The 120296-nt window shown below is 47.1% G+C and overlaps 3 protein-coding genes and 1 long non-coding RNA gene across 9 annotated transcripts; all 4 read right to left on the bottom strand.

Annotated features, from left to right (window-relative positions):
* Window positions 1–1655: 1655 nt before the first annotated feature.
* On the bottom strand, window positions 1656–37718 carry CD151 (CD151 molecule (Raph blood group)). 5 transcript variants are annotated; one of them, XR_007204495.1, is made up of 10 exons: window positions 37613–37718; window positions 24554–24674; window positions 19193–19296; window positions 18010–18201; window positions 13399–13473; window positions 10846–10950; window positions 9839–9994; window positions 8860–8946; window positions 5655–8092; window positions 1656–5622 (listed from the first exon to the last, which is right to left on the bottom strand). XR_007204495.1 is itself a non-coding variant. In XM_048308146.1 (10 exons), the coding sequence occupies exons 4-10, from the start codon at window positions 19274–19276 to the stop codon at window positions 8033–8035; spliced, it is 759 nt and encodes a 252-aa protein (XP_048164103.1). In that variant the 5' UTR covers window positions 19277–19296; window positions 21845–21945; window positions 24554–24674; window positions 37613–37718; the 3' UTR covers window positions 1656–8032. The 5 variants fall into 5 exon arrangements, 4 of the variants coding, with proteins under 4 accessions (XP_048164103.1, XP_048164102.1, XP_048164105.1 ...); XM_048308146.1 differs by adding an exon at window positions 21845–21945 and having other exon boundaries at window positions 1656–8092; XM_048308145.1 differs by having other exon boundaries at window positions 1656–8092.
* Window positions 37719–40618: 2900 nt separating this feature from the next.
* CRACR2B (calcium release activated channel regulator 2B) lies at window positions 40619–70049 on the bottom strand. Of its 2 annotated transcripts, XM_048308143.1 has the most exons (18): window positions 69926–70046; window positions 67329–67584; window positions 65780–65891; window positions 63110–63281; window positions 60816–60962; window positions 60427–60517; window positions 60203–60295; window positions 57082–57269; window positions 56372–56443; window positions 55887–55941; window positions 51902–51981; window positions 49255–49549; window positions 48935–49076; window positions 48625–48706; window positions 46166–46280; window positions 44581–44688; window positions 43797–43873; window positions 40619–42771 (listed from the first exon to the last, which is right to left on the bottom strand). In XM_048308143.1, exons 1-18 carry the CDS (start codon window positions 69943–69945, stop codon window positions 42687–42689), a joined length of 2190 nt encoding a protein of 729 aa, XP_048164100.1. In that variant the 5' UTR covers window positions 69946–70046; the 3' UTR covers window positions 40619–42686. The 2 variants fall into 2 exon arrangements, 1 of the variants encoding a protein (XP_048164100.1); XR_007204494.1 differs by lacking the exons at window positions 40619–42771; window positions 43797–43873 and adding an exon at window positions 45172–45276 and having other exon boundaries at window positions 44602–44688; window positions 69926–70049.
* Window positions 70050–81397: 11348 nt separating this feature from the next.
* Window positions 81398–86789, bottom strand: LOC125328001. Its single transcript, XR_007204496.1, has 4 exons — window positions 86739–86789; window positions 82702–82810; window positions 82151–82265; window positions 81398–81591 (listed from the first exon to the last, which is right to left on the bottom strand). It is a non-coding gene; the product is annotated as an uncharacterized LOC125328001 (long non-coding RNA).
* A 1010-nt stretch (window positions 86790–87799) lies between these two features.
* Window positions 87800–118278, bottom strand: PNPLA2 (patatin like phospholipase domain containing 2). The gene is made up of 9 exons (XM_048306919.1): window positions 117888–118278; window positions 101322–101554; window positions 101070–101135; window positions 96960–97169; window positions 95999–96059; window positions 95096–95263; window positions 94543–94675; window positions 94030–94152; window positions 87800–93177 (listed from the first exon to the last, which is right to left on the bottom strand). The coding sequence occupies exons 1-9, from the start codon at window positions 118072–118074 to the stop codon at window positions 92913–92915; spliced, it is 1446 nt and encodes a 481-aa protein (XP_048162876.1). The 5' UTR covers window positions 118075–118278; the 3' UTR covers window positions 87800–92912.
* Window positions 118279–120296: the final 2018 nt, after the last annotated feature.

The raw sequence follows: 120296 nt of genomic DNA, 5'->3' as shown, positions 1-120296 counted from the left end.
GCACCAGGCCTAAGGTTGGCCTCACTTGCAGGTGATGCCTCAGCTTTGTCAGTGCTGCAAACAGCAGCCCCAAATTAAGCCTGCTGGGCTTCCCAGCCTCTCTCAGCACAGACCTTATCCTGCAGGCTGGCCCAGGGGGCAAGACCCCAGTGGCTGGGAAGGATGGTGGTTCCCCATCTCCCACCATATGGTTGGTGCCAGAGACCCTCACTTGGACTAGAGGAGCAGAAGGGAAGACCCAGCCCTGCAAAGAGATGCTGGGGAGCAGCTTCAAGCCTTCAAATAACTCTCAGGCACCAACCAACTTCATTAAGAGCAAGCAGAGGCATCTCCTGCCCCATCTAGCAGAACTGGGAACAGGATTAATTAGCTGGAGGAACAAGGGGTGAACATTTGCCTCCTACAACCCCCAAAAGTAACCTCAGAGCTTGGCTTTTAGGTTATCCAGGATATAGACTGGAAAAAAAGCCATTAGTTCAACTGTGCCTGATTCAAACCATAACTGCCTTAATTACAGCCCATTGTTTCTGACCCCTGCCCAGAAGGTGATGTCAGCCAGGCTGCCCTACCTGCAGGGTCTGTGTGTGGGGCAGGTGGGAACACCTGAGGGGGCTGTGGCTTGCTGCCTCCCCCAGGACCCTTTCCTGGGGAAAAATGGTATTAAAAACTGGACCAGAATGGTGAACTTGTTCCCCTGAACTGGCTGTAAGCAGGTGAAGCAGGAACTGTCTCCCTCTGCCCAAACCCCAAACTGCCTCTCTGCTCCAGCCTAGTTCCTGCTAACAGCTAACCCACAGGCTGGCAGTGCCTGGTCCCCCTCAGGGAGACAAGCAGCATCCTTGGACCCTGTCTCTGAGAAGGACTCTGAATCCTAGAGCAGTGAAACAAGAGTAGCAGTGCATGGAGAGCAGAAGCTATTTGCATTCACATTCCAGAAACCTCTGCCTGCAAGAGCAGAATCAAGTTTACTCAAAGCTCCAGGCTATGAGAAACCAGAAAAAATGACTGATTCTAAACCAGAAGCTGCAGTTGACACCAGTGATGTGCATTTCCTATTGCTGGTTTTAGAAGTGCCACCAGAGTTCAGCAGTTTTGTGGGGTCGTAACTCCTTTGGAGCAGTATTTTTATTGTTACGTACATTACAGGCGGAGCTGAAGAGGTGCAGCTGCGACTGACGCTCCGCAGAGCTTGGCACAGCTTCAACCGGCACTGAAAGGAAGTTTCAATCAAAGAGGACAAGGAAAAGGAAACACTGTTAGTAATTAATTTGTCCATTGTGCTGAGCAGGCCCTGGTGGGGGGCTCAAGGGTGAGAAGGAGCTCAGCTCTCACTCAGGAAGTGCAGGAGGGACTTTTCCTGCACTGCTGTCTGCTCCTCCACTCCCATCCAGCACCAGTAACATCTGAGTAGCTGCTCACTTCCCCAAAGGGGTCATGAGCTCTGCCAAAAAACCCTGGTACAAGAGGTCTCCTCAAACCTCCAGGCAAACTGGGGACACAACTCCTGTATTCCAGTCAGAGCCTTAACCACATCCCCGCCAACCCATCGCTCTGCTTGTGAAATGCTGCCTCTTCTCACCCACATTTGTTTAAATTCAGTTTGCTCCCTGAAGGCAGAGTTGGTTTTTTGGTATAAAAGAGGCCAAGAGCCCACGTTTGCTGGAACTGTGATTTTAATAGCCTGATCCCATGACATTACCTGTGGTAAGTGAACTGTAAAATACACGTGAAAAATGTATTTAATACAAATGCAACTTTCTTTGCTGTTCCATGATTTAGGGCTCCCTCTTTTGGGGTTCAGGATTTGTCAATCTGGAACTGTAGACAAACCTCAAATGTTTCTTTTGAGTAATCCTGCCACAACTGCCAGCTAGAGCCTAAACAACTGAATCATTCATGAGCCCATCCACAGAGCACGAGGCATTCAGCAGAGGAAAGAGCACGTCAGCCTTTAACTGGCTGCTATTAAAAATCTGAAAAAGGGCAGTGGGAGAAGGAGGGAGGAGGAAAAGGAAATAAATTATAATATTGATCATGTTTGTGGAACGATGATGGAAGAGGGATGGAAAACACAAGCACAATATGTGAATTAGCTTGGGATATCTTAGAGAATTGGGCACATTTAAATGGGACAAGATTTAATTTAGGTAAATATAAAATAGGTCCTGATGATGCTCAGTATATAACAGAGGAATAACACACAAGAGAAGAACCACAAGAGCTGGCTGTGGAGGAACATGCCTTCAGATGTCATTTTGTAGTACTATTAGCTGTTATTTCAGTCTGGGGGGAACTCAGCTGACATCCTCCAGGAGTGAAGATAGCAGCGAAGTCCCAAAACCTGAGCCTGGTGCCTCACATTTCAGGTCATCATTGCTCAATTCTGCATCCCAAAATGGGCAGCAAGGAATCAAAGCATGTAAAACAACATGGGAAAGCAATTAGTCACTAAAGACTGCTTGGGGGAGGGTAAAAAGGTCATTAAACAGGAAGCTTGCCCAGGAACTGGAGAGAAGGGAGAGGGGAACCATGACTCTGGAAGGATCAAGCACATTTTTGTGGTGTCAGACTTCTGGGGTAAAGAGGTTCCAGCCTTTCTGAGCAAAGTAAGAAATATAAACCTCACCTGTAAAGGCTCCTGCAGGCAGTGGAAATCCTCCAGCATGGCAGGAGATCTACAGATGTACATACACACACATATGGTCAAAGCTGCAAAGCATCCCCCCACACGTCTGCACGCCGGTGTAGTGCCTGCTTTGGTTGTCTCTGACCCCAGGGGTGCAAGGGGCTCGGTGTGGCCCTCATGCTCCCCCCATGGCTGCCAGGGACACGTGTGACAGTCAAAGTCACATCTGGGACCGCAGGGGGGCAGGGTTGGCTGTTTCTGTCCCAATGCGGGGAGACAGCAGCCCGTGGCAGGATCAGGCCCTGCCAGGGCACGGGGCTCTCCCTACACTCCATGTGGGTACAAAGTGCTCTTCTCTTGTCAGCAAGATAGTTCACTACCCAGAAGAATGAAGCCTGGAAAAGCGTTATGCTCAGCAGCTCCCTTTCTGCAGAGAGGAGCCGCAATCAGGAGAGGAAAAGCTGCTGATCCTGATGGGCTTGGCACGTGCAGCTTCCTTTCTGTTAATGCAGGCAGCCGGAACGCAGGAGGAGCAGCCTCCTTTGCAGGGCGTAAGAGCACTTCAGAACCCCAGAACGGGGAACTTGGAGCGATGCTGGAATGAGTCACTGAATGCATTTGGGGGGCATCAGCATCCTTGCTGCTCATGGGATTACAGCTCGTTTGAGAGCATTATGCTCCCTCCCCACAAGGAATTTGTCATCTTTGAAGGCACCACATGAATCTGCTCCCCGTCGCCTCTGTGGCCTGCTGGGCGGTGCCACTGGCAGGAAAGGAGAGAGCATTCCCCTTGCCATTTCCCAAGCAGGCGGTATTTGTCCTATCTCACCAGGGAGGAGAGTATCACTGCCTGAGCCTCGACTTTCTCTCCACTGCTGCAGCAGTGCTCAGTCCCAGCCCATCAGGAAAACATTACAGCTGCCACTGAAGGCAAAAGAAAGGGACACCAAAGCCTCCCTAGGGGGAAAATTCCCCCCAGTTAAACAGCAGAAGAAAGGGCATGTCTGTACTGGTTTGGGGTTAGAAGCAGCCTTGCAGGGGAGCATAAAATTCTTGTCTTGTTTGAAACTGCAGGAACAGAGTGACTGCCCAAAGCTGGACCCTTGCAGAAACTGCTTCCACTACAGCTGTTTTCCCCTTTATTCCTAAGCAAATTGTGCTGACCACATGGCCACCCCAGGAGAGCAGACCCCGGGCTGTGCTAACTGCTGCAAAGGGCTATGCACAGCTGAAATCTCCATGTTCAAAGGGAGACAAGCCTGTGCTCCTGTCTCGAGAGAGAGGGATGAGACCTGAGGCTGCGGGATGCTGTAAGATGGCAATTGCACCTTGATCATGAATACTGCAGAAGCCCTTCCAAAGAGAAAGAGAAATCGCTTTTAAGCAGTATCTTCAAGCTCAGAGACTCTGCGCTCAGACTTCAGACACCACGCCATGACAGTCTGGCAGAAGGGGTGCTAATTTCCCTCTGGGGTTGGGAAAGAGTGGCTGTGGCCACACTGCACTCCTAAGGACAGAGAGGGGAACAGGACAGCCCTTCCTTCTCGGTTTGTATTCCACCTTCAACTCACTTCTCTTGCAAACGGGGCTTGGGAGGAGGTCTCATAAATGTACACAGTCACATTCCTGTCTTACCCAATGCATCCCAGGAATGAACAGCAGTCCAGCAGCGGGGCACCAGCTCACCACTCCCGAGCCAGCCGGGCCTGTCTGCCCTGCGCAGGCAAACACGCTTGCGGGTGTTTTTGGCAGAAATCCCTGCTCAGAGCCGGGTGCAGGCCCGGTCACGCTGTCAGCCTGTCTTGCGGTGCTGCAGCCTGAGAACCAGGCCCGTTTCTGGGGCTGGAAGGAGCGGCGTTCCCTTCCCGTGCGGGATTCCCCGGGGCTGGGACACCGCGTGTTCCCATCGCCACCGCGCGGCCGCGCTCCGCACTGCGGGCGGGGACACCGCCGGCGCGGAACGCGTCACGGGGCATTCCCACCCCTGCATCCCGAAGGGTGGGGATGGAAGACTTCCAGCGCCTTCGGTAAGTGGGAACAGCAGAGCCCTGAGCCAGTTCCAGCCCCAGCTGGTCTGCTGAAGCAGACCTGACCGATGCTCACGGACGGCAGCTGGGCAGCACGGAGAAGGGAAGGTAAAGGCCCTGTGCTGCCTGCCTGGGCACTCGGCCTGTGACAAAGAAGAGTAGCCCATGTGACAAAGAATCTTAGAATGAACTAGGCTGGAAAAGACCTTTGAGATCATCAAGTCCAACCTATGACCTAACACCTCCACAGACCCTGGAGCAGTGCTGGGTGCCCACACCTGCGTGCACAGACTGCGGCTGCATGGGATGCAGAAGGTGGGACAAGTATTCCATAATCCCATGGAGGTTCCAACAGGACACATTTATACCCCTGTGACAGCTAATAATACACTAATAACTACCAATACTAATAAATCTACTATTTATTCTAATAAATAATCATAGTTTTAGGTTGCAATAGGTGATTCTACTATTGGATCCTAAAAGGTAATACTGTAAATAGAATTTAAGAGATCCCAGCAGTACAACTTTTGATAATTGTGTTAATAGCTAATACCAATACTATAGATGCTAATTCTTGCAGGAGATTGTAATAAACACTAATAAAATAAACTAATAATGCTAATTAATAATAAATATCAATAGAGCTAATAAGCACACCTATCACAACCCTGACAGGACAGAGAGCAAATGATGGGTGACACTGCAGGCCACTGGGTGACACTGAGGCCTTGGGCTCCCCTGGACTGCACTGGCAGTGTTTGACCCATTACACCAAAGTGCCCCTTCTCATTTGGCCCCAGCTCATAATAATTAACCCCTGTGTTCTCATTTGACACCTTGATCAATCATCAGAGCCTCAATTGACCTCAAGTAACCCCTGTGCCCTCATTTGATCCTGCGATCAATTAAAAGAGACTTAAGCAACCCCTGTGACCTCAAGTAACCCCTCTCAGGGACTACAATGACCTCAAGTAACCCCTACCAGGGTCTCCAGTGACCTCAAGTAACCCCAAATGACCTCAGGTAACCCTTCCCAGGTACTCCAATGACCTCAAGTAACCCCTGTGACCTCAAGCAACCCCTGAGGTTCTGCACCCTCAGCTCTCAGGGGGAGCAGCCTGCAGCACCCCACAGTAGCACACCACAACCAGGCTGGCACGGGCAGGGATGCGAAGCAGACTCTGCCACAGCTTCCCTCCCTCCATTCATCTTCTTCTTGAGGAGTCGGCTCCTCAGCAGCAGGATCTGAGCAAGCCAGAGAACTCACCTGGCTCATGGTAGCCCTTCAATTTTGCTGCACACAGTCAGTACAGAGTCTTAAGCTTTATTTTTCTATTGGCCAGCAACTTAAACTGGGTTAAAAAAAAACAAAAGCAATGAATATTGTTACACAGAGAAAAAATATAAAACAACTCAGTGGGCACAAGCCAACTTACTGTTCATGTCTCATTCTTCCTGGCCTCTCCCAACCCTGTACAATGTGTTTGAAGGGAATGGGCAAAGGCAGCTATGAAGATATGCTTAAGAAATCAGAAATATTGCTTCAAGCAACATGCTCAATATTTTCCTCTTAGCTAGTAGTCAATACTTGTTAAGGAACTTTACTATAAAACAAGAAATAATTTAGAGGTTTCTCCTTTAGATCATTACAGAATCATTTAGATTTCTTTCCTCTCTTTCCTACTGCTGTGGAACCAAGGATACACCTCAGTTCCTCCACCTCTCTTTCTGCATTAGTTGAGGATTATTTCATAGGACTGATAATGGAGGAGTTTCAGATTGACCTGCTCTGAATTTTAACATGTTGCCCTTTAGCTCCAGTCCATGATTTCTGCTTTGTGAACCAAAACCCCCACGATTGGTCTGGATGATTCTGCTTATGTTGGCTGTCTGCTGCGAGGGACAGAGCTCAGCCAGCACTACTAAAAGGCCAGAAGAGGGAAGAAATTTATTTATGAAGGTCTGAGCTTGTCTTCACTGCTCAGAAACACCAAACTCCCTTTTCTGCTGCTTCATGAGTGTAACAGGCATACCAGGAAGGAGGGAACAAGACAAGAGGAACGCAAGATCCCATGAACTCAGGCTAAGATCCTGCTGGCACCAAGTCCATGGCAATGTCTGTGTCCCATATGTATCCAGCACCCCAGTGCAGAGACAAGATTTAATTAAAACCTATTCCTCAGCAGCAAACAGCTTACCCAGCACTATCAATTTACCAAGTACACTGGGGAAACTGGTTGAAACTGACTCTCCTGACCTTCTCGGCAGTAACCAGTAAAGTGAGCTTCCAGACAAAGCCAGAAAACCCTCAGCTGACTAACAAGCTCTTTGCAGGCTGATAAAACATTGGTATATATTCATTTCCTGCCCAAGGGAGGCAAACCTGGAGGTTTTAGTTAGAAAAATCAAACCAGGGGAACCTCTCAACATGTAACAGATGAAAAAGGTATTTCCACTAACTGAACAGGCCAAAGGGTAGCAAGATATGGCAGCCCCACAAAAAGACCAGTTCTTCACCAAACCTCATCAGGGGACAGGGAGGTGGAAGTAAGAGTTCTCACTCATGCTGGGAACCACTCAATAAAACAGACTAGACCCAAAAAGGCAGTCCGTCATCTTTGCTCCAGAACTGCAGGGCAGCAGAAGGCCTCTTGTGGCTCCTAATGGCACTGTGTTGGAGAAGGCTTCAAGGAAGAGGAAGAAGAATTGCTGAGAAATCCTAAGGCACCCACAACATCTTGGCAACATGAGTGTCACGACTGCATTTCAGCTGCACCAAGTTGTGCTCCCCATCAGCAGGGCAAGGAGCTCCTGGCCCAAGTAACCAGACAGGCATCCTCTCTGGTGGACAACAGCTGTGTTAGGACATTGGCGCACACTCGGGAGGAGGGAGGGAAATCTTCCATGTATGAGAAACTCAGCTCTGGCTCCAGCTCAGAACCATCATCTGTCCTCACAGTCAATGCCTGGTACTGCAGAGCCACTTCTCTGGAGAGCAAACCATGATTCTTGTATCCTGAGCATCCTGAGAGCTTCATGTTGGCTCGGGAAAAGCCTCAAGGGAAAGGGCCTTGGATAAATCTTGCTTTGTAGTTATATCAAGGGACTGTTGTGCTAAAGCTTCGAGCAGAAGATCCACAGCTCTTTTGCTTCTTGACACTGAAGAGGACCCGCTGAACTCCCGGCTGCCTCGTACACAACAAGGAGGATGACTTTCCCCAGAGGGGCAGGTAAGGCAGTGCATGGTTCTAAAGGCATTCAATTACAGAGCCAAGTCCTCAGGTTACAGACACTTTGGTGGTGGTGGCGGAGAGTGGTCAGGTTGGCGGGTGCTAAGGGAAGTGGCAGAGGGGGAGCGACAGAGCTCTCACAGCTATTAATATGGTTCTGACTTTAAACTCTTGTACAAGCAGCAGGTGAAAATCATCCCAAAGATCTACAGTGTAAAGGGAAGAAAGAAATACATTAAAACCACAGAATGGATGCAGTGGAGCCAGCAACTTGCAAACTGACAGTTCAGACCCACTGGAGTGTCAGCCAGCTCCTGCCTGGGGATAACACGCTCCAGCTTGCAATAGGCAGCAGGAAAAAAACAATCTGTGCTAATCCTCATAATTAACCACAGTAGCTTCCTGGGGTGTAATGTGGCTGCTTGCCAGAACAAAGGGGAAGATGAGGAAGTCCCAGACATGTCTGCATTGGGAAAAAAGAATATCCTGTGCCTTCCCCTTTTAAAATGGGAATGCAAGACATTCACATTCTACACCTTTTTTCATCACTCTCTTGCAAATCATCGCAGACCCACGGGGCTGTTCTTCAACATAGCACAGCCGAAGGAAAAATTCTGGATGGCCCGAGCTAATCCTTAGGATCCCAGGTGGGAAGGTCCTGGCTGCGGGGCGGGCAGTTACGGGACACGGCCACAGGAGGGCTTCCTCGGGCTGCCGAGCCGTGGCCTCCCATGGCCCCGGAGCACAACTTCCCCGGTCCCGCAGGGTAAGCACCGTCACCTGCAGCGAATTCACCACACTGGCACAAAGACTTTTGCTTTGCAGCTGGTGAATCCTCGAGTCCCCGAAGTACCTGGCAACTTCCCCTTGCCAGGCAGGGAAGAGCAATAAAACATCTTTTTTCCATCCCTCAGCTCAGGGGTTCCTTCAACTTCTGCCCAGCACCCCAAAAAGTCCCCGGAGCCCTTTTTACCTGCACACAAGCAATGCTGATGCCCACTGCCCCGATAATTTTCAGATGCTCTTGAATGAAGTTTTCCAGCTTCGTAATGCAACCACTCTGCAGGGTGAAAGGAGGGACATGGAAAATCAGCTTCATTTTAACTTCTTGTTCACTTTAATCCAATGTTTGCGACCCTTGAAAGCAGCACTTCAAAAAGTGGTGTCTGTCAGCAATCTCTTCCCCTGATATCTCTGGAAAAGCTACGCAGATGATGTGAACTGCATCATGGCTGGTATTGCTCAGGACCAACTGGCCCAGGAACCTCTGAACAAACCCAAGGTGGCTGCTGGTAGAGCAGGAGAAATGCAGAAGAACCAGCCACATCACAGAGTGTCATTCTTCTCTCAGGTATGTGGAGAAACATTCCCTCACCCACTGCCTAGCTCCTGCCTGGAGGGGACGTTTGCTCCTGTGAGGCCAAAAGGCTAAGGAAATACTGCTGAGTGCATCCAGTACCAAGAACTCTTAACATAACTGAAGCCTTTGAAGAGTAAAAAAATTCTTCCCACTGCTATTTATTACATCAGTGAGTTTTGGTGTGAACCTGGAAAGCCAGGCTCTATCTGCCTCTGCCTTGCAACTGTCAGTCAAGGACCAGAAGTATCTCCATTTGCACCTCACAGAGTAGTTCCAACCACAGGAAGCTGTGTCAAATGCAGGACTTGCATCCAAGTCTCTTGCCAGAACCAACAACCTCTCCTGCTTCCCCCCATCATTAACGTACCCAGTGGTAACAAACATAATTTATTTTCCTCTACATCTACCTGTTAAGTAACAGTCTACAGAGCTGAACACTCAGCTAAAGAAGTGAATTCTACATTCCAAGGAATGCTACTGACTTTGAAGCCTACTGACAGTTGGCAGTAATAACACAATACCCTCATCACTCCCTGCCCACCTCCTTTACACACTTTGTGACAGGTGGCTCTGAAGCCTTTCTGCTCTTTACCTCCTTGTAGATGTTGGAAGGATGGTCTCTTCGGCCACACAGGTCAGTGATCGTCTTACAGCAGCTGTCTGGGACTTTCCTCCCACTGGCCTCTGGAGATTTGATCCACAGGCTGTCGGCCCAGTCCGTGTAGTTGTTGCTCCCACAGCACTTGAACTGTACACACACGGAGAGCCAAATCTGAGCCTGCAGGCACTGCAACCTTCTTCTCCCTCCAGCCTCCCACACCGAGCCCTGGGCTTCACCCGCCTTTGCAGACACTACAGCTATCTCATGGGTTTGGTTTTTTTATAATTATTAGCGACTTTCGTGTTAAGAGCTCCCCAAACTGCCATTAAATATCAAGTTCATCCATCCTTCAGCAGCTGTGACTTTTGTTTACTGCTGGGACGAACTGTAACCAGAGTGCACCTGCAGCTGCCTCAGCTCATAACTGCGTGTTAATGATGGCAACAGGCTAAGTTTAATTACCAGTTACCATCACAAAAGCACCTGCTATGGCACTATGCATAGAGTAGTCCCTGTGCTTTGAAAGTGCCTGTGCACAAGGGCTGTTTCTGTGGAAAAACCTGTCAGAACTGTGGCAGCCCTAACCTGAACCACCCCTGAGCCAGGCGCAGCAAGCAACAGTGGCAGGAGAGATCTTCTTTCATTACATCTTGCTCTCTAGAGTACTGAGAAGCTTAATGAAAAATGTCAGCAATTTCTCCAAAGCTTTGAACAGGGAAAGTAGAAGCAGCTGTCAGAGTGACTTGGCAGCTCCAGTTCACTGGGAGCAGTTCAGATATTGTTTCCCCAGTGCTACTGGTCATGCAATTCAGTGATCACACCATGCAATTCTGCCAGTTGCATGGCTCAGGCCCTGCACCTCACCCAACTCTGTCTTGAATGAGAACAAGCGGAACATACACTCAGCATACTGGAGAAATATCTCTAGGTTGGATGTCAAGAGATGCCTTTTCAGCCCTGCAGTTGCATTAATTCTCTTTGCCTCCAGAGACACCCACCTCCTGCTGCAGTTTGTCCACTGCGCTGGTAACACTCTCTTCTCCCTCCCTCCGGTACTTCTGGGTCATGGTGTTCTTCAAATTTTGCTTCAGCTCCAGGCTCAGCTGAATGGAAGAGACAAGTGGGATAAAATCACAAGGCAAACTCATTCCTCAGAACGACCCAAAGTCCTGCATACATTCCACTGCCTTTGCTCCAAGAGGAGGATGGAGAACCTAGTGGAAGCTACAGCTTCCTTCAAGATCATCCTCCAAGGCTGGACAGGCTTATTTCCAAATGATTACAGACCAGGCTTCTATTTTAACAACTGCAGGGAGGTGCTTTGGGACCAAATTTCAGCCTGTGTTACACAACTCCACGTGGCTTCTCACCTTGAATATGCCAGATTGCCAAGACATGACTGCAATGAAAGGGAATATGAAAGTGTGCCTGCTTAAACATGAATATGCCTGTGAGACCATGTGCAGTCTTCTCCCTCTAAAACCTGTAACAAAATACTAAGAACTCTGTTTTTGTAAAAAATACAAATCACTCTGTCCAGAAACAGGAAGAAATTGGAGTCTGTGGCATGGTGGACTGAAGCCACGTAGACCAAACAGCTCTTGTATCATCTTCAAAAAGGATGCCACAGGAGGGAATTAAAAGCGTGTAATTGCAAAAATCACTGCAAGGCCTTTCTTAATAATAGAGAGACAAAGTCTGATTTTGCAAGAGCAGAATTTCTGAAAGCATCATCATAAACCACTGGCATGTTCAGGTGATTGGATTCAAACACGTATTCCTATGAAGACTCTTTTAATCTAGCTGAATTTTTCTCACCCTTTGGTGACAGCCAAAAAGTGCCAAAGAGCTCCATCTTTTTTTTTTTTTCCATACTGGTTCATGCAGAAACACTGCTTCAGTCCAACTAAATTGAAATTCCAAGTTTCCTATACCAATAAACAACATCAAGATGCATTTTAGATGGGGTCAATGGATGAAACAACTGAGCAACCTCTTCATATACCTTCTATTCTACACAGTAAGTAGTAAATGAGAGGTCAAACATCTGGTTACGCTAAACTTTGCAAAATACAGTCTGGAGTTTATTCTCACTTTGAAACCCTGTTTTCTCCAATCCCATGTGTCAGATGGGGACAACACCTACCTCACAGAGATGATATGAGGCGTCATTCATTAATATTTGCAAAATGCTTTGAGATCCTGGGCTGGGAAGCTCTATGGAAATGCAAAGGACTTAGCATAATAGAAAGAAAGGAAAAGGTTCAGCAACTGGAAGGCGGAGGGAAATAAAGAGGAGAGTCCATTAGCAGAATTATTACTTGAGGGAAAAGCAGTTACCTGCAGGCTCACGGGGAAGAACTGCAGCATGGAACAGAGATAACAAAAGAACCAGTTTAGACACACATGCAAGCCTTAGACACCAAAGCAAGGGCTGAAATAAAAACAATGGCAAACAGAGCAAGCAGCCTGCAACCAAGAGAGAAGGGGGATTTATCAGCCAGAGGGCAAAGGGATATGCAGCTGTTGATCAGAGATGCACTCAAGGGTACAGTTCTGAATATGCTGTCCCTTATTTCAACCCAGGGATCAGCTCCTCTTCATCCACTGTCACATATGAACCTCATGCCTTTGCACAGATGGATGGACAGATCCTGGCTTCCTGCCATGCCTGCCAGGATTGATCTTTTCCTGTTAAATATGCACACTCATATCCCAGATCCCTCCTGGCAGGAGCCAGTACAGTTCTTTGGCTTCTTGCAAACCACCAGTGCCCATCCACGGCAAAGCACAGAAGGTCCAAGAGAAAATGGAATGGCAAGGAGTCCTGGCAGTGAAGTCAACAAGATGGGATGTTCAGCTGCTTTTCAGACAGTCATTTGATAACAATCCTAATTTGCCACTTCCAGTCAATTTCCAGACATGAGAGCAACTTTGCAGGCTGTTTGTGCCTTGGCAGTTAAACTCCCTTTGAAAACAAAGCGATGACTTAAGCTCTGCTCTCAGCAACTGCAAGAAGTGCCAAGCCAGACCTGCAGCTGTTGGGAGACTGTCCTTTTTCTCCAGCCCCTCAGCTGGGCTGCTTAAGTAAAGCTCTCAAAAACTTGTTGACCTGAAAGGACCTCCCAGCTGCACCGTCCATCACCTTTGCTAGATGCAGCAGGAACTGTTCCTGTGTCCTTAACCTGCTAAGTGGCACTAAGGTGATTTCAGCTGTTTGCACTACGCCTTCAAGGCTGTTAGGAGAGTCCCTAGATCTACACAGCCTCAAAAATTGTCTTCTACAAGGGTCTGTAGAAAAACATGGCACAAAGTGCACCACAGGAAGGAGCAGAGCAGCAGGGCTGAGCAGCCCCCTGGAGTAATGACCACCACTTTGTCAAAACCAGTAAATAATCCAAGGTCTTTTGTATATGGAGGGGAGCGAGTAGGTGAACCACAACCAGACCTATGTCCCAAGCATCCAAGCCAAATTCTGGCTGGAGAGATGGGATGATAATGAGCTGCTCTCTCTCCCTTATTTGAGTCTCCAAGGTCTAATGTCCACTCACCTGCTGGTAGTAGATATAGGCCAGGATTCCTGCAATGATCTCCAGGAGAAAGATGCATAGCAACAATATGAAGTACTGTAAAATAATGGGAAAAAGAGCACATTAGAACAGAACATAAGGAGATGCTGCGAGGCAGCTTTTCTTTACCTGGTAAAATGCCTGACTGTCTTCACCAATGCTTTTCTGCAGCAGTGTTCAAATGCAGGGGCTGGAATAAAGACTTCAACAGGGTAGGAAAGGAACAATCCCACAGATTAACAAAAAAACATCAAACCACAGAATAACTGAAGACAAGCAGCAGCAAGTGTGTGTTTAACTCTCAGAGCCAGAGGGATATAGAGAATGGGAAAGTGCAGGCAACCAAGATAAGATCACCGTACAAAAGAAAGTGGTTGCTAGATAACCTAATGACTACACTCAGTATCATACAAAATATCTGATTCTGACATCAATACCAAAAAAATTTAAACTTTTGCTTGTTTTGACATTGTTTAGGGCATTTCACCAAGTTACTAAGGAGCAATGTATGTTATAAAGATGATTCAGTAAAGCCACAGAGAGCCCATTTCACCAAATATACAGCACAGCAGCTAAGCATAAAGCATCATTTGTGCTGCCAGTGACTTCTGCGGAGCTCAGCCACAGGCTGAGTGGATGGATTTTAGCACTGAGTCACACTCAGCACTGGGACTGTACATGCTCCTGAACTGGGACCTAGGTGGAAAAGCTCAGCATCTCAAAACCAAAGTGAGAAGAACTCTTAGAAGATGAATAGGTGACCGTGACTATTTCTTAAAAGAGCTTGGTGGCACTGAAGTGAAAAGAGTAAGCCCTGCTTACCACAAGGAGATTCAAATGGACAGTACAGAAAACTGTTTGGAAGCCCTGATCTATACACAAACAAGTAGGGAAGCCAAACCCATGAGGAATATGTGCAATAGATTAAAAGGACTAGGTAGGCCTGAAGAGCCAGGGTGATGCGTCCACTTCCTTCTTAGGGTCAAAGACAGCTTTTCAGGGAGAACCCCTCTCCTGACAAACAGCCCCTGCCTTGCTCATGGTCAGCAATGAACAGCTTCTTTACAGATTCAGGCTGTTCTGTGACTGCTATTAAATTAATCTTTCTGTAGATAAAGCTGAAGAGACACCAATTCCAGCCACAAGGAACAAGGACCTCAAGTCCCTGTAAGAGCTGGCTTCCCCAGGACAGAACAAACAAAATATCTCCCTTTTTCTGTTTTACCCTCAACCTTAAGAAAGGTCTCTTACCAAGAGACAAAGCAAATGGCTCCCGACAAATGTAACTGGACATCAAACCTGCACAAAGAAGGACAGTGAAGATGCAGACACAGCAAGGATGCCTTCTTTTGCACGAGGGTTACACCCCCACTGTGCGCTCTTTTCACTAGGTATTTCCAAGCCCCTTCTGCAGGAGTAAAATGACGCACTCAGGCTTCCTCTTGCACCCCTGTGGGGCTTCAGCAGCTGCGAAGGAAGGACAGCTGGGTTTTATCTGCAGACCGGGCTTTAATCTGAGCACACAATCTCAGCCTTTCACTCCCCTGCCCCAGGCTCTCCCCCGCAGTGATCCCGACCATCTCTGCAGCCGCCTGTACAAGGTACCCATTCATCCCAGGGCAGTGAGTCACCCACTGGAGTGCAGGATAGCTAAAAGCTGCTCCCAACACTCCCAGGAGGTTGAAAAGCAGCAAGAAAGGGTTGGCAGGCCTTGACACAACGGCTGTCTCTCTTTTGCTGGGACCTTGTTATGCCTTAACTGGCCTGACTTCACCTCTCTGCCAAGGAGGGGCAGGAGGATGGTAGGATGCTGACAACCAATGGACTGGAAAGCTTATTTATTTTTCCTTGCTCTGTGTAAGGTCAGATGCATTCAGGTAGAGCTAAAGTTATGTCACCATAAGCTCTCTGCTCATTGTGCTGGCTTACAGTGGATACAAACAAACATGTATCCAGCAGACCTTAACAAATCTGAGTCACAAGTAAAACCTTGTGAGGGAGGTTAGTGCAGCTACCACCCATGAACCCAACCCATCTCTGCTGATACACTCCACCATTATCTTACTCTCATCATTCCCTGAGGGCCACTTCTAAGCATCATGCTGGGGGATGTATCATATAGGGGAACAGCAGCTTTCACTCTGGACACACACAGAGCACAGGGCAGCTCTCCCTGCTCTTCAGCCGTAGCTGCAGGGCTTTCTTAGAGGTCTGCTACGGGAGGAGTAGGCCAAGCTCTGGCATGGAACTGTAGGGACATGCCCTACTTGGTTCCCAAGTCAGAAATGAGTGATCACCAGAAGCCCTCTAGCAAACACATGCCTGGACCTGGGTGGGCTCTAAGCAAAATTTACCCTGGCTCTGGCTCCACAACAGAGTCAGGGCTCTTGAGTGTCTCCTCAAGATCTACAGAGTCCAAATTGCTTCCATCCAGTTTTGAGTGAAGTACCAATTGGTAAGTGTGTTTTCTCTGAATAACACAAAAAATGGTTTAACCCACCTACAAGCCAAATAACTATCTGGAGACATCTTTCTACTACCTGAAAAAGAGACAGATAGCAACAATACTCCTAAACCAGCAATCTCACTTCAGTGGGAGGGTTCCAGGCTGAAATGCAGCAGGAACAGAAATCCTAATCCACGTGTGTTCCCTTCTCCCTGTTCAAGGTAGCTGACTAGAAGCGGCAATGTGAGGGGCCAAGCCTATAGAAAGTCATTTTCTCTCCTTATAAGCAAGGTCTTCTATTTGACAGGTCTTTCCCTGGGACTACTGCTGCATTTTGACTGAAGTATGATATAACAGTCGTCTGTCATTGTAAAGAGCTGGACTGCAGCATCACAGCCAGCCAGGCTGCAGATCCACTGCCTTGCCTATTCAGGGAGCCAGAGAAACTCCACCCCTGCTGCCCAAGCCTCAGCACAGCACATGCTTAAGGAAGGCCAATAAGAAATGACAAAAAAGTAGCACAGCTGTGAGTGATGAGTGAAATACTATGAACGAGCCTAGAAGTGGGCCTATAAAACTCACAGTTACATACAAGGCAGCAAAATAATTCACAGCTTCCCAACTCTTAAAGAGATAAACAAACTAAAAACCAGATATGCATTTTACAAACAGCACCCAAAGCCGTCAGTAATCGATTTTTAAAAGCACCAAGGCATCACTAAGGAGAGCAGAGAGTGCTGCTTATACTGCTGCCTCCCATACTTACATGGGTCTCTTGTACAGAGAGATAGTGGGACCGGCTGGCACAGCCCCTGGGGTGACTGTGAAGCTGTCAGGATTACTGTCTGAGCTCAGAGCTGGCAGAGGCCCCCAGCCAGGCTCACCCAGCCCTGGCAAGCACAGCCCTGTCTCAGATTACTCAGGGCAACCAAAGCAGAGCACAAGCAAGAAGAGACAATAGGCCTGTCACAAGCAGCCACTCCAAAAGGACGAGTGGTGTAAGGAGACAGAGTGACCTTTTGTTCCCTAGAGACAATTATTAGTTTTCTATGGCAGAATAACAAAGAAAACCCCCCTGGATTTTCATATGTAGCTTCTGGATGAGGGAAAAAGACAAAGGGAGATCTCTTTGGCATGGAGAGTCAGTGAAGCAAGGCCAAAACCAACTGCTACAGATCAGGAGCCTACTGAACAAGCATCAGCAATGCACTCACTGTGTCTCCCTCTGTATTTTATTCTCCCTTCCTGGCCCTGCTCTGCCTCTCACAGGGATTATCAGGTCTGCACAGCAGTGAAGCATCAGGCTTGCTCACAGCTCCTGTTTCTGCTCCTCTATCCAAACTAAAGGGGAGAAATGGGGCCGGTCAGGTCAACGAGGATTTGCAAAGGGAGGAGCTGGCGGCTGAAGTATCTTTTTCTGTACCTGTGAAAGCCAAAAGCTGCTGATAGTTATTTCAGTCACTGCACTCACCACTGCAGCCCAGACACTAAAACAGACTGCTGCCACACTCCAGACTAAAAGGGAGATTTGAGAGAGAGCAAGCAAAATAGAAACCCCAAGTAAGAAAACTTCAGTGTAGGTGGGTGAGCAGGGAGCTCAGGAAGTAATATAGAGAACGGTGCAAAAGCAGCAGCAGATTATCAAAACAGTACGGCTCTTTTTTTGTGGAAGCAAGACTAAAGTAATTTTTTTGCAACTGAAGAAAATATTGGAAATGTTCTGATCTTTTACAACCAAGTGAAAAAGTGTGTTAATCTGGCTTGAACCTAATGTCATTAAAAGCTGGTTTTGTTACAGGTCTCTCATATTTTCCTCCTTCTTCCCATTTTCCAAAACCGAATATAGAATGGGCAAGGAAGAAGGAAGAGACAAAAGCCACAAGCTTTTGCTTTGAATAGTTTCAAATAGATGTTCTTACACAAAGCATAGGTACTACAACTACACTTTTTACTCTTGGACCATGCAGCACATTCTTTGCGTGGATGAGAGGAAATGCTCTGCAGTAAAACCTGTCCTCTGGAACATGGACAGCACTGCTGCCAGGAGCTGGAGACCCTAGTGATATTTGCTCTAGGACAAACAAATAAGGCTGCACACAACACAACCAAGATATTTCCCTCAAACAAAACAACCAAGCAAAACTCACCACTCTTAGCAAATTCCGCCGCTCTTTGAAGGTGGCACAGCACCCGAGGATGCCAGTGACCATGACCACCACCCCAGCCACCACCAGGATGTAAGCAGTAGCAGAGTATGTGCTGGAGGAGAGCAGGCTGATGTAGTCACTCTTCTCAGCCAGGGTCCAGGTACCCACTGCCATCACAGCCCCACCAGCCAGCTGGGGAGACAAAAAAGCAAGAAAATGAAGGGTGTCTGAGGCATGAATTTCCTCACCTCTCAGAGCAACTGGACAGGGACAGCAGGATGTGCCACAGCCCTATCAGCTGAGCCAAAGATGATCTACATTAAGGGATGGATTCACTGGGACTGGAACAAATCCCAGTGCAGTGGCAAAGACTGAGCTTCAAGGCACCCAGTTCAGCACCCCAGGCAGCCTGACATGGAAGCTTTCTAAACCATCTACCTGTGCACAGCAGTTCATACTCAGACCAGAGTCTTCCCAAATGTAGCCACATTGGGTTTGGGGCAAATAAAACATGTCAAATCTGTACGACCAGCCTGGCTGGCTAAACTCTTACCCTGGTAGCAAATGAACACAGAGAACCCAACCACACCCCTAGCAGTCCACTTTATCTTTGTAAGCCTTCCATTTCCAGAGGGTTTTAGGCAGCTTCTGATAAACTCAGACAGTTCTCCTTAAAGGTCTGACCTGGACACTCCATTGTTCTGTCCCATGCACCAAAGTAAAACACAATCCTTTGGCATCAGTAACTTTTCTAGTGGAAAGCACAACTCTGGGAAGTTCTAGTGTGGACCAGCTGCAAGAGGGTGCGCGTTATCTAGCTGTCCCATTTCACTGCCAGCACTCCCTCTTGCTATTTCAAGAGGAGGAATGGCAACACAGTAGAGCCTTTATGCTCCCTGAAAAAGTAAACCACGTGAAAAAACCAAAGTTTATTTTCAGGGTTCCTGTAATTTTCTATACTTGGTAACATGACCTAGAAACAGCCACATGCTACAGTGTCAAACCATAACTTCTGCCTGGGCAGGCAAGCCCAAGGGGTGGCATTTCACCCAACAGGACAAGACTTGTGTCCTACTGACATCAGCACTTCTTCCCAAAGACTTCATCACACCCATTTTTGCATCCCTGACACCAAAACTGCAGTGCCATCTCATTGCCTCTGACACAGACTGAATTTCCTTACCCAGAAAAAGAAGTTGAAGATGAAGAGCAGGTACTTGAGACAGATGGTCCCACATGTTTCCTTCTTTTCTGTATACTCACGCATCTTTCTGGTTCACCAAGTTCCTAAAAAAAAAATAAATAAACCAGGAGAGCTTGAGTGAGTCAGTCATCACACCACTTCTCCCAGAAGGTCAGCATTACTGCTCTCCTCCTGCAAGATCTAACACCTCCAATCTTTTGCTGAAGTAAGCCAGTGAACAAGCCATTCAACTGACTTCAGGGACACAGGACAGTGCTCAGATAAAGAGCTCTCGTATCCATCTGGGTGACCTACACAAAAGAGTTCACACAATCCCAGAGCTGTTCTCCAGAAAATCCCAGTCTGGCTCCTGACTACAGCCTGTAGTGGCTGTTCTGAAGGCAGCAACAGAAACCTCGGTCTCTGATATTTATGGAATAAACTGTCTTCAAAGAATATTATTTTCTCACTGGCATTAGTTACAACTGCCTTAAACAGAACCTTCTCTAAGTTTGGGCTATTTTTAATCTTTACAACTGGAACTGGGAATATACTTGTTATATGTTCAGATCTCCTATCTTTTTTGAATGCCAGCAGTCTGTTGGAGTAATTAATTCTCTTCTTCACCGCTTACTTTTCATGGCCCTTCTCACTGGCTAGCTGTCCTCCTGGGCACTAAAGAGACTCTCCTAGCTACTAAGAGGGAGAAATACAACCATCAGCTTCAGATGATCTGACAGCATAAAATGCCCCTGCAGATATGTAAGGAATGGGAGTTTGTTGTGAGTCAGTCCCAGTGCAGTGTTACAGATCTGCTACAGCCCGGGGAAGGTTCCTCAGAAGAAGGTCTGCAGCAAGCACAGCTCCATGTCACTTCACTGCCTGTTGTTCAGACCTCAAAGTCTGAACCTCTCAAAAAAACATTCTCATCACTGCCTGATAGGCAGACAAGACAAAGGCACTGCCCAGAGTATCACTGCCGGCATAACCTGTGTGAGGCAGGATGCAGAAGTGCAACCAAGTCCTCACCACTTGCATTCAATTAAAAAATCATCCCTTTCGTCCCCCACCAGGCAGCAAGGAATGATGCAAGCACTGTGCACTCATGTCAGAGTGCAACGTTTTCCTAAACCAGCAATTTCCCTGGAAGCAGGCAGGCAAACAGCCTCTACATTTTCCCAGAGGCATGGAGTTCATGCTTAGTTAAATTACAAAACTTCTTCACACAAGTGATGCAAGCTCCCTCCAGGGACCCACTGCAGCTGCACCCAGCTACAGTAAAGACACTCAACTACCTTGGCAAAACACCTGACAGCAAAGGAAGTTGAGAAACAGGTACACACAGCCAGGCTGCACATCAGGTGACTATCAGCATTATCTTTGTCACCACACTTCTAATGTCTGGCTTCAGAGCCAGATGAACCAAGGCTGGGAACAGCAGCTGCCCATTCTGCAGCATAATTGTATTTTATCTGCAGGAAACTATTTCCTTGTGCTTCATGCCAGCTCACTCAACAACCCCAGCCAGGCCTGTGCTTTAGAAATTAACAAATGAAGCCAACAAGGAAAGCAAGAGTGTGAACAAGCCAACAGTCCCACCCATGCCTATCCCCATCACCATTTCACAAGAAAACATTTTTCTCCAGAATTAACATCTGGCAACAGCAGTTGGCAGCAGAATGCTGCTTCACTGGCAAAGTGAGCAGCTCTGAGATGGTGGCACAGATCAAGGAGAACAACTCTTCAGAGTTATCTTCAGAAGAGATCAGAACCTCCAGCAATGCTCAGATTAATTACCATGTTGCAGCACAAAAGGGCCCCAGGCTTTGGGAAGGAATGAATGCCGCTGGTACTGTATGCACTGATCAGGCTTGCAAGTTCTCCATGAGAAGACGCCCCAAGAACACAACATTCATGAAAGGTGACAGATTTACAGCTGCCAGAGGCTTCATTTAGCCACAGACCAAGAACAGCAGCAGCAAGGCAGCCACACACGCCTGCACAACTCCTAACAGGTACCTCAGCCCTGACGTGAGAGATGCCTTCCAGTAGAAGGTCTTCTCCACACCCCTTCTAACATCAGGGCTGTATGTAGAGGAACATGCACTGCAGGTTTGCAGACACTGACCAGGGGATGATAACAATGCTTTCTGTCCTTAAGACTCCTTGGCCCAGTTTCCCTCTTGCTCCCGAGGATTTTAGGAACCTTCCCTCCTTCCCTCACATATTGCCACAGAGCAGGTGCTGGGCCCCAGAAATGGATACTAACATGTCCTTCCTTCTGATCCAAGAGCTCAGAAATCCCAGTCACAGCTCCATCTCGTCCTGGGTGAGGACTGGGCAGACGCACGGCTGAGGCTGCACTTGCACCAGGTAACAGTCTGAAATCCCCCTCAAGACTGCGGGTCCTGCTCCACGCAGCACTGGGTACAGGCCTTTCAGGCAGCCTGGCTTCACTGCTGGCAGGAGAGGATACGCCTGTTTCCAGAGAGCTGGCAGGGAACAGCTGCAGGTTTATAAAGCAGGGTGAATCACCAGGGATGGCAGACCATGAATCAGAAAGCAATCAGGGCTGTCTCCTGTTTGATCTATCCTTCCTAGCCAGGAGCAGAGCCGATGGCACTGGCTGCTTCTGCATGCTTAATGACTCACCCAGCCAACTATTCAGGGAAAGGCAGCTCTCTAGACCCTCTTTTTGGAAGTCGTGTTTGTGCTCCTTGCCTCACACAGGGCGATCTGCTGCCTCCCATCACCTGCAAAGACAGGGTCAGGCTTCAGGGAGCTATCCTGGTCTTCAGGGAAAGCAAGTGAGGGCAGGAGACTACAGTGAAACACTTTTCCCAAGGAGCCCGGCAGTGGAAGCAGGGAGCCACAATCTGCTTCACAAGCTTAGGGCCACTTCAGGCTCTGAGCCTCATGGTCCCAAAAAGCACAGAGGTGTTGGTTAGCGTCACAGCACCAGGATGAATATGGGAGCGTCATCCTGAATTCACTGACATAACCAGGGTTTCTTGCCATCAGTCATCCTTATAACAAACCCTCAGAACTGATATGAATCATTCTTGAAACTGGACAAGAAGCAGCAACAGTACTTAACACACATAATTCTGTTCTATTTTAAACACTGAGGTAAAGACCTGTTCTGAATCATTATCAGTAATTACAAATGAGCTCTCTGATGAACAGGAAATGGCAAGCTCTGCCACAGGGGTGTATTTACAAATACATAAAAACATATTAATTAAACATGAGCTTCATAATGGGAAGTATTTTGCTAAATGAAAAAGTGGTTAGAAGAGTAAAAGTACTTCCATAATGAAGCTCACTTGGTCCAGTCCAACAGACAGCAGTTTCATCAGCAAGTTAAATTTCAGTAAGCAATCACAGAATACAGGCTGTGAAATTTAGTCACACAATGGAAAGAAGTATTTTTATGGAATTCACAAGAATCAACAAGAATCAAGGGTTCCTACTATGCCCACACACACTGCAAGAGAAGAGACAGAGACAAATAATTCTCTAGGGAAACAAAATGCATTAAGCTGAGAGGAAAACACAAGTGACAGAACCTGTAGATAAAAAGGAAGGGGTAACAGCTTGAAGATTAATTCAAGAAACTGGGAGTTGAACAGCCTGAATCCAACTTTCCACTGTGACACAGACTTTGTGCATGGACTTGAGCAAGTCCCTCAGTATGACCCTTGCCTCCCTCTTCCTCCCCAGTGCAAGACCCTCACCTTTCTCTAAACCCAGTGATTTTATGAGGATCTGCACCGAGAAGCCCTGCTGATGGAGGAATGCCAGCTGAGGGGCACGACAGGCTCTAGGTGACTGGCAAATTGGCAAAAGCCTGACAGCAACACGATTTCACAGACTCAAAAGTGTTTTTGCCAGCAAAGACTACTTTGTCCAGTGAACTGGAACAACCTCTTTCGTGATTAATAAAATACATACTTAAAATAAGAGGACTGCCTGGCAAAGCAATTTTGGCAATAATTTATGAGCCTTGCTGGTTCAAATGCATCAGAGATTGAGATGCTAATAATGAAGTACAAGAATAACAGTGAATAACAGTGGAATAACAGTGAAGCAAGGAGGAACCTATGCAAACATCTCGAAAAGATAAAAAAGATTAAGCGTGAGCTCACTCCTAGGAGGGTAAGAATACACAGGGCATGACTGCCAGGCAAGGCTGGGATCACTTCACAAATGAAACCATACCATGGTCTGATTTTCTTGGGCTCTCATCCTACTGCGACTGAACCCTTAGGACAAACTGCACCACAAGAACTCACCAGAAGCTGAGTGGTATGACTCCAGTTCTGGGTGCTGAGCATCTAGGAACACAAGCACTGCACAAGCAGCTGTGAAACCTAAAGTTTCAATGGCAGGACTTGCTCTGGGTGTTCCACATTACACCACTGTACTTTTCTTTGCAGATCCAAAGGCACACGTAGGGATGCACACACAGCCCAGCTCAGAAAGCATGTGACATGCACACACACACTCCTGCTGGCTAGACATTCATTTAGTCACCCCAGACACTGCTTGGTACATCTGCCTCAACTTGCACAGTAACAGCACTTAATTAAACAGCAAAGAAAGCCAGGCCTGCAGGCTTTTTCTGCACAACCTGCCCTAAAGCAGCATCTGACAGATCGGGAAGAAACAATGCCAAAGCAAATTAAATAGCTCCTAGGCCAGAAAAATCATCATTATTTAAAAGTATTGATTTTTGAGTGATAGCAAACAAATTGGTATCCAACACATCAGCGACAACTATTTCACAGATAACTCATACACCACAACTTAGATAACTTCTAACATCTTCGCCAAAGCACACAAGAAAGACTTGCTGCAGGAAATCCCACTGCACCTATGCTGCAACAAAAGTAGACCCCTAATGCAACCACGTGGCACTCTGCTGGCCTGGAGGGAAATGTTCCACTGAGGACTATCTGAGCTGGGCCAGATAACCCTGGTAGTCATTAGCAAACAAAGCAGATGTCCTCCCCTTGGTATGTGCAGTGCAGGTGTGGGCCAATAACTTTAATCTTCAGCAAACTCACTGACATTCTCCAGCAAGGCTAAACTCCAACCTTTGAAAGCATGACCTCTCTTGAGTTCCCTCTCTGTAAGATAAAAACATTACCACTGACACTTTACCTACTCCACTGAACATCCTCAGAAAGGGCCTCCAGCTGCTTATCACCTTCCAGAAAGCAGCTAAAAGTAATTTAAGTAAAGCCTTCCCAGGAGAGGAATTCTAAAGCTTGCAGGTGAAGAGCTCAAATTCACACCATGTGCCATTATCCACCCCCAAACTGATAGCCAACATGGAACAGCAGCCTTGACACTGACCTTTTACCACCAACGCAGCTCACAGCACCAGTGCAAACGTTCAGTCCTCTTCAAAGGCTATTTTTCACCCCCTCTCTTCTTGCTGGCTCTAGTCTGCTGCTGGATTTAGGAAAGCAGAAAGCTGAAGGAAAAAAGAAGAGAGATGCAGAGAATCATGAACTATGTCAAAGGCCATTCTAAAATCAATATATGATTATATGCTTTGCCATCAAGTCCTTTAAGTAGAGAGCACATGATTTCAGAATACACCTTGTGAATGCATTTGATTAAACTGCAAAGCATGCACTGGATAACAGGGAAGAGCCAAACTGCAGCATGAACATCTTCTGCTGGCAGAAAGCTGTCAGAACAGGTTTGTATTTACTGCTGCATCCTGTAAATGCTGCTACCAATTCTGTCAAGGTTGTGTATACAAAATGACAGCTGATCCTGCTGCAAAAGGCCTGAAAGCATCTCCATGAGAAAGCTCAGGAAAATCCTTCTGTGCAGTGTGAAGCCCTAGCTGGTGTTAGTGCCTTGAAGTGATCAAGTTCTCAACCTGGTCATGGGCAATCCCACCCTCTCTCCTTCCTCAGCTCTCCCTTCTGAACAGCCTGTAGCCATTGACAGAATAACAAGTCTTCCTCCTTAGCCTGTTTGGATGCTGAATTAATGATCCTTTTATCTACACCATGACACTAACTTACTTCACAGTCTAAGGCTTAAGCTCCTATCTACTGCCCATACAGAGATACAAAAGCAGTAATACTTCCTGACTTGCCTGGGTGGGATAATGGAGCATTTGAAAACCACCTGGGAAGAGAAAAAGGGTACTTTTTATTAGCAGATCTAATTTCACAATTCCTAGCCATTTTAACTTTCTATTATATTCAAGTAGTGGTTCCTGCAGGCCTTTACCCAGCACAGTATGGACAACACACCTTCATTTATAACCAGCTTGGATTACCCCTGCTTCCATTCCCTATGAAAAATGTGCCAATAAGAGCCAGAAACTTGTTGATTCACATTACTACACAGCCTCTACACCACAAAAACATCTCTTCAGAGAAACAAGTGAAAATTCTGGTATTTCAAACACTGGGAAGCAGGCCAAAAAAATTTCACTGGGTTCATTAATTAAAGATCATATAAGGGAACTTTCTGAGGAACCAGGGAGAAGAGGGAAGGCACAGTCATGTATAAGGCAAGCAGTAGTTCTGAAGCATCCTGCTGAGGCTGGGCCCAAACTCTCCAAGATCAGCCCTAGTGCCCTGTCCTTTATTCATCTGCTTCATGCAGCTCCCACACTCCTGGCTTTTCAGAAGGGAAAGCTGACCCGGAACACAAAGCTCAGTGCTTTGCTTTCCATCTCAGCATGTTGGAACATGCTGCAAAGTCAAAGTACTTGTGCCTAAGGCTGGGGAGAATGCAAAACAAAGTCAGACATCCACTGAGAAGGTAAAGCTCCTTCTAAGGAATTGTCATTTAAATTGGGGGGGGGGGGGGGGGAAGCAGGCACACAGAACAGATCTTGGTCAAAACCCCTCCTCCCTGACATCTTTGGCAGACCCTGCTTGACCCCACCTCTTGACTGGGAGAGCACTCTTCCAAAGAAGTGAGAGAGGGTAAGTTCCCATTCTGGGACTCCGGGAGGATGTCATATCAACACTGTGTCTAGGCAACATCTCCATGGGCACATGAGAGCCCTGATGTCACTCCTCAGGATGCTTGCCAAATCCCTCCTTTCTTCTGCCCTGGCTAAAGGTGCTGTGTTTTGAATAGACCCCTCAAAAGAGACCCTTAAGTCCTGCTAATTTGGATGAGAGCCAGGTATCCAGAGAGGATCTGCATGCCTAATACACCTGAGGAGTCGCCTGCTCTTTGAGACAAGAGCTGTCTCACCGGAGAAGAGCACTCACCCCTTCCACTCACATTTTCAATACTGTTTACTCCCCAGGGGAGGGGCTCACTGAAGCATAAATAACAATAACCATAAATTTCAAACTCAGTAAGGATTTACACATTCAGCACCACCCACATACCTGCAAATTAAGTGTTTTATGAGGGGGTTAGCCAAACTGGGCGAGGCAATGCCTGGCTGCAGGATCCTTGAGGATAACAAGGACCTTGGCACAAAACCAATTTTACAACCATTAAGAAAAGAAAGCATAAGAGAGAAAGGTAAGAGTGACTGAGCATGCCTGGGACTGTGTGTTCATACTCTAGCACTGTTTCACTACAAAGCAAACAAAAAACCCTTCCCTGGCAAAACATATGCAGTCAGCCACAACGTGAGAGCAGAAAGCCCACATCTCCTGCTCCCAGAAGTGGATAAGCAGGGAAGCAAGCAGCCCCTCCAAGTCCCCATTGGGAGCTGGAAGGCGGGCCAGAGACCAGCACCCACTGTGCAACCAAGGGAAACTCCTTCTGCGTCAAACAACATCCTCTTGTATTCCATAAGGCCTCCTTTATCCTGAAGGATCCCAGAGCACTTTACACTATTTATACACAGGAACCACTTCACTAGTCATTGAACTGAGGAGAGGAACAATAACCCACTCTTTTCTCTCACTCGAAGCACCAGAAATCAGTGCCTGGCTGTGTTTGCAGAGAGCTCATAGCAATGAGGGTTTGACACAACAAGGAGCAATAGTTCAGATAGGTCAGGGTCAGCCAACAGACAAGGCAAACTCTTCACTGCAGCCTACTATTGGTATTTTAAATTCTATTTTCCCAACTCTGCTCATGGGCATTGTGGGGTTCTTTTTGTTTGGGTTTTTTTTTTTCTTTTTTTTCTTTTTTTTTTTTTTTTTGTAAGCAGGGCTTTGTCTGTGCTGGAGAATTTACCAGTAGCATTAAACCACATTTCTAAACAAAACATTTTGTGCCAAATCAGCATGCTGCTTGATCCCTTCCTATTCATTATCTTCCTATTCATCACATTCATTTTCATCCCAGCTCTCAGAAGCGTAGCCACTGGGTTCTCAGTGTTTTCAGAGAGCACTCACAAAACCTCCCTGACCTGTAGTCATGCCAGTACTAGGACCAAGTCAACAAGCACTAAAAGTCCTGGGAAGATAGAAATCCTCCCAGACTCCACAAAGCCTATTCAGGCAATTCTGTACACAAATTCAAAGTGCTCTCCAAATAATGCAGCAGTGACAATCATTTTTTCACACTCTACAAAGAGCTGGGTTTTTACACAGTGGTTTGAACTGAGGGCAAACACTAACCAAAGAACACGTGCTACATTGTAGCTGCTACACAGTCACTCAAAATTTGGCTGCAGTCTCAGTGCACTTTTGTTCCCTACAAATCTCTACATTGAAAAGGTGCTCAGCTAAAAGCCAGTAGATTTTCTGCCTCCCCACCGTATCAGGTGCATATCCCATGGCAGGCCGTCATCTTCACTGCACCAAACTCACAAACAAATCATGGGACTTTAAATCCCACTGTCAAAAACATGCAGCAGTTTTTGGAAGAGAGGGCAGGCAACTGGTGTTATCACCACAAGGTACATTTCCAGCCTCTCAATCACACAGTGTTCTATAATCTCACTGCCTAAAAGATCCTCTGCCTCCTCAAAGCACCCCAATAAAGAAAAAAGGGAGCAGGTTATAATAGGAGCACAGAGAGATTAAGTGCCTCTCCCAGCACAGAGAAGGGGTGAATTTGCCCTCCTCAACATTCATCCTCCAGCGGCTAAGCTGTCCTGTCAACACAGAACACAAAGCTATAAAACACAAAGTTTTCAAGTTACTTGTTAGCACTGCCTTGCCTGTGCCCAAGACACCTGACTGCAAACAGCACAAAGCAAGAGGTGCACAAAATACCACATCAGCTTTAACTTTTCTACAAAACTTGTTTTGAGCAGGTTGTTCCTGTTCTCACTTTCTGTGGTGCAAACAAGCAAAGCCAAAGTCTCTGGAGTCATCCCACACATCCTCCCCAGGCAGCCTGCCTCAATTTGAACTCCACTAAGATCATATTTTAAAAGCAGCTGACAAAGGGATTTGGAAGTGGAAACCAAGGTTAACGTTCTTACTGCTTCAGACCTGTTGCTGATTAGCTCAGGACTGGTGCCAGCCATGCCAGAGAAAGTGGAGCAGGTACCTGCAGTACCAGGAATGGGGTGATGCACTTTGCAGTGCCCTAGCACACCAAGAGATAAAGGGAACATCATGCAGACAAAGAATGGGGCAACAGCAACTCTCACCTCACTATGGCAGCCACAGATGCCAGTGACAACTTCAGGAGGCTCCCTTTCTACTCAGAACATCCTCATGTAGGAACACTCACACCTGGAAATACCCACTTTGCTAACAGCAGTGCCAGGAAAGGCCAAGAAATCTCTTCTGACCATCAGTCCTTATATATCCCCAGTATCCTTGTCTCCGGAGGGGTTCTGAAGCAGTCACTGAACGATTTGAGGAGTTATATTCCTCTCCACAGCTAAAATCACTTTATTAGAGTCAGATCAAATATCAAGCACAGTCAAGGGCAATTAAATGACATTTCATTTCCCAGAGCTGTAAGTCGAAGTTCATAGGAGCTGTCTCTCTCCTGTTGCTATAGGAGCAGTGCTGGAAACAATGCTCAATCCATGCTGCGTAAGGCTGCCTTGAAAAAGATCGTTCTTCCAGTAAAATTAAACAACTCCTGGCCAAAAACAAAACATTCCTCCCCCTTCCGCCTTGCCCTTGTGTAGCACATTTTAGTGACTCCACCAAAACCATCTACACAGCTGTTTGTGGAGCAGCCTGCAAACTTGACAGGGAGGCACCAGCATGTGAATAAACAACCGGGAGGCAAGGGCTGCCTCCAGGCAATTACTTGCTGGCCCTTCACCAAGGCTGGCGACAGGGGACAAGATACAAAGAAGTCTCTGGCTCCAGAGCACGCACCACGAAGCTCCAAAGAAATCCCCCAGCCCCGTGCCAACAACCACTTCCCCAAAACACCTTACTTTGCCGGCTGCATGGGGAGCTGCGCTTGCTCTGGTCCTCTCCACAGCTTCAAGCTGGCACAGGCAAAGGGCAGCTCTCCATGAAGGGTACAAAGCCATAACCAGGACAGCAACTTTGGCAAGGCTGTGTCAGTGTACGTCCTGGTTTTGGCTGAGATAGAGTCAGTGTTCTCCTCGGTAGCTGGTACAGTGCTGTGGTTTGGATTTAGTATGAGAACAGTGTCGGTAACAAACATGTTTTGGTTGTTGCTAAGTAGTGCTTACTCTAGATCAAGGACGTGTCAGTTTCCCACGCTCTGGCAGTGAGGAGGTGCACAAGAAGGGAAGGAGCATAGCCAGGACAGCTGATCCAAACTGGCCAAAGGGATGTTCCCTACTACAGAATGTCATGCTCAGGATATGAACCGGGGGGAGTTGGCCTGGAGCCACTGATCACCACTGGGGGACGAGCTACCGAGTTGTGTTGTGCATCATTCGCGTTTCTTGATGTTTATTCCTCTCTTGCTCTCCTTTGCATTACTATTACTGTTACTATTAAAATTATTATTACTGTTATTTTATTTTACATTGTTTCAATTGATAAATTGCTCTTATCTCAATCCATAACTTACACTATTTTACTGATTCTCCTCCCCATCCCCCATGAGCAGGGGGATGAAGGAGGGGTGGTACATAATTGCTGGCTGGGGTTAAACCATGACAGTGTAATCATCCACTGCATTTAGAGCTGGCAAGGAAAAGAACCTGGAAACAGGTTCCTCTAACAGACGCCAGCACAAAACAGCTGGACTTCAAACGAAGCAGGAAAATCCTGCAGGGGATTTCTCCACCAACCCACCCTCCTGTTACCTCAGCACTCTATGAAGAAGCTTCAATAAAGGAAAGCCTAAAATTACTTTGAAACTTAATCCTCCCCACAACCACCCCTCCACCTTGGAGGTCAATTTTCAAGTCAAGAGGAACCATTACCATCTCATCTGATCTCCTGTTATTTTAAAGGTTAAAATTTAAAGGCTACAAGTAGTCCAGTCTACATTCTACAGTAGCACATTCTACCCTGGATTAACCCTCAAATCCCAAGAAGACCCAAGAACACTTCAGGAGATGGGAGAAATCACATATTTTGCTCCCTCAGGAGCCTCTAAAAACGTAACTGGCACATCCCCAGCATTCAGACTTCTTTGAGCTCAGCAGAAAGCAGCAGAGCACTTTGCTCTCAGTCTCTGGGCAGACTCATTATCCATCTTTCAATTCATCCAATGCCATTAGTGAGCAGGAGAGGAAAAGCAGTCCATAGCATGGCGCACTTGTAGGTTAAGACTCTCAGGACATCCTGAAGTATTAAAAGCAAAACACACCCAAGAGAAAATCCAGGAACAACACAGTCACAAGTTTCTGAAGAAACTGAGTAACTACCTTCAGTACTCAATGCCCACTGTGAAAATGAGGTTCCTCCTGGATATAAAGGCATAGAGGAACCCAGAAAACAAAACGCCCCCCTTGCTTTTGAAGCATTTAGAAAAAAAATCTAAAATTCATGCTGGAAGTAACCAAGTTAATTCTGGCACAGAAAATAATCTTCCTATTACTCAACTCAGCCAAAAGGGTGTTCCAGCTCTGACTGCCCAGGGCAGGATAATGCAAAGAGAGGGAACCAGAGCTGGCCACACATGGTTATCAGTGTTAAAAATCATGAGGATACTGCTGATCCACAGCAGTTGTGCCCTCGTACACAGGGAAATCAGCTTCCCACTTACACACTTGTAAATGCAATGTTGTAAGAATCATATTGATTTAACTGCAATAATTGATTTTGGATACTCTCACTGCTCTCACCTAAGCTGGCTTACCCCCTCCTTTTTTCTTAAAAGACTGTTAAAATTCCTGATGAAGTAACAAACAATAAAACCCTTTTTTCTACAAGGGGGTCCTCTTTCACATGGAGACAGATGCAGCCAAAGTAAAGCTCATGACATCAGTGAAAGCAGAGGTTTCCCTCTGCAACTATCTGCTTTTCCCTCCGCCCAGGCTTCTTGCAGCACACCTGTGAGTTAGGATCCACACTTCCCCAGTGCCTGAGGGCAAACAGCCCAGTGAAGTCAGCAACCAGGATTTCATCCTGGCCTAAGCACAGCGGTTTAAGTTCCCTTTTTTTTCTGTCTTGGACACACTGCATACATCAGAGGTAAGCTCTGGGGAGTGCACAATGGACAGAGCAGGCTTTTGTTTGGCTCTCCAGAGCCCATCTCTGGGCCGAGCACAGCCTCATTCCCCACACATGAGCTCAGCTGGACACCTGCACTCTTTCCCTGCTCAGGAGGAGGAAAAACCCCAGACAGCTGAGACTCAGAGGTGCAGGAACTAGCCTGACAGTTCTTCCTCCCCAAACACAGAAACAGGTCCTCCCAATAACAAGAAATATGTCCTTTTAAAAAACCCTCCAAGTGGACAAGGTACATTGGAGACCACACCAAATGTCTCCTCACCGCCGGCAGACCTCTCGCCTTAGCCAAGTCTCTCAGCAAAGATGGAAGAAGCTATTCCACACTGCAAGGGGAACCTGCAACCAGCCACAGGTCAATTCCTCACCAAGTGGTATTTCCACACAGGACTGGACTCACCCGTTCTATGCTTCAACAGCCAAAACCACAAGCACGAAGCCCAACACCTTCCAATATGCACATTTCTTGCACACAGCACTCAACACGCACACCCAAGACTCTTTCCTGCTCCCACGTGCCTGGCTTCTACACTCACTGTACACCCCTGGGATGGCACACACAGCTCCCCACCACTTCCCTGGGAGCTCTGCATGGAGCTTACAGTGACCATGGAGAAAAAGAGCCAACCATCTCTGTTCCCAGGGCAGTGTGGGGGTGAGATGTGGGACATGAATTCCTCCCTTCTGGATTCCACCAAAGCTAAGAAGAAATACTGACATTCACAAGCCATGACTCACGCCTGCCTTGTCAGGCACTACAGAAGTCCTGCTCACTGGCTGGCATGCCAAAACTGTCAGCGTGGCTGGCATCTGCCAGTTGGCTCTGACAGCAGATAAATTTGACCAAAACCATCCTTCCCCCTTATTTTCTTTATTGTTGCAGTGCAGTGGACACTGAGGATCAGAGTACTCCCTAAAAACCCCACAGGCATTGTGGCTCCTACTCCAGCAGATAACAAGTCAGCGATGCACTCCAGACAAAAGAGAAACCTCTCCCACAGTAATTCCTACCTCAAACCACTCCTGGTCCCACTTTTAACTGAATTTCACTAGTGAAGGAGCCAATGAATCCATTGTTCGTCCTCCAGCTATGCTGGTAAGTCATACATTTGTACTGAAAGAGCTGCCAAGGACTACTTTCAGTCTGTGTTGAGCTGATTCCACTCCTGCCTGAGATGCACCTACCAAAGTGTACAGCGCTTTTCTGGCTGGGGACTGGAGAGTCATAACCACCCAACCAGCAAGACCCAAATGCAGCCCAGACTCCAAAACACACCTCCCATTCCACCATGCAATGCCAATAGTGCAAAATAGCAATCATCTGCTCGATCTTTCTCCTGTCCACTTCTTCCCCATAGGAGCAGAAGTGTTCCAGGGTGAGGTATCAGACAAGTTTTCACCTTGTCCATTTGTACAGCACAGCAGATCTTCCTTCCATAGTATCTCCAAAAGGTGTTTCTTCCTTTAAACCTATCCCTCTCCGACAATGGCAAAGACATCTGGGAAACATGCTGCAAATTTCAGACCAACTCCACTGTTTCTTAGGAGCATCTGTCTTCCACATCACAGCTACAAGGACAAGTTTCACCAAAGCAGAGGCACTTACCCTTACAACTCTTCCCACTGCCCCAGCTCCCCACTGCTGCTGTCTTTCTTACAAAAGTAAAGAAAACCTGGCTTGAATAAGTGAACTTTGCTCCTTTTGTATTCAGATCTGGCACCAGCCACAGATAAGAAACAATGGTCAATGCCAAACATTTTTTGTCACTGACTTCTGCCTCAGCTTTTCTTTATGAAGCCTCATTACCACTGCCAGGAACAACCTGTGGGTCTGAGCAACATCCTCTCTTGCACCTCCCACATGTCTCATTTCCACCTCTCTTAAGAGACCATGTCACACCCCACATCCTCCACACTCCCTCTCTGGGATGCACTCAGGTAGGAGAGGCGGCTCCAGAGCAGCCTACAGGGATGCAGGCAATGCAATGTTAATCAAGAGTTGCACAGTGTGTATTTGCTTGGCTGCACCCTCAAGACAGTGCCTGTGGGTCAGTACCCAAATGAATTTAAACAGCTGCCAAGGACCTTCCCTCAACTGTTGCAGAATATAATTCCTGATGTCCTTCCTTATCCCACTAAACCAGTATCCTGCCTCCAATAATGCCCACCACTACTGGCATCAAAAGCATGCATGAAATACACACACACACACATATATATATATGTGTGTGTGTGTAACTCCATGAAAAGCCCAGCTGGCATGTCATGGCATCAATTCATGCTTGTATCCTTCCAAGGAGCTGGACACACTTTCAGTCCCATGTTGAGCTTATTGCACTCCTGCCCTACAGAGCTGCACAGCAGTTTTCCAGCATGGGCTGGAGTCAAAACCACCCAACCAGCACAAGAAACTCAGGCTAGAAACGTGGACCAAGTTGGTCATATACAAATGACCAGACCCCAAAACACACCTCTTACTCAGCCATGCAATTCCAGGAGTGCAAAATAGTCATCACCCTCCTGCTCATTTTGCCAAGAATTTTATTACTGTCAGCAGCCAGGACACAGGACTTAATAGGATTCCCTGAATCCATTCCCCAGGATCCCAGGCTGTTGAGATCACAAGCAGAGGAGTCTGGCAGGCAGGACAGACGAAACACTGAAGAAAGATGCCCATCAGCAGTGCTGCTATTACAGGGCAGATCCTTGCCAAGAGGGCCCGGCAGACAACAATTTCTGTGCCGTGGGGAGGGATGGAATGAGGCACTCTCCACAGAACTGACAGAACACCTCATCTCCATTCCACATGCCTGCCATTCCTCATTTCTCCCTCCACACCTTGGCTTCAGACACAGGGTAGCCAGGAAAAGCACATTTCTCACAGACTGGGAAGATGGGCACCATCCTGGGGAAAGCTCTGTCAAAATGCAAGTACAAAAAAGGATGGGAAAACGGGATGACTTTACAGTGACACTGTTCATTTCATTTCAGCTTTGCTGTGACAAAAGAAAAATCACATCAGAGTCTGAAAGGCAGGACGAGTGAGTGAGACAGAAGGAGACCTTCACCCTTAGGATCTGAAGATTTTTAAACAACCAGGGAGACTTAGGCTTCTGTTCCTCCCAGCCAAGGAAGCTGAGATGAGCTGTCATTTCTAGGAGTCCCCCTTCCTCAGGCTTTTCATGACCTCAGCTGTCAGTGCACACAGGGAGAGCTGGAGATAACCCACTGTTGAGCTCAGGAGCAGAAAGTAGAGTGAGGAGTAGAACATCCTCTCAGGAGGCCTAAGGAACAACGCTGATGAGGCCACTGGGGACAGTAATGGTAAACTGTGACATGAAAAAGCACAGCTACCCTTTCTGTTTTTCAGAGTCTGTCAATTTTTTCTTTCTAAGCTTCTGTCTTAAACAGAAGGCACAAAAAGAACAGAGGGACAGTATGATTGCTTTACAAATGACCAAATTACCTAGAAATGCCAGACAGGACAGTCTGCCACAAACAGGGACACATGGTGACAGAGATGTTACACAAACAAGCACATGCAAGTACACTTTTTCCTTCCATGCATAACCAATAGTCCAATGCACTCTTGAGAGCAGAAGCCAAACTACGTAGAAGGAACAAGTGAATTTGCCAGTGGGATGGCCTGGCTAGAAGAGACACAGCTCTCTAATCAACCCCCTCAGGCTGTCTCAAGAGCAAGGGGAGCTGTTGCCTTCTGTGCACGTCTAATGGAAACAGCCAGAATCGAGATACAACTTTTATTTACTGGAAATTATAGTCCTGCTGGAAAGTCCCTAAAGGGAGAGAGAGCCCTTCATCAGCCACTCCCACCTAGCATTTTTGCTTGACAAGGGAGTACAAGCAGCTTTCTTCCACCCCTTACTGAAGAATCTCTCACACCCAAAGACAAACTTTCAGAGGCTGCACTGAAAGTAGCAAATAAACCCCATTTAACACACTTGCCTTGAATTAGGAGAAAGAAAACGTGTTAAACTCTCACAAAATGTACCACAGGAGGGACTAACCACCTCAGACTCCAGAGTAAAATGAAGTGTTATACATGGGACATTATTTCAAGCACTCAGAAAAGGTGTTTTCTTATTGATTCCTGAAGCCAGCATACAGCAGGCAGTGCCAGGACTTTTACCAGGCAACAGGGGAAGTCATTCTCCTCCACTGCAGAAGCCACATGCAACAGTTTGGAATAAAACATGCTTTTTGCAGAAATACAGCACATGGCCAGAAGGAAATACAGGCCAGGAACTCAAAATACATCATCAGCACACTACAGAGCAAGGATGTGATCTGAGGAGAATTACACAGAGGAGCTCAAAAGCTGCCACCTCCTTCAGCTCACAGCTCAAGCTTCCAGCAAGGACATCTGACTCAGAAGTACTGGCAGCCCAGAGCAGCTGTGGCAAACCAGAGCCCAGGCCCACCTGTGCAAGCCAGTGTTGTGCCTTTGACAGGGACCTGTCACCAGACACGCCACATAAAGCGTAAGTGATGCTACCCCAGCTTCCAACAATCCAATTCCCCACTGGCCAGCTTCCAGCAATCCACAGATTGGGAACTGCCTGTCCTAGGCACGCAAAATGCTTCAGAGAATATAAATACACTGAAACTTCTGCACTGACTTTTCTAGTTACCATGAGCTCAGCAACAGCTCAACGGAGCCAGGCGTTCCGCTCCCTCCACAACAGGCAGCCCTTTGGCAGCAACAACAGTCAGCCAGGAGGACTGGGATGGACTTTGTCTGACTGGTGGCATGCTAAGAGGCTCTTCGGCCTCCACAGTATCAGGTAGTAAGACCATCCACCAAACCAAAAGCTTCCCTTAGAACCTTGCCAATGGCCTTTAGGTGGCAAAGGAAATGCATTTTTGCAAAAGGACCATCTTTCAAAACTGTTTGAACTAAATGGCCTCTGATGGGTGATGCTATTTCAATCAACCCTTGTTCTACGAGGCACCACATGAACCCTCAGGGAAAGCCAGGAAGCGCTGTAGGAGGACAAAGGAAGTGAAGCAGCACAATTTAAGGGATGCTACACAGTAGCCTGAAATAAAGACATGTCATTGCTAAAATTCAACAGGATACTGCAACAAGTTGATTACAAAAGCTCTCAGGAAAAGTCAGATTTAAAAAATTACAGCAGTTTATGTTCTTCATGAGAGGACAAGAAGAAGCAGCTACTTGTAAAGATTCCTCATGCCAAGCAGCACAACGGTGCAGCAATAACCCATCGTCATCAGCTCCCCATTTGATGCAGCTTCCAGAAAATGAAGGGAACAGAACACCGCCTGGACTGCGTGGTAAACAAGGGCTCACTCTCTCCCTCCTCCTCCTCCTCGGGTCCTGCAAGCCCAGCATAAAGGCCAAGTCTTTATTTGTACAACAGGGAAATTTAACTGAACAAAAGACAGAGGGGGATAATAATCGTTTCACAAGATTTATGGCAATATTCAGAACACCTTCACTAATTCCGCGGGCTGTGCAAAGTTTATGACACCACCTGCAACAGGTTAAAACACTTTTCTAATGAAAAAAAAAAAAAAAAAAAGAAGAACCACAACAAAGCGTACACGGGCCAAGCCCCTGCGAAGCTGTGCAATGCCACAGGGCAGTGCAGGGGAAGCAAAGCAGGGCTGCGGCAGGGCCGGGGTTGGGTGGCCGCGGCCAGGTCCCCACGGGTGCGGGCTGCCGGCAGGGACGGCGGGAGGGAGGGAGCGCCGGGCCCCGCTGCCGCACACGGGGCCCAGGGGCCGCGCTCGGCCCCGCTCTCCGGTGCTGCCGCCCCAGCCCCTTCCCCGGCCTCGCTTCCCCGGGGCCGCCGCGCCCCCCGCCTCCCGCCGTCCCCCCGGCGCCGCCATTTCGGGCGCTCCGCCTCACCGTCGGCCGCCGCTCCGCGCCGCCGCACGCCCCGACCTGCCGCGCTGCGCGGGAGGGAGGCAGGCCGGGACGGGAGGCACTCTCAGGAGGGCGGGAGGGAGGCGCGGCCGGCCCTGCCCGGCCCGCCCCAGCCCGGGCCACCTCCCCCGCTCCCGGCCGGCCCGGCTCGCCCCCTGCGGCCGGGGCTGCTCGTGCTCTGCGGCGCTATCCGCAGCCCCGGCTCGGCTCCCGCGCCTCACGTTGCCATTTCCATTGCCGCAGGCAACACCTTACAGCGAACTACTGCTGCTGGAGCGGCTTTTTTTTTTTTTCCTTTAAGGCGTCAGACCTGCTTGTTAAAAGAGTTTTCCATGGAACACCCTGTAAATTAAAATCAAGCCCTGACTGGCACATTGTCTCATCCTCCCATTACCTCACTTGAGCCGCAGCCCACATACTTCTGTGCTAAGCAGCAGCCCTGTGCGGGGGATGCTCCCAGGAAAAGACCCACGCCCTCTCCGCTCCACGGCTGAGTGGCCGCACATGCTTTTTCAGGGGCGGGATGAAGAGAGGAGATCTGGGCAGGGAAGGAAAAGGCCAGTTTAGAACCTCCTGCTTGCCCTAAGCTCTCCATGTGCCCAACTCAAAAATCACTTCATCCTTCCCAAGGAGTAGGCTCACTTCTCTCTCTCAGCCCATGAGAATCCTGCCTAAGCTTTAGTTCAGAGCTGCTGGAGAACCAAGTGGTCAAATAGAGCCTTGGAGGATCAGCTTGCTTACACACTGAAAGGTTTGTTGCAGGGAATATGCGGTAGAACCTGGAAGCCACAAGAGATGCCAGCCCCTGTCCAGGTCCTGGCCCTCCTTGGTGGAGCCCTGGGTAGCCGCCACACTGGGCCACTGCCTTCTTGCCATGTCCAGGGATTTCATGCACAAACAGGAAAGCACGGAACCCTCCCACCGTGGCAGATTTGGGTCAGCAAATGGGCATGACCGGGCACAAGTGCTTCCTGCACTTGGGAGAGCCTGCAGGTAAAGGCGAGATACACCACAGGACCCCCCCACCTCCACATCCTCAGCTTATTGCTGGAGTAATAGATACTTACTGCAGATACTTGTTTACCTTGAGAAGACTAATTGTACCTGGTCAGGTCTCCTGTGGACTAGTATATTCAGAAGTAGCACACAGCTACACTTGTGTTTGCAGCATCGTATATACGTATATAAACATGCCCCGCAGGCTGCAGAGGCTGGAGTCGGGTTATTGTAGCCTCGCCAGCCGAAATTTCCGTGTAACTCATCAACAGCCAGATAAGTAATGAGTGCCTTCTAGCAAAGCTCTGAACTGCAGCGCCGCGGGTCTCTTGGCACTGAGAGGGAGGATCGCCAAACAGAGCATGTGACGATGTATAATGGGCTGTGAGGTACATTTATAATTGGAGATGAAGTACTTGGTCTATATATATTTATAGTCTAAGCAATCAACAAGTAAAAAGATCATGAAAAGACACAAACAGAAGGTGACAGGACAGAAAATAATGTGTGAGTGGTTGCATGATCCCCATAGCAGGAACTCATTAATTGTGTGTATATGGAAAGTGTCCCTTGGAGTTCAGGCTGCTGGAATAAAGAAGGTAGTGGAAAACAACATCTCAAACCTTTGCAATTCCTGCATTTGTCCTGTGGAAAAGCTTTAAACTTTACACTGTGGCTTAATGCTCTCTTTTCAGCCCTGTTTTGGCTTTTCAAAGAGATGCTGTCAGCCTAATCCTCTTATGCTTACCCTTAGCATATTAACATGAAAGAGACAAGTGGAAGCAAAGCAGAGTGAGGTCCCTTTGCCGGCCTGCAGAGATTTGTGGGACCATGGCTGCTTATCAGAGCAGCTGGGTTTTTTTGCTTTTGCCCTTCAACCTGATTGTGTACACAGCTGCACTGTTGCATGTGCCAGGATAAGGCTTCCCAGGCTATAAGAAGAGTACTTTCTTGTGATATGATTCCAAAATACCTTACAGATTATGTGCAAAAAGTCACTTGTTCACTAAGAGGCTGGAGCCAATGTGGTGAAGGAATAAGCCCCCAGGCAGTCATATTTTGCATCCTCCCTCAACTCATGCCCCCTCAGGATATCCCATTATTCGCATTTATGCTGCAGTTTCCAGCAGTCACTTACAAAGGGTGGCTGCTCACAGAGCTTCCATTTAGAGGCAGGAGAGATTCTGGTAAAAAAGAGGGATGTAGTAAAATGAATTTCTTGGAAATTCTGGTCTAGTTTGGGTCTGATATCAGACAGGTTTAAAAACTAGCAGCATGCCCCTTTAGACCGCATCTTGGCCTTCTAACAGGATATTTAATTATTGTCCTGAGAGACAACAAAAGACCTTCCAGTAATAAACCCCACCCTGCTGTTTATCGTTGTCCAAGCTCAGCCTGCTCAAATTCTGTGCCATTTTGTCATCCTTGAAACAAAAATCCACCCTTCCTGCTTTAAAAAAATATATGTTACAATGAACTACTTGTGCTGTCAGTTTATAGCAGGGGAAATGAGTAATAATTTGTTTGGTCAAAACTGCAGTGTGATTAGTTCTGTAAGGCATGAACATCCAAGCTGGAGCCATGCCAGGGCACAAGGATTAAAAGCAACCAAATTCCTAACTCTAGTGAAAAGGATGCATGGGATATTAACAAAATAAAGATTTAGTTCTATGAATATAGGTAACAAGGTGAGAACCTGCCCTCTCTGAAAGCACTACCCCCCCGACACTGGGGAAGTATCTCGCCTTTTTCTCCCCCATGCTCTGCCTTCCCTGAACAGCTGGACTCTGGCTGCTTGAAAAACAGCCTCTGCCTCCAAAACATGGGGTCCTGGTCAACTCTCTCCCTATTTGTAAGAACCCCTGTGTACCACCATGGGGGACAGGCCACTTCCTGAGCAGTGAAAAGGGAAGGTCACACTACAATCAGTGATTGAAGATGGGAGGCTGAATCTCCTGCGGTGCCTGGAAAAAAATCTCTCAACACAACCGCTTCTAAGACAGCATTTCTTTATTGTCTGTACTGTTTGCACACTAAGAAAACCACTCAAGGTTGTACATTAAAAGAACCTGATGGTTCTTGCCTTTGCAGTATGACAGCACTGATAAAGGTAACACACACACTGGCCCGTATTTGCGTGTCAGCTGTATTTCACGCCTTTGTCTCGGGTGTGCTGTGTACAGAGTGTGGGAGGTGCATGTTCAGAACACCTTAGCACGGATTTCCCTTCCCAAACATCGCTCCTTGCAAACACGAGCAGTTCCCTGGCAGCACTGTTGGTCTTACTCCAGGCTCCACACCAGGTACCCTGCTTCCTTCTGGACCTCTTGTAGCTTTCTGATTCCCAGTCTCTAGAAGGTGCTGGTGCAGTTAAACAGTGTGAGTCACAGCCAGCCAACAGTAAGGACTGAGCAGGATCTTACTACTTTCAGCTCTTCCTTTTACTCAGAAATCCTGCTCTTCCAGAGAAAAACTTCCTCTTTCCTATCAGAAGTAAAAGGCACCAGGAGGAACCATGGAAATTCTTTGTAATACTGATGGGCTGTAAATGACTCAGAGCACTTTACTTGCATGGGATACTCCCAGTGAAATTTGTGCAATAAGCAGACATTCAGAGTGGCCGCCTTATCCCAAGAGAGGAAAGACCATGGCAAAGTACGGGCTTTCCCTATGCCGCAAGGCTGGGGGGCTGCTTCACAGCTGCAGTATCACATCTTGTGCCTAAAATGTCAGTCACACACAGAAACAGCCTCGAAAACAAAAGGGAAAAGGGCACTACCAAAAATCTCACTTAGTCCCAATAAGGCTTTGAGAGCCACTGAGCTGCAAACCCGAAAGCATCGCACCCCAGAAGCTCCACGGCCAGGCACAGTGGCAGCTATGCCGACAGGAGCACCTCTGGGGACAGTTTCTACCTCTGCCCGTGCCTCTCCTCCCCCTGCTTTGCCCCACCCCTTAGCGACAAGAAGGCCTCTTCCCAATGGGAACAGGTTCAATCCAGCTCTTTCTCAGGCCCTTCACCAGTAAAGTGAGGCTGTTGCTCAACGTCACTGCAAGAGAAAAAGGTACATTTCCCACAGGCAGCTGCCCTGTGCTTCCAGCCCAGGTGCACTTGAAAGCACTGCGGTGGGATCTTTCAGGACTGCGGGTGAGGCAGTTCCGAGTTGCTGGAGATTCTTCAGGAAAGGATAAGAGAATGGGAGGAAACAGGCAGCATTCAGCCTTAAAACAGGCTATATATGGCTCCCCTGGTTTGTATAGCACAGCTCCTGCAATTGGCTATGAATCAGCAGCACATGCCAGTGCCTGCGGGTCCCAGGGCAACTGCTCTGTGTTCCGTAAACATACAGCAGGACAGCGAAAATGTCCATTAGGGTGACAAAGCCATGAAAGCCATTGAGATGACTAGTCCTATCAGTCCATACTATAATCACACATGGAATCTGTTAACTACAATATTGACAAGCCCAACCAAATCCTGCAGTAAATACAGGGCCTGATCCAGATCTTGCCAGAAGTGGTGGAAGTGTTCTCACTCACCACAGCGGGCTCTCAGCTGAGCACTGCTGTTGCAGAACTAAGAGATGATGCTACTCTCTGGGACCTGGATCACTACTTAGAGCTAGCCCAAACTTAAAATAATTTCTTTATCTCTTACATGGAAATTCTATTTAATACAGACCCACTGTGTCCTCTGCTCACTGCTACTAGGCCACTTCTTTGCCAAAAAGAACAGGAACAAGACTTCATCCCTTTACAGGGAATCAACCTCTCCAGACAGAAGGCCCAATCTGTGCTACTAGCTAAGACCAGTCAAATTCCCCCAAAGAAGCAGAGGCCTCCAGAGACCAGGGCTGCATGCAGAGTTAGGAAGTAGAACAGTGCAGATAATATGCACATTTTGGCCTGATTTGTGCCTCAAAATTCACAGACTGGGAAAAGCTGCACCTTCCCCAAGTCTCTAGAGAGCTGATACCATCAAATTCAGCTTGCTTGAAAGGAATCCCCAGCTTCATGATATACCATTGGCACATGTCTCTTGCTGGCACATCAGTGTGCTTTATGCGCAGCACCCTTTCCTTCTGCTGATATCCTCCAGCTGCAGGGCATTCTCCCTCTGCCTGTCTTCTTGTGCTGTCAGCAACCTGGAAAGAGCAGCACAGAGCAAGAACACAACCTGGTTACTGAGATCTTCCTTCCAAGACGTTTGCCTCTGCTCTTTGCTCTCCACCAGCCATTTAGGATTTACATTTAGGATTGCAAGAAGTAACAGGCCCAAAGACTTGACTTCTCTGGAAGTCAGGCTAGATGAATAACACACAGAGAATGAGCATGAATTTCCAGGGAATGGGGAAAGCAACTGGACACATACAAGAGGGGGCACCATGGCGTAGTAATCAGAGCACCCATGTGAGTGGCCTGTGCCTTATTCCCAAGCTCCCCCATTGATGTCAGAATCCCAGGTTGTTTGTTCCACCTGTGTGGGCCATCTTGGGCAGCAGCGTGGTAATAAAGCATGCTGAAGGCACATGCTATGGGAGATGTGATTCACCTAGCTGATAAGTAAATCCTCCCAGTTAATGAACAGCTATGTCCTGCTGTGGCTATAACAGAGATGATGCAGGAGGTGGTGAAGGGATAAAAGAAAACAAAATGATAGCTTTCATGCAAGATTTAAAATACCTTTTTTTCCCCAAAATTACCTGTTTTTTAAAAAACTAAAAATCTTAGGGCAAACTTCTTTCAGCCGAACAGTATCTTATCTCCTTTTTAAACTATTGCCACTGAAATAGCTAGTCTGTACAATGCTTATTAAGATAGGGAAGAAAGAACCCTTAGAGCTGCATGCAGACTTCAAACTGAAAACACCAGCTTAAAATCTGGGGGAGTATGCAAGGATTTTGTGATGAAATATTCAAATTAAACTACTAATCTTGCAACAGCCAGATCTACCAGGTGAAGCTTTGTATGCAAAAACATCCAGTCTACACTTGGTGCTCTCCAGGCACAAAAGACAAGGACCTGAAGTCAGAGGAGTCAGGTCTTTTTTGGGATGTGACAAAGTCCATCTCTGACACCCCTCTCTTCTTGGGCCCATTCCCCAGGAGAGCCCACACCAGTCACCTCCAGCTGGGGAAGTATCCCAGGGTGACTGTTCATGTTCACTGACCTGGCCATGTGCAGCATGGGCTCCATGATGTTGTAGCCAGTCATCGCACTGCACTCGTAGAACACAGCCTTGTACTCCTGCCAGAGAGCACAGCAAGCACCCACGGTGACTGCCAGCTCTCTACCAGCACCATTCACCCACAGCCTTGGGAGCTGGCCCACCCTCATCCCCAGGAACCCCGCCAAGAGCCATTGGAGCCAGGAGGGTGGCTGCTACCCTGCTGGGGTGCACACCCTGCTCACCAACCCAGGAAAAGGAGATGCTTTTTCAGCATTTGGAGCCAAGCCAGAGTGTCCAAAAGGGAGCACTGGGGGAGTTGTTTGGGAAGAGAAAGCATCCATCCAGGGTACTTTGATTCCCTTACCTTTCTGTTGTGAGTCCAGAAGGCAGGAAACACCTTTGAAACCCTGTCTCCCCCCACCCAGGGGCCAAGGTGCCAGCAGGCAGGCAGACAAGGGAGTGAGGAAAGAGGCAGGATAATGTTGCATTAAGGAGCCCACAAATGGGAAATCAGCCATGCATGTTGCTCTCAGAAAGACTGTAATGGGACATCAAGCCCCAAGAGAAATACATGAGCCTCCCTCAAGGGCCATTGTCTGCCACATACAGGCCACCACCTCATCCTCCCTGGTACCAGAGGGACCTTGGTACATGTTCACATTGGAGAAACAGGGGGTGGGACGGAGAGGGAAGGTACCATACTGGAAGATGGCTCCAAGAAGGGCTATCTGCCAGCTGGAGGGTGGCTGCAGAGCAGGTCAAGCAGCAGAGCACTGAGTCACACCTTTGCCAGCCTTTCCCCCTCCACCTTGGGCACATTCCGGGTCTCCCTCTGCACAGCATCCAATTTGTTTCCAAGCAGAAAGACCACAGCTCCGTCCTCGATACCTTCCTGCAAGAGAAATAAAGACCCCTAGAGACCCAGAAACTCAGAGCAGATCCTTCCAGCTCAAGCAAACAAGACCTTCAGTGGCAGCAGGATCAGGCCCATTAGATCATTAAAGGGCCATTCCTTCAATAGCCCCAGGGATTTGTGGAAGGAAGCTTGAACTAGGGAAACATACTCCAAATGTTTGGTATGTTCAGCTGGGATGGTGACAGAGGGGAGGCAGGACATAAGTGCCTCTCAGGAAAATAACAAAATGCCTAAAAAAAAGCAGCTTGCCCCATAGGCTATTCAGAATTTGGGATCAGGCAGACCTTCTTAATAAGCACAGTAATTTTTGTATGTGCATTACTGTGTCTAATGTGCTGTCCTAAACTCAATGATCCCATGCTGAAAATCCACTGGCCAAGCAAGTTAAGCAACCTTGAACCTTTGTAAATTGTCTCTGCAGGAACTGTTATTCCTAGGCAATTCCTGGAGCCCCCGTACCTCTGGTCAAATTCTCTACAGTTCCACTGGCTCACTAAAACATGGGCAGAAGAACAGGGCTCAAACATATTTCCACACTCTAGTGCCCTGGATGACATACAGAACCTGAAAACAAAATAAATACACAGATGGGGAGAGGAAAAGAAGAGAGAGATTAAAATTTACAGATTTCATGTGGTTTGATTTTCTGTGGGCTCGGTTTAACCTTCCTCCTGAAAGGAACCCAATTTTCAGAGCCTGGTTAGTTTTAAAGATCTTAACCATTGATCTTTCAGAGTCCAAAGGCATAAGTGGTTGTTTGTTTCGGTTTTTTCCCCAACAGGCTTGTGGAAATTAATCATATTAGAAACCTCCAACCTATACTTACTCATTTCACTAAGATCTTGGTTTTTTGAGACTCAGCACAATCAAAACAAAACCACCCTTGAAAATTTCCCTTCATCTCTTGATCATCTACACACAACTAATTTAAATTATAAAGAAAGGTATTTTTGTCTCCCCAAGAAGATATAAGCCACAGATAAATGCTTTAAGGAATGTTTGGTGGAAAACCAAGAGTATTAACACATTGTTACCAAATTTTAAGATTAAAAAGGAAATAAAAAGGGCCACCTCCCTTTCCTGTGCATAGGCCAGACACAAGGAGATCTCCCTGCCTGAGCACAGGTGGGATGTGACCATGTATAGGAGATGTAGCCAGGGCACATGAGCTGCTTACAAACCCACACTACTGTTTTGGCAGGTCCCACCACATTCTGCCACAGAAACAGCTCTCCCTGATTTAATGGGCCACCACTGGCTTTGTTACCTTCAACACAAAGCCCCTGGTCCCAAGCTGACCACCACAGGCATGTGCTTTGATAATTCAGCTTCACAAGGTCAATAGGACTTCCCGGGGCACTGAAAAATGTCACTTCCAGACAGACTGTTGGAGCTGGTCTGGAGCAAGGGAGCAGCAGCAGCAGCATTGGAGCAGCCCAGGTCCCACTCTCACCTGGATGCTGCTCATCCAGTTGCGCACCGCCACGAAGGAGCACTCGGCCGTGATGTCGTACATCACCAGGATCCCGTCTGCCTTCCGGAAGTACTGCTTGGTAATGCTCCGAAACCTGAGCCCAGACAAAACCAAAGGCACTCTCAGCACCACTTGTGCAATGACAAGACACAGAATGGTATTATCTGTTAGTGCAGGCTCTCTGCAAGGCCTGGCAGCCCCCGTGCATGGTGTGTCCCTCAGGGCCGGTGCCTACACACAGGTGACAGGTCAGACCCCTCCACCTTTGAGACAGGCCAGGCAGCCATAGGTGAGCAGGAATCTTGCCAAATGCATGGTGCTGAGAAAGCAAGGAGGAAGGCCTTTGTAGGTCCGGAAGAAAGAAGTAGAAGAATCTGTTTAGGTGGGATAGGAAAAGGTAATTTCCTATTAAAAGGGAAACTGAGGGAGAAAACATGATCTTTCTCTATGGTCTGGAAGAATCTGCAGACTAAGCTGTACCACAGTACAAACTAGGCATGCATAATGTCTGCCCCAGTGCTGCCAAAACAGCAATTAAGAATTCAGCATCAGTACAGTCTGTTTCCACTACTGAATCTATAAACCAATCCCATTATACATAACAAATCAGGAGCTAGACACAATTTCCAGGAAAAACTCTTGCCAGACATCTACTTTTTCCTGTCTGTACCACTTAAAACCACAGACTTGTCTTTTGTGAATAAATTCCAACCAAAGCCAACCAAACAAACAAAACCCAAACTAAACAACCAAAACAACAAACCCAAAGCTTATAATCTGTAAGTACTTCGTGACAGAGCCATGATATAACTGCACTGATTGCAAACTGATGGAATAAATTGCAACAAAAGTACTGAGATCTCACTAAAGAGCTATGTACTTCAGCCCTGCACAGGATAACAGACTCTCCTATTAGGAGCCAAGAAAACCTACAGCTGTTACCCTCCTGAACTCTTCAGGTTATTGCCTGAAGCCTGGTCTTTCTCAGTACAATAAGGACACAACTTTCTGGCACCTACCCAACTGAGAAAGCACAGACTGTATCTTTGGCAGTCAAGGTGCACCTCTGGAACTGCCAGCCACGCCAGATGCTCCACAAGAAACATCAAAGGTAGCATGCATCAGTCTCAGGGAAGTCACCAAGGAGTTCTTGCATGCTCCAAGGGTTTCTTCTATCTCTTCCTTAGGATACTTACTGTTGGACACCTCTAGTTAGAAGGAATTAATATTTCTCCAGAAGAAAAGGCTTTTGCTTTTTCCCAGGTCTCCTATTTGGTATCAGCACTGAGTCAAGCTCTCTCTTGTGGATACACATCTAAGACCTGCTAGTGCTGCAGGGGCCTGTACTAAAGGTCCTTCTGCAGAGACAATATCTTGAATTTGGCCTCTGCTGCAATCTGGACTCAATAAAATGTCACATTTTATGTCATAGCAACTCCCCTTAATTGCTCTGTTTCATCATCAAAATAACCACAGAAGTCCCCACAGAAATAATTATTTCTTCAGCATGAAGCTTAATTTTGGAAGAGAGAGTCACTTTTCAATAAATACTCCTACTTAGTACATTCCCACCAGCTCTGCATGGTCTAGCTGACTGAGACAGACAGCATCGTTGGCACAGTTTAGGATTAGAATATTCCCATGACCTTGGCTGCCCCCTGAAGGCCTGCCCCCATAACGTATTTAGCTCAAAATACCCAGTACTTATTTTTGTCAGGCCCTTGAGGTTCATGGTCCCCTTGAAATAGCTTTTCATCTTAAGCTTCAAATTGTATCCCAAATAAAATGTAATTTACATGGAGGCAGTGATGGGCCTTCACCTCTAGTAGCAGATAAGGGTCAAATGTATCCTCTGCTACTCTGATCCTCACCAACAGTGCTGGTAACATCTAGAGATATCCCATGCTTTTGAAACTAGAGGCCTTCAAATGGGGAACCAGTGTTCACTGTCACAAAAAGCTGCACAATCCCTCTACCAAGGATTATCACTTCCACAAGTCTGTCAGCAGAAGGGACAGTGAAAGGGGTTGATAACCTCACTGATAGAGTCCAGCAGGGTAGTTCAAATCACCTTCCCCACGGGTCATGCTAATTCAGCTGGCTTTGACAGCTGAATCAGATCTGCAAAGGTTCACAGTCCTTTCCACCCTTTGAACCCCATGGCATACATCTATGGACAGACTGCTTGGAGCCACAAGCATGCAGGTCAGACACATGGAAAACTACTTTTCTGTCAATCCTCAGAGCGATATCCCCGAGCCCTGCTTCACAGCCACAGCTTCTAGAAATCTCTAAAGCAGACCTTTGCTGCAGGTTCAGCACTAGAATAGCTGTCATGAACCTGTCTGGTCCTTCTGAAGCTGACAGTTTTCCCAGGGACAGAAACCAGCTGCATGTACTCTTTCCCTTTCCTCCACTGAGCCTGGCAGAAATCTTACCTCTCTTGTCCAGCTGTATCCCACAGCTGTAAGGCAACCTGGGTGTTATCCACCATCAAACTCTTCACCTGGTAATCGATACCTGTCGGGAAGGTAACAATGACTGTAAGGTAGTATGGGGCGAGAGCAGCTCACCATTACAATAGCCAGGCCAACTCCGTTTAGTTCAGGGAAATTGCCAGATTGATTCAATATCGGGAGAGGGACCAGCTTTACCTCTATCTGGGCTATAATACAGGCAAAAAACCATTTGCCCAGGCTGACTTTCCCACCTTCCTTATCCAGATGAGCCAGGCACGCTATTACTTACCAATGGTTGCGTTGAGCTCAGCCAGGAACCTGTCATAGCAGAAGCGGTGGATGAAGGAACTCTTCCCAACACCAGAATTCCCTACAAACACCACTTTAAAGATGCGATCTGGGAAACAGCTGGCTCGTTCCAGTGCTGGGAGCTGCAATGGAAAAAAGGGATGAGGTTTTGAAGAGCACAGTTGCAGGTGGTGCTTTGATTTAGGCATTGGACCCCAGCACTATAAACCTATGGAACTGGAGTTAGATGGGAAGACAGTCAAACACCCTCAAGGCCCTAGCACAGGTGTTTAAGGAATAACCCCAGGTAAGTGCACTCACCCTGGTTTCGGTGCCAACAGGCTGTGCTCGAGGAGGCAGCGGAGCAGCATCCAAGCCATCTGCATTTCTTCTGCAGTCAGAGTCACCCTTCCAAGTCATCTTAAACCACTCAGGATCTGCTGCCAAGGGCCATCTCTCCTCATCTCTGCTGCTCTCTCCAAAGTTTGTGCTGCCTCCTTCTCCTGTCTTCGTCCATACCCCATTGCCTGGGAAGTATTTACAGTTCTTTCTGTTGGGTTCTTCCACTGCCACATCCACTGGGAAGGTGAAGGGAGGGTCCGCAGAGGCCAGTTGTCTGTATTAAAGCCCACAGGCAGCACAGGTAGGGTGGGAGGGGGTGAGGAGATAGGGAAAGAAGGAGGTTGCAAATTCCCAAATAACCAACACAATCCAATTAGTGCATATAAAGCTCTTGCAGGAACTCCATATATTCACTCCCCATACTCCCTGTGACTAAGACATGGGTGGCTCCCCTAAGGAAAGAGAGACAGCTCACCAGAGCTGTGCTGTACTCATATGTACTGACAAATATGTCATTAATTTTAATAAAAATTGCCACTTTGGATTTTTCAAGAGTTTTTTGCCTTCCACTTCCCCAGTAGTGAAAAAAATGAAGCAAAGCATATAAAAGTAGCAAAATGAAAACCTTTCTTTTTTAAAAAAAAAAAGTAACAATTACCCCTGTATTTTTGTTACTAAATACAATACAAAAAGAAGTAACAGACTGTGCCCACACAAAAGCAGGCTGATGCACCTTGCTCACTGAGGGTAGAGCTGACATGGTAGGTGGAGGAACAACCTTCAAAAGAACATCTAGAATAACCAATTTAAACTATTGGAATTATTGCTGAGGAACAAGGCAGCATCACTGGTTTTCCACTGTTAAAGAATTAGACAAGGAGTGAGAAGACCTAGAACTCAACCAGAGGGATTTATCCACCACAGATATCTCCATTGATTTCACTGGGCAGCAGATTGCATTTCGAAGCAAATTAGAGTGACCAGAGCTTACTACATTCAGTGTCTTCAGAGGCAGGACATCCCACCCCACCCTGCAACATTTTTCTCTTGCTGTTAGTGCAGGAATCAAGGCTATTCTTTCTCACTCCAGCAAGTACATTTCATCTGGGTTGCAAAATTCACCTGCTGCCATGCCTACACTTTTTTCCATGAAAGGGAGCTCACATTCCTGGTTTCCCTCCCTGCATCTGCCCCAAATGCAAGTCCAGAGCCAGGCCAGCTAGAACTTTTCCCTCTTGAAAATGGACACATAGTCGCAGGGGAATGGTGCCCAGCTCCCAGGGCTGGCAAAGTCACACAATGAGGGCCCTCAAAAGCCTCTTTAGTAGGGGCAAAAGGACAAACACAAAACTCTGAACAGTGACCCCAGATCCAGTGGATTTCTTTTCATGTTTCTCAAGCAATGTGGTGTGACACAGCGCTGGGACAGAGACAGGACCAACAACTACTTCTCCCCTTCTTCTGTGATCACCTTCATTGCCAAACTTCTCCAGCTCTTAAGCCTTTCCAGTGGGTTTATGCCAGTAGCAGTTAGAAGGATCTTTGCAAGAAAGAATTGGGGAGGAAGATGGGAAAACTTGATTATCTGATTTGATGGATATTGAATGGGTGTCAGTCACACAACCATGAAAGAGCTCTGCCTCAGACCTATCCAAGCAACCTCTCACCTGGGCTCAAGAATCAGCCCCTCCTCCACAGTCCGCCTGGTTTTCCATCAGTCCATGAGCCAAGGAGCCTGGAGCTAAATTCTTAAGTGCCACTACCAGAATTGCAAGCATTAAAGGTGAGTTGAAGCTGGAAGAAACTGAGCCTAGACCTGTGTCTCTGGCTGGCACCAGGAGAAACTGGGGAGCAATGGAACTTTCTGCAGAGACCTGGTAAGAAACAGAGGAACGTGCTGCCTTTAAAACTTGTTTGGGGCCAGCAGTTGTGAGATCCAGCTCCAAGCCAGGTCACTGTATATTCTGCACGTAGAGTGGAAAAAAAAAAAAAAAGAAAAGGCCTTGGCCACAAAGACGTGTTGCCTGCCCTGGCTGAAGGGAGGCCTGGTGTACCAGGTGAGCACCTGCATAAGTGTAGAGGGAGATGGGCAAGATGAACCCATCTGGAGCCAGGTCCTCTCCTCGAGGCTTTCAGCTTCCAGAAAGAACCCAACCCTTGTGCAATTCCTGCCCTCTCCCATGCCCCGGGGATATGAACTCTGGCATGAGGCACCAGCGGACAGGATTTCTGCCTGAGGATGAACTGGAACACTTGGGAGTTGATTCAGTCATTTCAAAGAGCTGTCTGACTCAGAGAGAGGCAGTCTTTGTGACTCCCAGCCTGTGAACAGTCCCAAACTTTCTGGTGAGATTTAGATTTGCTCCCCCCCCCTTGCTGCAGGCAGAAGCAGCAGCGAGGCCACCTCCCTGTGGAAATTAGTGAACAGTATCCTCAGCTTCATGCTGAGCCAACACCACCCGATGCCAGGAGACAGCTAGAGCCACAGAAAAACTGCACCCCCCACCATGCTCCCAAAACCAGCCAGCACCAAGGTGGGAGAACCAGACACAGGACACAGCTTGACGACAGGGTACTGCAGTGGGCACGGGCTGACACCATGGACACGACACAACGTCCATCTAACCGTTTGACAGGCTTGTCCTCCAGCAGGGAACTGCCTAGCACTGACTCTTTCTTCAGCAGGGGCTTTTGGTTCTGAGGCACCTGCAAGTTGAAAAGAGAAGGAATGAAGAATGTGATTGCAGCCCCAGTTCAACCACTCCCCACCTCTGTAGAGCACTCGGGAGGCAAGGCTGGAGCCCTGGCAGCCCCACACTGTGCAGTGGTAGTGCCTAACTAGAAGGCTCCAAGAGGTGAGCACAGGGCTTGCTTTTCTTGGTTCAGATAATTTAATTCCTGCAAGAAGCCATCACTGTTGCTGCTTTCTCCTTCAGTTTTAAATCCATCAAAATTGGTGATGCCCCAAACTGAATTCTTCCTCTAGCCAGCCTGAGTTATTTCTATGGCTGGTTCTCCACTTGGTCTCACAGCTGAATCTCTCTTTCCCCACCTGCCTCTTTCTTATACTGATGTTTTGCAGGACAGACCAATTGCCCCTTCCTCAGAAGACACTAGTACCTTTCCTCCACCTGTACTCACCTAGAGCTGCACACAAACCACAGGAAAGGAAGGAGGTAGCTCTGCAAAGGGTGATGCACATGCTCTGCCTTACAGCAACATCTCTCTCCATGCTTTCCTCCTACTTACCTCAGACTGAATACTTCCTACAGCCAGTATTTACCAGCTCCCCAGAGAAAGAGGAAGCGGGACAACTTCTCTCCCAACCCTCTTCCCCCCATACAAGCAGCTTTGCCATTCCCAGCAGAGTCACTGCTCCGGCCACACACACACAAAACACGAAGTGAGAGACAGCATGGAAAGGTGTCCATTGCATTGGCACTGGGGGAAAGGGAGATGCATTCAGTCTGCGAATCTGAAGATTTCTAACACGTCCTTACAAGTTATTTCTGGAGGAAAAGGTGGAGAAATAAGGGTTTGCAGTCTGCCAGATCTGCTTCTCACAGCAGTTTTGAACTGACCAAACACCTGCAGGCAGCTCTGGACAGGCCTTCCTTCATGCTTCCCACAGCCCGGAGGACTACAAAGATTATTTCTTCAATAACCCTTACTGAAGGCTTATTTTAAAAGGCAAAAAAATTAAGAAGCTGTTCTGTTGGTCAGTACTCCCAGAACACCTTTACTGCAATGCAGTCTAACAAAAGGAGACACTGGGCTCCACAAAGGGCCTGACCCACTTAGGAACTTTGCAGGGAAAGAACAAAACATTTTTTACATATAAAACTGATATTCAAGAGAACCTCCAGCCACAGCAACAATCCAGCACTGAGAGGCTCACAAGTGGGGAGCACAAATCTTCCAAGGCAAACGACCCCCAAGTGTATATAACAACACTCCAGTCAACACAGCCAGGCTGTGGTACAGACAACCAGTGGTTCTCCAGCAGGGACAGAAGAGGAAGTTTTCAGTGTTTGAGCAGCTTCACTCGAGGGCACCCTCTAGCCACACAGAAAGAAGGAAATTGTGTCACAGGCCACTGGAGCAGACTCACAACCTTCAAGTCACCTGTGGAGCAAAAGGACTCCCACACAATCTGCTTGGCACCTTACCTGGAGAGGGAACAGCCTGCAGAGCACGTACTCAGGTAAGAAAGGAGGAACAAAGGGGGCATGTTTTGCCATTGGTTCTGCCATGCTTTATTGGCCTGCCAGGTTTGTGTAACATTTGGCTTTTCACTGGGATGATAAAGGGACAGATGCGACATCACAGCTGTGTAACACACAATGACAAGGATTCCACAACAGCACATGTACAAGCATTTTGGATGGGAAAGATTCTGGTTTACCACTGAAATAAAAATACATGTCAAATATAGTCAAAGTACCAAAACCACTCTTCATGATGAGCAGACATGAAATTTGCTCTGTTAACATAAAGCATGCAAGCATAACTCCACAGCCAGATGGGTCATGGGTGTGAAACTGAACCTGGAACCCCTGGGTCTTAAAAATACCCATCAGTGGTTTGCACATAGGCAGAAATAGCCATATATCACTATTTGTGACCCAGCCTCTCATCTGGGACAAGAGAGTGCCACACAGTGCAGCGGGGCCAGGGTCTGCCCACCCTGGAAAGGCCAGAAACTCTTATGAAGAGCAAGGTATTAAGCTGGGAACTGAGAAGAGCAAAGGAGCAGTGACTGGGTGCTATCAGCCACATATAGCCCAACTCCTCCTTCCAACCACTTCAAAATCTTTGCTATGAAAGAACCTCTGTTCACCACACCTTAATTTCATGGAAATAACTCTTCCCAGCACTAAGAGAGGGTATTAAGGCCTTGGGCTTCTTTTTAGCCTGTAAAAGCACTGATAGTGTCTGGCAGAGTGTGTCGCACACTAGGGATCCCCATCAGAAGGCTGGACTCTCCTTTTTGCTTCTGCAGGGAAATACTGCCATTTTCTCTCCCCCTTACTGTGAGACAGGCTGGAGAGCAGATCTTCTGCAGGTGTATGATGATAGCAGCATCTCTGCAAGCCCTTGGAGCCCTGCTTCCCTGCAGGCTGAAATGAGAGTGGCCAAAGGAAAAAACAAAACCTTACTCCAGTACAGGCTTCAACTGCCCAGCAAGACACAGCCTTGGTAGATGAGCAATGGTGGTAGGAGGAGTTCACCCTGCACCTCATTCCCTGCTGCCAGTGCCAGGAGAAGGGAGAAAGCAGCCCCTTCTGTGCTATGACTCTCTCTGCTAGGCTCTCTCTTGGGTCCACCTGCAGCAGCAGGTCTTAGCAAGGGAACGGGAGAAGAGAATAGAGGAGAAGCAGACAAGCTTTGCACACACAGAGGTACATACCTGAGTGGTCTCCACAGGCCACCTGCCCGCCCATAGGAACCCACAAGCTGATGAAGCACAACACGTGGAAAGAGGGGAAGAAACCATTTTCTTTGCCTGCTTGCACTGGACTCTGCTAGAGTGATTGTGTTTATGGCTTTTCCAAGAGGGAGCAGGAAGCTCTGGTGTACACACACATAGTTAGCAGCTTTAAAAATCAAGACTGAAGAAAAAAAAATCCTCCAGATTTCAGAAACACACACACGTCACCTCTATCCAAAATTGTTACTGACATTATTTTATACAGCTCTCCACCTGGAGAACTCCAGCCTCTGGATAGAGCAGGGCATTTTGTCTCCTATCTGGGCACAATCCCTGTGTTTCCTTCCACAGTCCCTTACACACCAGTCAGAAAGGCTCTCACATTCTATCACTGCCTGTCCTTCCTGCAAGTCACCTACTTCCAGATCTGCACATGGGGCATGGTGGCAGAGCAGGCAAAGACATGGTGGCAGGGATGGGTCCAAAAGGACAGAGCAGCTGTGCAAGTGACATTTCGGAATACAAAAACTTTTTAATGAAAAAATAATAAGAAGTAAAAATAGACCACTGTGCTTATCTTGGTGACTGGGAAAGGCCAGATTGACAGTTCCAGATGAGAGAGATCCTGCTTTCTCCTAGTTCTCTGACACAAGGCTCACTGCTGTACCCAGCAGAGTTCATAGGAATGGGGAGCTGCCCCAGAGAAACCTTTGAAAACATCTGCTACAAACTCAGGGGGTCAGAAAAATTTCAAAACCTTCCTGTGCCACTCCATGCCAGTCAGCCAGCAGCACATCTGGGAATCCATCTTCTTCCTCACCACCCAGCTCCAGGATGTATCCAGCTTCTTTCCCTCCCTTGCATGTGCCCAGTACCTGGCACAACACACAGACCCCACATGTGCAGCAGGCAGCACCCACTGCAGCCCTGCACAGGGCTGTGTGACAGTCCCCAGCCAATGCGCCTTGGGTTAAACCCGGGCAGCTGGCAGCAGCAACGAGCAGAGCCTGCCTCCAGCAGGGACACAGAGGTGCTGCAAAGTCTGTATTAAGCACAACACCAGGCCCATGAGCTCTTGTCATTGTCCCCCGTAGAAGTGACAGGCCCCCGAGTGGTGACAGCAACAGCAGCAGATGAAAGGAGGGTGGTTGGGAATTAGGGTTTTCTTTCTTAGACTAACCAGCTTCTTGGCTTCAAAAGCATCTCGCTCGTCTCGAAGTTTCTTGTTCATTTCTCTGCTCAAAAGGAAGATACAGGAAAGACACAATGAGATGCTTATGAAAAATGAAGTAAACCCCAACACTTGAAAGTGAGAACAGAAAGAGAGCTTGGGAACAGAGATAAAAATGTTATTTATGGCCAGACATGTTGGGATTTCCATGTAACCCAGCTGAGGTAAAGGGCTCTACATGGTTGCCTTAGCCAGCAGGAAAGACAAAATTCCTCCAGAGGAGGGATTATCTAATGAAATAACATAGTCTGTAATGTGCCAGAGCTGGCCAAATTGCACAACTCTGTCTGGACCCAGAAAAACAAGCAGAGTTTAAACACTGCTTGAATACAATCCTGTAGCTTTCCGTGGGAGAAACAAGCGCAATACTGAAACCTCAGCCCCTTACAGGCATAAGAGCTTGGCATTTCCCTCCAGCCTTCCCCAGTTCTCACCTGAGGAGCTCCAGCTGCCGAAGGAGGCTTTGTTTCTCCTTCTGCATGTTCTTGGAGACTCTAAACACATCCCTGAGCAAAAGGCATTTTAAAAAGGGGAAATAAATTAATGGGAGAGAAAATAAAAACATCCCTCTCTCAGGGGCACTCAAAGATAAGGGCCTGCTCTATGTTAGGAGAATTCAGAGGAAACAGCACTGCTCTGGGAGCTGGGATGGCTGGGTTGTACCACAGCTCTCCTCCAACATGAGAGCAGGCAATTCATCCTCTCCACTTCCTCAGCTGCTAAAGATGGGGAGCATGCTTACTGCCATCTGGATCTGAAACATTCTGATGTTTTATATATGTATTATTAGATATAACCCAGAAATGAGAACACAAGTGATTAGAAGAGGATCTTTAACAAGAGCATTATAGAGGTGATGGTGAACTGGAAGAAGCCTCCTTTAGGCTGAGGAACATCTGTATTTTTGTACTGATTTTCTAGAACATATTCATTTCCCACAAAAGGTAGGCAAGAGGTAGCAGTATCACTCTCTGTTTAGGCCCATAAGACCATTGGGATGTTTCTCCTTTTTGCCAAAAAGAGACAGGCAATCCTCTAATGACACCAAGGCTCCTAACTAGGGATACTTATTCTTTAACTGCTTGGCCACCTTTCCTTCTCTGTGTCTTTGCCCCAACACCCACCCTTTCCTGCCCTTCCCCACCTGTCCTTTTGCTCTTGCTCAAGCTGAGCCTCCTTCTGGAGCTTCTGTAATTGTCCCTTCACTGCCTCCAGCTCCCATTTGCTTTTCTCCAGCTCTTCCAGCAGGTTTTCATTCAGGTGCCGGAGCCTTTCATTCTGTACACGGGTCTCCAGCTGCTCTGAGTTCAGTGATTGTAGCTGATGTTCCAGCTGCAGTGGGAGAGGAGGAGGATGAGGAGGAGTTAAACACAGAGAGGAAGCGGTTTGTGCTGCAATCACAACTAAAAAACAAGCTGAAAAAGCATATGTAAATATTGAGGTAGAAGGGGGTAAACACAACTTAAGTCTACAGGGCCACCAGCAGCATCAGGAAGATGAACTGGAAGGAATTCTCTCTCATCACACCAGCACTGGGGAACCAAGCAATGCAATTAGGCACAGCTGAAGAAGTGCTTCAGGCAGCATGAGGAGCCTGATGCTGTCAGGTACTGTAGGAATCACAGTGCAAATGAGGGTCAAAGGTGGACTGGAAAAATTTGGATGGAAGCAGGACTGTGTCTGTTGGGACTTATTAAGCACAGCTGCTGAAATGAATCCTCTGGTTTAGGGCTTTCCTGAGCCCGTGGCAGCTGAGAGGAGTATATATTGAGGTACTAGGGGCATCTCACACTACACCTGGAAAGTGAAGTGATTGGGTGGCCTTTACTACTGCTGGAGACAGGACCTTGGGCTAGAGATGTTGTTTAAATGCCACCACGGCACAGCTGCACTCTAGGCAGCACAAGCCCCCAGCACAACTAACAGAGCCTGATTTGGGAAGTTCAAAGCCTGCTGCCGTGTACTCAGCCAGTGACTCAATTCCTTACAGACGGCTGGCATAGGCTGGGAAAGAGTCACAGGGAGCCACCAAAGCTGCCCATCTCAGATGACAAGTAGGGCATTCCAAGGGAGATCATACTGACACTGCAGCATCCAGCCAGCCACACTGGCTAACCAGGGCCCTCTGCTGAAGCTGCTGCTACATAGAAACTGCAGTACCCATCTGAGAACTCAGAGCCCAAAATAAAAGTATGCAATCCATGCTTATAGAAGCACCAGAAATCAGGTCTGATCAGGGTAGCAGGTGGCAGAGTCAGCCTCCACATTTACACCTTCAGCCTGCCTTTTCTCTCAGCCTACTTTCTTTCCCTCTCAAAAGAAAGATAAAGCAGCACACCATGGCAGAAGATTTTTTTTTTTTCTTGCTACCACCCTCCTCTCTGCCAGCACACATGTACAAAAGTCAAGAGCAGGAATGAATGGATCTGACCTTTCCTAGCTTCCTTGAAACACAAGCCCTACCTGTATCTCCCCACTGAGGCTAGAAGAGCAAGCCACACCCAGCTTTATCTGGAGTCCTCCAGGCCTGTGGACACTGGGGAATATTTCAGCAAGACTACATATGCTGAGCAGTGGAGCTGAGACTAAAAACCAGCAACCCCTGCTTACAGCCTTTGGATCTTGCAATAAGCCAAGGAACAGGCTTTAAATAAAGCACACCTGCCCCTCCCTATGAAATCTCCATCACGTACAACTCTCCCGTTTATGTGGTCTGTCCTTGAAAGTGATACTGTGGAATAGCACCATCACAGTACTGGTCTTAGGCCACAAGAGGGACCCGATTATCCACACAGCTCAGTACAAGCCTCAAGAGTTAAGAGCACCAGAAATGACCATTTGAGTAACAGAAAGTGTACATGCAGCCCAAGTGTTCTGCCCTGACCCTCAGCGAGAGGAGATGCTACCTAGGAAGTGCATGCCCAGGCTCCTAACTATGGTCCATTCCCCTCATACAGCCTTCCCATCTAAGGTCCCTGGACTAGGGATGTTAGAGGCCACACCTCTGACTGTTCCTCCTTTCAATGAATATTTACAAGCCTATTGTCCATTTGTTTGTCCAATTCATTTTTGAACTGCTGATATTGCCTGCCTCCTGTGGCCAAAAATCCAGCACTAGTCTCTGTATAAAGAAGTGTGTTCTTCTAAATCAAATTCATACTGGTCTCATTGAGTGTCCCTCACCTTTGCTGTTGCAGGATTTGGGGAATAACAGTTTTGTGTGGACCTTATCCATCACTTTTCTGACTTCATAAATCTCACATGTCTCTTCCCTCAGTTCCCTTCTCTCCAAAACCAAGTCTAAAGTTTCCTGGTTTCTCTTCCTAAGGCAAATTTTCTGTTTGCTCAATCATATTAGCACTCTGTACCTTCATACTTGAGAAGGACACAGTAGAATTAGAGGAGACCAGAACTGCACACACTAAATGAGGCACATCGAAGATGTGGGCAGCAGGAAAAATACATCCTCTATCTTATTCTTGATATCCTTCCTGATGGCACCTCAGTTGTGCTGGCCTTTCCAGCTGCTGCACAATGAGCTGGTGATTTCAAAGAAGTGCTGTTTCATCCACATCACAGCTAGGTATCCAACTGGGATACCCCCAGTCTCCAGCATCTTGCTGGTACCTGCCATGACTTGTTTCTGTGGGGGTCACATCTCAGTTCTTGAGATACCAAGTGAAAAAAGACATCCGGAATGGACCATCCCATACAAATGTCCATGCCCAGGATGGGAGGCTAAAGGAAAGCTTGTGCTTTGATCTTTTATGTGACTGATTAATCAGTATGTCATCAAGTGCCCAAATGCAAGTATACAATATGTACCTCTAAGTGTCACAGAACTGTTCATTCCAGGTCATTTTGGAGCAGCCAGAATACAAAAACTAGAGAAATCTGTCTCTTTTATGTCCATACACATCTTCCCTACACAACGACAAAAGGCTTCAAACTCATAACTTTGAAATTTTTACCCCATCTTCCTTGCCAGTATTGTACAGCTGATAGGAAGATTGTGCCAAGAGAACACAAAGCAGGTAAGAAAATGCATGCACAAAACATTCACAGAAAGGCATTATAGCTGAAGACAAACCAATTATTTGACAAACCATCTCAACACCTTCAGAGGCACGAGAGCACTACACTAGCCAGAGCCAAATTATCTAGTGCCAACCCTCAGCACTGAACACCATTGTCCATCAGAAAACAGGTCAGCAGAAAGACTGAAGAGGGGATGTGCTTTGTTAGAAAAGGTTTGGATCCCATACCTTCTTCTGGCGGTAGAGGATTTTTTCCAGCTCCTGCTCTTTGTTGTGCAATTCCTTCTGGAGCAGGTTACTCCTGTCATGCCTCAGTGCTTCCTGCAGAGGTAAAGACACACAGCTGTGCACAACACCCAGCACAGTAAGAGCTGTTCCTTGGCCAGATGAGCCGCCACCTCTACTTCAGACCAAAGGAACGTTGCCTTCAAGCCGAGAGAGAGAGAAGGTACCTGGCAGACCAGCCTCTCCCTTTCTGCTTTGATCTGTTGCTCCATTTCTTCATAAAGGCACCTGACTTCTCGATCATGATCTGACTCCTTCCTACAAAAGACAGGTGCATGCAGGTCAGGAGAGAAAAAGAGAATACAGAAAGGAAAGAGGAGGGTGGAAACAGATTCCTACTAACAGCTGTGTGGCATTGAGTGGGATTTTAACCAGACTGAAGGTTATGGGGGAGCACGGATGCAGAGCAAACCCATGGCGGTCAGACCAGGATAGAGTCATTCTATTACAGCAAGAAATATCTGTGCATCCTGTAACCCAGTCTCTCCTTGCATTTGAGACAGGATCCAAGCATCAGCTGGCTCCTGGCAGCAGATGGCCATGATATCCTCCTTACCTCTTCAGTGCTTGTTCCATAGACTCCTTCTCATGATTCACCTCCTTTATGTATGACGAAACACGCAACAGAAACTCTTCAAAGTTGGATAAGAGCTCTGGACGCTCCTTTCGTAGCCGAGCCCAGAGCTCCCGAATCTCATGTGGGCTGGAGCAAGCATACAAAAGAGAAGGAAAGCAAAAGAGTTACTGTGTCATCTTATGGACTGTTATTCCAACTCCAGCATGCACTCAGGACAAACTGCCATTCTCCTGTGATGATCTCTGTTACACGATTACAGCAAAGGGGGAAATTGGACGGTGACAGAACATGCATGTGGAGTGGGATCTATTGTGAGGTCAAAATAAAGGAAGTCATCTGAAAGAAGAAAAGAAAAATAATCTAGGAAGCAAACACGGAATGACTGCTTTTCCAAGTATTCATCAATAATACATTCGGTGTCTACATCAAGACTTGAAGAAATGAATATTCAGCAAATTTGCTGTGTTATGGTCAAACTGTTACAGCACACAGAGTTTGGCACACATCACACATCATTGGTGTTTTTCTTACACTCAGACTGTACTGCTGGCTGCTACTGTCCTCATTTTTTTTACAGGTTTGGAAACTGAGGCAAAAAAAAAGATGCAGATTTGCTCAATACAATAACAGTGGAGAAAGCCCTGGAAAACCAAAGACGTCTTTTTCTGACCCTGCAATAATGATTACACTGTTTTGACATTTAATTCATGGCAACTTGAACACAGCACTTACAAACTTATGCATTCCCAAAGTGTCTTGTAAGCCTGCAGACATCACTTCATGTTTCTTTTTAGGGAAGAGTTTTTTTTTTTTTTTAGATCATGAAACACTTTGGAAAAACTGCCTTGAAAGATACAGAATAATTATAGTCAGTATCCAAATAGGTATTTTTTTTTGCCTATGTATTTGTCTCCCTTAGTATTCTTTGGGAAAACACAAAAGCAAAACAAACCAACCAAAAAGCTTTTGATTTCCTCTGCCAGTATTGCATGACAGCCTTCTTTTTCTGTACCAAGTTAAAAAAGTTATAGCACTTCATCAAAACTTCATGTTTTAGATAAAAGAACATATTGAGTCCTGTTAGTAAATTAAACCATTTCTTTCTAGAGAAAGCAGTGAAAATATTTCAGATTCCTGCTGTCACCCCAATTATCTTCTGTTTGATATTACTGCTTTACAACAGCTGGTTTGCACAAAGTTGTGACATGAAGTAGCTACTGAACTCATTGCATAAAACTGCCAGTAAATGGTCAAAATAAAACACAAGATAATTCCACTTTAAGACTTCTGCTTGTCAAAGCAGAGTTATAAACAGTAGACACTGTTTTCCCAGAAAGGTAACATGGCCTTTCACAGTGTCATCCTGTTGTTTAAAACATAACAGCTTCCCAGAATATTTTCCAGACAGAAGTTGTTTAGCACTAAAAACATGCAGGTGCTTTGCATCACAATGAAAATATCGGGAAAAAATGTCTGATTTGTGACAGATGCACCTCTGAAAGCAGCAAACTCCATCACTCTCAGCTTCTGTCTCCAATCCTGTCCACCTCCTTCCCTAACCTGGACTGCTCCCTGCAAACTGGCAACACAGTTGGAGTACAGTGCCTGAAAAGAAGGACAGCCCAGATGCAGTTGGGCACCTCAGGCCCTGCAGGTGTGCCTCAGTAAGAACCAGTTATGCATAATGCTTCATGTTGGAAAGCCTAAAAAAAGGCTGGATGACACTGGTGCCAGTAGACTCTACTGGGGCTACATGCAAGGGCATCTCACTGGAGCACCCCTTTTCCCAGTTTATCCTTTCACACTCTTCAAGATCAGCCCAGCCCCAAGCAGCTCCTTGAACACAGATCCTTCAGAGACTCTTACAAATGATTGTCTGGAAATATGTGAACAGTCACACACCATTTTGCAACAGAGAGCACACTCATCCTCCTTACCTCATCTAACCCTCCCATGCTTCTTTTCATTTGCTGCCTGGGCTGGACTTGTATGCCACCAGCTGTTCCATTTTACAGCTGTGTTATGAACTCAAATTTGGGAAACTGCGAAAAGCACTGAGCTAAATGTAATTGGTAACCGATGAGCAAACCCAGACCACACTGCATTTGCTACCAAGCATCTGGAAATCCAAGGCAGCAGTACAGAAATCCCAAGCAGTGCTTCAGAGAACAAGCAGCTCAGTTCACCTCTTTGGTCTGTTTTGGTACTTTGAAGTTTTGGTACTGCAAGACCAAAACAAGGTAGAAGCAATGCCATGCGACTCCCCTACTTACTCTTCAAACAATTGGGCTGCTCCAAGCTGCTCTATCATGGAACAGAATCGTTTCTCTTCATCATCATCTGCAGGGTCCAAGTCATCTGACCAGCCTGACTCAAAAGTCTCCTCGTGTCTGGAGTGATCCATTCTCCCAGCCACTTGGCACAATTCAATCCCTATTAACTTTCCTGGTGGAAGGTGAAGAGAAGAAGAATAAAGAAAGTCAAATTGGATGTCATTTAATACGCTGCTATTTACATGGCAGCCTGACAGAGCTCCATGAGAAGCCTCCTGCATGCTGCTGGTGTAGGATACAGCTCCAGGTCAGTGAAGAGCCTCTGTTCTGACGTCCTGAGTGATGTCAGTGGCCGTTCCACAGTGCTGGGGCTGAAGCTGGCTCCCAGCCCAGCCACAGGCTGCCGGGCTCTGCTCACATCTGAGCTGCCACCCTCGGCCCGGGGCGCTCAGCATGTGGCGAGCGGTCACTCCACTCCCACAGAGCGGCGCTGTGGGTTCAGGCGCCACCGATCCCACAGGCTCTCTCCGGGACTGCGTGCCGGCTCCGAATAGTACCATGCTGCAGTTCCTCAGCTTAAAAACTGGAGAGGAGGGGCTCATTACCCCTCCCTCCTCATGTGCTACATCCATTCTGAGTCAAGCGCTACACAAGGACAGCCTCTTGTTGGGATTGTGTAGAACAGAATGAACTCGCCCTCTAAGCACCTCCTCCTGCCCCATCCCACGTACGGATAGCTTCCAGCTATCTGGATTTTGTTTCATGCTGAGACGCTAATGCCACAAGAACATCCTGCTATGCAAGGCATGTGACAAATACTGGTGCTGGGAACAAATCCTTCTCAAAGAAACAGATCAAGCAATCCTATCCGAAACACAGGCCCTCATCTTGTATACAGAGTCAGGTCTTCAGCAGCAGCTACTCTTCCTTTCCAAAATACACCTGCTTGGTTCAAAAGGCAGAAATTACTTTTCCCAGCTATAAGACCAGGAGTCAAGGATGTTCACAGAGCACAGATAAGAACAAGACACTACTCTAAGGGGAAATATATCCACCATTATTATACTTCAGAGGACTCAACTCTACCTCTTCTTATCTCCATAAATCCAGAATTTAGCTGCTTCTCTCCCACTCCTAAAATGTGCTGTAAAAAAAACTTGCAGTGTGGAGATAGATACTTAGTTAAAACCTGATAATCAGACAGTTAATTAAGGAGAAGGGTTTAGATCAGGCACTTTTGAGGTCTGCTTTTGAGAAAGAGTCATTATGTCTCATTATCTCTCTTTTGCAGATGGGAAAATTGAGGTGGAGAATGATCTGAAGATTGTTTTGATATCCTAGAAGGAGCAAGGAGCCATCTCAAGAAGCAGACTTGATTGCAGCTTGAACTGCTTCCCTTGATTTCCCCCCTGCACACTCCAGAAAAAAGACAGCCAGGCCAAAGTCTTGAGTTAGGGGAAAAGTCTGAAAAGGATTTCAGTGATGGAACACACGAAGAATAACCGTGAAGAAAAGAAATACAGAAATTAAGTGTTTTGCCTAGACTGGAGCAAGTGCCATGGAGCTAGGCTGCCTACACAAAGAGAAAACTTGCCTACCTCTCCCAGCAATGGCACTGAGGCAGATGCCCTCATGATGTCCATCTGAGGCTGTGCCCATGGGACAAATGCCTCATACAATGAGATTGGGGAATAACCAAGTCATAACATAGAGGGCACTGTGGATGCCAAGGTGCCCAAATGGTGCCCATTCACCTGCTACATAGTGCTGGACTGAAAAGCCCCCACTCCCGACAGAACTCTTGTTTCTGCCAAAAGCAATGGAACCAGCCAACAAGGACAGAAGCACAGGGCAGGAACAGCTGTAGTGAGCAAGCACTCAGTGGGTTAAAACAGTCCCTGAACAGGCTGGCCCAAGACACAGTTTACCGGGTTTTTTTAGAGGAAAACTTTGCAACTTCTCCTCTCACGGTGGCTGTTCCTGAGCATTCAAATTGCAGCACTAAAAAGACCTCACTCCCAGGTTGTGAGAAAGCCAGGAGCAAACACAACCTGAGCAATCAGGACAGCAAAATTCAGGAGCCTCTTCCATCACTTCTGAAAACCCTAGACCACCTGTGTTCACTTGCTTTGACCTGATCCACTTAACACCTCTGCATGTCCAAGGAAAGCACTGACAGGTGCAGATTTTCTGAGAGCTGACAAGGCAGTGAGCACGTGTGCTGCTGGGTGAGGACTCTGGCCAAGGATTAGTATTCTCCTAGTGTTTGGAAAAGACAGCATTAAAAGGAAGATAAAGGCTTATTTGCCAGTGTTAATGTCCTTGAACAGCACTGCTACCAGCTGGAGACTGTTGCCAAGAGGCATATTTCCATGCAGATGAACAACTGTGGATCAGATAGCCAGGCACAGCTCACAGCATGTACCCTCTCCAGCAGGAGATGTTCTGTGGCTGGCTCTACTGGGTAGGCAGGTAACAGCTGTGGGAGAAGGCAGCACAAAGCCTCCAGGAGGAGGATACACACCCACCCTCTCCAGTGATGCTCACATGAGCATGGGGCATTGTCCTGCATAGCTGGTGCAGCTTCAGCAGAACCACTGCACTTTCTTACCAAAAAACATCCTGTCACAGGTGGGCTTTTTCCTTCCTCTACCTCTGTACAGTCCTTACCTAGACCCATGCTGAACTCCACAGGTGTCAGGTATCCCTTATTATTCTGTTCCAAGCTGTCAAAAACTGTCTCCAGCTGCTCAGGGGTTAGGGGGAGTTCACTCTGGAGCTGCTGCAAAGACAAAAGAATGAACAAACTTGAGGCATGGCTCAAGTCTTCCTTGTGACTGTCCCTGCCATCCTCAGCTCTGGCCCACGGCAATGTGCCCTTTCAGCACTGCATCCTGCCCAGGGTGCAACAGTCTGCCAGCACAGCTGAGTGATGACACAAACACCTGTCTGGAGCCATTGATATGTTGACTTTTTCCATTACTGGATGATTCAACCAGGACTTCAGAGAGGGAATTATTTTGTTTGGAGAAAGTTCAGCCTGTTTCCTCCCCCACTACAGAAACACTGCCTCTAGTTCACTGCCTGCCTCCCTCCATTCCTGCTCAAAGGTGGCACTGCCAGCCTCCTGTGACCACTGCTGCTCCCAGGAGAGCTCTCTCTGGGCACATCAGGTACAGCTCCATCTCTTCGGCCAGGGAGGGAGGTCAGACTTGTGGGTATCTGGATTCAGTTCCAAGCTCTTGCAGGAAATCTTGCAGCTCCTAAGGGAAATGTTCAGTCCATAACAGCGAGTTAGCTTTCTTCTGTCACCTTCTGCCTTCTGGGACTGTATCACTACTCCCACAACATGGACAGGGAGCAGAGCAATTCCCCTTGGTAATACATGGGCAGAGCACCCAGTGTGGAGGGACACCCAAAGAAACAAATAACAAAGGGGTGTAGGCTAAAACCTCGTAACTGTCCATTAAATGTGCAATAAAAAATTATTAAAGTAACTATAAAAATTAGGCATCACACAACCCAAAGAAAGTGAGTCAATATTTAAAGCAGCATGAACCTGTCAGGTGTTATTTACAGATGTGGGGAGAGATGGGGCAGGAGAAAAACAATCCACATGTAACCTTCCTGATAATCCTTCAAAACAAAACTCACAAAGAACTACAGGGCTTTTGCTAACAAGTACTTTTTTAAAACAGAATGCACCAAAACACATTATTGTAGAGCAAAATTATAGTTCAGGTCTAAGGTGAGTTTTTGGATCGGGCTTTAGCTATGATTGTATAATTTTTTTGTCTCAACTTTTTTTGTGAGAGGTTGATAGATTGTTCATCGTGCGGTTTTTTGGGGGGGAGTTGTTGTTTGAGGTTTTATTTTTTTAATTAAACCAAAGATTTTTTTTCCCCTCCAGCTTTCCTATCTACTGCATGCTTGATGTTTGTAAGAATTGTCATGACATTTTTTATTTTATGCATTCCTTAAAAATTTGGAATTGCAGTCCCACTTGTCTCAGGAATTCCCTGGAGGTGCAAGGTCCTCCTGGGACTTTTAGCTTCTAACAGCTGGCTGTGCCAGAGTTTGGTCTTAGAAATCTGAGTAAGACAGAGACCACATGCACACCCACACATGCCAAGAGTGAAGGCATGCCACATTGTCCCCTGTTCTGCCACCCACGACTTTACAGATCCTCCCAGGACAGAGGAAGAATTTTTTCCCTCACCTGCATGTCCACCTTGGTGATAAAACCCTTCTCATCCTTGTCACACAGCTGGAAGAGCTCCCTTGCCTTCTCAAGCATCTCCACCTGCACATCTTCCAGTTTGCTCATTTGGCCAGGAGGAGAAAGATGAGGAGCCACCTCATCCTCCTGACCCCCTTCCTCTTTTCCTTCCCAGCGGACGTATCCCAAGAGCACTCCACTCTGGTTCTCCATCTTCTCAAAGTCTTTTCCCCCAGGGCAGGGCCAAACAGAAGAGCTGTGGCGCAGGAAACAGAGAAAACACAGTCAAACATGACCCTCCACTTCCAACCCACACATGATATAGTTAAATGCCTCAGTGGTTGAAAGAACAACATTCAGCATCCATATCTGGACTAGATAACCTTTAAAAGTCCCCTCTGACACAAAATATTCCATGGTTCTATGAAGTGAGCGGAGGGGGGAAAGGAGTTTGTGTCAGACACCACACTGAGGTACACACCACATGTAGGAACACCCTGTACGCAACATGAGTGTACTTAAGCCTTCCACACACCTGTAACCCCCCACCAAGCAAGGAGGCTCTGTTGCCATCTCTCCTCCCCTGCCTCAGACCTACAGGGCAGTCCGAGTTCTTTGCTGGTGAAAGCCAGGTGCCAAGGGAAGGCTTCAGCAGAAACAAGAGGGTGGGAAGGGAATATTAAAGCACACAGGTAAATCTGCGTGAGAGCACAGTGATAGTCCCGTATCAGCTGAGACGGGGCCCAAACACTGCGAGCTGCTCCTCTCTGGTCTTGGTTCCTCTGGCAATAACACATACTTTTCCTCCTCTTGTTGCTTTTCTGCACCACACCTCTGAGCACCAAACCTGCATCAAAACTCCAAAAGCCCAGAGCAGGACGAGAGCAGATAGCAGGATAATCTGTGCAAGTGGTAGAAGAATAATGTCTCTCCCAGCCCCCTCCCAGCCAGGTCCACTGTCTGGCCTTCCACCTCTGACATTTTCTTGTTAACACTTTCCAAATAGTAGCTCCATCTTTATTTAATGCTGTTACAGTAACAAAGAAAGGTCAGACAATTCCTACACTGGGAAAAATTTAATAAGCTGGGCACTCCTGACCCCTTGCCTTCAAGCCTCTGTTTTGAGAACTTATGAGTTGCCAAACAGAATTTTAATCTGAAACGTTCACCTTTATAGGAAGGAAACCACAAAACTATGGAGACATTTCAGAGGCCAAAGAAAATATTTCCCATCACTTACAAGTACCTAAAGCAAAAAGGAATGGGAGCACCCATTTAAGCACAGTACTGTGATTGTAAAAATGCCTACATCCCTACACCAAGTCACCTCCTGACTTACTGATCTCATGGAATCAGACAGCTTCTCCAGACAGCTCCTCTTCAGCAACACCACCACATTTTTGAAGCCTTGTTGCACTGATTGCTTTAGATTTCTCCTTATGCAGACCTGTTTTCTGCATTGCAGGGCAGAAGTGAGCTGTGCAAGCAGGCTAAGAGCAGATTTAAACAGTGCTGGACAAAGAGGGCTTGAGAGTTGGGTTGCTTGGGGTTTTTTAACCTCCAAGACATTAAAAGCCACGTAGAGATGCCACGATAACAAACAAACTAATTCTGTTTGCACTCTTGGTACAATGGGAGGATAAAGAGCATGATGGCCAGGAAGAATGTCACATGTGAGAACGATATGAAGCTGACACAAAAGGAGAAGGCAATTATGCCCCACGCTATTTGACTCCATTTATTACTACTGCTCTGCGAGCCAGCGGGTGGTTCTGCTTCACAGAACAAGCAGAACGCTTCATTCCCCCTTTCAAATCAGTGTATTTCCAGGGCGCCTCTGTTTCAAATAAATATCTGCTCAAGTGACACTAAACTCTGCAGAAGACTACCTATTAATGGGTACTATTATATGTTTCTAGTCAAGTAAACATCCCTGGCAAGCAACGGACACAGAGCTGGACCCAAGCTTTGGGGAATACAGCAGTGGAAAGAAAGGAAGAAAGCATAAAAAATAAGACAGCAGACCACATTTTTCTCTCTTGCTCTTTCTCAAACAAACCCTCCAGCCAAGCATTTTTTGTGTTATGGAGCCAACACAGCAAAATTTGGAGACTAAAGTTAGATTCTATACATTAGCTGGACAGTCAGCTTGCTTCTGATGGCAAGTCTGTGTAAGCAGTAAAGAAGTCAGAAACAACACCAGCTTGCTTTTCATGTTCAAGTAAAAATGGCAAAGCTGGCCTTGAAAGAAAAACAAAAAAGGACCCAAATTTCTTATGCTGACTAGATTTTACAGGTGATTATGGTGAGGAATAACAGCCACACTAGTGAATGATAATTATTGGCTCCTACAGGCCACCTTCCTGGAGGTTTTTTCCAGACCCATTCCTTTTGCAAAGATACAGCCTCAGCACAAGCAACACCCTGTACCAGACAGCAGCAGGGGTGGAAAGCAAAAGGGATTTCAAAGCAAGAGCCATGACAGGATTGTAGAAAATAGCCAGAATAAGAAAAGGCACGAGTAAGCAATGTTTTCTAAAACATCCCTCTAGCTGCCTAAGAGACACCAAGGTCCCCAGAAGTAAAGATGACCTTACTTTTTAATTTTCATCTCCATCAGTTCTAGAGCAGCCCATGCAGTTGACGTCTCCCCATCTTTCCTGCAGCAAATAAAAGGTGGTGCAAGGAGGATGTTGTGTTCTCTCTCTGAGACATTTTTTTGAAGCTGAAATCCAACTCGTTACATCCCTACCTCCAGCATTTCCTCTTTTTATCAAAAGCCCAGCTGCACTGTAGCTCCCAAACACTGGCTGAGTTAAAAGCCTCTTAATTAGAAGAGCTGGGAGCCTGACATGGACAAAAGTCTGAAAGGATTTCACTCGTGTAAAAGACCAAGCCCATTAATTCAATGTTCAGAGCAGGAAGTCTCTTGTCCAAGCTCCTTCAAGTGGCTTCAAGCCAGATATGGCTTTTTCAATGGTGAGACAGCACTTGTAGAGAACAAAGCAGCAAATAAGAGAGAGCCCCAGCAAGCAAAATACATTGCAGCTCTGATGGACTTCTCTCCCAGAAGCCTGTGACTGAGAAGTTCTTCCTCTCTATCCCTGTTTGTAAGGGCACTGAGTGGTGCAGGTGGGGCACAAAGCAGATCTCAGTCTAACAAGTGCTGTCATACCTTCCCAGATCATCACTGCAAAGTACTGAGGCAGCAGCTTCATCAGCACAATGCACAACATCACAGAAGGACCACTTTGAAAGAGGCTGAGGTCAATGGAGTACCAGAAATGTGGGCTGGTATCTAAAAGTGAGGCAAGCAGAGCTGGCTTAAGTGCAGAAAGATCAGCTTGGGAAGAACCATGCTTGCCTAACACAAGGGGCAAAGGCAGAGAAGATATGTACAGGCAGCTAATGCTTTTGGTCAGGCAAACCTGCCAGGCTCTGCCAGAGAGATGAAGTCAAGCCACCTCCAGTGACAAAGCCAGTGGTTTTTACCAAAACTTCTTGTCAGGATTAGTTTTTCCAGGTCTCTTCTGGCAGGAAAAGGTAGTTTTTCAGTCAGCATCAGTAAGAATTAATTTCCACACCCAACCTGGAGTCAGGACAATCTCTGCATCTTGAGCTGTTGATTTCCATCATAAAAAGGTGTGCAATGGGTCACAGCAGAGTTTGTCTAGCCCGACATCCTGCCCTCAACAGTGGCTGTGAATGGCTGGTGAAGGAAGAGTTACAGCAGAGAAAGCAAAGAGAAAACTTCCCTAAAGACATCTGCCAACTACTAGCCACTGTCAGCCTGGGGCAATTCCTGAGCCACATGGTTCCTTCCTTATCTTCCAAGACACTTGTCCAGCCTCCCTTTGAAACTGTATGAAAACATTCACTGTTCTCATGAACATGCTGATAGAAACAGGGTGCCTGCCGCAGCCAGGGAGTGCTGACAAAGCTTCATGGGACTATTTTTGGGGTAGACAGTTTGACCATCATCAACTCCACAAGAGATGAAGTCCCAGCTTCAGTTCAAGCGAGTTCTCAACCACCTTCACCTCTGGGAACTGTGTTGGAGACCAAAAACTCCCTTCTCAGGGCCTGGGAGATCTAATAGGAAGATGGAAATGCCAGGAATCTAGGGGGCTCCAATACAACATGCTCCAATCGCCCTGGTGTGCAATGTTCTTCTTCAGCCCTGTCTTCCCCCACCCCACGGGTTTGTCTGCCTTTGCTCAAGGTCAGCTCTGATACTGCACAGTCCAGGTTTGGGCAGTGTCCAACACCTGAAAAACCTGATACAGAGCTATGGATTACACAAGTTAACTCCTGCCATAGTATGTGCTGGGGCTTAGCAAGCAAAAATTCACCTGCTCCTGCAAGACAACTTTCCCAGAGCCTGGAAAGCAAACACAGGTATTCTCAGACACAGGAGATCGCCTGCCATAAAGACAGCTAGCACCAGCTCTTGTATTCTACACTGAGGAAACTCAGACCAGTCTTACATGACTATTTTAACTACCTGAAGCATTAACTGAGATTTGTCCTGTGCAAAGCTGTGGCAGAAAGTCAGCTGGATCCCATGGGCTTGGCATTCTTTGGGGAAATCATACTACTTGAATTTTAATCCTGACTCAGCTGGCTATATGGCCTTGGGTAACTCATGTCACCTGCCTATACCTACAGACCGTCAGCTCTTCCAGTTTGGTTCCTAATGCTTGTGACAGCTGGCACTTTAGGACTCAGTATCTGGAGACTGATAATTACATGTGAAACTCAAGCATCAAAACAATTTCAAAGCCTCAAAGCTGAAGAATGAAAAACTTGAACACAGAAACCGCAAATTTCAACAAACAGAAGAACAGACCCAAGTAGCTTTTTCTGGAAAAGGGAGGTCCTTCTTTCAAGGTAGCACCACAGGGTCATCATTTTCAATTTATTGTCTCAGAAAGCTGCTTCTTGTAGCTGTAAGCAGTGTTAAAGAGGTACAGGAAAGTCATGGATAAATTGCTATCAACAGCCAAGCCCTTATCTAGGTGACCCTGACCACCATGTGCACATGACAACTTTGGGGTGCTATTTCTTTTTTGTTTTTTCCACAGCCCAATGACAAGGAGGAAAGGAAAGTGAGGAGTGCAGCCAAATATCCACAGCTGGTCCTTAGATGACCCTAGTCACTGCAGGGCATTGTGCACACACTGAATATGCTGCATTCCTAGCAGTCCTCCCCAGTGCAAGACAATGAACCAACAGTTAATGAAGGAGGGAAAAACTAAACACAACTGGCTAAATGGCTTACCCAGGATTACAGAACAAGGCCAGTGTTTGGGTCCTGTAGAGGGAACCTATAAGGGAAAGCAGGTTTTTGCTTTCCTGTACCACTGAATTTTTGGTGACAGAGTGGCAGAAGGGAATATTAAAGAAGAATCATTACAGGCACAGAGTAGGTGTCCAAGGTGTACCACAAACTAAAGTGTTCAGATACTTGCTGGGAGGTTTCCCAAAAAACATCCTCCTGTATCTCTGCCTAAGACAATATTATTAGAAACAACAAAACCACCCCCATACTAAAGCTAAATATTTAAGCCATTTATTTAAACAAATCAGAAGAACATGCACCCTTTCCTTTCTACTCCTGATGCAGGAAAATAAGTCTTGCAACTTCAAAGGAAGGAATTCACCAGGTGTTTAGGTCACATTAATCACACTCCTGGTGCATATGCTGGACGAGACAGGTTTGATCCCATACATGAGAAGACATGACACAAAGAGGAGATGAAGGGCTGTGTAAGGGATCACTGCAGCAGAAGGCTGTTGCCTCAGCAAATTACAAATGCACAACAAAAGCAGGCCAAGATGCAGTAGGTACAAAGCATTTGTTGCTTGGTCATGGAATGGAAGCATCACTCAAGAGCAGGTGAGCAACTGATAAATTCCACAAGAAAAGGGCAATAAAATCTTCACAGGTCCTTATACCATTTTATATCAAGCATATGCTACCTGCTCTGTTTGCTCTACCTACCTTTTGCTCCCAAGGTTTTGAATGCTAGCAATTGCTATAAAAAGTGCTCATTGTAGGTCACAGTCACATCTACACATGCCAGATTTTATAGTACTGTGAGACTCAGTGATCACATATGGGTATTTACAATTATTATCCTAGTTGTGGGCAAAAAGCACATGTGCACTGACAAAAATCACAGCCATGCCAAACTGACCAGGTGAAGGCAGAGCAGAGATCTTGCCAGGGAAAGACACTGACCCCTGTGGCAAACTGGCTTCCACAGATACTGAATTTCCAAAAGCTGCTCAAAGGAACTGGGTACTCACTCGACGAAAATTATTTTAAAAGGCTCTGCCAAGGCTCAGCCTGAAAAGGGTGGGAGAAGAGCAAAAAGAAAGTACTTATTTCTCTGGTGTACTTTGTTCAAAATTAATTTTGCTCTTTCCCTTCTCTGGGATTTTTGTTTCCGTTGTTTGGAATTTGTTTGGGTGGTTGTTGGGTTCTCCCTTCCCAAAGGGAATGGCAGGAAAAGAAATACACTGAAAAATGAGAAAAACATCATTGTTTTGTGAAAGTCTTTTCTTTAAAAAAACCTAAGAAACCCATACACACCCTGGGCAGAAAGCCTGAAATCAGGTGTTCATATCTAGAGCTACACTTTACTCTCTCTCTTTTAATTGCCTGCACTTGACTGTATTCCTTTAAGGAAACAGGAACAAATCCAGGAACCTTCGTGTTGTTTATTCAGCAGGGGATTAGCCCAGCCTGATAGCCCCGAGCTAACCCGTGCTGCAATATCTTGGATGACTTCATCATGGGATATGCCAATAGGATAAGAGGTATATCCCAGAAACACTGACAGGTTCAAGAGCCTTCATCATTCTGAAGAGCTACTTAAAAAGAGGCTCTGCTGCAATTCACCATTTCCCTCACCAAAGATCATCAAAGAGGAATTTACCATTATCAACTTCTTGATCTTTGCTAAAAAACTTGCCATGGGGAAAGTTGCTTGATTCAGACTCTATGCTCTATCACCAAGCAACCTGAGAGTGGTAATGGCTCTCTTTTTCCATTTCAAGAGGCGAACAAATAAACTTCTTAAATCTGCACTCACTCATGCTTCCTGATTCAACAGCACAACAGAAACCACCGACTGTGCCAAAAGCTATCAACATATGAAGTCTGCAACACAGATAGGTATCTACAACATCCCAAAAAAAGATCGTTCACCCCAGAAATTGCCACAAATCCTCCATCACCCCCTTATGCTGCTCCCCAGCTTTGGCATCACCAGCCAGTGGAATTTTGCAGCTCTCTCACACTGGCACAGCATTGGCACTGCAAATAGTGAGGGAGAGTGTTTGCACTGGAACCTCTCCTACTAATTGGGGTTTTGGCTTTGTTGGGTTGTTTTGCTTCAGGAATGGAGAGAGAAAGCATCAGTTTTTCCTCTAATAATATTTGGGCCAAGAGTTAATTCTCAGCAATTAAAAACAAAATCCAAACCACATTTTTTCCATAAACAGCTAATGGTCTTGGATCTGTCAGTGTCTAGCACACAGCTGATTTTTCAGAAAATAAAGAGCATGCCTGCAATAAGACATGACAAATAACAGCTAGTTTGAAAACAAGTAATGTTCATGAATTCCTTTACTTTATAAAGGCTTACAGGTTTTCTGAAACTTTTCTTTAAAGAGACAGAATAGAGCATTACATCACATAAGGATTCACCTTATATACTGCAGCATTAGCTGAACACCACTAACAGTGCTGTGAAGTTGGAGGTAGATGCTGCTTGGAGTTCAGCAATCAGAAATTAGATCATGCCTAACACCAATTATGTTGACCACAGAATATGTGCCCTGCAGGTGATACCTATGGACCAGGCGGGTAGGCAGGAGGCAAAGAAACTTTATTTGCCAGCTCAGATGCGGGAAAAAGAGGATAGAAGAGGACATTGTGCTTGACATCAGATACACTGGATCATTTTTGATTCAAAGCAAAAACTGAACACTGGGAGCCCAGGCTAAAGAGATATCCGCTCTCTTCTACTCCTCTTTTCCAGGGGTTGTTGAGGTAGGTAGGAATGCCCCATAAGGAAGACAAGATCCAAACCTAAGCTGGCATTTAAAGCTCTTCAGGAAAGGACATAAATCCAGGACAGGTCCTGAGCTTGTTTAATGGAACATGAGTGGCAATTCCCTTCTGCCTTACCTGCCCCTTTAGAGAAGGGAGCACTGGCATGCACAGCAGGTTGTACCAGAGAAAAGCAGAAGTCAGCACCCTTCTGCTGGGCTAATGCCACCTGTTACTGAAGAGCTAAGGTGTCATCAAGGAAAAAAGGACCTCAGCTGCTGCGGCTCAGCAGGGACACATCAGGAGAAACGCTGCTGAGGAGACTCCTTTCTCACCCTGCAAGCAACAGAGGCACGGGGTACATGAGGCTCTTCCCCAGCCCTCAGGAAAGCAACCACACTTGGTGTCCTGCAGACAAAGATTCAGGCTGAAAGCAGGCATACCTCAGTCCTGTGCTGGCAGAGGGCCAGACACACTTCAGTGTTCTTGAAGTACTTTAAAGGCAAAATTATGCAGAAACAGCCTTTTGTTTAATAAATGGATAAAAGATTCTAAAGGATACACAAAGCTTCAAATGCTAAAATTTGGGGGTTGTGGAGTTGCCTGTGTAACCAATTCCTGAACGGCAGAGATGGTGAAGAATTGTCCTCAGTCACTGCCTTCTTTAAGAAAAGAATGCAGGAGCCTCAGAATAAGCTGGTGATGGCATTGGCACATCAAACAGAAGGAAGCACTTCTCTACAAAACCCTGAAGTGTGGGACTTACTAACATGAGACGCTGAGGACGTCACAGGCATTCATGAGCTGAAAAAGTGGCTGTTTGATTCTGCTCTGAGTTTGTCTGTGAATGACTATTACACAAAACAGCCTTTTTGGTAAAAATTTGCTGATTCACAAATAGCAAAAAGAGGGTCCTAGGAAAGTATCATCCCATTTTTATGCTGGGAAGATGAGGGTATCTGCCATTAGCTGCTGTAGGAGACATGGGGTTGGTTCAGCCTGGCTGTTCCTCAGCATGAATAGAGGCTGCTGGTCGACCCAAAGGACCACAGCACTTGCTGCATTTTCTCCAGCAACAGTCCTCTGAACGGGACTTGGTACTCCAACAGCCAAAGGCCAGGCTTCTCCCCACAGCTGTCATGGCCATCATGGGTACTGACATTGACTCAGTTCTTCCTTTGAGTCCTCAGATTCTAGCTGCCTATGTCATACCACAACAAAGATTTTCCTTTCCAACAAGAAGTTGAATCTCTCCATGACAGCCTCACACCTTGTCTCACACCCAGGATCCCTCCTGGGCTGCCGTTACCTATGCACACTCACCCAGCAGAGTTACTGTTTAAGTCAGTCACCCTCTCTAGGCTTCTTTTGAGTGGTTGTCACCTTTATTGTAAGAGAGAGAAACAACTGGCATTGCTTCATGGAGGATGAACTTTCTGCCACCCAGCCTCAGGATGCTGAGCAAGAAAAGTGTTCATGACTTCCTGCCAGTGATTCCCAATCTTGTTCTGCCACTTCTTCATTAAATTTCCCAACAGCAACCCACTGACTTGAGCTCAAGCCACTCCTGGCCAGCTGCAAGTTTTCCTCAGCCACTTCAGTGCCCTCTTTGTGCAAAAGCTACAGATCCCATGCCATCTCACCTGGAGTACCACAGGTGTAAGCTCAGAGAAGTGCACCAGAGCCTCACCTTTGTTGATCAAGATCATTTGTCTTGAAATCAGCCTCACACAAACAGGAATTTTAGCCTTATGTTGTCCTCAGATTGCTCCCTCAGCATACACAAGCACAGATAAAATATCAAACCACAACATCAGACTGCCCAATCCTTTTCTCCTCTCCCCTTTCAAGGGAGAAACTTCTTTCTGGTAAAACATTCACATTGTTTACTGAATACATGTGGTAAACAGTGATTTCTCCTCCAGCTGAGCCAGCAAGTTCTCTGCAGCACCTGAAACCTCCTTACCCCGAGGGCTGGATACAACTGCAGGGGGGAATGCAAGAAGTTCAAGCATCTTTCCCTCATCCCAAGAAATTCTCCTCCAATATTTTGAGGACTGGACACCACTATCTCACCCCCATATTTTCTAGGTTACATGTTAGCAATGGGATTAGCGGGAAAAGCTTTACCTCACTATTCTGAACCTGCCAGATGCACTTAAAAAACAGAAAAGGTTTGCAAATATTTATAAGCAGGAATGAGTATGGAAAGGATTCCTAGGCACCACAGCTCCCTGTACAAGCATCTCTCTGGCCGATGCTGTATTGATTTTGCCCAGGAGGGATGCATGGACAGTTTGACCTTTCTGCAAATGTTGTTAAAACAACAAACAGAGCCGAGGCAGGTGGGTGAAACCAATTTATAAGAAGATGGTTAACCCATTCTCCACCTCCCAGAGAGGAAAATTGCCCTGGTCACAGGTGTGTGACACTTGGTTACCTCTTACCCCTTCATCTACTTGCCAAGAGCGGGTATAAAGGTAAAAATTCACTCCTTCCTGTGAGCTAAGGAGGTGTTGGCTGTGCAAAACGCCTTTCCTGAAATACCAGTGTAACCTATGCACTGGAAAAGGGTGAAGTACATGCCCTGAGTTCCTCTTGGCTGTCAGACCACTGAGGGGAACACAGGTAAAGTCTTGAATCCAAATACCACCACTCCCCATCCCAAAAGAAGAAAGGATCAGTCTGAATGTACAAGAATTCCAGGATCTAGTACAAGATATCAGAAATATCCTCTCCTCATTCAGAGGGGACAATCACAACAAAATACTAAAAGCCTCAGACCTCTACAAGACAGAAAACTAGAGAAAGTTTTGAGCAGCCACAAGCCTTGAACTGCTCCTCCACAAAGCAGGATAACACTGGCACCTGAAGGGCACCTTTTCCTGGCACACCAAGCACAGCTGAGTGCAAGGAGCAATCAGAGCAAGGAACAGCATTTGAAGCAAAGTTGGGAGCAGATGCCATTTTTGTTCAACATGTACAACTGTTCTGAGAAAAGCAGAATTACTGGAGCAGGGTTGAGGGGATATTCCTCTCTTTGACAAAAGCTGTCACTGAGTCAGAAGCCCACAGCAGGAACAATGATGTGGGATTACAAAAAGGGGTGGAGGGGAATAGGGGAGTAGCTATGCTTATGAGAGATAGTGGGAAATTTCCTGCCAATGCTTTTAAAGAAAAATTTCTAGTTGCCTTCAGAAAGCACGCAGCAGAAAAACCTTAGTTTTTAAACTGACCAGCTCAAGACATCTATTCCTTAGAAAAAAAAAAAATCACAATCTCCTACATTCTAATATTCAGTTATTACTCCAAACCAGCAGTTTCCCAAATCAGTAAGTCACCAGAATCAGTTAAGCATCTTGCAGAACCACATCAGAACTGAGAGCAAGTTTCTTCAGTTCAACATTTGCTAAGACCTCGAGTGATCCAACCCGAAGCATTAATTAATTAAGCACCCCCAGCTCTTGAAAACCAATTAATAAATTTTCCTTCCTCTGTCACGGGAATAACAACTGGTTTTTGCAGTGATATACAAATGCCACTGCACTCAGTGAGCTCCACTCTGCTGCTTTAGAGCAAAAGCAGGAAGTCGGAACAGAAAATTCCTAGGGAGAAACTCTGCTGAGACACGGCAACTCGCAAACTCATCCAGACTTCCTGCTAAAATAATTCTTTGCTCAAATGACAGAGGCTTTCTTCCCTCCCTTCCACCCCATTTTGTCTCTCTGCAGGTGTCCCCAGGTACCTCGAGCAGCAGGACAGTGTTGCTCCCCTTCCCTGGAAGCAGCAGTATATTCCACAGCAAAAAGCTAGCGGGGAAGGAACACCGCCACTGTAAATAGAGGATCGGAGCCGGTCCAAGCCAGGAGGTGTGGTTTGCACTGCTCCCTACGCATCTCAGCCCCTTTCCAACACAGCCTAGTAGCCCTCAGTTCAGAAAGCAGCACGAGAAAAACCTGCCCTTGAGCTTCCAAGGTAAATTCTTTGTAATCCTGCCTTGCACACAGCTGCAAAGGAGAAGGGCTGGTTTCTGAGCTGCCTTAGGCGAGAGGGGAAGAAGGGGTAGGAAAGCAGATGATCCCTCATCTCACACTGAACTTACCTTCCCTGAGAAACTCTAGCTGTGCTTGTACTTAGCTTGCTGTCTTCTCCCCAACCAACTTCGATCAGGGAAGTCCTGCCTCAAGTTTAACTCCACTTTTTACAAGGCTGGCAACCTGCTTCACACAGAGAAGCACAGAGAACTCAGGAAAAGAGTAAAGCAAAGCATAAGATGACAGGGCAAGGAACATGTTTCCAAAGCACCATAAAACACACACAAACAGGGGTGGGTGCTCATCCCAGGACTGTCTCACTAAAGCAGCCAGAGATGCCATCCTCTCTCCTGCCACTGACCAGAGCACCACTCTGTTCCACAGCATCCCCAAAAGGAAGCAAAGCCATCCCTGCCTGCTAACAGCTGGAAATGCTGATGGGGATTTGTTGTTCAATGGCAGCTCCAGAGTCTCCAGGCAGCATGAAGATGCTCTCAGCTGTGTCAGCTCCCACTAGTTAAGCCTGAGGTCTTCTCAGGAAAGGTGACAAAGGAAAGGAAAAAAAAGAGTGTTGAGACCCTGGCAGCCTGGCTCTTCAGCACCTGGTGTGGTTATGTGCCCTTTTCTCACCCCTACCCCAAATGCCTCTTTTGCCCAGAAAACAAGCTTTGCCATACAAGTCATGAGCAGGAAAGCCCACCCTCCACAGAGAGGAAAACGCCCTCCTCCACCAATTCCCACTGAGAAGACTCCAGTATCTGAACAGCAGAGACCTCATCGACCTGCAGAGAGGAGTTCCAAACAACCCCATTCTCCCAGCAACAAGCAAATGGGACCTGCAGAAGGCAAAGATGGGTCCTTCCGTATTATTTTAAGATGGTTATTTCAAAACCCAGACTAAAAAATGGACATAAAGCCTACTACAATCACAATTGCCTTTACTAGAGTTTTAACAGGGCCAGAGAGCTCCACTGAGCCACCTGGGAGGGCTCTGTGTTAGCAGAGGGCAGCTCTGCTCCACTCAGACCAGAATGACCACTTCTCCATTCCTCATAGGCTCAGCTTTGCCTCAGCTGCAGGACCCCAAATCCCCTGGGGCAGGCTCTAACAGTGCAGCTGTGGCAAAAAACCCAATAAAAGCAAACAAACCCATACCAAGTGAGGCATCTGCCTTCGAGCAGGAGAGTTTACTCACCATTTTGTTCATCATTGCTGCAGAAGTCTTGCTTGACATTGACCCATGATCTTGGCTGGGATGCTGCTAGAACAGCACAAAAAAGGGAAGAAACTGCTTCCCTGCACCTTGCACCCTGTCCTGTTTCTAATCTCCTCCTGGGGTTCTTTATAAAGGTTCTTTTAGTACTGACCACAACAAAAAGGCTTACAAAACACACAAAAAAACCCTAAAACCCCACACTTTGGAGGCACATTAATGAATCCTTAGTGTTACGTGGATAAAGGTCAGGAAATACAAAAAGTTATGGTTCCCATAGTAATGCTAATTCAACCATACTGCACATCCTGTGTATTTAGTGGTCCACATTGAAAAAAGCTTCATCTACCAATGCTTAAAAGGTTTTTGATTTAGTAAAGACACTTGAATACTACCCCCCACACGCAACATTTATTGCTCAGAGCAGTGGATTTTCAGATCGAATTGGATTAAGCCAATCTAAGCATCACTACAGCTCCCCATATCTAGGGCAATAGGAAGAGCTCTCAAGCATGATTACAGACTGAACATTATTTGCCCAACCTGAACAGAGGAAAGGGACCCAGGCGTTAGAGTGGCTTGAGTCATCAAATCGCAGTCAGTGCAGATTCTGCACTTGGATGCAGCAGGGACTTGGTAAGAAGAGAGGGGAGACAATAACCAAGCAAGGCCCCCCCCCCCCCCCCCATAACTAGCAGGTGTTAATCCATTCCTGTGAACACTCATTTATTTGATGCCAACAGCTCGATATATCCTGTGTGGTATCCCGACTCACAAGTCTGAGAACAGGTGAACTACAGCCATGCTGACCTTTTTCCAGCACAAATCCATGTATTGCTCTGCTCTCCCAGCTCCTGAGGCCTCATCTCCATGTTTGCATAAAGCCCACACCACTCTTCCAGAGGGAACAGCCACAAGTGGTCCATTTGCATTTAGCGGCTTCAACTGAGCAACCTGATTTGCATAGGAAGCGAAAGACTCTTTGTGCCATAGGAAATTCATTAAATCAAAGGGGTTTGAGCACCTCTGCTGGAGCAGAGGATTACCCCTCTGGCTACATATCTGGGAGAAAGGAAAGGTAGAGCAGGCATCTTGCAAACTCCTTAAAGAGGTAAAGAGGGTAAGGAAGAAGGAAAGCCTCTCTCAAGCACAGGAGCAAAGTGTTGCAACGGAAGAAATGTACATTTGTGAGGGCACCCACATGTCCTTTCTCCCTCCAGTAAATCTGAAATTTTTCCCTAGTTCCCATGACCTCAGACAGAAGGGCACAGTTCAGGACAACAGGTATTTCAGAACTTCAAAAACCAAAGGAGAAGAGAGAGACACTCCTGCTGAAGAGGTTCTCAGCCCTGCTAGACACCAGGGCTCCCACACAGTCCTGCTCAGATGGAGCTGCCACGGAGAAACATCCACACCTGCAGCAGGACACAGGCACACAGAGCAGAAGTCCTTCTGCCCACAGGGTTACTGGGTGGCTGTTCCTTCACTGACACCCTCAGGCCCTTGCACTCACCTTCTCTGTTGGGCTCCAGCATGAAGTCTCCACGTTTTAAAGAGGCTTTGCCACCCTCCCCGCAGCCTGGCTATTCCTCTGAGCTGCACAAATTCCAGTCAGCATCTAGCCACACCTGCCAAGGGTAACAAGGTTTTGGTCATGCTTTATCTTATCTAAGCAATGATGACGCTTGTCTTTCTTCTTGGGCAAAGCTCAGCAGCTCAGCACCTGCCGAGGAGGGGAGCTGGGCAGGGGCCAGGAGCTTCAGCCTGCAGCAATTCACCCCAGAGCAGGATGGCTCTGCTGGCTTGCCTGTCCCACCCCACAAAAAATGGGCATTTAGTCCACAAACTAGGGCTGTGGGGAACATAAGGCTCAGCAGTACTTACACTTCTTGTCTGACCTTCATCTCAGGTGCTGGCACAGGCACACAGCTCACCTTCCCTAGACACAATACAGCCCCACCAGTCCTTGCCAATAGACAAGGCAGTATTTTACAGGGAGTCAGACCACTTGTCTGGAGACAAGACTTCAACATCTGTCATGCTGTCAACCTGTAAGTCACCTACATCTTCAGTTCTCAGCTGGAGATGAGCTTGGTTTTCTCCTCTTCATTTTCCAGCAGGGAGAAGAGGGGAAACTGAGGCAGATAAAAGCCTTACTTTTACAGATGTTGTGCTGAAAGAAATAGAGAGGAATTCAGCTACTATAACAGTGAGGGCCACCAAGTTCCTGTAGGATGTGTTAGATCTGCCTCCCTGCACTTGCACCTCTGCCCAGCTGTCACCGTGCTCAGCCAAGGGTTTACAGCTACCCTGCAAACTTGCTGTCTCCTTTTCCAGAGGCTGGACTCACCTAGCATATCCAAACATAGCTGAAATTTTCCCAAAAAGTTTGCTTTCCATAGCCTAAATGACATTCTGCAATTTTATTTTTAACACCACACAGCTACCAGTTCTAGTCCTCCAAAGGTCTGCAGATATCCTGCCTGTTATTCACTGGAAGAGCTTGAAGTAGGAAGCAATAAACAGGTAGGTACGTTACCTTTATTGCACAGTTAAAATAATTAGGCTTTTTTCAAGCCTTCACTGCCCTACTTTACTTTCATCCAGCACATGTGCTAAAGGCTAATTCTTTCAAAAATCTGTAGAATAGGTCTTCAGAACTTTCCCTTTATTCATAGTCTCATCTCTCCAGAAACACAGGTTGCCTCAGTCTGTGATACATCACCTGCTGCGAGCAGGTGCATCTGCCAGGATCTTACCAACAACACAAATTCAAGCCAGCCCCAAGCCCACAGAATGCTGGACCACCACAGCAAATCTCAGGAGATTCACAGCTCCCAGGCTCATTTTCAGAGCTCTCCTGCCATCCCCACAACAACACAAGCTTTTCCTGCAGAGCTTTCAGGTATGTGTAATCCTCAGACATCCTTCTGAACCAGGCAGCCCCTTCCACATAGATGGGGCCAGGAACTGGTGCAGAAGAGTGATACGAAGTCCTGTACCAGCAGAGAATGAAGGTACAGAAGCAGAGGCAAGAGCTCCTCCTTCAGATGACATCTCTGCTAAATTAACTGCAATCACACACTTCACTGGAGGGAAAGCAGGGGTGTTACAAGCCTCCTTGCTCTCACTCTTTTTACTTGACAGATTTTCCTCCAGTTATGCCAAGCAGATAAGAACACTGTATCCTTCCAAAGCATTGCACCATACCTCATTTCCTCCAAAACAAACCTATGATTAAAGCCACAGTCCCTGAGAGCACAAGACAGTATTTGTTGCTGCTGTAGTGCTCTGTGACACATGATTAAGAGAAAAATATTTGGTTAAAAAGTTCGCAGTTTCCAGTTGTGTTATCCCAACCTGAACTAAGCAGAGGAAAGCCCACCATGGCTCCAGACTTTGTTTGAAAGTCCACAGTACCACAACCCACCAACAACACACCACTACTTTTGGTGTTGTTTTCTCCCAAAGCTCACAACATTTGTTATTTCTCTTGAGGCACCTAGGTCCTGCAGTCAGGTGAAATACTGAGATTCAAGCATTCCTGGCAACTTATACAGACATGCAGAAATCTCCAAGACAATCAGAAATCAGCAGGAGAAAGAAATTTTTTTAAAAAACCCCTTATTTATGTCATTTCATGGTTTGTTTTTTTTTTCTTGTGTGGCTGATGGTATTTAAAAGCTTAGGGCTGGCAAACCTTTCGAACATGTGGCCAGAGGAGAGCACATGGTGCGCCCTGCCACAACAGAAGCACATGGGAATACTTTGTAGATCCACTCCAGTGCTCCTTGCACAGCTGCAGAGGTCAGGTTTGCTTAGCAAAATGTGCATTAGGGCCAAGCAGAGGGAAATCCTTCTCAGCATCAGCCAAGAAATTAAAGGATAAGGGCTGCAGGATAAGGAAAAGAGAATATTGCAAGGAAAATATTAAGAGGGTCAATCACGACATCCACAGCACCTCCCTTTCAAGCTGCCAGGCTCCAGGTACCTCCAAGGATACACAGTGACAAAGGACAGAAATTCTTACTAATTGTTGCAATTCTGCTGTTCTGGTAGGACAACATATGAATCACAAGAGAGTCAGACATACAGAGTAAACCAAGGATTTCCACCTCAGACTTTGTGTGGAGAGCAAGATAAGGCATCTGGCAGGAATGAGGGAGATGCTGCTCCATTCAGTGGAAGATGACACATTTCCTACAGCTGAAGTTTCTTGTCACTGTCCTTAAAGCCAAGATGAGCTCCTGCAAGCAGGGGAGGAGAGGAGGGAGGATTCAGTCCCCAGAGCAGCCTTATGAAATCAAAAAGATTTAGACAGTGAGTAGCTGCATTATGGAAACCAAACCTGGTTTGCTGTACAGAAGGATCGATATCCTTAAAGCTCTCTGACCGTGAAGAACATTGTGCATGGAGCTGAGTCCATGTGATTTCTGTTGCTGTCAATTGTCCTCATCCCATTAGTTTATTTTCTGAGGCTGCCTGGCAAAGTCACGAGGAACAGCAGTTCCCCAGCACTGTCTGTGTGCTGCAAAAGACAGCCCCATGTGGAGCCCTCCTTTGCAACACCATCTTCAGACCAGTAGACAGGAGGCTCTTGAGTCATCAGATGCATCAAACTGGGGTGTGGGGGAGAAATTTTCCTATCTGATGATGACAAAAAAACCAAGCAGACTTTCCAATTGGATAGTCCATACTACCCACTGTAGCTTGCCACAAGAAGCCAAGGGAAGAGTGATGCTCTGGGGAAGGAGAATATTTTTGGTCCAGCAAGGTAGCTTCAGAGACATTTTACACCATCTTATGAAAAACTCTAAAATTTTATATATCAGGCCTCACATCAGTCTCTGTGGAACAGGGTGTCCTGGCAAAGAGAGGATTCTTCCACCCCAGCTTACTGCAGCTTTTCATAACCTCCTCTGGACCACCTAAATTGGCCAGTGAAAGGACGGACTGAACTGATTATCTGTTTGATCTAGAAAAGCAATTTCCATAGCCCTCAGGAGATGGTGTGTGTGTGTATATATATATATATATTCATCTACATATAGCTACTTAGATTATCCTCAGAAATAAATGTAGCTCTAGAACATTTCCCCTGAGCCTGCAAAAGGCAAAGAGAGAAATAAAGGTTTTCTGAGTGCCCTTTGATGCAGAACAACTATCAGAATAACCAAGAGCTCAACAGGTCACAACTAAACAAGAAAGCTGTGTTTGGATTATCCTGCCTCCTCAGGATACTCCTGAGCACGGCCATCTGCCTGTGTCTGGGGCTGGCCTCTTTTCCCCTCAGCTGTTTTCAGGAAGTCCTACAGGAAGGACTTCGGTTCAACACACAAGTTCATCCCATGCACACAAGATATTAAAGAGAAAGACACCGCAGTCTTAGGAGAGGGAAAGCTCTAGTATTTTTTGCCTTTTAGAGAAGGAGAAGCAGCGCCAACACAGCTGCCATAGCTGCCTGCAGCATCTTTGTGTGGTGCAGTGTCATCTGCACCTGGACCATGGCAAGGAAGAATATTCCCTGAACAAAGGATATTGAAAGAAAGTAAGAGAGAAAATAACAAGGTCTCCACTCAGGTCCACCAAGAAAGACCAAAGTTCCGTGACCACACATCAAAGGAGCCTGCAGACTTCACGGCGACAGAGGAGGAGAGAAGGCGAAAGAGGCAGCAGCTCCCCATCCAGGACCCCACCAGGGCAGCGCTCCCCGTGCCGTGGCACGGCCGCAGCTGCGCCTCAGGAGCGCTGTGTGCCGGAGAAGGCAGCACTGCACAGGAACGCGGATGCTCCGTACCCGTCCGGCACCGGCGAGGGACCTCCCACAGCTGGGGACGGGACAGGTGCGCGGCTGTGGCCAGGAAAGGACCCCGCAGCACACTGGCCCCCAGCCCTCCGCTGCCCGCTCCCCACAGCCGCAGCGGAGCTGCGGCAGGGCCCTTCACTGGGGCAGCCGCTCCCCGACACCTCGGCTGCGGGTCCGGGCCGGGCAGAGCCGGCAGCTGCCCCGGAGAGGGGACCGGCCCCGGAGCACCGCGCCCTCGTCCCCCGCTGCCGCGGCTGCCGGCGCTGCCGGCCCGAACTCCCCTCACGGCGCTTACCTGGCCCGGCCCGGCGGGAGCGGAGCCGCCGCTGGCGCCGGGGCGGCCCCGGCCGGAAATGAGCGGAGCCGCGGGCGGGCGGCCGGGCCGAAGCCGCCGGGCAGGCGGCAGCGGGAGCCGGGCCGGGCCCTCCTGGCCCTCGGGATAAGCGGCACTGCCCCCGCCCCGAGCCCCAGCACCCCCGAGGGACAGGAAAGCCACTCCCCCAGTGGAGCCGCAGGCAGCGCCCGGGCGGCTTTAGGGAAGGAGGATTCATTTCACCGATTAACAGCACCGCGTTGGGGGTTTTGTTATTTTGCAGTCATTAGAGGTTAAGAAAGCTGTTTGCTTTACCAGCTGCATGCTATAGTGCTAATTACAGCACTTGTCGCCACCACGTGACAGCACATAAAATCTCTTCCTAAAGTTTCCGTCTGTCAAAAGCCTGGACAGAGCGGAGGCCGAGCCCTGCAGCGTCCCCCAGACACGCGCAGCGCCATCCCCAGCCTGTGCGCGGCTCTTGTCCCTGCTCCGGGCGGTCCCACCTGCGCAGCCCGGCCGCGGCTCCAGAGCGGCCATGCCCACATCCCTGGGCTGGCGCCACGGAAAGCCCCGGCTTTCCCACAACCCAGGGGCCGGTGGTTTCCACGCGCTCCAGCTGGAGAGTAACCGGGGCAGACCTCGGGGTTTGTCATAATAGGCAGACACACAACAGCCAGGAGCGTCTGTTTCACCAGCGGGGAAACCAAGTCTCTAGTGCGAGGGGTCCGTTTCCTCAAGAGGTCGGTTTCAAATTTGTGAAAAACCTTTTACTAACCCTTTCACAGGTGCCAAACACCTGCTATTCCCACAAGAGGGTGCTTAATTCCTCCTGGCACCCGGGCTCTACCACAAAGCTCCGAAAACCAGAGGCTAATAGCACTTGGGGCATTTCAGCTTGAGTAAATTAGAACTGGACCAAAATGCACCCTTTTTCCACCTCTGGATGAATGCCCCGTTTATTGTGTACTGAGACATGTTTACCCTGAGAGAGAGTTGAATGGGCTTGGGCCTAGCAAAACAAACCCACACCACACAGCACATCCAAAAAATATTTAATAAACCTTTAAACAGCAAGACAAGCAGCCTACCACAGCCAGGTAAATATATTGAGAAAGTTTTTATTAGAAGATATATTTCTGCCAAAATAAATAGTAACATTTTCTTCAGCAAAACATTAGAAAATAGAAATGGGAAAAAAAAAAAAAGCATCAACAATTTAATACTGAACTTTTAAAGTGACTGTGAACACTACTTAGTGACATTGCCACATAAATATGTGTATGCTATTGCTGGTCTAGTTGCTGCTCTGACACCAGTGATTTCCACAGGACCTCCACATGTGTTGTGTGCTTAAGGGTCTTCTCAAACTCAGTGGCAGCAGTGGAGTCCCAGGACACACAAAGCTCAAAGAGCTGCTTTAGATCCTGTTTTCAAGAACAAGAGAAAAACCCCAGAAGGGAGAGGTATTTATTTCAAAGTTACATTTCCAAGTCTTCTGTTTGGAACTAGAGTTTCCTCCTCCCTGTGCAGGAGAGCTGATGTGGATCCACAGAGTGAGACAGATACAGTCAGAGGCTGTCATAGTGGAGCTGCCCAGAAAAGGAGCACTGTCCCACTGGTAGGCAAGGGGAAGGAGGGAGAGGAGAGGGAGTCCTGCTGCACTCAGAAAAGCAGACACCCAAGGGACAGGAGGCCAGAGCCCACTGTAAAGGCACAGCATGTGTTTGGCACAAACAAGCTGGCTGACTTGGCAGCCAGGTGAGGTGGTCCATTCTCTCACTGACTTAAGGAAAAGAGAGAAACAAGCTTGAGAAAACTGTTGGCAAGGCCCTCTGACTTTGGCAGCCCTGACACCCACCACATCTGGCATATGTTTAGCAGAAATGGACACCACCTGAGGGAAAACCACACACAGAGCTTCAGGTTATTTCTCCCACAACTGCTCTGGTGAAAGTGAGAGCTCTTTTCTCCAAGGAAGTAGTGAATTACTAGATAATTTTTAAAAATTAATAAAACCACTGGGGAATATAAAAGTACTAGGGATACCCCAGCAGATTCTCTTTTATTCTCTGGTCTGAGTGTTGCAGGTACACAGCCTTCCAAGAAGCCATGAGAAAACAATTCCTAGGTCCTATATATAGTGGTCAGTATTTTCTCCCATCCCTTGAAAACCAGCCTGCAACAGTACTAGCAGTGGGGCAGGCAGCAAACCAAACCAATTACACTACACACTAATTGTGGGTTACAGAGCATGCCATAGGCACAGAGTGTTGCACACAAAACAACTCTACAGTGTTGTACAGGTTAGGGGCTGGTTAGATGCACACCACCAAGGTCACCATTAGCCTTGTTAAAAGCAGCAATAATAATACAGGAAGGACAAAAAAAAAAAAGGGGATTCTGAATGCACAGACCCTTTATGTGAAACAGTGGAAATGGCAAGGGTTGGGACTCCTGCAGGAATCCAGTGAATGCTATGAGGACCATTGGACATGGATTGCAAGATGAATTTTTGTCCAGGAGCCTGAGCTCTCACTCACCATACACTGGAGAGCAGACAGGCCCTGGCAACTGCCTGCTGAGCTGCCCAGCCACACATTTTGGAGAAGAAGGGACTGACTGCCACAGATGACCTTGTTCCTATGGGCTTGGCAAATGTAGGTTAATCAGCAGTGGCTGCCCAGAAGATAACTTTGCACACCATGAGGTACACACAGAACAAGGGGCCAAACAGTTCCACTGAGCACTATCACAATAAACCCCTCTATATCCAATCCAGAGCCTATCACAAGGTTTCCAGAGATTTCAAAAAGAGTGGGGTCTCATCTAGACAAGGCAGCACTGCATAACAAAAAGCTGTTCACCAGCTGACACAGCCCTTTTTCTACATCAGTGGGAAAGGTGATCTTTCCTAATTCCTCCATCCTTTGCAATCTGTGATCAATGAGCAGCAAGAATTTCAAGCAAATAGGTGAAACTTTTCAAAAGGAAAATGAGGGTAGTTTGAGGTGGTTTTGGCAGATCTACAGTTCCTTTATCAGAGCTCAAATCTATAAAGCCAACAAGCTATCACTCAATAGCCACTGTAACATTTGAGGAATAAAAGCAGGCAAAGAAAGGGTTAGTACAGAGTGGTACTTTCCCACTATGCATTCACACCCTGCAAATTAGCATAGGAAAAACAGGAATTTCCTCCTTGAAGAGTTAGACCTTTATTTTTAAAGCCAGGCTTTGATTTGTGGTTATAGTTTCAAGTGTACGAAAGTTTCTCTTTGAGAAGTTAATATAATAAGTTAAACTACAGATGAGGTGAAACACAGAACAAAACTCAGGCCTTTTACCAGGCACAGCTGTAGGTCTCTTGAAATGCATGAACATTCCAGAATCCCCAAGCCTTCTGGATCAGAGCACTGGAAGACAGTGGCATCAGCCCAGTCGGCACCAGACCAGCCAGTTCTGATGCAAAAGGCAAGGGATAAGGGTGCCAAGCTGCAACTTCTTAGCACACTCTGTTGCCAAGAGTATTTTGTTTCATAGTTTAGTGGCTTACATAATCATTCAGTGGTTTTACCAGTCCAGGAAGAAGGGATAAAAAAAAAAAACCTTGCATCATTTTCTCCACCCATATATTAACTCAAAAAAAAAAAGGCAGAGTGAAAAGGGCAGCAGCTTCTAAATGCAATATTTTCCTTATGCAGTTTTGCCCCTCTCAGATGTTTTGCTTCTGGATAAAATAAATATCTCTACATTCTTGCCAATTGCTCTGTGTGCACTAGGAACAAGAGATATGCATTTAGCAATGTAAGTAGCTGTGCATGTGCCATTCCCCACAAGAAGGTAGTCCAAAACAGTGCCAAACCACAAAATGAACACCTTTTCTCAGTTCCAATTTTCATCAAATTCATCCTGCTCCCACTAAGTGGCAGTATCTTGTTTCTGGTTCACTTCCATTAGCATCTAGTATGTTTTTCTGCAGGCTTTAGACAATCATAAGATTGACTTGTTTTGTAATCCAGTGTTTTATTCTGATTTCAGAATCCTCCAATTTTTTTCCTCTTCCTGTAGTGACTTCCTTGTTCCCTAACTGACTTAACTATGCAAAGCTTAAGACTAAAACTGACTGCATAAGTGCAGGCCTCCTTTGTAAGCTACACAGGCCCTTGTGTTACATAGGTAGGTTACATCCAGCAAGGGCAGTGGGGTGATAATCTAACTTACAAGTTCATTCTTGCACTGGCATCTCCTGGGCAGTGGGTTAGCATCACAGCTGCCCACTCCACTGCCTCCCAGCTTGGCACAGCCACTGCAGGAAAGTCCTGATGCTTGTCAAGAGTCTCCACACAAACACCAAACCCATGCCCAGTGCACAACTGTGCTCATAGGAAACAGCATCCACCCCGTTACCCACACTGCTCATGCAGATTTACTACTTTCTCCAGATCTCAGCAAAACTTCTGGGCTTATTTTCCCTTTCTAAATCTAAGGTGCAAAACAGAGTCTATTAAAAATCACTATTCCACGTATAGGCTACGTAATCAGCCTCAGATACCCTGTCCTGCTCCCCAGCAAAGACAGCACATGTCTGCTTTGGCCATTGCACACTGTGTGCTAGGAGAGGTAGAAGACGCCTCACGTAGTTAGACAAGCAGCAGAAAAAGATACCAGGAGCTGGGTTTGCCAGAGTGTGAAGACCTAAGCTTAAGTCCTTGCAATCCCCACAGGAAGCCATGCCTCACCCTGTGAAGAACAGGGAGTTCATACTTCTCACACAAGCCACGACCAGACCACCACTGAGAAAGCAGTGCCTCACAACGCAGAGTCCTGCTCTGCTACAGACCCACTAGCTCTGGGCTTTTAAGAGGCAAGACAAAGAGGAGCCAGTTCCAAGCAGCTGCATGTGCATCAACAGCCTTAACTTCCCTTCTCATGCTCCTGCTACTGCCAGCTGCAGAGCAGGACCTGTGAGCCACAACATGAGACAGACAAGCTGTGTTGCTGGTGTAGCTACAAGCCTAAATCCTTCTCACTCCAAAGCCTCAACAACCAAACTTTCTGAGCAAAAGAGAGCTAGAAGCCCCAGTTTGGCAGGAGATCCTTCTGTATCACCCACTTGGAATTTGCCTCAGTTGTACAGCCCCTTAAGGAACAAAGCCCGACTAACCTCTGTCACAGGCAGCCACTTCCCCAGCACTTGCTGTGACACTCCACCACGAGCATCTCAAAAATAACATGCCCTGCACAATTTCTCATCTTTCTACAAGCACTTCATATTGCTTCAGCTGCTAAGCTGATCCTGAGATAGCCAGGCTGAGCTTTTTTCAGGACTACCCCACACCAATTCCATTCACAGAGTCAGGAATACGGCCTCAAATTCAACATGTTTCCCTGGAAAAAAAAAGATCTGTCAAAATTAATTCTTTAAATAAGCTCAATCATTTAACACTCAGAGTTCAAGTCACAGCAGTTCCATGAGGACCCCAATCAAAAAGGGAGAGACCAGGACAACATGCATCAGGGAAAATACATAACTTTTTTACACTTCTGCAGTTCCAGTGCAGTCTGCTGCAGGACCAGCTCTGGCTTCCAGTGTGGATGCAATTAAAGGAGAGAGAAAAGGACATGGTTTCAGCAAAGAAGAAAGTTAAGAGGAGATTTAAAAGCCATGAGAAAAACTGGTTTGGCAAGAGACTACTTCATCTTTTAGTAGCACAAAGAGCTAAGGGTTGTCAGATGATTAAAGGAAAGGAATCAAGACACATGCTCTGAAAAACCAAGGGAGGTAAAAGCTGTATGAACTTGAGAGCGTCATCTACATCCCAGTTATTTGGCGGTAAAAAGCCAGTGGCAATTCAAAGTGCACTATTTGGGAGAGTCCAGCTGGGTCAGCCTCAGCCTGGCCACAGGCAATGGCCAGGCCTCACCACAAGGCCAGAGCAAGGAATCAGCCTGTGTGTGTCTGTGAACACAAAGGTCCCTTGCCTAGCCCAGTGGGCAACAAATGGCTACAGTCAATTCCACCAGTCTCCATCCCGGGGAAATCCCCTTTGCAGCATATCCAGGAGCACTGGGCAGCCTGCTGCTGAGGGATGAGACTGGTCCCACCCTGTGCCCATTCCCCTTCCCACCCACCCTCACCCCCTCACAGCAGCAGGCTCAGAAGAGTGGCAGGCACTCTTTTGCACAGTCTAGAGATGGAAGCTTTAACTGAAACCCTTCCCGAGGGAAGAGGGAGGCTTGCATGTCCACGTTGATGCAGAGCAAGCCCAGCATGAGCTGGCGCTGGTACTCCTCCCACTTCATCATGACATCAGACACCGAGCGGTTGCTTCTCATCCACATGGGCAGTGCTTCACCACAAGGTGGGGTGGGAGAAATTGGCATGTTCTGGGGCCCTCCAAGCTCGAGGTGATAGTAAAGCCTGAAAGGCAAATACACGCAAAGACTGAGTACATGGCAAGACTTGAGCAGGTCACCCGACCAGAGCTCCAGAACCACAGAAATGTTTTGTACTATATTGACTACACGATTTTAGTGAGAAGTCTGGGTGTGCCCATTTTCCTCCCCTCACATCTCTCAGTTATTCAGACCATGAACTCTTTTGGGTAAGAATCACACCTTTGTACTAGGATCAAATCACAGCTGGGATCCCCCGACTACTACTGTGAGAGTTTACTATCTTTGCTATCCTCATCCACACAACAGTCTTGCCACAGCCTCAAGCCAGGGTCTATTGCAGGAGTTCAGTGCAGAAGCACAGGCACACACCCAGGCCCAAAGCACTCGGTCTCATTTGGAAACTCTCTTGTGTTCCCTGGCCACTATATTCCCTCCCCTCCAACCAGGCTGAGATCTTGAGGTAGAAGAGGTCATTTGAACACAAGCACTTCTTGGAAAGGACCTTCAGGGGATCCCGGGCCAGCAAATGCCACAAAGACAAGCACCTCTGTCTTCTAGAAGGAGCACGCAATAAGCTGGCATACTGCTTTAATCAGACTTACATCTTCTGCCCTACTGCTATACTGACAGCTTCATTACAGGGGCTGCCCTGTAATGGGATAAAGGAAGGGGACCATGGGCTGAGTCTATCCAACACTTAAGGAAGCCAAGAGACCATGGACCAGATTTGCATTTCAGCTTAAGTGGTAAATTGTTCTGGTCAATTTGTGCCTTATTTGCTCTGCTCCAATGGAGTAGAGTTTCTAGAATTCAAAGGTGTAAAGGAAAATGGAGGGCTCCTCCAGAACAGTGCTGTGAAGAAAAGCAGCCATACCTGGCTGAAAGATGGCTGCCCAGTTTCTTCTTGGCTTTCTTCACAAGATAGTTACAGATTTCTGTCATCTGCTCCCTCATCCATCTTATATCCTCAGGGATATCTGGGAGCCATTCCAACAACCTGTAAAGAGACAGGAGACAACCATTAGCTGGGCCACGCAAGGGAATATGATGAAAAGAACAACAATTCCAAAAGCTTAAAAATTTATTGCCATTTTCCGGGGCAAGTTCTAGCACACAGCAGTCTTCCTTCAAGCTGGTAGTATTGGCTGCAACTAAATGACAGAGGAAGATAGGAAAAGTTTAGGGTTCTTGGTTTTTCTGCTCTAGTGGGGTTTTTTTGTTTAGGTTTGTGGTTTTTTTTATTTGTGTCTGGTAATTGTCAGGAGCTCCTTCCCCGGAAACACTGGCAGTGCAGAATTAGAGAGAATCCCTCTCTCTGTCCATTCAAACACTACAGCCACATCAAATACTGCTCTGCACTGGGAAAAGGGACCAGCCCAAGGCTTACCTGACAGTGAAGGAAACTGCAGACTCCAGAGGCAGCATGTAGGGGACCATCATTGCTGTGGCCACACGGACAGGCAGCATGTTGCTGAGGCCAGTCAAGAAACTTCTTCTTTCAGCACAAGCCTCCAGAAGAGCTGAAGGCAGAAGAAAACTGGTTGAATATTCCCAGTGGGACTATCTCTTTTCTTATCATACTTCAGAAGTTACTCAGCCTGAAGCAGCCACCTCCCACTTCTTAGGAAGTCTTGCTCAGGTTAGTAATTCCCTGAGCACAGCTAAAACCAGCAGCTTTCACCTTTATCAGACTCTAAAGGAGTGAGCAGCAAGACCCCCTCCTCTCGTTACCATGCTGTCAAATTAATCAGCCTCTCTCAATCTAGCCCATACAGGGCAAGCCATGACTTTATCTGAGACCCCCAATCCATCTAACCCTCAGCAGGTGTCAGTTCATGACCAACCCAAGCCATAAGCAATAATCACACATTCCAGTAATCTTCTGAGGCAGGCCAGGCAGCACAGGAAGATTACCTGTGATCTCTCCCTATGAATCATACCTTGGTTCAGTCTGGGAGGCAAGTGTTCGAAGATGTGCTCTTCAACAACAGCAAGGGCAGTGTTGTCCTCTAGTTGGTCCTCAGCTTCTGCTTCTTCCTCTTTCTTCTCTCCTGGAGGTGCTTCTATGGCAAGGAGAGGACGGGCAGGACTTGGACGATGAAGGAGACCTGAGAAGAGAAGTTATACTGTAAGGATGACACAAACCAGCTGCCCTGCCTGGCACCTTTAGAGTGTTAGTCCTTGCTTCATCCTAACTCCCCTCAGGCTGAGGCCATGCCCAGCCTCTTTAGCTTGCATCTGTTGTAATGCTTACCACAAGGAGTTAGAAACCTTGCTGGTTTAAGTTCATTCTCTCTTTCCCCATCAGAAGTCCTCGCATTTCCCCTCTAAGTTCCACAGGGTGCTGTTTTGCAGAGATTTGCTGCCATAATCTGCCAGTTGCCCATCTTGCAGGCAAGATTTCCCTCCTGCAGCGCAACCCGTTATCCCGGTTCGCATCACTGTCCATGGACACGAGGTGGCAGCAAGCGCGAAGCCAGCGCTGCAGCGGCTGGAGGCAGGAGAGCCGGGCTGGCAGCTGGCCCGCCCAAGGGCCCGGCACCGGGGCTCTGAAGGCAGCACCACACAGACCCAGCTGCACACGGAGAGCAGCATGGTGTCTGCAGGACATCCAAATGCCACTGCTGCCCAACAGTGTGTTGGTAACTGCAAAGGTGACCACCTCTGCTTCCTGAAGTGCTAAAGTAGGCTTATCAAGGAGAATTCCATATCCCAGTATCTGAAGCACAGTTCAGTTCTTCCCTTCCTCCTTTCATATGCACCACTGACTACTCTCAAAGCCATGGCACCAACCATGGCACAACAGGAAATTCAGCTCACCCTACAAACAGCCAGTGCCTTACCATTCTTTTTCAGGAAGTGCAGTGCATCCCGATAGCCCTGCTTGCACATGTCCCGCAGCACCTGTGGGCAGAGGAAGGCGATAGAGAGTCATTTGGAAACTGGCTGAGCAGAGCAAACACCTACCTCAGTGCTGGCTTCAGAGGAATTCTCCTGACTCCTGAGCTGTCCCAAGAACAAGTCTCATTCTTGCCAGCCTTTCTCAGGCTTTGAGCAGGAATGGGAAGTATAGCATCAATACACTGGATATGGGAATCAGCACAATTTATATTGGAAGGGACACCTAGAATCCTACCTAAGTGTGGGCTTAGAGTTGCAGCTACCTCATTTCCCCATCTAGAGCTGCTGCAGGCAGCCTTCAGGCACTCACTCTGACAAGCAGCCCAGAATACTTCCCTGCAGATGCCAGGAAGGGCTATTGTGTTTGCAGATAAAACCAGCTAAGACTAAAGAGGGGGTGGGAAAAAAATTGCCCAAGAAATTCAGCACATGAATGCATGCTTATTATGTCCAAATGTCAGGGCTATCTGGCACTTGCATCTTCTCAGAAGCACACAAAGTTTGCAGTGCCACTTGTTACACTGACTTAGAGGAAAGGCTTCATACTGGCAGCTCCATCCTTACTTTAAAACACCGAAGTGCACATTGGTTCTGATGGCCAATACATCTTTGTTTACAGTGAGCCTGATTTCCAGGCAAAGACTACTCTAGAGAGCAACATGGGAATACTTTCCAAGCAACTGCTACCATCTAAATTCCAGATGTTCAAGTAGCAAAAGAAGACAAACCCTTGTGCAGGTGCTCAAGGTTTAGCGAGTCACTGGGTTGATAATGTCAAGATCAAAGACAAACATGAGATACAAAACTAACAGAGTCTGGAATCTTCTCCTGCTAAAGCACATACGGTATAGCCAGTGCCCAAGATCCGTGGTCCCCAAGTTCTGGTGAGGCCAGGAAACTCACCTGTGGCTCCGGAGGAAACAGGGCCTTTGAGAGGCGGTAGAGGTTGCGAAGGTTGAACTGGATGCTTGTGTTGGTGACTCTCAGCTCATGCATGTTTGTGGAGCTGTCCCGTGGGCAGATATCGCTCTCTCCTGAGAAAGGAGACACTGTGATTGTGTTCTTCAGCTCATATTGGGGCAAATTGTCAGAAATCCCTCCATCAACGTATCTCTGAAATCAAGACAAATGCAGCAATCTTCATTCTCGCAACTGATCAAACAGCTTTTTTACTCTGTGTCCCTATTCCTATTTGTGCCAACAACTTGGGAAGAGAATGGAGTACATCCACCAGCACTGGAGGAGTCAAAACAGGTGATAGCACAGCTGTATTTTTTATAATTTCATTTTGCTGTGTGCTTTTCTTCATTGAGTGTGCTGGCCACGAGTGTTCAATAAGAAAGGCACATTCACTTATGTGACTGCTGACTTACATCTCCTATGCAGTTTGACTGCTGTCCAATGAAATAATAATACACACCAACAACCACCTGCAGTGCAAATTAGCACTGATCTAAGCTGTCACACTGTGACATTGTGCCATTTTTCACTTGAGTGTAAAATGAATAAGCTCAGACACCAGTCCCCACTGGCAGGTTTGTTACCTATGAGTAAAACCAACCAATTTGTTGCTAGCGGGCTTATCAAGCAGCAATCCCAACACATGCATACACATTGGGAATCAACTTGCTGTGGTGTGGTAACAGAGCACAGGGTTCTTGAGTTTGCTCTTAACAGGCACCCTCTTATCAGAGAATGTTCTGTACTTCTGTACCATAAACACATTTGCGTTACCCTTGCAGGAAGGGCAACCCCAGTAGCACGTTCTCAAAACATTTTTTGGATACTATAATTGCACAAGGAGCTGAGCAAGATGATCCCTATCACAGGTTTTGGCAACATGCAAGGATGTCAGTCAAGCCAAAAGAGAAGGAAGCTGGGGGTCTTTGCAGAGCAACTCCAGCTCTTGCGAACCTCAATTACAGAAGAGTCCTGCTGGTTTTGTATCAGGGTTGATCCTGCAATTTGCTGCCTGGATCCATTTCCTTTGGACAGAGTCAAACACAAATCACGATACAGGGAGTGCGCAGCCCTATAAGTAGCAGCTATAAGCATATTTCAGTTCTCCGCTGGGTGAGAAGCTGAGCCAGTAGAAGCTAAACCCAGGCAGAGCACAGAAATGCTGACTGAAGAAGGAGGTGCTCCATTCTGCATCCTGCTTCCTCTTTTTTCACAGGCAGGCTGACTACCAACATTGGTCTTTTGCTGCACAATGCCTAGGAAAACACCAGATGTGTTGCCTGGAGAGTGCTTTGCACTTGGTTCTCTCTTGCTCTGGATGGCAGACAAGACAAAGACTTCTTCAAGCAGCTTCTCTGAGCCTGGGGAACAGTTCACAGGCTCTTGGGCTGAAATTAAGCTATAGCAAGCCAGCTGCCATTGAAGCAACAGTGTCAGGGTGGACTGCACAGCGGTTTGCCTTCTTGGGAGGCAAACTAAACCTCAGGGCTACCTTTGCATACAGCCTACAGCTTCACAGGAGACTGCTTGTGATTACAGTTGTAGGCTACAGCAGCCCAAACTCAGAGCACAGGACATTTTATCCTCATGGCAGCCCTTGCTCACCAAACACTGCGTCAAGACAGAGACTCCTGCACGACCTGAATTTGGACAGTGAAGGAAGGATAGGATAGATTAAACCCAAGGAAAAGTGCATCATCTCAGAAACAGTAACACAGCTTGCTTACAAGATGCTTTCTGATAACAGAGCTGCCAACAATCAACTGAACCCTCTCCCCCTTCTAAAGTGGGCATCACTGTTCCCTAAGCCTAAAGCAACCACAGCAAACTGCCACTGCCATCCTCTCCCCAAGGCTGCTCCACTGGGAGCCAGACTAGGCACAGCTAGAGCTGGAGACATCTGCCTGACTCGCTTTGCGAGGATGAGATCCCAACATGCCGAGTGGGACAAGAACAGAGCAAAGCAGGCAGCATGCACTTTGTTTAAAGAAAATGGAGGTAAGTTTTAGTGCTGGACAACACTAGTTTTGCAGTAAGGATGCAGAAGACACTTTTCCCTGAGGGTGGCAGCATGACTCCATAGATGCCATCAGAAAAAAGGCTCAACTACAACAGAGCTGAAAGGCAAAGCCTTCTGACTCCATAGAAATCCCCGAGTAGACGTGCACACCCCACTCTCTGGTCCACTGCTTCCAAGCAATGCTGATTAACATTCCTCAGTAAAGCTCAGCTACTACTCCTTTGGATTTGCCTAAACCTCCAGTAATGCAAGTGTAACCACTCTCCAGCTTCCTCCAAAGCCCAGGACAGCACAGAGCCATAGGTGGAACCACCACCTGCCTGCAGGCACAAGCAGCAGCAGCTTTAGGGGATGGTTCATAGACTGGGGTGCCCACTTCCCATTCCCTTATGTTCTCCCATGCACAGAGACCCTCACTCACATGATTTGACAATCAGCTTTGTAACCCTTGTCAGGGGTTCATCTCACCCACGTGCTGCAGACAATTCACAACTATAGTGTGTGTTGACAGGTCAGTTACTGACTTTTCCATTTCTCAATATTTAAGTTTGGGGTTTTTTTTACTCCCCTACCCATCTCCATCATCCACTCCATGGAGCTACCAGATCTCAGAGAAGTGAACACTGGAAAAAATTTAGGAGGAAGGGAAAATACGGATTTTGCATCTTGCACACAGTAACATTGCCTTGAAAACTAGTCCTTGTGCCAGGCCTGTCAGTTTATCCTGTGGCAAATACAGTCACCACAGGCGTGCTAGGAACCATGCATTCCTGTTTCAAAACCATTTCCCAAGCTCATGCTCAACCCAGTTTAACCTCTCGCCTCATCAGCAATCTCCCTTCAGAGCCATGTTTTTTGGGGGAAGAGGTAGGAATTAAATTTCCTCATCTCATATTTCCTCCCCACCTTTTCCCATGAGAAGTCATCCCTCAGAGTGCCAGGGCAGCTGCACATTCCAGAAACCCTGATGTTGCAGACAGTTTTGGAATTGTGAGATTTTTGCCTGATGCACACTGACCTCAATTAGCCCCAAAGAGGTGTAAGGGAAGAGCCACTGCTATGGTCCCACCAGCTGTAGGGAAGAAGCCCTGCCTGCAGTTGCTGAGCAAATACCAAACCATTACTGATTCTGTCACTTCTCTGAAGTGATAACATTGGACATCTCCTCCAGGTCATTTCCCTGACCAACATGCTTGCACAAGACAAAACCAGCCAAGCCATGTATTATGCAGGAGCAAAACTGACTTCACTTTTAGGACAGAGGTAGCGATCGAAGCAGATTTGGTGCTGTGCTCTGACAGACAGAGGCACTTTGGTCAGACCACTTACAGTGAATCAGGGCACATATTTTATAGCAGTTCTCCCTCTCACTTTTGACTATTTAGTTTGCAAAACCTCTGCCTTTTAACATGTTCATTAACCTATGCAGCACAAGGGAGATCAAGCTCAACCAGAAGGCCCTTAAAGCACGACTGCAATATCCAGACATTCTGCAGCTCTGCACAGCTTTCTCATGTTTTCATTTCTAACATGCCAATACAGAGGAATGAATTGCTCTTGGACAGCCTTGGACACAATTTAAGAAAGCTCTGGCAGCAGAACATTATTCTCAGATAAAGGACAGAAAGAACTCCATGGAAAAGAGGGCCAGTGTCAGGCACATGGGAGGGGGACTACACTCATGACGTTTATCCTGGGCCCAACTTCTTTCCACATGCGGACAGCTGGAGCCTCAGTGATGGAAAGTGTTGTACCATGCAGCCAGGAGAACCACCGGCTAAGCCAGCCAGTCCTTCCCCAGACTGCCATATATTAAATGTTAAATCCACATGTTAAATCCACTGGTCTTCAGGACATTTGTAGTCAACTGTGGGCAGCAGTGGAAAGAAGGCATATCCACTGCTGGAAGTTGCTTATTTGGGAATTTCTTGCATCTCTTCGGATAAATGCTGCCAGCAGGCAGGCAATAACATTGTCAAAACTTACTCATTAGTATGCAATTTAATGAAGGACCATCTTAGAATCTTACTTACCACTCCACGCAAGGTTGGAGGTATCAGCCCACAGTAGACAGGGATAAAGGTGCTGCAGACACAGGCCTGAGGGAGAAAGAGATCCAGAATATAAGAATCAGATCAAAGCCTACTGAAACAATTACTCTTCTTGGAACACCGTGCTGGCATGTGCTGACGATTATACTCCAGTACTAAGGACATTTGGAGACCAAGGCAAAACAAAACTGCATGCAGTTCCTGCCCAGCCCTCCGCAGTAAGATTCCATTCACCTGGATCAGCTCCTCCTTGGAAGTGAAGTCTGACAGTATCACATTTTCTCCATCAGAGACCCGTGTCAGGGAAATACCCAAACGCCCTGCTGCAACCTCATGCCCATTCTCTGGCACAGTCTTGGACAGGCACATCCGAATGGTCTTCACCAAGTTGAAAGAGGGGTGGAGTGGGCCCAAGAACCTCTTCCGGGCTTCTTTTGACACCCGAATAATGCTGGCACCAGCCTCACCTGCAACAAGAGAAAGACAAATGCACCATGAAATGCTACCAAAACCAGTCTTTTCCTTCACAAAACTAGGCACAGAAAAGCCTCATTCCCAGCTTTCTTCAGAGGTTTCTCCCCAGTGGCTGATATACAACTCAGAGCAAGAGGTTGTTACAGAAGTCATGGAAGTTTGCTGTCTTGGCCCTCACACTTCCATCACAAACAGCTACCCTCCTCTTACTTATGTTTTACAAAGTCAAAGAAGATCACGTGCATTTGACCGAAGGTTCACTGTTTTTTTTAGATCCTGGCCAGTGCAGGGCTGGTGAAAACAGACTAAGAAAGAAAACAAGGCTGATACTTCAACAGCTTTGAGCTTATGGTTAAATCCACTTCAAAACATATTCCACTTAAAGCTTTCTAGTAAGCATCTTTTTTCTGACAGGAAAAAGAATCATCAACCTGTAAGCAAAAGTGCCAGAACAGGAATGCTGGTGCTTTCCAGCTAAGTGATCCCACCTCTGCTGTGAATGTCAGCCACACCTCAAGTGAGCAAGAGGGACTACTGATCCCCAATAGGGAATCAGTGACTTAGTCCCTCCTGCACAGCCTCTGGTGTCCCGTCCCTTACATATCCAATTCCACAGCACTAAACTAGGCCCTGATGGCAAGCAGGACTCCTGAAGGCATGCTTGCTTTACCCTTTCACACAGTGACCCAGCTGGGTTTGAGGAGAGGAGAGGAGAGAGCCCAGCTGCACAAAAGGGAAGGCGTCTGCTAAGCCCATTATCTCAGCCACTAGAAGCTCCATCTGGCAAGCACATCAGAGCTCTCCAGTAGGAAAAAAGGGATGGGAGGAAACAAAAATACAAAACTACAGCATCCAGCATGTTGCCCTTTGCACTCACTGACTGCTGCCTTGACACACATCCAGCCATGGTGCGATACAACAGTTTCTCTAAGTACCAGCTAATCACTGCATTCCAAGGAGTGTCAGGAACATATATGTGAGAAAAATGTGAGGGGAAGTATTAAAGAAACCAGAGAAAAGAAACATGCTTTTACAAGTGAAGAGTCCTCTCCAATCAAACTGAAGGTCAGTTCCTGGAAAAAGATGAAAGACTACCAGTTCAAGCCAACTGGAAGTCCCCTCATTTTGCTCTCCCACTCTGTTTTTCAATTGCAAAAACAAGGCAGCAGAATTAAAGAACTCAAGTGAGACCCAGGTTAATAAATACAATGGAGATAAGAGCAACAACCCTCAATGCTTTGTTGACACATCCCAATCTTTTGCAATACACATATGCCAACAACATGTTTTCCATCAGTGCAGCCTGGGAACGTGATTCTGGGCTTAGGACACCCATCAACACCGGTAGCTCAAGCACACAGAGAACTGGACCCTTGAACATCACCAGAGACTCTGAGGTCAGGATTTTAGGCACTGTGAGGTAGCAACTTAGTAGAAAAGCCAAAGTTCCCCATCTGAAGCAATTTTTAGCCCTGTAATCCCAGTCTTCTGTCCTAGAGCAATGTTTAGCAGTCTAATTCTGATCTTACTTACTCAATTAGCAGTAAGCCATTGAGCCCAGCCTGTTCCAGATAGTAGCCACATGGCTCAACATCCTTCCCAACACAAAATAAGTCAGCCCCACAGAAATACACTTTATAATCACTGCGACATTAGCACTCAAAACGCTCCTTAAGATACCTTCATGTCTGTCAAGGGGAGGAAAGACACACAAAGAAACTGCTATTGAGCAAAAAACTGAAGGAATCCCAGCCCAGCACCTTGGCCATGTGACCCCATAAAGGAAACTCCTCTGCACTGAGTGCATTGCAGGGAATTGTTGGCTTGTTTGAAATCCCCAGGGAGGGTGGGTGTTGAGCATGCAGCTGAGGGGAGACCCCTGTGTGCAAAGGCCATGGTGGGTGGAGTGTGGGTTACCCAACAGATGGTGCTTAGAGAACAATGCTTTCAGGCTTGGCATCTCCGTGTGCAGATAGACTTGACAGCAATACTGAAAACAACTGCAACTAAATGGAGCTTATGACTGTTTGAACAAAAATGTGAGCTGGAAGGGGTTTGGGGTTTTTTTTAAGAAAAACAAGAGAGCAAAGTCCCGACTATGCCAGGAAACAGCATTTGAAGGGAGCCCCAAGTTGTAGCTGCCTGCTCTTTCAAGAGGGCAAAGTAAAATTATTGCTAATTAGCAAGTTCATTCTTTGAATACTTTCTGGGTGTTTTTTGTTTTGGGTTACTTTTATACACATGTATAAAATATACATGCGTGCCCACAGGAGCTTTGAGGCACTTCTGTTTAAAGACATCTGTGATTCCATTGGACTCGCTTGATCACTTGCACCAAAGCTGGATGTGGAATTGCTCTGTGGGAAGACATGGGCACAGGGTGACCTGCAGTACCACCAGCTTTCCAGGAAATAAGGCTAGCTGAGGGTTCAGCTTTATGGTTTATGCCAGGTTTATGCAGCTAGATCCATGATAGATGACAAGTCCTCTTAGAAATATATTTGGGAGGAGAGGAAAAGAAGTGACAGTGTTTTAATCCTGTTACTACCAGAAGTGCTATTCCAGGAAAACCGGCTCAAATTCTGTTTGCAGTCTGTCAGAGGGAGCAGCTGATTTAGAGGCAGTCAAGAGAGACAACCTCCTACAGGGGTCAGCCACCAGCTCTCAATTATTTCTAGGACTAGTCCAGTGCCAACTTTCCATAGGAAAGCTTCTCATGGTTTTTGATGGATCTAGTGATTCAGGACTCAGAGTCATGTGAAAAAGCTGAATTAAATTTATATTTCCTTATTGAGGTACGTGGGGCAGAGGAAATCCCTAATAGTTGGCAGTGTTTGCTGAGAAAACATTTCATTCTTCTCGTACCAACCAATTAATTCAACACCTTTCCCTGTACAGATTTACTAAGCACATATTCCTCAAAAAATTTGCATTAATATATGTGGAATGTTTTATTTTCATTAGAAAGCCCACATCCCCCTTTACCCCCACCCCCATCACTGCCCCACTGGGTGTTGTTATACATAAACCCAAGTACTGCAGGGCTATTGCCCTTATCTGAATTTCAGCTGTGATGACGCAAAGGAGCATCACACCGTTGTGTCCTGGAACACCCCAATGTGACCCTTGCCACAAAAGGGAAGTCACCTGCTCCCCCTCTGCTGATTTGTCACCTGCAGCGGCTACAAGGGGCAAGATAGTGGCACCCATGGGAAAAGCCTGAAGGCAGCTGCTAGCTCACATTTCATTTTTATGCTATATCAATCCAGCTTCACATTAGCTTACTGACATAGGGTTAGACTGTTCCCTTTAACAACAAACTTTTATCTCTATCAGTCATGCTCAACTCCAAAATAACTCAGTAACTAAGTCTGTACTGCTTGGCATTCCCTAAACTCTAACCTGAAAAGCATTCAAGCAGCATGTGCTATTTGAAACTATAAACAAACACTCCAGCAGAGCAGCCTGCTGCTACTCTGCCTCTGGAACAGCGGAGCTGAAGATCCATCACCTAAAACTGATGTTAGCCAGGCAGTTGGGAAGACACTTAACCGCTGCTAAGGGCTCTGGGATGAGACAGAAAGGCTCCTCCAAACCTGTGCAGTGCGTAAGGACAAAGACCATCGCAAAGCTTAAACACTGCGTGACAGGAGGGGTGACAAGTGGGGAAGAAGGGCCTCTTCAGACCCACATCTGCAGCATCAAGGCTTTGGCACCAAGGACACCAGGATTGTCTCCTGTTAAACTACATTAGACCATATTGATATCGATTTGCCAGCCAGTAAAATGACAAATGACCCATGAAGTATTTCAAATGGAAAAAAGCGCCTAAGACACAGACAAAAATAGGAGCAGAGTAAGCTAAATAGGGGAAAGGGCATTCCGGATATTTAACCCAGCAGCTCACCCTTGACACTGTAGCTCCCTCTGGGAGAGCTCCATGCCAGGGACATTCCCACTCCCTGCCTAGTGCAACAGTAAACAGGATACAAACTTAAACTTCTCTAACAGGGATGGAGAGCAGAGGATAGCACAGAGGGCAGGTGGATGTAGCAACAGCATTCTCAGTCCCTACTGGCAGGAGGCACAGAGAGGTCACACCCCAGACTGCAGATGCCACAACTTGCCTGGACTAGTGGGGCAGGCAGGAAGCTCTGCAGAGCCTCACTAAACCTGCTTCTCATTCAACACCAACAAATGGACTCCTTCCTACACATCACCAACACAGAGGCACCACTCCTCCCTCCTCATTCCCATTACCCAGCTAAGGCTCCAGACTGGCCCAACACACCAATAGCTCTGAAAGGAAGCCAACTAGCAGAAGGAAGCACAGGTACTTCTAGTATTCCCCCAGGACCCTGACAGTCCTATATGCCTTGTTAGTTTGGGATCCCACAACCAAACTATTTTGACTGTAAGATTTTCAGGACAGGAGTCTGCCAGCCCTGTGTACTATAACCAGGGACCTCATTCCAGGACTCCTTAAGTTCTGCTCAGCTATCTGTTCCAGAGAGGTTTGTGCGACACTCAGCACGGATGTCCCTTTTAAGAGTCCCCAGCTAAAATTTTCACACTTTGCTTTGAATGCAGCTGGTTGCTAAGAACTGCTGGAATTGTCATTATCCCATTGGTAGAACCCAGTCTGGATGTGAATTTAGTAATAGGATGAGTCAGAAGGAATTTATTAGCATGATCTTCCCCAACATTAATTTATCTCGGTTGTCCATCTCTTGCTATTTCAGCTGTTCCTGTGTCACATACATGGAAAAGCTAAAAGTCAGTCCCTGACAATGAGCAGAGGTTTCAGGAGAGCTGTTCCATGTTCTTCCAGGGCACAAATCCTCAAGCTGCTCCAGTTCAGCATGCACAACTCTTCCTGCACTTGCCTCTTTAGATACTGAGAGTAAGCAGTGCACATACGTTCCCGCCCAGCCTCTCCCAGGAGATGATACAGTCCTAATTATAACACAGTCCTGTCACCAGCACAAAAGAAACCCACAAAGCTGTAAACAAGAGGCACCAAAACAGAAGTTTTCAAATAGACATCTAGAAAATAATTAACAGAGAACTTTATTGGATGTTTCCTCATAGGTAGCTCAGGTCATCAGAAAGCACCTGTTTGTTCACCCCAAGGAGCAGTGCACAGCAATGTGCCAGTGATCCAAAGACAACCCCAACTCTTGTGGGCAATGATCTCAGTTTGTAAAAGATCCCACTGCTTGTGTAGACTCCTGTTCTGCTTTCCACACTCATGCTGAAGCAATCTGGTTTCTACTTATTGTCCCAAGAGAGCAAAAACCAGCCAACATTTCAGCCAAGCTGAACAAAGGCCAACTTGCCCTGAATGGGAACCTGACCCAAGATGTTCTCTGATGGCCCATCAGTGAGGCTGAACAGATGTCAAAGGGGGCCCCAAAGACAAATCCATGCCAGCAGGAAATAAAGAGCGACGTTTTACAATCTGTCCCTTTTAAGACATACTCAGGTGATAGGTGTACTGCACTGCTGGTGACAAGTCTTTAATTTTGGTCTGAAATCCTGGACAGACACCTAAAAGCACTGGGTGTGGAAAGAATATCCCTCACTTGCCAGAAGTTGTAAGATTCCCACTATTTGACACAAATAAAAACCTCCCATTTTTAAACATTTGAGGCTGGGGGATGGCAGCTAGCAGTGAAGTCTTTAAAAGCACCAACTCTTTTCACATCTGTGCACGTCTTCCTGTAAGCCAGTTACATTGAGAAACACCATGTACCAGAACAAGCTGCTCTTCTGGGACTTCCCTAATTTTTGTTGTTTTGATGCACATTTTTTTATTTTATTTAAGGTCTTCACTCAGTCCTTCTCTCCAACTATTTTACCATCAGATAATAAACAGTTCAGCTCACTTGGCTCCAGATAAGAGACACAGGAAGGAAACTTTTATTTTTGGTGATACGTAGGAGGTAAACAGAACTCCCCCCTCACAACCACACCCACTCAGTTTGCAGACAGTCCTACTGCTTGACCAGCTGTTCTCTGTGGCAAGTAACTTTTCTCATCAGGGGCTCTGTGCAGGGATTTGACCTCAGAGTTCAACAAACAAACAATTTTGTAAAGGAGAGTTCTTAGAAAGCGTGGCCACCAGCTGTACATACTGGTGTTTCTCCCCCTTTGCTCAGGAATGAGAGGCACTAACACATACCCTACTGGAGCAACTCCTAGGGATCCCTGTTACACTACAGTGATCAACACCTGTTTCAGCCTTACAGGTGGGGCAGGTGCCAACACCAAGAGAAAGAGACAGCTTTTTAAATAGGGCCAGCTCTTGCAGCCAGAGGCAGATGCTAAAAGAAAGCCCTTCTTTCTGGTTCAGATTCTTTACGCTCAGCATTCCTTAGACGAGACACAAACTGTGTTTAGCCCAAGACACACTCTGCAGCAGGAGGGCTGTGTAAATTCAGATCATTTCCAAGTGCTTCAGAACCAGAAGCCTCTCTCCTAATGTGTCTGTCCCAAGATGTTTGCTTTTCTATTTCAACTGGGGGAAAAAAAAAAAAGCTGTCAGTCATGTTACCTTTTTAAATAAAGCCAAACTAAAAGGAGACATTTTTCCCATTTGAGCCAAAAGATACGGTTACTGTGCTCTAGATACCAGTTAATAGATGAACCAGAACTATTGCCACATGCTAGATATGAGGAACATAAGAGGCTTTTAAGTTGCCAGGGTTTCTATCTCTTGCACAGAGCAGCTTACCAGGGCAGCCCACAGTGACTGCCACATGCCCATCCATCAACTGGTACCTGCAGGGTAGGACCCTCATGCAAGCCCAAGTGCAGATGCACCACTCATAGCTCACCTTAAGGCCCATTGTTCTGCTTTGCACAGAAGCAAACAGGCTTTGGGAGAGCAGGCATAAGAGCTCCCAGGCTTGATGATGTCTCTAGCTAAACCTTTGCACCGGTCTTAACGAAGTGTTGGCACACCAAGGCCTCACCAAAACTGCTGTTCTGCAAGCTGAGACTTGCTTTGTTTCTGTGGTCAGGACGGGAGCGCTTCTTTTCGCAACACAAATCCAAAACCAGCGCAGCTGCTGCTGTGAAACAATCGATAGAAAGGGCAGGAGGCAGCTCAGTGCAGGCAGCCAGCCAGGATTGCTCTGTCACAAGCACAGCAGCAACACTCACTAGTCTAATCTTTCTCTTCTGTAATGCCCTAATACGAGGCTTAATGCTGCATTTCTGCTCATAGCATTAGAGAAATTAAATGACATAATGCATGAAAAGGAAAAGCTGCTCAGGACCCCAGGCAAGCTGAACTGAGAGCCATGTTCCATCTTCATTCATCCATCAATCCCTGTCAATGCTATAGTGCAACTCAAACTGCATGGGATGACAAGAAAAGGGGATTCACAGAGTAGACAAGGCGCAGCTCATATCCTTGCTGCTCACTTTGGACCAGGTAATGCCAAGTTTGAAGCAATTTTTTTAAAAACAAGTACTCATCCAGAGAAAGCTAATGGAGGGGAGAAACAGACCAAAACCCATGTCATAATGATGAGAAATTACCTTTCTTCTCTGGTCTGCACAGGCAGAAGTGGAACCACATCCAAATCTCACTTCCTTCACCTGAGTGAAAACAACTAACACAAAGCCTCCAGTTGCTGTCATTCTGAGAGGGAACTAGTGCAGAAAGATCAAGCCTCACCCACACGCACAATGTTGCACACACAGTTCACGTTCACTTTTCAGAGTAGTTTGCAGGATAGCATCACACACACACCACTAGACAAAACAGAACTGTTTCCACTTCATAGGGGAGGCAGTACTAGAGGAAATATGTTTTAGAAAGAGATCAGGGCAGGAGAGTAGATACCTTTGCCAGGCACCACAGATCCACAAAGACAAAAACTGGAATTAGCAGTCATCATTTCTACTTCCAGTCTGAAGAAACAGCTGCCAATCCAGCAGCCCTTCAGCTTTATCACACACCAGCCACTACCCTCAGCTGGCTCACCAAATCCAAAACAAAGCCCACACACAGCTTTTGGTGGCTGTCAGCCCAAGCCCTGCTGAATGCTTTCCTGTGTGCTTCCAGGTGACAATTGTTCCATATTCAGAGATGAGACCAGAGACATGGCTGGCTCTGTCACACAGCGGCCTGTCTTTCTCCCTGTCCTTTCCACTGTACACTTCTGTGGCTGCTAAAACCCTAACACAGACGAGAGGAACAGCCCTGACACCCTCCACTGGCTCTCAGCCTGCATCATGCCCAGCTCTCAAGTTCACAAGGCTGGCCAGCTGCTCCAATCCATGCCAAGCCCCTCCCTGTACACCCGTGAGCAGGATTCCTGCTGAGCCTGATTTGCCCTCCCATCTCACACAGGCAGGTCAAGTGTCACCTTACACCCCAAACTCTTCCCCACTGGCCCTGACATGAGCAGGGCAGACTCCAGCAAGGAAGTGAGAATCAAAAGCTGTTTCCAAAGCAGTCCTCTGGCAAGCGGTGTTAGCACTTTGATCTAGAAGGATTCTCCTTTTGTTGAAGCAGCTTCAGGCAGATCACAAGGTAAGCTGCATACCTTGGGAACCATGGCAAGAAAATCTAGAAACTGATGCTACCTTTCTTCCAGAGACATCAGCAGTGGCCCCCCAGCCACAACGTGACTGGGATTCTGAAAACAACTATGCGAGCAGGACAAGAACTACTCACAGAGGGTTGCACAGACCCCTGCAGGGGAAAAGCCTCTGCTCAACCCTTCCTGCAGGGCTGAGCACACAAACAAGAACAGCAAGACAGATGTTCAGATAAACATCTGACAGATGAGCTCTTCTGCATGCAGAAATATGGCTAGTAGTTAAATGCCTCCCTTAAAGCATTTTAAAGCAAAGTTAAATGCTTCTCTTAAAGATTATTTTACCAATCCCACTATGTAAGAACACTAGGATAGATAAATCAATATAACTCTCTGTGCTGACATCCCACTCTGAAACAGGACTCCAAGTTTTTCCACGCATGGCATAACTACGGCAGCCTGAATCCACACTCTGTCTCCATAATACACTGGAATGCTTTTTTTTTTGCCAGGCCCAGCACTGAATCAGCAGCATTCAATGCACCCAGCAAGACTGGCCCTTGTAATAAACAGATGTGAAGGGATTCTTGATTCACCCTCAGATGCCACCTCCCCTACTTCAGGATGCTAAACTAGATAATCCACAGGAGTGGCAGCTCAGAGACTGCCAGAACCTCCAATGCTACAATGATATTCAATTCTTTAAATCCTAAGCCTGAAAAAGGCCTCCAAAACCAATATCCATCCAAACAAACTTCAGTGTATGAAGGGGAGGAGAATGGTTCATTCTCAGAAGAAATCCTCCAGGAACAGCACAGCTGAAAGCCTGGGAAACAGTGGCAGAAGACACTTCATGAAGCTTGCAGATTCCAAATGTCTTGTCAGGCAGAAGTCATCATTGGGGATTTGGCCTTTATCTGTACCAGAAAGCACAACCAGTTCAGTTCTGGGTGAGTGCCAGAGGGCAGCACAAAGCCCTGGGTTCTAATAAAGCTACCACACCTGATGTAACACACTGTACTGCAGATCAGTACAACCCCATGGACAGGATCAGGCCTGCCACAAGCAGCTGTTGTATCACTAGTGCCAAACTCTCTCCTCCCTCCCTCTGGCCCTTGTAGCTACAACAATCTCCAGCATCTTTTCTACACTTCCAGGCTCACTAATTGCCTCTCTCCTATGTGCTCCTTGGAAGAGATTTTCTACTGCCCCAGACATTATCACTTCAAGGACACATTCTGTCTTTTCTCAAGGACATGGGACTTATTTACAGCCTTCCACATGGAATCATTTCCTCTACCCCTCCTTTTCACTACCTCTTACTCTACTTGCCTGACAAGGCACACAGTCCAAGGCAAATATATATGCATAGGCACTGCTGACTCTTTCACGTAACTAAAGACACATCCTGACTTTCACCTCAAGTCCCAAGAACACTTAGCAGAAAGGAAGAGTATGAGCATTAGAGCTGGGCAACAGAAGTGTAGAAGTGCAGAGGATTCAATGGAAAACTGGTGGCCACTTTGGAATCCAGCCACAAGTAGGGTTTGTACTGCAAAGAGCAAAGTGAACAGGAGTCACCCACTCACACTGCTCCTTGGAGTAAGATTTCTGAGGTTTTGCAAAGGTCCTGTAATTAGAAGGCCTGCCCGTTCCCATCTCCAGAAAGAAGGAATGCTGACTAATTACCATTTCCAGCCCTTGCATGGTCCTCTTCAAGTACAGTAGAAAGCAAGCACAAGAGGTGGAAATCTTCTCCAGCCAAGTCCAGGAGCATTTCATCTGTGCTTCATGGAGGGCACGCAGAGAAACACTGAGAAACCCAGAGTGAGCAGGGGCCCAACATCTGAGTACAATCCCAAGCTCACTGCACTGGAAAGTGACACAGCCCCCCAACAGACAGGAAACAAGCACCAGCAGCCACTGGACATGCAGGCAGAGCTGCTGTAACCACTGCAGCAGCAGGAGTTTGGAACTGAACGACACAGCAAGAAATTTGAGCAAGGCCTTTTGATTTATCAGGACTAAACTTCCAAACACAATCAGAAAGTGGACATAGGACCCTGAAGAACATAGGACAGCTTCTCCTATTTTATATGGAGGACTTGCAGTTGCCTTGAGGAGTTTGGGGAGCTAAGAGGCAGAAAGAAGTGGAACAGCTCAGACATGCTGCAAGGTCAAGAGACTTGCTGAACCTATGGGTCATAGGAACGACCATGCAAAGACCTCTTGTGATGTTGCCAGTGCCACTGTGCAGCTGCTGCCACGGCTGACAGCAAGGCTGGCACCAAGCTGCCCCAAGCTGCCCAGCACACCTGCTGTCTATGTGGGGTACCAAAAGAATAAACACGTGCCTTGCTAGGACTGTTTTTTCCTAGAAGTGGCTCCTTGGCCTCCTTTGCACTCATCAACAAGATGCCTGCAAGACCACCTTTCCTTACAGGTGCTTCTTTATTAGAGCCAGGCAGACAGCAGGAACAAGTGCCTTCCCTACCAACAAAAGGTATTGCAGGATGCTCTGGCTGCCAGCTTACTCCTCTGGACACCTGATCCCACAGCCCTGTGACTGCTGAGGGCACTGATCCAGGCTCAGCAGCTTCTCCATCAAGCCAGTGAACATTTCCGACTACGTCAGCACAGAACATCTCCCCCCCACTTCTATTTTCCACCACAGAAAAAAGCTTTACCACTTCCAAGGAGCACCAGAAGGTTCCCTATGAACTACATCCATGTATGTACATAAGAGTGTCTCCTTCCTGGGCTGGAGCTACTGAGCTCAACAACTTTTCTCCCCAGGGTGGGCCTCTGCAGGAGGTACAAGTGCCCATCTCCTGTGCAAGGAGGAACCTGACTACTGAGGCACCACAGATACTACAAAATTTTCCTTTGTGTCCCTGTGGAGATCCACAGTTCTCTTCATGCAGCCACAGAAGACAGCATCACATATACTTCCTCTAGGATAAGCATCCTGATTCATGCTTTGGCCAGCATAAACTGGCATTGCTCTGAGGATCCCATAGATTCTAAGCTGGTTTATTTCCCTCTCTCAGTCTGGGATTCGGTGTTAAGATTACACACACACACAGAAAATAAATCTCCATGACCCATTCTTAAGCCTTTGCATGCACATAATCAAACTACAGAAGCACAACATTTAAGATGCTCATATTGCTAATTATCTCAGTTTCAAAAGGTTTGGTTGGTTGGGCTTTTTTTTTTTCTCCTGCTACCCAATGGATAAAGTCTCTACAGTTCAGCAGCACATTTCCTAGTGGTCACATGGTGACAGCTGACAAGCAAACCTGAATGTCAAACAACTTATTTCATCTCAGGTCAAGCCTGAGACAGAGTCCTGGTTAAGACAGTAGTTTAAAATAATTAAATAAATAAATGCTATAAACAACCCAGGAAGAGCTCTCCAAAGAGCATCCCAAACAACACTACTCAACATAGCAGATACGTGGCCTCCTTTCTGTATTTTTAGTACTAAAAGCATCCCCTCAGCTTGCTTTCTCATTTTCTGTCAACCTTGTCATGCCTTAGGAGAACAGCTAACTTCCACAGATGGGGGTTTGATAGCCAGCTTTGCATTTGACAGCAGAACCCACCTCTTCCCCTCAAAATAGAAGCAATTGAGCAGCTCCAATCCACCCTCAGGGCTGTCTAGGACAACATTCACATGCCATGCAGACAATTGAGATGCTGTTGGTTAACTATGAGTCAGAGGGACCTCAGTACCAGCTCAAAGACAGCTTTTCATGGATTACAGCTTCACATCCTATCATTTATTCAGGCTGCTATGCTCCCAAAGCAGGCACAACAAACCCTGTACAGTTCACCAAAGTGAGACGACTCAAGACCTTACCAAAATTATATTCCCTACTCAGTATTAGAGATTATAGAATCCAACAGTAGCTGCATTTTAGCATTCCTTGTGTCTGAAAAAGGACAGTCTCGCCATGTCACATAAGCCAGTTTTTCTCATCCAGGCCAGTGACTTACAGATTTATACAGACAGGTGACCATCCTCAAAGCCCCACGCCTAGAATTTGTGAAAAGCTGCAGGATTTGAGGTATGCACAAGGAGGAGACTGCAAAGCCATCATAAAAACTTTTCACTTGCTTGGCATATAAAGGTGCATTTCCTGGCATGCTGGACTCCAACATCCCCCAAGAGACAGTATAGGCATGACACACGCTATTTCCCAGAAAACCCTTGGGGCTAGAAGCTGTTCATGCCACAACACTGCACTATGCACAATGAAGTAACTTGTAAACATATGAGACTGCCCAATGCACCTTGATAGCCCCACAGATTATTCTAGTGGGAAAATTGCAATGCTTTTTCCCATCAGCAAACAGAAGAACCTCAAAGCTGGAGAGAGAGCACTTCAGATGCAGGACGACATCACTGTTGTAACCTTGAACAATAAATCCAAGATCCCTACAACTTAATGGTAAAGTGCTTAACCAGAGCTAGGCAAGGTCGTATCAGACCGTAAATACTTCCTGATCTCTTATATAAATATAAGGTGCCCTGCCTAAGTAATATACGTGCCCAGTGTTGTTTTCTTTGGTATTCTCAAACATGCCTGTGAAGCTCACAGTGCAGATCACTTAGTTATGGCTTTCAGTTCAGTGTGAGCCCACAGCAAAGCCTTCCTGTCCTACACAAATGATGATAGTTGTGGTCTTAACTCATGGAGAAGGCAGAATGAGTTCACAGGCAAGCTGAACAGATGTAAAGGCCAGAGGGAAAAAGCTGGAAAAGAAACCACTAAGTAGGATCTTATTCTCTGAAGTCAAGGAAGATTTCTGCTCTCTCTGATCAAGGTCTCAAAAGATTGGAATCAAGGAAGAGGTTTTTTTCACTCCTCCCCAGCAAGTATTTGTCTCTGCACAGTAGAGTCTTCTTGAGTTCACAGGCATGAGGACACTATCTACATACAGTCAAATAAGCAAAGCTTCTGCAAAATTCCCCTCTGCCTGTCATTCATCAAGAGACACTATTTAGCATTTCAATTTCATGGACAGGGCAACAGACAGTGCAGAGTAGCAGTTGCCATAAGATCCAAAGCCCATGGGCTACACCCCCTGCTCTCAGCAAACACAGGTACTCGGGACCCTACAAGAGCCTTGTTTTGGGGTGACTTTACGATGTGTATCCCCTATCGCCACTCTATGCCCAGACACGATTCCTGTGCCTTTCTTTGTCTTTAAAACTGGGTGTGAGAGAAAGAAAAAAAGCCAGATGAACTTTTCAGAGCAGTCTGTGCTCCAAAGTCACTATCTTCTCTGCATGCTTCTGCAGCAGCAAGAGTGGAGGCAAGCACCTTCCTGCTTTTCAGCCAGCTCTCAGCTCCTTTTCTCAGGAGAGAGATGGAGAATTAAACTCCTTTGCTTTTCAGCTAGTCTGCAAGATGAGCCAAGAAAGTTTTTTTTTTCCCCTGAGACTTCGGGTTCTTCTTCTCTTCTGGAACTGTTCAGAACTTTCCATCGAGGCCCGGAGGGGGCCCAGGCCGACCTAGCTGCAAAGAGGAGAGAGATTTTAGAGTCCAAAGAAAGGACTCTAAAATCTTACCAGGCTCTCTCCACAGCGAGAAGTCTTATCATCTAGCATTATTCTTTTCCCCATGTGCATGGTGTCTTTTAAATAAATAGGTGTTTTTCCTTTCACTTTCCTCCTAGAAAAATTTTTCTTGAACCTGATGGGGGGAGGGATGGCTGTAAGCTGCCTTCTATCAGAGGATGTTCAAATTTGGACATTCCTCTGAATTTGTCTCAAACCAGGACACGTCTGTACGAGAAAGAACTGCTCTCCTAGTTGAGGCTCAGCTGTACCTCCTACCCTGTCCCCTTTTGCCCCCATGATTTCATTCTAACCTCTGGACCTCTGCCTGGAAGGTGCACTGTCTGAAGGGTTTATGACATGGACAAAGTACGGCAATACCATGGCCCAGCCATGCACCCCATGTGCTTTTACTTTCAGAAGTCAGCTCCGTTGGCTTAGAGCTGCCAAGACACATGTCAGTCACACAGGTGAGTCAGAAGAAAGCTATTCCAGAGAAGTCAAACAGAAGACAGAACTGGAACACCCAAGACCCAAGCCTTGAATAGCTTTAAAGAGCATGGTTTGCCCTCCATCAGGAGGTAGGCAAATGTTTCCTAGAAGGCGGTCCCTAACTCAGTCCTCTTAATAATGCCTCCCACTCTACCTCAGAGGGGGAGGGAAAACCTATTCTGATTCACAGAAAGCCCTCTACCAGGCTAGATGTCTCCATTAGGGCAGTGCCTGACACATCATGGATGGTCTAGACATATAAATAGCAAGAACAAAGCAGACATGATAACAAGATTGCTCAGCACTCAGAACGGCATCTGAGCAAGGCAAAGGTCTTGGGCACTACCATCAGCCTGTCTCACACTTGTGCCAGCCTTCGAGTGGCACAGGGATCACCCAGTTAGGGAACTAACTGGGGAGTCACCTCTTCAACAGAAGCAACAGCAATTAAAGAACTAAATCCCTGGCAGCTACCTGCAAGTGGATCCCTACACAAGAAGGGATTAGGGATTATTATTCCTTGTCCACAGTAAAAGTTGGCACCAGGGCATCACTGTAGCCTTTGAGATCTCAGATTGGGGTCTGAACAGCTGTTAAGAGCTTCCCATCGAGCTCCAGAAGTTACAGTAGCACTTCACTGGGCTTTTCTGTAGACAAAATGCTCAGGAAGGGAAGCTTCAAACCTAGCTACACAGAAAATGCTAACTTTTGTTGCACGAAGGCTACATCTCAAAACTACCTGTCTCCAAAAAAAAAAAAAAGAAAAAGAAAAAAAAAGTGCTGTGGAAAAACACCTATGATCAAAGTGAGAGAACTTCAAGCAGTAAACAGCTCTAGTTGCCCTGGCTCTCGGAGAAGCTCATAATTCTCTGAAATTAAATATATATACCTGATTCTCTCACACCACATTCCCCTTTCAAGCTTAAGAAACTTTTCTGCATGTGTTATTCTCAACATAAAAGCTTCCAAGTACAGACTCTAACACGTGTTTGTTGACTTCCTCCCATATGCAAAACGACAAAAAAGCCAGGAGGCATCACAGCCCATCTCCTTCAGCTGTTGCCCAGGCATAGGGACACACTACACTATGTGCTTGCTTCAGAGATAACTTTTTAAGGTTATTCTATAACTCGAAAACAGAGATAAAATCTAACTGGAGATCTAGCTCTTGCAGACGGCCAGAGAATTCCTCAGTGCCCAAGATCCCAAGAAATAACCCTTTTCCAGAAATAAATATGGAGATTGAAGGATGCGCTACTCAGAGATGCTGCCCAACTCCCATCCGCACACGCAAACTCGATGTCTCCATCTCCAGCCGCTTCACCTCCCGTTCGCGGCCACCAAGGGCCAGTGCCCACACGGCGAGAGGCTCCTCTCCTCACCCAGAGCCCCACCAAACCTACTCCAAGCAAGGTAAACCCACAAACCGAGCCCAGCAAGTCCACATTATATATGTCTGTGTGGATGGGTGTCAGAACCACGAGCCCTGTGCTGACTTCCTACCGTCAGGGGCCTCCTTGACCTCAGCCACCCGTCAGGGACCGGGGCGAGGGGAAAGGCCTTAAAAACAAAGAGCCGCTCGCATTTCGGGAGAAGGAGGGCGCAGCGCTATTTACACACATATACGTATATACACCCACACGCCCTCGCTGTTGCTCTAATTAACAAATTAGCAGTAACGAAGGAGCGCCGGGCTCGGCCCGCGCTTACCGAGGCAGGCGCCGCTGACGAGGGCGGTGGCGGTGAGCGCCCCAGCCGAGGCGCCGTACACCTTCTTGGCGTTGGCGACCAGGAACGGGGCATGTTCCTGCAGGCAGCTGGCCACGCCGATGTGGTAGACCCCCAGGAAGCCGCAGCCGGCGAAGGAGATATTCCAGCTGGAGCCCAGCGGGAACATGGCCTCCGCGCCCCGCTGGAGACGGGGGGTGCACGGGGAAAGCAGCAGCAGCAGCCGCGGCGGAGAGGTGAAGCCGCGGGTCTCTTCTCACACCGCCTCGGGACGGGCGGGACAGCCGGGAAGTGTTGCTGCCGAAGATGGAACTGGAGAACACAGCAATGTTTGCCGCTGGGAGAGCTGTGCCGGCTGCCAAGCTTATATGCGGCGGCCCGGCCCTCGGGCCCGCCCCCGGCATGGCCGCCGCCCCTCGGCAGCCCCGGCGCGGGCGGGATCGCCCGGCCCCTCCTGGCAACCCTTCCTCCGGTGAACCCTTCTCCTGGCCCCCGGCCATGGCGGGCGCTCGCCGTCTGCCGAGCCGGGGCAGCCGTGCCAGCGCCGCCCTGAAGTGGCAGGGGCCGAGCCAGCTTCTCGGAGGATAGGGTTGCGGCTGCTCGCAGCACCCCAAACCTCGCCCTGTCCCGGGGCAGCAGGCTGTCCTTCCCTCACGGAACATCCTGATTCTTGGCATCTGCTCCAAGTCCTAGGGGTTTCCTTTGTTTTTCAGGGAATGGGCACGAAACGTGAGAGAAAAGGAAAAGCTTTCCTCTTTCACAAGAAGCTGAGGAGTCAGAAGGAGGCAAGTCTTGTCACAGTAATAGGGCAAGAACTGGGAAAAGAGCAATCCCCCTGTCCCCCCCTCAACAGCTTTCTCTGCCTCTAAACTCACAGAATCACTGGAAGGGACCCACAAGGATCATCGAGTCCAGCTCTTGGACCTGCACAGCATCATCCCCAAGAGTCACACCATTTGCCCAAGAGTATTGTCCGAATGCTTCTTGAACCCTATTAAGGCTTGTGTTGTGACCACTTCCCTGGGGAACCTGTTCCAGTGCCCAACCACCCTCTGGGTGAAGAACCTTTTTCTAATATCCAACCTAAACCTGCCTTGACACAATTTTGGGCCATTCCTTCGGGTCCTGTCACTGGGCACCGCAGAGAAGAGATCAATGTCTGCCCCTCCTCTTCCCCTCACAAGGAAGTCGTAGACTGTTGTATACTAATCACCAAAACACACAGTTGCTTACTTTTGCTAACCTGTTCTCAACATTTTTTTCTCCACATGCCTCTAAGCTCACCAAAATGCTTAGATTTAGTCAGGGCATCTGTGATTCTCAGTAGTACTTCTGCACAAGCTCGCCACAGAGCAGCGCTGGGTAAGAAGCCAGTGCTAGCAGATCATCAAAATAGATTTCAGAAGCTATAAAGATCCCTTTGCCATAAACAATACAGACTACAGTCATCCAAGTCATTAAGGTAAGTATGAAAGTTTACAGAGATATCAAAAAGATCAGCATAGCAAGAGAAAGAGCTGCTCTACTCAAAGCTAGGAAGCAAGATCAGCAGGAGGGAGGTTTGGCGGATACAAAACAAAAAGCATAAATAGCTTTTTAGTGGAAGCAACATAGGGCAAAAAGCACTTTCTACCAAAGTTTAAAAAAAAACCCTACTTAATTAATCTTGGCATAAAGCTACTGGGATTAGTTTTCTTATAACTGGTCAGAAGTTTCTCACTTGGGATAGTGTTATACCTATCCTTAACAGCTCCCAGACTAAGCAAAGCAAGGCCTTCCTCCCCACAGGAATTTCACCAATTATGCTAGTAGCCCCTCTTCCTGTTCCTTCCACTCCAAACATCCTTTCCAATGATATGAGGGAGGCTTATACCCTCCCCACAGATGGGTCATCCAGGTTGCAAGAACAGCTGTTTAATGCCTCAGTCTGCTGCCTCACAGTCAGGTGACTGAAGCAACTAAATTCAGCAGATAACCCTTGCATAAATCCAATATTTGAGTTCAAGTTAGACATCATACTCCAGCCTCTACAGACAGAGCACTTTTTCATTAAGTGTTCATGCTTTGCTTTCATCAGGCAGGCAGGAGTACAGCTTTATCTTTCTTTCAGGTCCTGACCCCAAGCCTACCACCTCACCTAGCTGCCACGAACTACCCTTTATATGTATTCACTGATCCTGGAGCACATAAAGAATTAACCCTGCTTATCTTAAGTCCTCTCTTTATACCCACCCTTCTCTCCCTTCCTCTCATACCTCTAGCTGCTTTTGTAATTTCTTTCCTCCCTTGTGTTTGATGTGGTTACTTAACCCTTGTCAGCCCTCATCTCCTCCAGCTGGAGAGGTGAGGCCTGGCACACCTGAGCCTTCTCTTACAGGCCCTTAACACCAC

This window comes from Corvus hawaiiensis, chromosome 6, assembly GCF_020740725.1.
Source record: "Corvus hawaiiensis isolate bCorHaw1 chromosome 6, bCorHaw1.pri.cur, whole genome shotgun sequence".
In the NCBI taxonomy this organism is placed as follows: domain Eukaryota; kingdom Metazoa; phylum Chordata; class Aves; order Passeriformes; family Corvidae; genus Corvus; species Corvus hawaiiensis.
The sequence above is the reverse complement of the archived record's forward strand: the minus strand, read 5'-3'. Positions and strand labels throughout refer to the sequence as shown.

Bases quoted from the DNA above. Each gene is read 5' to 3' on its own strand.
- CD151 (XM_048308146.1), bottom strand. From the start codon at position 19,276: ATGCGTGAGTATACAGAAAAGAAGGAAACATGTGGGACCATCTGTCTC. The intron at 13,474-18,009 runs GTGAGTTTTGCT...ATTATTTTACAG, and splicing joins GGCGGAATTTGCTAAGAGTG to TACTTCATATTGTTGCTATG. The intron at 8,947-9,838 runs GTAAAGAGCAGA...TTCACCCTGCAG, and splicing joins CTTCCAACATCTACAAGGAG to AGTGGTTGCATTACGAAGCT.
- CRACR2B (XM_048308143.1), bottom strand. From the start codon at position 69,945: ATGGAGATGAAAATTAAAAA. The intron at 55,942-56,371 runs GTGAGAACTGGG...CCTTTTGAGCAG, and splicing joins CGGCAGCTGGAGCTCCTCAG to AGAAATGAACAAGAAACTTC. The intron at 46,281-48,624 runs GTAAGATTTCTG...GTCTGGGCTCAG, and splicing joins GATACAGCTGGACAAGAGAG to GTTTCGGAGCATTACCAAGC.
- PNPLA2 (XM_048306919.1), bottom strand. From the start codon at position 118,074: ATGTTCCCGCTGGGCTCCAGCTGGAATATCTCCTTCGCCGGCTGCGGC. The intron at 95,264-95,998 runs GTAAGGCACTGG...TTCTCTTCTCAG, and splicing joins GCACTTCCTGAAAAAGAATG to GTCTCCTTCATCGTCCAAGT. The intron at 94,676-95,095 runs GTATGATTCATA...TTCTGCCTTCAG, and splicing joins GCCTCCCAGACTGAACCAAG to CTCTTCTGGAGGCTTGTGCT.